This window comes from Haemaphysalis longicornis, unplaced genomic scaffold, assembly GCF_048455015.1.
Source record: "Haemaphysalis longicornis isolate Haplotype H1 unplaced genomic scaffold, Haemaphysalis longicornis Haplotype H1 scaffold_1, whole genome shotgun sequence".
NCBI classification, from domain to species: domain Eukaryota; kingdom Metazoa; phylum Arthropoda; class Arachnida; order Ixodida; family Ixodidae; genus Haemaphysalis; species Haemaphysalis longicornis.
Genome location: NW_027526203.1, coordinates 361,940,443 through 362,044,908, shown reverse-complemented (window position 1 = coordinate 362,044,908; position 104,466 = coordinate 361,940,443). Strand labels below are relative to the sequence as shown.

The 104,466-nt window shown below is 46.3% G+C and overlaps 3 protein-coding genes across 5 annotated transcripts; 2 read left to right on the top strand and 1 right to left on the bottom strand.

The window, feature by feature from the left end:
• Window positions 1–16,051: 16,051 nt before the first annotated feature.
• Window positions 16,052–35,536, top strand: Pgi (glucose-6-phosphate isomerase). The gene is made up of 15 exons (XM_077686179.1): window positions 16,052–16,364; window positions 16,867–17,098; window positions 20,237–20,371; window positions 21,351–21,494; window positions 21,570–21,641; window positions 21,738–21,836; window positions 21,921–21,981; window positions 25,312–25,391; window positions 27,178–27,261; window positions 29,437–29,599; window positions 31,114–31,190; window positions 31,295–31,423; window positions 34,508–34,583; window positions 34,650–34,716; window positions 34,790–35,536. Exons 1-15 carry the CDS (start codon window positions 16,225–16,227, stop codon window positions 34,908–34,910), a joined length of 1,680 nt encoding a protein of 559 aa, XP_077542305.1. The 5' UTR covers window positions 16,052–16,224; the 3' UTR covers window positions 34,911–35,536.
• A 6,722-nt stretch (window positions 35,537–42,258) lies between these two features.
• Window positions 42,259–43,359, bottom strand: Nhp2 (NHP2 ribonucleoprotein). Its single transcript, XM_077686180.1, has one exon. It carries the CDS (start codon window positions 43,256–43,258, stop codon window positions 42,677–42,679), a length of 582 nt encoding a protein of 193 aa, XP_077542306.1. The 5' UTR covers window positions 43,259–43,359; the 3' UTR covers window positions 42,259–42,676.
• Window positions 43,360–43,779: 420 nt separating this feature from the next.
• On the top strand, window positions 43,780–104,123 carry LOC144155001 (terminal nucleotidyltransferase 4B-like). Of its 3 annotated transcripts, XM_077686177.1 has the most exons (10): window positions 43,780–44,348; window positions 84,938–85,061; window positions 85,158–85,204; window positions 89,531–89,651; window positions 95,301–95,396; window positions 99,354–99,708; window positions 100,603–100,726; window positions 100,940–101,101; window positions 101,862–101,976; window positions 102,046–104,123. In XM_077686177.1, exons 1-10 carry the CDS (start codon window positions 43,990–43,992, stop codon window positions 102,298–102,300), a joined length of 1,758 nt encoding a protein of 585 aa, XP_077542303.1. In that variant the 5' UTR covers window positions 43,780–43,989; the 3' UTR covers window positions 102,301–104,123. The 3 variants fall into 3 exon arrangements, with proteins under 3 accessions (XP_077542303.1, XP_077542302.1, XP_077542304.1); XM_077686176.1 differs by having other exon boundaries at window positions 43,781–44,348; window positions 101,862–104,123; XM_077686178.1 differs by lacking the exon at window positions 43,780–44,348 and adding an exon at window positions 66,952–67,276 and having other exon boundaries at window positions 101,862–104,123.
• Window positions 104,124–104,466: the final 343 nt, after the last annotated feature.

Sequence of the window (104,466 nt, the reverse complement as noted above, 5' to 3'; positions counted from 1 at the left end):
GATAACTCGAATGTGGCGTTCTTATTCTTTTGTGAGGTTTTTGTGGAGGAGGCTACATTCTTCGCTGCAGGCGGTAGTGCTGCGTGATTTCTTTGTAGGACAGACACGCCACTGCTCGCCGAACTCCTGACTAGCCCGGTGTGTCAGATCGCGGGCATGCTGATGGGCAGCTTCGTTGCCGGGCTCGTCGGCCTGGGCGGGAGCCCAAATAACCCTTACGCGGTGTTGTGGAGGATGCTGCAGCAGAATTTGTGTGGCGGGAGGTGAGACGAAGCCGCTGGAGAAAGTTCTGCATGCTTGTTGGCAGTCCGTAATAATGATCTCTGCAGGGGTTTGAGCAATGGATAGGGCTATGGTGTTGGTATGGCCACTCCTTCTGCCTGTAGTGCATGGGTGGTAGGAATTGATGCACTTGTGAGGATGACTTGAGCTGTAGTCACAACAGCGGTCATAGCTCTCCTCCCGGGATATGAGGCTGCGTCTGTGTATACTGTGGTGGAGTTGTGAAGATGTGGTGGAGTTGTGTGGTGAAGATAGCTTTAGCTCTGGCGTCTCTGCGATCCTGGTGCGTTGGATGCATGTTCCGGGACAGTGGGGCCACATCAATGAATTGGCGGATCTCATGCGGCAGCTGAGTCGCGTCGGCCTGTGGGCGTTGAAGCGGTGAGCGCAGGCACAGCTGGTTCAGAATTGTTCTGCCGGTGGAGGTGGAGGTCAGACGTAATAATTGGTTCATATGACGAGCTTCGAGGAGTTAATCCAAGGTATTATAAACTCCCAAGTGTAGGAGTTTCTGTATCGAGGTGCTGACAGGTAGTCCCAACGCCAGCTGTATGCCTTGCGTATGATAGTTTCTACCCTGTCCTTTCAGCCTTCGAGAGCACAGCATAGGGGAGGGCGTAAGTAGAGATGACAAAGGCTTCGACTAGTCTTAGCACATCCGCCTCTCTCATACCTCTCGTTTTTGTGCTGACCCTGCGGATCATGTGGGACACTTGCTCCGTGGTGCGCTTAAGTCGGTCCAGTAGTTTGGTGTTCGGGGAGCGATCCGCTTGTAGAAGCATGCCTAAGATTCTCACCTGCTGAGTTGGAACAATAGGGTGCCCATCCACTTCTAGGGAGATGGTTGGTGACCCGGGAGGGTGTTTTTTACGTGGTGAGATGATAAGCAGCTCAGATTTTTGCGGCGCACACGCTAGACCACATTGTCGTGCGTATTCACTGGCAATGTCGGCCGCCTGTTGTAAGTTGGCCATTTCCCCCATTGACCCATGAGTAGCCCATACGGTGATGTCATCCGCATACAATCCATGCCGTATGCTTGGTATGCCATTCGGGTGCGGAGGAAGGCCTATGAGAGCTATATTAAACAGCAAGGGGGAAAGGACAGCACCCTGGGGCGTGCCCTTGTTACCGAGAGAAACTGTATTGGAGTTTAAATCTCCCACCTTCAGAATGGCTTTTCGGCCGTCGAGGAAGTCTCGAATGTATTAAGGTGCGTTCCCCGCAGTTAAGGCCAGTCAGTTGTTTAAGTATGGCCGTATGACTGACATTGTTAAACACGGCTAAGATGGCTTTCGGGTTGTCCCTCGAGCATTTCAGCATAACCTCTTGCTTCAGTTGAAGAAGGATGTCCTGCGTGGAGAGGTGATTACGAAATCCACACATGGTATGTGGGAACATGTTATTTTGTTCCAGGTACTGCTGTCGCAGGATGACGTGCTCTAGAAGCTTTCCCAAACACGAGGTTAGTGATATACGCCTCGAGCTTTGCGATCGCTGCGCCGCCTGCCGCCGCTTCTCCGCGGCGTTGGTGGGATTAGCGCTGCGCGGCTGATAGGGGCTCATGCATTGTTTTGGCTCTCTTTCGCTTCTTTTTGCCCTTCCGCGCTTTAAAAAACTTGTTATGGTGACGTCTGTGAGTAAATAGTACGTTTAGGGCGCTTCAAAATCCGCTGCGTCTTGGTAGGGTGCTCAATCGCCGGAACGCGGTTCTGCGCCCTTCTTGGCCGCTGTTACGGGCATCGGCGGCGGTCGCAGCATACCACCGCTGTCACCTTTGAATACGTGCGGCACAAGTGAATTTTATTGCAGCCTCGTTTAGACCTGATACTGGCACAGTGAGAGGTGTGTTTCGTTTTGCAGCGCGGACAACGAATGCGGCCTCGTTTGGAATATATATATTTCAGGGATGTGATTACCCAATACCTGATAAAACTCGTGCTTTTTATATGAAGATAAGCCACGCGAAAATGTTAAGTATATTCCAAGGCTGTGCGTCGTGAAAGATGTGCACTCGTGCATGCCTTATAGCAAGAACCAAGAAAAGTTAAACCACGGAAAAGTAAATGGTCTGCAAGTCCGGAAGAAACAGAACAGCTCGTACGGGAACGAAAAAAAAAAAAAAAAGCTCAGGGCAGCTTCTGAAATGCTAAAGACGTTCGCTTAAACTTAAGCCGTGTAGGGCTCACGAGACCAACTATAGCGTGCGAAATGCACTGCTATTTCGCGAGACATGGGGAGGGGGCGGGGGGGTGAGAGGGACGCTTAACCATCGTTGTGTACAAATTCGGAGTGAAATCAAGCAATGAACGTTTTAGTAATCACACACACAAGCTACGCGTCCACCTTACTCTAATCGTTAGACTTCGACGAACAGCTGATCACTCGGCGGACGCATTTTTTTGAGGTATGCAAGTTCACAACTGATAAAAGGTGCCGCTAGAAGAGTGGGATATCTGATACGGCCCTCTGATTAACGTTTGTGCTAGATTCTGCGGGCTCCCTGCGTCATATGACTATGCTTCGAAGAAACGTTTAGTCGCGGACGCGCATTACTCTAGAAGCCCTTCTCCGCGCTGCTCGCGGAGGATATATGTAGCATATTTGAATGTTTGCGGGCGCTCAGCTCACGACAAGACGTCCCAGCATTAATTTTTTTTTTTGTCGTGCGCTGATCCCGGGTATAATTTTAATTATCTATCGTACTTATTTCATAGAATGTTCGTGAAATTTATGTCGAGGGTAGTGATCAATATCTGAGGTATATGATATTGGCAAACATAATAACTGGCGTGCTGTCAGGTATGAGTGTTCTGTTAGGTTATATAAGCACACAAAACTGATTTACATCGTAGTGTATAGCCATAGCATGACCATTTGAGGAAACTATGCTTACGGAGACACCGTTAGTAAATTTCAAGGCAGTGGAATCACAATCATCTCCATATACATATCCCGGTTTCGCGACGCCGACCTGTGATGCACACCTAGCGCTTGTACAGACCGAATGTACCAGACTAAGATCGCGTCAGACACATTTACGCTCTCGAAATGTGCCACATTTGCGTACAGAATGACTGCTCCACATAAATATGTATTTCCAGCGCCTACAAACGGTAAATCTCAGTCGTGAACGTGCCGCAAAAGCAGCGGCGACAGTGGGGAGCGGCACCGAGACTCCCGCGGCTGCTTTCGAAACGGGCCGCTAGGGGGATTTCAGTGGCGCCCCTACTAGCAGATAGCAAGCAGTTAGCAGATAGCAAGCAGTGTCTGCAACAGCTCACAGATATCTGCGGGGAAGAAGCCACTGAACTGGGGTTAGAGTTTAGCACAGCAAAGTCAGGAGTTCCAGTTTTTAATGACAACGCCCTTAATGAATCGGTATTCGTTCAAAAAGCAGCAATAACGTGGGTAACGGAATACAGATATCTGGGCATATGGTTAAACGAAGGTCAGGCGTATCTAAAAACTCATGAGGAGCATTTAAGAATGAAAGGCAGAAGAAACACCTCTGTCATGATGCACAGAACACTGTGGGGATATAACAGATATGAAGTAGTAAGAAGAATCTGGAAGGGAGTAATGGTACCAGCACTCACCTTTTCAAACGCAGTAGTGTGTGTCAAATCAGAGATTCAATCAGGGCTAGAAGGCACTAGGAGCACACAGTAAAACAACAAATGAGGCAGTGCAGGGAGACATGGGATGGGCATCCTTCGAAGTGAGAGAAGCACAGAGCAAAATATGTTTTGAAGAACGACTTAGAAATATGGATGATCAGAGATGGGCGGCCAAAGTGTTACAGTATCTTTACATGAAAAGCGTGGACACACAATGGAGGAAAAGAACCAGAAGGCCCAGGACAAAGCATATGAAACCTGGAACTTGGGAAACGACCAAGGCAATAAAAAATAAAGTGAAAGAAACAGAGACAATGACCTGGAAAAAGAGGATGGATGCGAATAAGTCCTTAGATATCTACAGGATCGGGAAGCAGAGATCACAGGGGAAAAATTATTCGATAATACCAAAGGGAGTGCATTGCTTTTTGAAGCCCGAGCGGGCTGCTTGCGGACAAAAACGCTTATCCGCGAGCCGGTACAGGAAGAACTATGCGCAGGCTACGGAAATGAGCCAGAAACTATGCGACATATATTGTAACGGAGTGCAAAAGTATCCGTCCAGTCCTCAGTGATGGAGCCATCCAGCTTCCGGAAGCCCTTGGCTTTAAAGGAGCCATGAAGAGAAAATGCAAGTTGGTTTTATTCGAAAGATTTCGTGTTTTATAGTGCCCCCAGCGCTTGTCCGGATACAAACGGTGCTTTATTCACTGAAAAATTAAACAATTTAGGTTAAAATTTTGATTTTCCCGCTCAATCGTGCGTTTTCGTGGTCCCAAGTGACATCACTGAAACCGACCGCTCTGCAGCCTAGAGTACCTTCATTCACGCATCCGCCGTACAGGGTAGAGACACGTATACGCCTCGAGCTTCGCGATCACTGCGCCGCCTGCCGCCGCTTCTTCGCGGCGCTTACGGGATGTCCGCAGCGCAGCTGATAGCGGCTCATGCAGTGTTTTGGTTCTCTTTCGCTTCTTTTTGCCTTTCCGCGCCCTGAACATCCTGTTATTGTGATGTCTGTAAGCAAATAGTACGTTTAGGGCATTTTAAAAAACAGCTGCGTCCTGATTAAAGTTGTTAGAGTGCTCGAACGCCAACAAGAGCTAACCGCGGACGCGCTACTGCGCGCTTCTTCGCGTCGGCAACGGCAGCGGCATATCACCACTGTCACCTCCGAATATCTCAGGAGCAAGTGAATTGTATTGACGCCTCGTTTAGACCTGATATTGGCACAGTGAGAGGTAGGTTTCGTTTTGTAGCGCGGACAACGAATTCGGCCTTGTTCGGAATGTATACGTCGTCCAAAATATCATTCGGGGAGGTGATTCAATATATCTGGCAATAACTTGTGCCTTTTATAGAAATAGAGGCACGCGAACATGTTAAGTATATTCCAAGCCTATGGGTCGTTAAATATGTGCCTACTCCCGCCTGATAGAAAGACCAAAACGAGTTAATGAAACCACGGAAAAATAAGCGATCTGCCAAGTCCTGAAGCAATGTAATAGTGCGAGAATGAAAAAAAAACAGTGCAGCTTCGCAAATCCTAGAGACATTCGTCTTACCTAAGCAAGGTTGAATTCACTAGACCAACTAGATGCGAAATGCACTGATGTTTTCCAAGACAGGGAGGAGGAGGAGGGGGCGCTTAACTATCGTTGTGTACAAATGCGGAGCGAAATCAAGGAAAGGCCGTTTTAGTAAATCACACACAAGCTGGGCGTTCACCTTTATTTTGTTTTTCGACTTTAACGAACAGGGGATCACTCGGCGGACAGATTTTTTGAAGTACAGTAAGGAAGTTCCCAAGCGATAAAAGGTGTCGTTGGATTGTGTGTGGTATCTGATAAGGCCCCCTGATTTCACTTTTGTGCTAAATTCTGCAGGCTCCCTGTGTCATATGATGATGTTTAGAAAAAGCGTTTAGGCACGGCCGCGGATATAAGCCGGGAATATATGTAACCGATGACTGTTTGGGGAAGCTCACCTCGCGACAAGACGACCCAGCCGTAACTTCTTTGTGCTGACTCCCGCATGTAATTTTGATGTTGATTGATTGTTTGTAGGGTTTAACGCGCCGACGCAACGCAGGCGATGAGGCGCGCCGTAGTGGAGGGCTCCGGATTAATTTAGACCGCCAGGGGATCTTTAACGTGCGCCGAAATCTCGTACACACGGGCGTTTTTGCTTTTCGCCTCCATCAGAAAAGCGGCCGCCGCGGTCGGGAATCGAACCCGCGACCTCGTGCTCAGCAGCACAACGCCTTAGCCACTGAGCCACCGCGGCGGGTCTGTAATTTTGCATTATCAATATTACCAGAGTCCTTCAAGCATTGAAGGATTCTGATATTACTTATTGCGTAGAATGTCTGTGATATTTATGCCTCACTGGCTTGTTCAGGGTAGTGATCAATATCCGAGATATGAGAGAAATAGAGAGAGAGAGAGAGAGAGAGAGAGAGAGAGAGAGAGAGAGAGAGAGAGAGAGAGAGAGAGAGAGAGAGAGAGAGAAAGAGAGAGAAACGTTTATTCAAGGTTTCTAAAGTGGGAGTGGTTCCCTAGTCCGGGAATCCATCAAGTGAGCAGAGAGCCTTCGCTCTGGATGGCAGGAGCTGCTGGACGTCCAGATGGTCGCTGGTCACCAAGTTCTCCTACAGCTCAGGGGTGGGAAGAGGGGATCGGAGAAGTGGAAGCTTGGGAAGCGTAACTGGCGGGTTGTCAGGTATGAGTGCTCCGCTAGATTAAGGAATCACACGAAACCGATTTACATCGCAGTGTATAGCCGTAGAATGAGCATCTGAACGAACGCTGCTTACGGAGTTACTGTTAGTAAATTTCAGGGCAGCGGAATTACAATCAGATCCATGCATATATGCCGGTTTCGTGACGCGGGCTTGTGACACACGCCTGGCGCTTATGCGGACCGAATGTACCACAGTAAGATCGCGTCAGAAGCATTTACACTCTCGTAAATGCACCACGTTTGCGAACAGATTAAGTGCTCGACATAAATATGTATTTCCAACGCATACAAACGGAAAATATCAGTCGCGAACGTGCCTCAAAAGCAACGCCGACAGTGGTGAGCGGGCCGGCAACTCCCGCGACTGCTTTCGAAACGGGCCGCTAGGGGGATTTCAGTGGCGCCCCTACAGGCAGCGCTCGAGGCGTATACGCTGGCGTCGCCATTTTCGGTTGCTCGCTCGCCGCAGAAGCAAGTCATTGGGCCTCCTCGATTATCAGTCCCGGATCGTCCGCGGACTGCCCAAGGCGCGATCCGGCGCTCGATTTTCCCATGTATTCCTATGGGGCTTCCGGTCCGAACGCAGTCCTCGGACTGCCCGCGGACCGTCCAGGACTGGTAAATCGAGGACGCCCATTGTGTCAAAACCGCGCTAAAATTATCGCCGCAACGCGGTTTACTGAAGAAGTTTGAATCATATTGTCTGTTTCGCGTTGCTAGGTCTCGTGGGAAACGAAAAGAATAACGCGTTGAGCCCGTTGGCCCAATTGCGGCGGCACGGGACCGTTCAAAGGTTGTCTCCACCCTGTACAGCGGTGTTGGTTTGTTCCCGCGTTTCTTTACGTTCCGTAACCTAGATGGCGCCACCATACCGTGGCAAGCGTTTGGTTTGTTTTTGCCCGCATTTAAACCTGGCTTGTTTTTGTTCTGGGAGAAAATATTCGTTCCCTGAAACAGTGCTCGCTCGACAAATGGGGTCACGTAAGACACCGTTGCTTGCGTCAATCGGCCAGTGTCGTCTGAGACAACCCCAAGCCCCGTAGTGCTGTGCAGCGAAACCAAGCATGCTGTGCGCAGTACGAACAGCAGAACGCATCAGTACTTCTATGTTTACATGTGCTTTCGTAACTTCCACTGTTTGTCTCATCATTCTTATTGCTTTGTAAAGAATGTGCCCTAAATTTAAGCGCAAATCGCTCGTTCGTCTAGTTTGTAAGTTCTACCTAATTTGCGTCTGCTTCTGCCAGCCTCCGCCAATCGCAGAGCTTAGCTCATGTGACGACATAGGTTCTGTTGCGGGAAATGAGCTGGTGGGTCGCATGACCATTCCCGTTTTTCCTAATTATGTATACTTATTTGAGCGAAGTTTACGTTAAAAGTGGTGTCAGTATGATTCTAACGAGACAATCTTTTGAATGAACCAAACTTGTGTTTTCTCTTCATGGCTCCTTTAAAGGAAAAGGGGGGCATTGACAACTCCACTCGCTCTGTCCACCCCACACCCATGCAAATAAAATACACCAGTAAAGCTTAGGAGCTAGATGCACTGTGTTCTCACATTCAGATTTTTGCTTATCTGTGCTCATTTTTATTCCACCCTGCAGTGTCAGCACCGGTCGTTTTCAAAACGTAGTGGGGCATAGCTATGGTGGGGCACAGCAACTCCCGCGAAGATATGTACAATGAATTGCAGAATGAGGCAATGCAGATAGTATCAAAAATTGGAAGGGGAAGTTTGCTAATTTCTGCCTCGTCTGATGCAGGGATTTGTTCCATATGGGCCAATGTGTAAAGCAGCACGCCCGTGCTCCCAAGCTCACTTTAAACTGTAAAAGCGGTATAAAGCAGCGCTAGTGCACCCGCAAGCTGGCTTTAAATCGTACAAAGTATGTTTCGGATGGGCGTGCTGCTGAGAACAATAGCAGAGAACCATAGCAGAGAACAATCTGGGAAGACATGCGAACAAAGAAGTCAGACTAGCACAAAAATTTCGTAAAAGTATTTTCTTTTATTTTCTTTTTATTTTGACATTACCTTTTATTTATTTTGTTTGTATTTTCTTGGCTAGCTGATTGTACAGTGGCGTTGCGACTAAGGCCGCTGTGCAACGCCACCCCGTTACAAAAGGGAAGCCACTAAGCATCATCATCATCATCATCATACTAGGGTGCCTGGATGCGCCCGCCTCCGGGCGCGCGCGCACCCAGGCACCCTAGCCCCTACAGGCCGCGCTCGAGGCGTATAGGGCGCAGGTTCTCGGTGCTCTGTGCTCTTCCAGGCTTCGGAATAAGGCGCACCTCCGCCGTCTTCCATTATTCTGGAAGTTGGCCCGACCTCCATATTGTGTTCAGGTGGGCGGTGAGTTCAATAATGGAATCACCATCCAAGTTCGCTAGAAGCTTGTTGGTTATGCCGTCCACCCCTGGGGCTGTGTTGCGCCTGATGGTTTGCAGTGCTGCTTTTAGATGTCTTCATCCAGTTTGAGATTTGGTTGCCCCGAGTACGGTGGTAGTGGCGTTTTCGGATGGACGGGGAGGTACTTGTCCAGGAGGGACTTCATGAGGGCAGCGGCATCTCCTGGGTGCTACCGAATTATTTTTTCCATGGTTTGATTTGACTCGGTATTGCTTTTTGAAGGGTCCATAAGATATCTGAGCAGTCTCCAGGTCTTTGATGTACTGAGTTGGCCCCGGAGACTGTCGCAGAGGGATAGCCAGCTTTCTTTGCACAGGTGAGCCGCATAGCGGGCTGCTTTTCCTGTTAGAAGGGCCATCCTCCTTTTCAAACGACGGTTTAGGCGCTGTCGTTTCCAGCGTTTGATGAGGCTTCTTCTCGCTTCCCATAAGTGGAGGAGGTGAGGGTCTACACAGGGGGTTGTAGTGGCTGTACGCAGGGTCGTACCCAGAATTTTTTTTCGGGGGGGGGGGGGGGTTATGAATTTTGGGAAGGGGGTAGTTTTGCTGAAAGCAAAAGTAAGTATTGTTTACGTGCTGCTTGGAAAAGATTTCGGGAGGGGTTTGAACCCCCAAACCCCCCCTCTGGGTACGGCCCTGGTTGTACGAATTTTTCTTGTGGAACAATTCATATCATTGCGGAGTTGGATGGTCCATTCCTCTAGAGTGAGCAATGGGGTGGCTGCACTGTCAAGTCGGGCTTGTTCCCTTCGCTTACGAAATTTGGGCCAGTCCGTGAGGCTCGCCCTGCCCAGAGGGATAACGTATTCTTTTCCAAGTATTGTCGTGGCTAGGATCGAATGGTCACCTCCCAGGTTTTCCCCGGTGTGAGACCACATAACCGTGACGTTCCCCGTAGTGATGGAGAGATCAGGGAACGTGTCTTTGGAGACGCTGCTACCCATGCGGGTTGGAGTATGCGGGTCCGACAGCAGAATGAAGTTTTCCTCTTCAAGGATGGAATGCAAGGCGCGGTTCCTCTCTTGTTGGTGTAGCTGTATCCCCATAAGGGGCGGCGTTAAAATCTCCCACGATGATATGAGGGGAATAGACAATGCAATGCGTTTTGCTTGCTTGATGGCGAAAGAGAGGTTTGCATCTTGGCCCCTTGGACGGCAATATAGGTATGTTTAGTAAGTAAAGGCTCTGCGCCACTTTAACTTTCCTTGGGGCAATTTCCGTTAGTATTCTATTTTTTTCCGACTGCTGGAGCGGATGCTGCATATCTGTGATTTCGTTTGCTTATTGGCGTGGCGAGAGAACTTGAGGGTCCGTATTCATATGAGATAAAGCCGGGAAGTTTTGCCGGGGACTTTGTTTCCTGAAGGGTAATGACATCTGGTGACTCCTGAGCCGTGGCAATGTACTGAGCCAATGAGCTGGCCTTGTTCTTGTAGCCCCTACAGTTCCACTGTCATATGGTGAGTTTTGACGCTTGCGTAGGACTGCGCCTGTTCTTGGGAATTGTCATCAATTGAGAAGTGGCATCTTCTGCCAGGTGTGATGGCCTGCTGTAGGGCTTGAGGTCTCGGCGAGAGTGACGAGCAACAGTCGTCTGTCCCTGTACTTCTAATTTATCTAATCGTTGTGTAATTTGTTTTAACATGACCATTATTTTCTTTACGGTTTCGGCAATTTGGGTATTCTCTTGAGCCAGCGGGACTTCTATCGTCGTGGCAGTTTGGTAAGTTTGCTCTGAATTGGGTGTTGTTTGCGGGGGGTATTGGTGCGGGACGTTCGGGTTTTTTGCGTTTCTCTGGCGTAGTGTTTGCCCCTTGCCTAATTTCTGCCTTGAGCGCAGGAAGCTCACTATGGAGTTGTCTGTTTTCCTGACGTTGTTGTTTAATTTCGGCAAGAAGCTGCGCGTTTAGTCGTTTAAGTTCCGCCAGCTCGTCACGCTTAGGGGGATTGGCGGGAGGAGGGGGAGGGGTCTGAGCACGGGGAGAGAGCTTCTGAGCCCAGCTCACCTGTACTCCCGTCGTATCTCCATGGCGCTGGGTGTCCTTCTGCGGGACCTGGAAATTGATCGTGTCTTGCTCCCGTCTCTGGGGCCCCCTGGATCTGGAGCGGGATCTTGACTCCCGGCGACCCTGGTTGGATTCGCGCTGCTTTTTTTTCCGGTTGACTGGTGGAAGAAACCGTTGCGGGCATTCCCTGCTAGCCGTGACGTGGTTCCCGCTGCAGAGTGCACATTTGGGCTGCAGTCGTGTTGAGCGCCCTGTTTTGTCTGCTGGCCTCAACGCTTGCAGTGGGCGTCTGTAAGCGTGGTAGGCTGAGGGCAGACGTCGGCTCTGTGACCTGTAGCATGACACAAGGTTGCTGGTCCATTTAGTCGTCTGCGCCGTCAGGCAAGGGTGTTTGGCCAGGGACAACGGACGACGAAGCCTCAGGGGCCACGACGTGCGGCGACGTGGAATCCATAGGCGAGGCTCAGCCCAGGCGGTGTCCACCACCTCAAAGGTTGAAAAGGCCGTAAACTGGTGAAAATTGAACTTACGGCCAAACGTGTGATATTGGCGTGATCCGGGCGACTAGCTGCCCTCAATGACCAAGAAGCTACTCGGACTTTCTTGAAGAGTTCTTCACACCTCAATCATAAAAAGCTGACTTGATCCATGAACTGAAAATGGCAAAAAGAGCACATGCATTTTTAGGGAAAAGTATGATTTAATTGGCACCAAACGGCAATAACAATTTTGTTATCAGGATCGTGTAGTAAATATTTCAGCCTGCATATTGAGCCCCTGCTTCAAGCTGCGGGCAATCTAACACCTTGTCAAAAAGGTCACTGGGTTTTTATTCCATCAAACGTTTGCATAGCTTTCTAAATTTTTAGAGGGTTACATGTTTCGTCTCCTGTGCTAGGTTTTTAAGCTTTTTAAAAAGTTATATTCTAACCTGAATAGGGCAATAAGGGGTGCATAATATTTTGCCCTTAACTCAAAGATCACACCTACCACAGCTCTCGAGGCTGAGCTCGAGAAATCGATGTATTGTTTGCACGGAAGTACTTTGATGTTGTTTTGATGTTTTGTCATCCAAACGTGTACAAATGTATCTTTGTATTAACCACTCTGCTATAACCCCTTTCATTGGGGTTAGCAGTATTACTAAATAAATAAAATAAATAAATAAATTCCAACTTCCGTTGTCTACCAATAGATTCCTAGTTGTTTAGAAATTATAAAACATCCTGTCACTTGTCTCCCTTCTCTCTTCCTCCTTTTTTTTTGTGACGTTGAAGAGAACATCAAAAACTGCAAAAGGTGGGCCTTGCTGGCCACGCCCCAGCTATAAGTTCTCTAGAGTGCTGCCACCTAGGAGAAGGGGGAGAAAATACCGGAGCAAGTTTATAGCCGGCCGGCAGAATAGTCAATTCGCCAAGAACCTTCGCTGCTGGATAATATTTATACGTATATGCGCTGGCAGTAAACAGTGACAATATCTCTCACGTCCAGCTGCATAAATTTTGACGGCCCACGTGCACCGAGGCAAAATATTTGACAGGAATTGAAACTGAAACAGAGCTTACTGTCTGTGTGAGGGAGCCACCCTTGTTTTGGTAATGTTTGCTAGCTAAGGTGCGGCATTAAAAATCGAAAGTGCAGAAAAATGTATGGTGCAGCGATAGTTGTTTTCAACCCTGGCATTTCCGGAAATCCGTTTTGAACGTAGTTTCCGAAATGGATACCTGAGCCGAATATTTCTTTTTTGGAAACATCATAAAAAGCTCACAATAACACTGCTAGGTTTGCCACCTCCTTCCTGTGCTTGCTTTGAGCACCCTCCATGTTTAATGCGATGGCACGTGGGCAATGTGCCGGGAGAGGCCAGAGGACCGGGAGAAGATCCGGTTGAGGAGCGGCCCAGCTCTCCCAGATGAGTGTGGAACGTGGGGTGGTAAAATGCGCAGACGAAGAAAGTGGTGTGATCGCCTGACAAGTCCAGTTTTACGTCAGAACAGTACACGCCTGACAGTGAGGCGTGCCAGTTGGGATCATAATATGAGGGAGCATGAGGTCGCGAGGGAGTGAGAGAGCCTGCGCCTGGCGGATGTCGCGAAGATACGGAGCGAGAGGAGGTAAATTGTTGAGAACGTTTCACATTAAAATCATATGAAATAAAAAAGATATCTGGGCGTGAGAAAAGCTTCCCCTTAAGAACGGACAAGCACAAAATGGCTTCAAACGCCTAAGATACACTTAGAGCCTTTAGCAGACTACCGTACCATACTGCTCTCCTGAAGAAAGACACGTGCGACGCCAACTGGATAAGCGCGAGTCAGCGTTGCGCGAGTGGCTGCATCCCTAGAATAACACGCCATGCAGTTGCACCGAGAAAGGGCAATAGCCGAAAACAATGCTTTTCAGTAACAGAAATAATTAATTTCAATAACCCGCAGCTTCCATCGTTATACAATATCATTCGTTTTTTCCCTGACATTTACTTTGATTCAGTGTTTTTTTTTTCTCTTATAGGCCAGTTTTCGTGCGCATTTTGATTTCTAGCTTCTTGCAAGCTGGGACCAGCTGGGAATTTACAACTATAAATTACATCTGTAATTTATAGGGAGGTCAATTTCGTGCTGTGGTAGGTGCATTCTTTTTCAAGAGACCCATTTAAATGGGTCCATTCTTTGCATGGTCTTAGGAGCATGACTCCCAATCTGCTTTCTCTTCGTAAATAAAAAAAGTCAACGAACTTTGAGAAATTAGCGTACATAATTTATTAGCTGCGAAGATTTCATTATTTTTTTATGAAACCTAACATCATTACATTTGTTTTTTGTACCTGCGGCTACGCGTGCCGCGTGCTGCGTTCGGGGGATGTCCGGTGTTTTATCGCTGCGACAGGAAAAGAGTCCTCGCAGACGACACACGCTGCGTTGTTTATCTCAATTTTCTCCCGGTAGTATTTCCCGCATACAAGGTCGGGGCATAACCTTATTATCGTTACTTGTAACTCTGGAACACATACAAAGGACGTACAACTTCGAGGCAGCTAGGCTAGCAGCGCGCGCGGCACATATGCAAGATCGCCTAAACAAGCTCTGGTTGCGCCTGAACAGGCAAATGGTGGTGCTCATCAAACACAACAACGAAAGTTCACGACGTTGTGCGTCATATATGTACACATATATACAGTCACAACTCGATCTAATGAAACGCAGTCTTTCGAATTTCCCGATCTAAAGCGGGGGTCACATGTGCGGAGAGCGGCGCGTTCTCGCGCGCGTTTTTTCCCTCTCCCAAACCGGTCCTGTAGCCTTCGTGCGTGCTCCTGTTTGCCACCGGACCGGTTTCCAGAGTGCGAAGACACGTGCGGATACGCGTCCTTCTCCGCTCATGTGTCCCCCGATTAACGAAAAAGTTCGGATTCCCCCAAAGGGCGTCTATACGGCTCGATGCTATTATGAACTCGAACTAACGAAATAGATTCAGCGTCATTCCCTATTTAATGAAGTATTTCGAGTTCTGCTAGCCCTCAAAACGAGCAAGAATAAATCCCGCCAAGTTCCTGGGAACATCTTCGTCGGCTTAACAAGGTGGTAGCAGGTCATCTGCCCCCTTAAGTCTCAAACTCAAACAGTGTTCGTACTTGCATTCCTACCTCTTAAGCAAATTTTTCACTGTAATCCCCCCCCCCCCCCCTTCAGCTTGTTAAGCTCCCTGCTTTGTTGTGCGCACAGAACTGTATACTCTTAGCAGGCACTACCTTCATTGCAAACTTAATACTCCCGGTTGCTATCGACCTACTTCGAGCATAATAAGAGTCCAGCTTCCACTACTATCTGAGAGCCGACGCAGACGCAGACGCCGACACGACGGAGGTATTGAACGACGAAGAAACCATAGGTACAGTTAGTTGCCGGCGCACAAGAGGTGTCAGAGGATGCTGACGACCCAGAAACTGCTGAAGCTCCTGTGCCTGCTCCATGCCAGGTTATGGACGCTATTCACTTACTGAGACGATTTGCTGCCTCCTCACGAAGAAACCGAGGACGCCTTGAACGCGCTTGCCTCCTACGAAAAGTCTGTCCGCCCTCTGCTAACGAAGCGCATGCAGTCGAAAATCACAGCCTTTTTTTGCCAGTAAGTAAACTCGTTCCCCAGAACCCCTAGCGCTTGATTGTACTTATCTTCACCGCGGATTTTTGGCGCATTGCTAAATTACCGGCAGGCGAGCACCACGGCCGCCGCAATTACGATGTCATGATAGCTGCTGGGATGCGCCTCCGTTTAGAAATCAAGTTTAGGGAATCAACTGATTGTAAAATGACAGTTCCGATTTTACGAAGTTCTCGATTTAACGAATTCATGGTTCTCAGTGACTTCGTTAGATCGGGTGATAACTATATATATATATATATATATATATATATATATATATAATATGTATATAATATGTATGTGTGTGTGTGTGCGCCGGCCGCCAAGTCCAATGGTCCAATGTGAGTTCAAATCGCGCTATCGTTGCATCGATCACGCTTGTTTTCGCTTCACGTAGTGCAGGCTATATTTTTTAAAGACTGGAAAAAACGTGCGCTTATTTATGGTTAGGTAACTTAGGTTACAAATAAAGCCGGTCGATATCAATGTAAGAAAATCAGTACCACAGCTCACTACCATTCGACTACCAAGTGCGCACAGGTTTGAGGCCCAAAGCACGCAAAGCAGTTAGTAACTCTACGTCAGGCGTAGTACTGCCCAACGTTTTTAGATTAGGAGCTAATCTAAAAACGTTGGTACTGCCATACAGTCAAACTACCAACGTTACCGCAATTTAACCACAGTGTACCAATCGTATCAATATTCCAGCACACTTGTGTGTGTGCATAGGTTTCCATTTGACGCCACCACACGAACGAATCTCGCGGGCGGGGGCGAGCGCCGGAAGTGAGCTTTGCGTCATCCTGCCATTTCCGTGACGTCACGTCGTTTGACAGCTGTCGGCTTGGCTGGCTTGGCTCCGTGCCTGCTCCGCGCTCTCTGCACTCGCTAGCAGCAGTATACCCGCTGCACTGCTTCCAGCGCTTTCAGTGCGGATCGCGCTTGCTGAACCGTGCTGAGCCGCCTGAGCAGTTCTGGTAAAGTCAGCTCCGTGTGAAGCTTTGCTGGGAAGTAGCAATGGCGACATTCACCCAGGACCATTTCCTGACAGAAGACCCTGCCTACAAGGTACTGCAAGAATATTACAACAGCCATGGGAAGAACATCAGCATGCCAGCGCTCTTTAAAAGCGACCCGGAGCGGTTCAAGAAATACAGGTTAGACGTTGACTTGTTACTTGTTAAGTGGGCGGTAACTACGGGTTACTGTGTCAAGGCACGTCTTGTACGTGCACTGTGTGCTTGGAATAGTTCCGCCTTCTGCTTGAGAGGTAGTCATCTTGCCCTTGCCCGACCTTGAGGTTCCCAGGGTTGACGCGATTTCTTGTTTTTTTTTTGGCTAGATCCTTGATTCAAGGAAACAGGAACCCAACCGTGACTGCTCTTTCCTTTTTTTCCGCCTTTGCTTCGCTTTCGCTTAGTTTCGTATGAGTGGCAGGCGTTCCGATGTCCCGCTGTTCAACATAAACACTGCACCACATGCCTTGCTATTTGCTATGCTAATTGAATGTGTTGCGTCTAGCTTGTAGCCGGATCTGAAGTGCAAAATTTCTGGGCGCGACATTTCTTCTGCCCCGTAATCGAAATTATCAGTGTTGTAACCAACTTATTCTACTTGTCGTAATGTTAACCATATATCGCCCAATTTCGACATTTGCAGCATTCAGTTGAAGACCCCTGGCAATGGAGTGCTCTTGTTCGACTACTCCAAAAACCTAATCGACGCAGAAGTCTTGGCCAAGCTCTTTGATCTCGCCAAGTCCCGTAAGGTGACACTGGCCCGGGACGCAATGTTCCGAGGTGACAAGATCAACTTCACTGAAGGGAGGGCAGTGCTTCACGTAGCATTACGGAACCGCAGCAACACTCCAATCCTTCATGATGGAAAAGATGTAAGTAATACTGACCTTGCAGCTGGTATTGCAACAGGGACTTTGCATTTTATGTTTGACAAGCAGCCTATAGGTGCTACTACGGTTTTGGTTGAAATTTAACCCAAGAGAAAAAGGTAGCTTGTTCCAGCTGGTTTATGGTTGAATTCGCAGCTGGAGCTAGCTGGGACCACCTAGAACCAGCTGGGCCCAGCTGGAAATGTAACCATAAACCAGCTGGGACCAGCAACATTTTTTTCTTTCGAAAGTTCTCGGGTCACAAGTGTGTAAAGCACACTTAAATTTCTAGTACAACAAGAATATTTTTGCTATGATTACGATACATGAAGCTTTTACCAGCTTTATAGTTTAATACGTATTGTTCAATGTCAATAGTTAAGCTTCTGCTTTGACTTATTTGTAACCAGGAAACTTTTGGCATGGCCTAGGGACTCTCAACCAAGACTGTACTTATATGAAGCATATCATGGGGAGCCCCAGCAGGTTTTTTGGGGGGGAATCATTTTCTTAAAGCTTAATTCAGCTTGCCTGGTCTGGGGGTTTTTGCCTTTCAGCAGCTACAAGGAGAAAAAAAATGCAGCCCACGAAATTGTCCTACCAACAAGCATCACTAGAAAAATTTCATTAGAGACCAAAGTGTGTTAACAAGTTGGCAAGTAAAAGTAGACCATAGGGGTGAGGTAGAAATATACCACTCGTAGCAGCAGTTTAAAAAGACAAAGCTGAAGGACGTCTTGTTTTAACTTGCCGATCGCACTACTCAAAGTTGTATCTGCTTTTGTTCGGAGGCACAGTTGTTTTTTCCTTAAAAACACAAAGCCATTGTTGCTTTTTTGTTCCTTTTCCATTTTTGCGTGACTCAAAAGAACATGTCGCACATCGTGAAGAGGCGTGGCCTATGGAGTTATCCAAGGCATTTCCAGCAAGGGAGGTGCTGCCTCCTAGAAGCATTAAAAACTGCTCATGAGATATCCCAGCAAGAAAATGAATACAGAGACGCTGCGCTTATTGCTAATTCCTCTCCTGACCTTGATTGAAAAGTGGTAGTTAGTCATGTCACCACAAAGATTGTGGTGCTGTCTTAGAAATTTACCAAACTTATCAAACAATTTTATTAATAAATACAGGGTAAGATTATGTGGCAACTTTTGTTAAATGTATTTTTAAAGAACACAAACCTTTGCTTTTAAAATAACTTTATTGGCTGCCCTGCTACCACAGGTAATAAGGTCTGTTTTAATTTATATTCGGACCAGATGCTTTGCTTTGACTTCCAAGTGCATTCAAGATTTATGCAGGTTAATGTGGGAGTGGTTGCCGCTTTGTACTGCCGGTGCGTATGTGCGCACACACACTGCAGTCAGCAGCAGAGGCCCCCTTGTATAGGTAGTGAAGAGAATACCCAAAAGGACAGCTGCCAGCTGGCTAATTTTTGTATTCTTTCAACATTCTTCTAAATGGTAGCACCACATGGGCAGGCTTGCTTGGCACTTTGTGACTTTTTTTTTATTTACCACGGAAAAAAATGTAAGGGGAACTGAAGGGAGAGATTCTGGTATTAATTCTTTTCTGAGCAAGCAAGCATACCTTGTTGTCGCAACAAAATCCAAAAGAGCTATGCAACGTGAGATCTTTGAATTAAAAGAAAGTTATTCAGCTGTTATTGTTCTTCAGCTACATTGGAAACATCTTCTGTAGTAGTAGTAGTAACTGCTGTGCAGCTAGGCACTAGATTCACTTGTTAAAGAAATCACCCGCCGTAGTGGCTACAGTGTTGTACTTATGAATAAGCCCAAGGACACGGGTTCAATCCTGGCTTTTTACGATAATGTCCAAAATCGAAAAATGCCTGTGGAGTTTTTGGCGAAGATTAAACATTCACAGTTGGTCAGAATCAACTCGTAGCCCTCCGCTGTGGCGCACCTCATAGCTGAGGTGTAGCTTGGGTGCTTGAGGTTCTCAATGTTTGATTGTGTCATTTTATATATGTCCCTTTCGTAGATTGTCTCCTTAATGGACTATCATCACCTTAATAGAATGGCCAATCCTTTTAATATTACAGGGGCATCAACTAGGTTGTCTGCTATGTGCTGCAGTATTGCAAAGCGTTGCAGTTATACAGCCACTACACTCACACTGGGTCCATTTGATACGCTAACACTCTGGTGTTTTGCTTCACTAGTGCAGTTCATGGCACGTGAACTTTGTCATTTGATTTACTGGTGGTCAAAAGATGGGCACGACCAGTTAGTTCGCTGTTTCTCTTGTGCTTCTAGAAATGCAGGTGTGTGTGGTTGTTTCTGCAAAGTGGTGGCACTGAACTGTTGCGAGCTGGTTCAGCAGGCTCCATCAATTATACTGTCCGTGTGGCCATGCTTGGCTAGCCATTTTCATTTGTCTGTGCTGCCTGCTCAACTCAGAATGTGCATTGTGTACTGTTGCCCCAAAGAGGGCACCTTTGGGATCCCCTCTATGGAATCTGCCACCAAGTAGCCTGTTGTTTAGTGCTCCTGTGATATTAAAAAAACTGGACAGGTGTACGAGCAGAGAATGAAACGAATGTCGGGACACTGATGTACCAACTGTTCCCTATCTTTTTCTCATTGTACAAGATTTTGATTTGCTGCTGGCACAGATTGGACAATGGTACAATTTGTTTTTGTGGCAAGTGCTGCAGTCTTTAGGGGCCAGTATACTCTGGCATGAATCTCGTCCATTATTGCATCATTTCAGGTGCCACATATTAAAATCTTGCACATTCCTGTTCTTTGCTCTTTGCTAAAGTGGTTTTGTAAGCCCCTATCGTCATTGTTTAGGCAGAAGCCCCAAAGAAAGTAATTATGTATGCAGACACTGTTATATTACGTGCATTAGCTGCACATCCACACTTTGGCCCGCTTGAGCAGAAATAAGGTATTAGGCAGTGATACCCGTTTTTGTGCTTTCAGTATTTTCTGCATTAAAAAACTGTTGTTGCCATGAAGGGTACCATTGTATTCATGGCTCTGCCCATGCAGGTCAGCTTGTTTTTACTCTTGTGTCTTTTTAGTGGCATGGCAGTAATTTGCATCCAGGGCAACAAATTATTCTTGTCATTGTATTGGTAACAAGTGATATATGAATGGAAATTGGCTTCAGGTGATGCCCGGGGTCAACAGCGTTCTGAAGCACATGCGAGAATTCTCAGATGCTGTCCGGAACCACGAGTGGAAGGGCTACTCTGGCAAGTCGATCACCGATGTCGTCAACATTGGCATTGGAGGCTCTGACCTTGTGAGTGCATTGGAAAGTCTATGAACAAAGTCTCTGGCCGAAACTCCTCACATTGGTTTTAGATCAGTTGTGTTTCAAAGGAGATGTAATATGTGCATGCCCCTTCAATGGCAGTTTTTCAGAAAAACCCAGGCAACTGAGTCTTAGGGCATCAAAACTTGTGCATTTAGTCTACACCACTGTCATATACCGGAAGTGGAGGAGGGGCTTTAAGGGGGCAGTTGGGTCTTTGGGGCCGAAAAACGGTCAAAAAAAGCGTTTTCTGAAAAATGGCATTTTCGGCCTCCACAGACTTTTTTTCTATCAGTCTGTAAATTTCCCCATCAAAAGGCACCATATTTTGTTATTATATTATAATAACATTTTAAAGTGCACTGTATAGCTCAGTTAGCGCAGAATTCGATGGTGAAACGGCACTTTTCTTGCAATGCAAAGCTAGCATTTCATCCTCAGATATATCGGCACCCAGAGCAGGTACAACTGTAATTCTTTTTGCTTCTGATACCGAAATGTGTGGAGAATACAATGTTGGAAACAAATTTTTGAAATGGAGGCTTTGGGGAATTATTATTGTGTTCAATTGGCACCACCTGCGAGCCATTTCTGGCAGAGTGCGGGAGAAGCAAAGTTCATTGTGTTGTAAAACGACCAAAAATAGCTTAATCAAAAAATTTCTTCCTATGTTGTATTCTTTAGTCATTTGTCTGCCTAGCCTCGTGGTAATTGCCATTCTGTATGGAGTGGTTATTTAGTAACTGTGACCCAAAATAATGGCAATCAATCATTAACTCAAAATATAATCAACTTAAAATCTAATGGTAGATTTGAAACCAGCACAAAAAACTATAATGCAGTGCAGTCTTACTAAATTTGGTTGGTAAATAAAAAAATAGCTCTAAGACCAGTTAAGGGAAGCTAGACACTTCAGTGGGCCTCCCTGCATAAGTTGCCATCTTATTGCATACGGAATCTATTACAGGGGCCTCTCATGGTGACTGAGGCACTCCAGCCATACCAGAGTGGACCAAATGTTCACTTTGTCTCCAACATTGACGGCACACACCTTGCAATGACACTCAAGAAGCTTAGCGCTGAAACTACCTTGTTCATAATTGCATCCAAGGCAAGTACCTCTTGGTTTGCATTTCTAAAAAATGTGTATCTTCAGGATAGAGAGGTAAACTTTTCTGTGTTGCAGACATTCACTACTCAGGAGACCATTACCAACGCTTGTTCGGCCAAGGAATGGCTGATGAATCATACAAAGAACGTAAGAGCCTTTAGTGTTCACTTCATTCCTTTGGACTTGCTTTGAGGCAAATCCCGCAATGTGTGACATTTCAAATGTGTATTGCTGCTTCTCTAGCCAGCTGATGTGGCCAAGCATTTCGTGGCACTTTCAACGAATATTCCTAAAGTCAAGGAGTTTGGCATCGATGAGAAGAATATGTTTGAGTTCTGGGATGTGAGTACTGGCCTTCCTACTCTGACCCTTGTAGTTTTTGTGTAAAAGTGTGCATCAAAATTTAGCGTTTTGTCGTTCTTTCAGTGGGTTGGTGGTCGATACTCACTCTGGTCCGCCATTGGGCTCTCCATTGCACTGTATATCGGTAAGCATGTGAATACATTGGGAAGTGGAGTCATTTTTAGGTATGTCTTAATTTCAATGGTTACTCAACCTGTTGCACAGTGGCTTAAAAATGCCTTCGTGTCTTCTATAGCCTCTCATATGTTCACAAGCATTCTTTTAATTTCATACTTGAAGCAAGCCCGAATACAAGCGCATAATAATCAAGCAGAATTAATTTACTTTCGATTATGCATTTACTTGCTTGAAGTGTCAACACCTTCAAGCAGCTGGAGTGTCAACACCTGTCTTGACCACTTGGCCATTACTTGTTTACCATTACTTTTTCCTCGTCAGGTTTGCTTCTTAAAAAACTTGGGTTAAGAGTCCGAAGCTTTTTGTATGGGTTTAGGATGGATTTGACAGCGCTTTAATACTTCAGCTCAAATGTTCTCAACAAACTTGTTCGTGTTATTTTTAGTTTTTGCCACCTGAATATATTGGTGATTTGGATTTGCTAAGCAAGTAGCTGCATATGTGAGCCACAAGCAGTATTAATGCCGAGTGTTTCTATGTTTGTGATCTGGTCCTGAAGTTCGTATGATGGCTGACTGCAATTTTATTTCATAGAAAGAGCCTTTTGGAAGTCGTGATAATGTGAGGAAGTACCGTACTTACCCGATTCTAACGCGCACCTTTTTTCCGCAAAAATAGGCCGAAAAATCGCATGCGCGTTAGAATCGGATACAAAACCGAAACTGCCAAAACAGCTAAAATTTCGTTCCACCCATCGCCATCTCAAGATGGCGCCAAAGCTTTTAGCAACAATTTTTCGGATCTAGGCGCCTAGGCTTTTCTTTCGGCGTTCACACAAATCGTCAAATTATTCCACTTGCGGGCTTGATAACAGCTATGGCAGCAGCGGCAACGAAGGTGCGCCGCTTCCGCGGCATACGAGCGGCTCCCACGCGTTCACGAGCGGTTTGCTGAAGCGTATGCCTCTGGTGAAGCTCACCGGATGGGCATGCGAGGCGTGGGCCACAATCCCATCGAACATGGTTAAACGTTCGTTCAGAAGTGTGGCATCGCGAACGCGCTTGATGGCACCAACGACGAGATGTTGCGGTCAGCGTAAGGCGACAAGGAGCTCTCGGGGAGCGACGAGGAGTGAGATGAGTGAGATTACTTCGGGGAATAAACCGCCCGTTTCTCTCGCATTCGTTTTTCTTGCTCACAAAGTTCCTTGCGCGCTACAAACGGAGGTGCAAGTTTTTTCGGTTTTTTGCCTGGAAAATCGGGTGCGCGTTAGAATCGGGTAATTACGGTAATATACCTGGCAGTTTCATCTCATACAAAGCAAAAAAAAACCTGAAGCGTTTGTGTGCCCAAGTTTGTGCAAGCATCCAATGGCATGGCATTACGCTAGTATAGGTAAGGTCGTCAGTCATGACAAAAAAAAAAAAAAAATCCCAGTGTATTGGGGTTACTTCAGCAAGGATTGGTAAAGAATTCCAATGTGGGTGTGCGGTGTGGTAGTGAGCCCACGACCGCTGTCTGCAATTGGCGATAAACTGCTTTGTTGGCCACACTTGTAAGCACAACTTCTCGAGTTTTAATTAATTGCCACCACTTGGCTCCAGTCATCCAGGGCAAAAACTAATCCTTACTATGCATGATGTTTAGTTTGAGTAAGCATTGCCGCCTTGCTGCTGTTGTACCACAGGCCACAACAGTTGCGATCCCACATTTTCTAATGTTTCTTCGTGCACAGCAGTGATGAAAGCCAAGCTGTAACCAAATGACTGCTGGAAATATTGGGGTGTGTGTGGCTGTGTGCTGTCCCTTCCTTGCTGGTTGTTTGACCACACTACGTGAGCATCCAGCCACCCTTATTCACGTCTGCTCATTAAAAAATGATTAGCACCTGTGAGCCAACATGCCCCCAAGTTGCTCCTAGTACTTACGCTACATGTAATGAAATAATCAGGAAAAAACTCAATTTGCCTTGGAAACCTGGATTTTTCATTTCATTTACTTGACTACTTAATTAGTGCATCCAATTTTATTCGTGGGATCAAAACCATTGCTGCCAATATATTATTGATGTATTTCTGACGATTTCTTGGTCATAAAAAAAAGTCACTGAGTAGTGGCAGTACAAAGTGATTTATTTTCTGGTGTTGTGTTCACAGTACTGCCTGATTTGATCGCAGGCATTCACATCAGGAAAGGTTATTCAGGAGCAAAAATGTTTAGGTGCTAATAGTGGTTATGTCAAATAGTTCCCCTGAAATGTGATTTGATTTTATACCTTCTGAACACTTCTTAAATATATTGGGAGTACTATTCAGAGTACTACCACGAAAAATAAAACCTCATGATGGGAAATCAATAGAGTGCATGCATAATGTACAGCTTCATTCTTGCCAATTTCACTGCTCCTGCTTATTGCTGATGTAATGGCTAATTATTGGTTCAAAATAACAGTTCGAACTATCATGTGGTTTTATGCATAATCTTCTGTTTGCGTACCAATACAAAATGCTTGGGCTAACCCAGGTTGTCCTGGTGGTTCATTAATGGGCCGTGGTTCACTAATGGGTGCCCATGCAGCACTTTCTTGGGGTCTGTCACATCCCATTCATCAGAATGGCTATTCTCCCGAATGCATTTTTTCATCTTAGTATGTCTTTGCACACCCTGTTTTTTCAGTAGTCTTCTTTTGGGAATGCAATCTAGAGGAAGAGGCCTTTGTTATCCCTTTGGAGATCCTTTGCAAACAAGTTTGATTTTTCATTTATAGCGTGTGTAGCCTCTCCATTCACATTAGCTTTTCGCACGGTTATCAACCGTTGTGCAGAAACCAGTGAAGCATAAAACATGCATATAAATATATGTGAGCTTCCCCCATTTTTATGTGCGCTGCCTATGGGGATGGAGGCAAAGTAGAAAAATGCCTGTGCACAAGGTGCATGTCAAAGAGCACTCGGTGGTCCAGGTGAACCAATTGCGGCGTGCTTGAGCTTAGCTTCAGTGCAGCTCTTCCCAGTCATCCTGCTTATGGTTAGGACACAACCCGCCGTGGTGGCTCAGCGGCTAAGGCATTCTGCTGCTGAGCCCACGGACACGGGTTCGATTCTCGGCTACAGCGGCCGCTTTTCTGATGGAGACTTCGGCGCACGTTAAAGATCCCCAGTGGTTAAAATTAGTCCGGAGCCCTCCACTACGGCGCGCCTCATAACCTGTGTAGTTTTGGCATGTTAAACCCCATCATCAAATCAGGGTTAGGACACATCTTGGGAAAACTGGCATATATTGAACCAAGCATGGAATTGGTGCATGTTGTATTTTGGCGTTTCGTGCCGTTTTTCAGGCATGGACAATTTCGAGCAGCTCCTGGCTGGTGCACACTTCATGGACCAACATTTCCTGAATGCACCACTGGAAGGCAACGTGAGTACCTTGTGTTGTGTTTAGTGGAGTCATTCCTAAGTGTACTGCAACTGCTGTTTATATAGGCAATTCTTTTTCTCACTTTGTTTCAGGCTTTAGGATGCAACTTGCTTACTTTTAGTGTAGGAGTTTATAAGTGTGAACAATAATTTTAAGATAATTTTACCCACTGTGAATTCTCGGAGGAGGTGTTCTTTGATCCACAACTCTACGAGCCTTGGAGCCCTTTCGCAGTCTCGTCAGACCTGAATCTTCTCACTTTTGGTGCTAGTTTCAAAGGCCCTTTGGGTAGGGGCAATGTATGGGGCCGTTGACTACGAAGAAATGAAGACTTGCTTTGTGCAAGAGGCACTATGTTGTTATTCAGGTATAAATTGATGGCGCCTGTACAAATTCGTGTTGCCGGTCTGTCTGGCCATGACTTGCCTCAGTTCTTTGCTTGAGAAGAGGTCATTATTAGGATTGTTACTGCCATTTGAGTTTTGCCAAAACGGGACACACGAACACTCGAGTGTGCCAGGTTTGCACACGGCCATCCAATGTGGGACACAGGAACGAGGTCACAATACGGAGATCATGATTTTAAGCAATGGGAGCATACTGACTGTTGACGGTTTGGGGGCTGAACCTCGTCGTGAGCTAACATCTTTTAACTTGTTCGGCAAAAAGTTTCACTTGTGCAGCGTCATGAAGAGCAAGTTCATGTTTTTTGTGCTTCCTGTAAACCAAGTCCATGAGCACCGCAGCAGTTTATCAGGCATATGGTGGCCATTAAAGGATTATGTTATAACTGCACTTCCTTGCTGCCAAAAGTGGCCATGTAGGTCCGAACTTCAGATCAACCGTTTGCATTGGCAACTTCATTGTCCATTGTATGGCGTGACAACACAGGCTGAAGGCTTTGTGCATTTGTTGAGTCCCTTACAACATGAGGAGCAGCTGAAAGGCATAAGAAGCAAAGCATAACAGAACACCATAACAGATGCCATGGTGCCACACCAGGGTGGGTACATGGGGAGTCCAGTTGTGCTTCAAGCCAAAGATGACTTATGTTCTATTCCATTTTTGCGATAAAACATCGTATGCAGCACACTAAAGGGCTGGGTAAAAGACAGAAGTACACACAAGTGCTGGACATAAAGTGGCTTTTTTTACCAACTCAAAGCCTGTGAAGGTGTCATGGAGAAAAAAAAAAGGGGGAGCTCCTCACACAGTGCTCTGCGTACACTCCTTCCAGTTGCATGTGGTGTGCACTTATTCAGCTGCATAGTTTTCTTGCTCGGCGAGGTAGCAGATGGGGTGTTTATATTGTGTTAATTTTGTGCATATGGTTTTGGACAGTCCTCTGCATGCTTCCTCTTTATGTAGCTTCAAAGCACATGCTTTTTTGAAATTGGGATAGCATGGGCGTGCTAACAATTATTTGCTAAATGCCCCCCCCCCCCCCACTGATAACACCTGAACCAGTGCACGGTGCTCAGTGTTATTTTTGTAGCGTTAAATCTTTTCAACATGAAAGGGGTATCTGGTAAACCACACCTATGTTAGCCAACAAGCTGTGTGCCACATTTCTTCACACAGGCCACTGAGGTGATGTACTGTAGCAGTGCCTCCTTAATAATCGTATTAGACTTCATTCAGCTAAAGCCCGTATGCGTTGTGTTCAGTGGAGTTTCAACAAGGGACTTTGTTCTTTTGACAAAAGCGCTTGTGTAGAGGAAGTCTGTTGAAGCAGCAGTTTATTGTATGACTTTTGTAACAGCTTTTGATGTACTGCTGTTTGCAGATCCCAGTGATTCTTGCATTACTTGGAGTCTGGTACCACAACTTCTTCGGAGCTGCAAGCCATGCCCTTCTGCCCTATGACCAGGTATGTCACATTGAAACCTTGCATTTTTTTACTACGTTACAGTTGACAAAGCTGTCAATGTTGTAAGGGCTCCCATCTCAATACGGTTAAATAGGGTTACAGCAGCTTCGGTTACAGCAGCTTCTAAGGGTTTCTACTATAAAAACATTGTGGGTGTCACAGCAGCTGGTGTTGCAAGCTGCCAGCACATTGGTAAAGATGCTGTCAAATACCACACATTGGCTCTTAAACTCTTTTTGGAAAGCTGACAAAATAGCACTGTTTAAAAACAAGTACCTCGAAGTTCCAAGAGAACGCCCTCCCCAGAAACATCCCCCACCCCCCTTGTAGGGGTGAAATATTCAGTTTACTCAAAGACCTCAAAGATCGCCCACACACTAAAACCCTGCTAGCTTCGACGCATTACAAAGCCCAGGGAGCTTCCTCAGCGAAAACGTCCTGCGGTCGCAAACACCGCCGATGTCTTGATTTCGAGCAAAAGAGACACAACCTGTCCGGCTTTTTTACTTAATATCACCGTAGTTTGGATTTGCGGTGCGGCCACTTTTGTGTAGTATTTTGCACCTTACCCGAAAGTTTGCCCGTCCCGTATTTTTCCCTTGATATCTCTGTAGTTTGGGTGGACGTTCTTTCGGAACTTTACGGTAATGCACATCAGAAGAAAAAAAAATGAATAATCAACAGGCTCATTGTTGTTGTGAACTTGGCTGGTTGCTAATTGATCCGACAGTGCGAAATGGAAGATGTTCAGCTTTCCAGAGAGAAAAAGAATGAAAAAATGTTTTTGTCTTTGTGTCTTACCCTTAGCCTGATTCTGTTTTGCACTGTATAGGAAGCATGAAGTATGTTCACATGTGATTTAGTGTGCCAGCTAGCCAACTGTGGGTTAGAGAAATAAATTCACTGATTTACCTGCAGCATCTCTAGAACATCTATGATGATTGCAGTGCTGTAGGAAAGTTTTCACTGCAATGTGCTTTTAAACAGTAGTCATTCCATTTGTCGGCTATATTAGCAAAAAGGGAGTAACAGCAGCATAAGGTCAGTATATATAATGAGTGCAGTTCTTTACCTGACATCGTTGATCTGACTGGTTTCGCTGTACCTCCAACAGAGCTAGCACTGTGCCTCAAGGCAAACTTCATTGCAGAAAGGATTTAATCCAACTGGCTATTTAACTGCACTAGTACAGTGCTAGAGCCACTGTACATTTTGCAGTGAACGGGCAAAAAAAAGAATGACATGAGAAGACGCATCTTCCAAAGGTATTTTGAACTGCAGAAGCTGCAGCATGCATGACCAAGCTTTGACTATGTAAATGGGAGGAAAACACAACCAGGAGTGCATCAGCGGGCTTTTACTGTTTCTGCATGCGAACCAGTATGCTAAACACTTTTCTTTCGCATGTGAACAGAGAAGTCTGACTAGGGTATCTATGTCCGGGCCACTTAGCCTGATAACATTTTACTTACATACTTCCCAACTTCCCGGAAAATTCAAAACGAGTTGCAGAAAGGGCAATATTTCACCCAGTTGTGTCACTTCTACTTGTTGTTTTCTAATTTCACTCTAAATTAGCCAAGGTATCCACCATTGAAGTTGTGCAGCAATTTGGCACCATTAGTCAGAGCGTGCGGAATACCAAAGTAAGCAACATAAAGCTGTCACAGTATTGAAAGACAATCTTAAATATGTTGACATCTTGGTGCAAGAACTTGGTAGCTCCACTAACGAAACATTTTCAGTTTGGTGCTGCTTTTGAACTTTATTTTTGAAACACTCTGTACTCTTGTACTTGCTCCTGGCCAAGGTGGGAGGCATTTCAAAGGTGGAAGTACTTCTTTCTTGGTCTATGATCATTTAGTTGTTGTATGATGCTCCTTCTGCATTATCTCATTCCTTGTCACAAGTTTCCAAGCCACACAGGCATTATCTCTGATGAAGGTAAAATATAAAAACGCCTGTGCATATGCGTTAAACTCCCGTGGTATAAATTTGCAGTTTTATATTGTGGAGCACCTCGTAGCCGAGATGTTGCATTGCTGCATGAAGCCCTAATTTTCTTTTATTCTCGCTGTACTGGTTCTGTGCTGTGGTCACCGTTGCATTGATCTTTTATTGGCAGCAGATTTTTGTACGGACTCCAGAGCTGGACCACCATCTTTTTGTCGGCAGTACATGCACAGGTTCGCAGCCTACTTCCAGCAGGGGGACATGGAGTCTAATGGCAAGTACATCACCAGAAGCGGAAAGCGTGTGTCCTATACGACTGGCCCAATTGTCTGGGGCGAGCCTGGCACCAATGGACAGCACGCTTTCTACCAGCTCATTCATCAGGGTACGTGGCAGTGATGGATATGAGAAAGGCACATAATTTAAATGCCAATGAGTAAGGGTTTGAAAAATGCTTGGGAGTACAGGTCACATACCTAGTCACCTGCAGTGGTAGCTGGAAATGCCTACAGCTTGCTATGCTTACAGGGAGGACATTTCTGACAGCAATTCTCTGAAAGCATTAAAGAGAAGTAAAGCATTGTAAGAAGCTAAGAAGGCGTTTTGACATTCACCATGCTTTTAATGCTCCGCTGGGAGGCAACAGGAGTACACGTAGAAGGGTGCTGGGGACTCCTGTGCACTGCCTCCAACACCTGACATGGAAACTGACTGCTTTGCCTGGTGTGCTGTGGGGTCATGAATCACACGATCTTGAGGAGCTGCCGAAGGAATCTGGCTTTTTTTTGGGGGGGGGGTTCTGTGGCACGTTTTCGTTCGAGAGCAGTGTTCCATGCACGTACGTGGAATTTTGGGGCCACCTGTTTACAACGCTGGGTTTTTTTGCTTGTGGGACACATGAAACTAGTGCCTTAATTGCTGCTGCTGCTGCGAGTGGTGTATTTGTTCGTGGCATTCTAATCTACCAATGTAGGCCAACTTACTTTTACACTTTAGCATCCTTTTATGAATTAGTCTTTGTAATTTTAATTTGAGGTATTTGAATGTTCAAAACTTCAAATACTTTGCAAATATTGTTCGCTTTTCGACTCGCAGCACAGTTTTACCTTTTGAAGTATTCATGTTTTCGAATATTCAAAATTTGTGAATAACGGAGCAGTAAAAGTTAGCTCTGCTGCATGACATGCGAACTTTCGAGCTTCACTGCACGGCATGTCCCGTTGGGTTGGTTTTTCCGCACTACACGAAAGCTGTGCAAATGAGCTTTAACATGTAAGCTTTGTTTCAAAACAAGTGTTAGCCAATTCTGGTCTGCATTAGTGTAAGTGGAGTGCTACTTGCATAAAATTTATAAGCTGTAAAGAAGTTTCGTGTTAGTAAGAGGGTTAACACTAGAGCCTGAACTGAAAGTAATGAACTGTAAAAGAGAGGCAAGTCTTCCTTTGTCCTGTCTTTTGCATTGTTTTTCCTTTTAAGCAATATGCACCAACTGGTTTGCGTTACCTCTTTTATTGTTGCACTGCTTTGCTATCTTGTCTTGATCCTTTATTTCTAATTTTTTGTACTCATTTTTATCTACCACCAGTACATGAACATTTCGATGTGTTAGGTTCTTAATGCCTAAGTCATTTTTCTGTGTATGGTTTAGCTCTATTATGCACACTAAAAAAAGATATTTATATTCGAAAATATTCTAATTGATTTGCAGTCAGTTTTTACTGTTGGTATTTGATTTGCAGTTTTGGATTGATATTCACGCAACTGTAGTTATAATGCTTTGCTCTGGTTGCATAGGACACCTTGTAAAAACTAGTTCAAGGCAGTTTGTCACCACACATGGTTGCCGCCACACTGCCTGCGTGGACATGCTGTAAAAAGTTTTTGTCTCTTTTCGTTTAGGCACTCGCTTCATCCCTTGCGACTTCATTGCTCCTGCGAAGACACACAACCCAATCAGTCATGGAGTTCATCATGAGGCAAGTGAAATAGGATGCCTTATTAAAGTTGCTGACAGTGCAGGGAAGCAACTATGAATGCATCGGTTATAATGCCGATAACTCCCTTTTTTTTTTTACTGCAGATACTGTTGGCCAACTTCCTTGCTCAGCCAGAAGCTCTGATGAAAGGCAAATCCAAGGACGAAACCAAAGCTGAACTGCAGAAAGCTGGGATGAGTGCTGATCTCATTGAGAAGATTCTTCCCCACAAGGTTTGTCCCATTTCTTTTTTCCCCTCGCTTGTAAAAATGAAAGTTGTAGCCAGGATGGTTGATAATTATTATATATTTGCTACCGAGTTTGTGCTCGCGATCTGGCAGAGCTGGTGTGAGCATCTTAATTTTCACGCCCGGTTGCTTTTCTCTCCATGATGCGTTGCTGGTGTGGTGCTTGTGGCTTTTTCTGATCATGACCATTGAACTACAAGGTTATAATGCTGCCTTACATACAAGGAGCCCGGGAGCGAAGAAGTCCCCTTCGTGTGGTTGTCAGGGTGGAAATACAGAAGCTTGAGCATACATTGTTTTTGCGAGTACCCATGAGTAGAAGGTTGTTCCCGGAGAGTGTTAATGGACATGGAACTTCAGAAGCGATATAAGTGGTGGTAAGCACGGCAGTTAGCTGCAACAGTGCAGAATGCAACTGTTCATTATTGGTTTGCTCCAGGTTTGTGTGCATGATGTGCCTTTCATTTTTTTTTACTGGTGCTACATGGCGATGTTCCCTAAAGTGCTAATTGCTCTGGGACATTTGGTAGGAATGGAGCACAAAATTTTATTTCTTGCTGTGGAGCACTGGCATGCATTCGTGCAGTCGCTGCACATAGAAAAGAGTTGATGTTCCGAAGCTTGCAGGCATGGTATGAGGCAGCATTGCATCTCGCTTACTGCTCACACAGAAGGATTATGCCGTTTCTCCTTGGCGCAAATCGTACATGTGCAGCTGGAGTACGCATGTACGATAAATGTGCAGTACGCTTTAAACGCCTGCTATTTCCTCCAGTTAATTACGAAGTACGACAACGGCATATTAAAGGTAGTGGGCTTTACCATGCCGTTAATTGTGAGTGTGCAACCTGGTGTCACCTTCTGGGGTTTGTATCAGTGGGTAGGAGTGCAGTCCTCCTATTAACCCGTGACAGAGGTGGTAGGCCTTTGGCGTGTGGCTTTCGCCAGTAGCGGCGTAGAGAGTAAGTTCGTCTCAAATCGACAACACTACAATCTTTTCATTGTGGCTAGGCAAAGAAAATGCACCTGTCATTTAGTCTGGGCAGAAAACTAAATAGTGTTCACACCTGCTACATTATGAAAAATACAACTAACGACAGAAAACTACCCATATTTTCCCTATTTGCAATGCTGTCTATAGGAAGCGGGATTAACTTTGCACTAATTACAAACTAATAACTCATATTGAATAAAAAGATTTTTTCAAAGACCCTTAGAACTACGTTGAAAATGTCCTTGAGAATTACCCAGCTCCAGTAGTGACAGAGCGACGCTCGCTGTGCCTTCCAGTTGGAGGTCCAAACACAGTGAAGGCTGCAGATGCTGGCATGTTGATATGTATGAACTGCCGGGTAATGCTGGTGTTGGTGTCTTGCAAAGCAGCGAGCGGAATCCTTAGAAGCCGGCTTTGACGTTCACCCGTCTGCAGTACTGTTGGCTAGATGACTACTAAAGTGGCTGAGTCTTCCCCTTTTAACATTCCTCGTCCCTTCCCCCTTCAAGTTACACATGCTGCGTCTTTGGCATGCGCCACTTGGGCTCATGCCATCAGCCATCAGTGGTTGGCTGGGTGCATGATCACTGCCCTTGGGTCTGGAGCTTTGCTTCCTGGCCTTCACGTGGGCGGCAGGTGTCCAACACCGCGATGTGCCTTCTCTTCATGGCTTGTTTTTCTTTTGCTGGCCCTTTCCCGAGGGGCAGTTTGTTTGCGGGTTTGCTTTTAATGGCAATGCTCGTTTTGGGTGCCGATAGCAACACTTGCCACCATGCTGTAAAACCACACATGAGCTCACGTGAGGCATGCACAAGGGCTGCACATATGTGGCTGTGCTGTCAAACAGCCCTCTTTTGTGAGGGTTGTTTTTTGCACAACCTCACGCTCACAGGAAAAGCCTTTCATCTTGATCGAAACATCGTATGATCCCTTAGCTGCATGGTCATGGTCTGCTCACACCAAACAATGATTTCGGCACTCTCGCTGAAGCAGTCCTTGAGGCCACTCCAGGTGGTTATGGTGGCTGTATTCTGAGTCTGTCCGCCACTCCTTGTGTTTTCTCAACTTGGCTGAGTGGAGGGTACCACAACACTTTTACAATCAAAAATGGCTCTCAAGAATATCCTTGAATGGAGACTCTAGTGTAGAGGGGAATGAGAATACAGGGGTCATTGAAGCAGAGTGCATTAACACTAGTGACAATGTATCCTGCATCTGTGAAACACAACAGTCAGATGCTGCAAAAATTACAAAAAAAAAATTGTAACCCAGGAATAAGAATAAGTTGAGCTGTGAACCGGCATGCACCGGCCATCTAGGTTGTTGCCAGGCTGTGGCACAAACATGGAGTTGCGAACATGTAGAAGCGACGAAAAGGTGAAGTCTGTGAAATCTGGAGCGCGGCGCTTTGCAGCCGCCGCGCTCCAGATGCCAGTGTCCGGACGACTGAATACTCAGCCCATAGGTCTGCGAGCAGTTACATTTTTGCAAATCTAATGCTGAATATCGGGTGGACTGATTATCTTCGACAATTTCTACCAATAAAGTTAATAACTATTAGGTAATTGCTGCTCTAAGTAGCAATTGAAACTCATTTTACTGCGTCCGCCACAGCCCCTGATCACTTCGAGCAAGGGAAAACAATTTTACCTTTAAAAGCCTATTTTTTAAAATAGCTTAAATTTTTCCTTGAAACACCTTGTATAAATGCTCCTATGCATTTTAAGAGAATGCTTGTACATAAATTACCTGGTTGATGATAAAAGAAAGAAAAAAGAAAGATAAAAGAAAGATGATAAAAGAAATGAAGCCCCATAACTAATGAAATTTCAATGAAATTTGCCTTAGTGAAAACTTGTTCAAGGAAATCATTGCCAGTTTTTTGCTTAGTACACAACTTCCCTTAGTCTAGGCAAGGGAACATTTGTGCATTTGTAATGGCTGTCAGTTTTGCTAAATAGTCCAACTTCATACATAATGGCTTGTATGTGTCATGTGTCGAACAATTAAATATTTCCTGTAGCGGCTTTGGGACTGTTAGACAAGCTGAGGTTTGCATTTTTTCCTTTTGGTAGGTTTTTGAAGGTAACCGGCCAACCAATTCTTTTGTGGTGGACAAGATGACACCCTTCAACCTGGGAATGCTCATTGGTACGTACATTGGCACCCGAGTCAGCGTGGGCTCATTTGGCGAATAATGTCCACTTCACATTGCAGCCATGTACGAGCACAAGATCTTTACTCAAGGCATCATATGGGACATCAACTCCTTTGATCAGTGGGGGTACGTTTCTTCTTTTCCTCCTTGCGTCGAAATTTTCGGGCCCAAATGTTTCATGAGGTACTTTGTTTTTCAGTGTTGAGCTGGGCAAGCAGCTGGCCAAAGCCATCCAGCCAGAACTGAAAGGCAAAAACCCAGTGTCCACTCACGATTCGTCAACAAATGGCTTAATCAACTTCATCAAGTCATTCAACTAGTAGCCTGTATTCTGTGGAAAGGTAGATGTACCTAGAAGTTAAGAAGCCTTCTTGTCGACGTACAAGTTAATTTACCAGGACGGTGTCAATAAAGTAGTGTCGAGGCTTGTCAAGGTGGTCAGCTATCAGAAAATGCTAGTTAAAGTTGCAGTCTGTGGAGTGCACACTTGTTGGTAAAAGCAGGCTTTCTTGCTGTATGGCCAAGAATGTATTTTTTATTTATTGTGGTTATGGGGTGATGTTGGGTGCTGGGGCAAAATGAATCTGTGCTATTGAGGAAGGTTGTGTTCGGGAAAAGCTTGCTGAAACAAGCACCCGGTGGGAGGCCCTAGAATTTAATCTAAGGGTGTTCAATAATACTGCTATGAAAGCGTTTTTCAATAAAGCAATTGCTCAGCCCAGAGTTGCTTTTTTTTTCTACTTTTCAAACTACTTAATGCAATATAGACATGGTAGAACATTGGAATACATGCGATTCTGTGGAATATTGGTGCAAGAATCAGATGTAACTTATTTTAGTCGGTTTAAAGCGACACCTGTTACTATTTATGAGTGTTCTTAGTTGTAAGAGTGTGGAAATATGTGTTGTGCTGTATTGTAAGAAAATAAACATTTTTTCTGTTGCACTCTGTCTTATTCCTAACTTGATCATTGCAAACTTTTGTATGCCTAACAGGGAAGTACCAAAGGAGACTAGTAATGCAAAAGCAAGCAGATTCTATTTTTTGCTTGGAATACTGCCTTCGCGTTAAGCACCGGCACTCAAAACTAGGGTTATCTGCATTGCGACTCTGCCAGTTTTCATTTGTCAACCCTTCCAGAAAGTCTTTTGTTTCCCCCTCCCCCCTTCCCCCCCACTCCTTGCCCAGTTCCCCAGACATCTTTATTTTTTCTTGAACAAAATTCATTGATTGCATGTGGCTGCGTTTGAACTTCAAAAACTATTTCTGAAGCTATCTTTGATATTTTGTGCTGATTAAAAGCAACAGCACTGTAAAGACTGTAAAGGATATGCCATGTCAAGAGCAAATGTAGAGCTCCACCCCTAGAACAGCTGTGAACACATCTCCAGGTGCAAAAAAAAAAACGGTGCCAAGGTAAAAAAAGCGCAATTGGCATGTATTTGGCGGCTAAAGTTTCTAAAAAAAAATGTCTGAGCATTCACTTTCACAGCAGGCATTGTCTTTTCAAGTTGGTGCTTAATCCACCAAACCTGGGAGCAGGGCTAGCACGTTAAGCCCTGCCATCTAGTAACAGATGTGGCATAGCTTTAAATCGCATTGTACATGTAGAGGCAGGGCAAATGAGGCTTTAATGTGGAAATGTTGGCCCAAATTTTGCAGGTCCTTCCTGTGTAAGTCAAATCATGTTATTTTACTCCTACAAAGGATATAATTTCGTTATACTGTACGTGCGTGTGATATCGTGGTCACGTTACTTTTATTCATAACTCTACACTTCTAACTTCTGTGCGGTAATTGTACAGTCTTGGTGAAAAGTATACAGCTCACTATGCTGGTTGTTGAGGTACTAGTTCAGTTATGCTATGGAACTGAGTCGCTAAGAAAAACTGGTACAGAGATGCTTTGTTATTGACATGGTTTTGGCATTTTTGGCAGCCAATAATGAGCTCTGTTGGATTTTTTTCACATGTGGTGAGTGCCGTGGACCATTAACTTTCAACAAATAAGTGCTGTGCAAGCATGAATGAAAAAAAAGAAACCTGTTGATGTCCTTTTAGTGCCAGAGCCTTTTTGAGGGTATGTTCACAAAAGGCAATTCACAGAACACCTTCAGTAGTGAGTCTTCACTGTCATACTGGAACAGTGCATAAATGATGTGGCAATCTAAGTAAAGGATAGATGCAGGCCCTGTCTTGTGGTTGTTTCGTGCTTCTGGTATGGACACCTGTCCATCGTGACTGTATCCTTTATATTTTTGTGGGAAAAAAATAAAAAAACTGCTGTGTCTTATCTTTCCATTCTGCGAGCTACCATTGCCAGTTACTGTTGAATGCTCATCCAGACACCATGCACACCTCAGCATCGTGGCATGGCTGACAGTAGCCTTTTCATCACCAGTAGCAGTAGTCTGTGAACATCTAGAGCAGAACGAATGCCTCACCCATAGGCTTTCGGAAGTCCCTATCCTGTGTCACCTGAAGCCCATAAATTTTAGCATCTTTGCCCTCCACAGAGTTTTCTACCCTCCCCCACTATCGTCCTGTTCACCGCTCTGGTTGTCCACCTGCTGTCAAGTCTTCCGCATTGCACAGCCAGCCGAACTTCATGTAAAGTCGTTCCCTGTATCTGAGGTAGAAGCCTCTACACGAAGTTGTTCGATCCCTAATCTATGACGGTGGTTTTCTCTAAGTATAACACTTAGGAATCATCATATTATTTTCCTGTTACCTGTGGGCAATGCCGAAGTTACAAGCCCAGTGACAAATTAGCCCCTCAGCTTTTTGTGTGCAGGAGCAACGCAGCCAATGCTGGAAGGCACATTAGTCGTGCCCAAGCTGGATGTTAGCATGGCCGGGTTGTTGTCTCACTGTGGAAACGTTAACAGGGCCACTGTGTACCTACATGAAACCGTCCTACATTTCCATTTTGGGCTTCGATACCCCCAAAGAAACATGCCCTATGTGTGTTTAGACATCCTGTGGACCTGTGAAATGTGTGGTGAAATCTCGTACACACGGGTATTTATTTTTTTTTATCTTTCTTCATTAGACGTGCAGTCCCTGTGGTCAGGAATCAAACTTATCATGTCCAGAAAAATGTAATAATGTGGCTGGTTGTCACTGTCTTATCACTCTGCAGCTATACAAGTATTTGCACTAACCTTGCTTGTTGAATTGTGGAACTGATTGTGCTGTACTTCAGTTATGGAAAATATCAAAAACGCTTGCAGTGATAAACTTAAAGAGGCCATGCAGAATAAAAGAGAAGAACAGGCAAAAAGAGAATGGCCATGCGACCCACTAGCTTATTTCCCACCTAGAAGCTATGACAGGTAGCTGTGTGGCAGCTATGTGATTGACTGCGGCCGGCAAAGTCCAGCACAAATTAAACACAGGTTATCAGCTTGCAGAGCGAGCTATTTGCGCTTAAATTTAATGCGTATTCTTTTTTTTAGCAGTAAGACTGTTAGGATAAACAATGGAAGTTACGAATGCAAATGTAAACATACAGAAGCATCAGTACGTGCTACGCGCACTCTACTTATAGCTGCACAGCCGTCCGGCGCGTTCAGCTTACACTGGCCAACTGGCATAAAAGACATTGCCTTCTGTGACTGTTTGTTGAGCGTACCCAATGTTTCATGAAACGAGTACTATCAACCGTAACAAACATTATCCAGGCACAAATCCAGTCATAAGCAAAGCGAGTGTGGACAGCACATATGGAACAGCGGTGCCGAGCGGTATGGTTGCGCCATCCAGGAGGACTGATGGCAAACCAAGGGCTCTGCCGTTCGCTGCAGCCCTAGTCCGCATACTTACGTTTGCTTAAGTACTTGCCCTAGATACGTCATCACAGATGTCAAGAAACAATCGATTCATCAGGAATATCAATTCAAAATCATGGCTAAAATTGTTTAATTTCTCAGTGAATATAAAGCATATAAAACACCAAATCTTTCGAATGAAACTTGCATTTTGTCTGCGTCGAGAGAAAATAAAAATGTTTTACTTGAGCATCAAGTACATATCTCTCAAGAATGTGATGCAACCTAAACACTGAATCATTGTGTCTGTACCCCTATGTCCCTGATTGTTTGCATTGTTAGGATGCTAAGGCTAGTGCTCCAGCGAAATCGTGCAAAAGCTGGCAACAGCCATGGTGCTTCAGCAGCCACAATTTCCTGCTGCTTTCCACAAGGTTGCAGACACGATGCCTGGCTTTGGTGGCTGCATTTCTGGTGGGTGCAAAAAAATTAGAATCATGCACCCACAAAAAAACCCAGCTGGTTCAGGTTAATCTGCAGCTCTCTGCCATGATGCACATGTAACTCAAGTGCAGTTCTGGCTCATTACACGTGAAATTGGTATCACAGGATAAAAGCTGTATGTTTTGTGCGATTGTAATTGTTGTCATCTTGGCAAGTCAGCCTTGATTGACAAATATTTTCATGAATCTCATAGTTGTCATAAAGAATGTTCTTATTGGGCACCGTGCAACACTGTAGGTAATGCTCCTCAAGATCAGCTTGATTCTAAATTTGTGGGGAAAAATATAAAATAGTTTGAGGTATGCATAGCATAGTTTTCTATAGGATGAATTATCATTTAGTTCTTATTGTAACCAAAGAATACAAATTTGGAGTGCAACGTATGCCAAAGCAACAATTGGGACATGCTGATATGAAAAGGTACAAATTTCATGCGTGCAGGCATTGGACCACCGTTTAAACGACTGCCTAAGGGAACACCAGTTGTGTGAAAGCAAGCCATGTGAGCTGTTCCTGAATCGGACAAAGGTAGTGAGCAAAAGCCGAGAACAGGTGGCAAGGAAACTAATTGAAGCCTTCTACATTCGAAAGAATGGCAAACAATGTATCAGTGAACCATCCGTGTTTTTGTATGGAAAGAAATATGAATTTTTAAACTGGTCTTTCATGCGATAAAGGTGGTCATGTTTGTGTGCATGTGCCAGTGAGGGTTTATAGGCTTGTTCGATTTTTCAATAAACTAGTTGTGAGTTTGCGCCCGTCCTGTCTCGTCATTTTTGCTGTCCCGTCCAAGTATGCAGTTTTACGTCCAAGCATTCTTGTATTTTATTTTAATAATAAAATTGGGGATGCGCGAATTTGTTTCAAATTTTAATCAAATAATTACTGAGCTAGTAATTCAATGTGCAGTTTCAATTTGTGATGTTCAAAATTTAAATAAAGGTATTTGTCTCGACCCCTACCATAAGCCTGCGGAAGAAACCTGCTAGACTCAGGTCAAACTGACTCGCACTAACTGCACGTGTACAAACTATTAATGTTTAAGCTGCTTGTTGCACCTAGCAGGTGCACTAAGTGCCCAACTAACTTAGTGTTGAGTTGGCCAGCATGACACAGCAGCGCCTATTCTGTGGCCGTAATAATTTACGTGCAAGCAAAGTCTCCGCATTGTTTAGAGCCAGGCAGGAAGAAGGCAACTACTGCTCAGTAATTACTATACCTCAGCTGCACTCCTGCTTTGGCGGCCAGATCGGCACTTGGTACTTTCAGAGCATTTTGCTCCTAATTATTTATGCCAAGATTGTGCACTTGCAATCTGGAATGTTACCTTTGCATCAAGCAGCAGTCATTAAGAGCTCTGACCAGCTTTCCTGGCCATCCTGGAAATTGAAAAAAAAAAGTGGGGGAGCATAATTGTCTTCCATGCATTTTCTCGCAATGCGGCAAAATGCCTGGCGGCAAGATCAGCCCACAACCATCGTACTGTCTTAGGTGGCGTACCACCAGCACGGGCCTAAAAGCATCGAGGATTGTTGCGTTGTATCTTGCCAGTGTGGCAAATGTTCGAGGACGAGGATTCCTCTGGCCTTTCCATGCTCCTGGAGTTGACACGTTGCACAACTACGAGCACGGCTGGGGCGCAGTGGCGAGGCTGGATGAAAGCCTGTTTGTACACGCCGCGGTGGCTCAGTGGCCAAGGGGTTGTGCAGCTGAGCCCAAGGACACAGGTTCGATTCCCGGCCGCTTTTCTGATGGAGACGAAAAGTGAAAACGCCCGTGTGTTCGAGATTTTGGTGCACATTCGAGATTTAGGCAATGAGGCACACGGTGCGCCTCATCGCTGTGTAGCGCAGGTGCATAAAAAAAAAAAAAAGCCTACCTTTCTGAACCTCCCCCTCTTCACTAAGATAGGAACAAATAGGGTCACAATCCTCCTGAAAGTGCTGGGTCGTCCTGCTAATCTGAGAAGCGTGGCACGGCAGTTAAAGAACCTTTGGCAACATGGCAGCATGCCAAATGGTGAAGTGCAACATATTGTGGGGCCAGGTATCTAAACTGGCCTAATGCATAAAATAACAGCATGCTTCCAGAGGCCAGACAATGCAGTTTGAGTTGGATTGGCAGCCAATCTGAAAAAATTTCGCCAAACTTTATGATTGTAGAGTAATGAATATTATTTAATCATTTCTTTTAACTGGAATGCTGTACTTAATCTTCTTAGCCACTTCAACTGTTTTGTTGTCAATGAAACCATTAATTCTCAGCTTGTCTTGTTAAGTACAATTGCTGTCTGCTCAGTTTTGACTGGCATCACTAGTTGAACGTTGAATCCAGCAAGTGAATTCTTTGTAGTGAAGACAGCGCACTGGCAACCAGTTGTCAGTGTGCTGTCTTTATAGCAAAGTGAACATTTTTTGTTGTGTATGTTTCTGTAAAAAGTCCCAAGCACAATCTCCTCAAACGATGTCCACGAACTAGCCTGACACCAAGCTTTACTTGAATTCTTAACTGCGCAGCTGTTCTGTAACACTGCACATAACGTATTCCGGGCCATTCCAACTCTTCCATAGCGCTTCTTTGCTGCATTGACCATTTCACTGCCTTAAAGGCAAAGGTATCAGCACCTGAGCAATACATGGCATGCACATGAAGTCACCACCTCCCTTTCTGGTACACTGCTCATAGTTTTTCCAGCGCTACTCTAGATAAGAGCAGCAGATAAGTTCGCAGCCTTTCACCATGGGCGCAGTGCACCAACATGGCAGCTACAGTGATGTCAGCGCAAGCTATCTCTACCAAATGCAAACTGCCACGACTAGCAGTTTCAGAGCTCCTTAGCAGACAAATAATATTTGCTGAAAGAGTAGATATGGCTTCCTATTCTTGCACATAGTTCCCTTCTGTTTCATTTTGGCATACTTGCCTTTTACACATCTATAGATACGGAATAGCAAAAAGTTCAGCATAATTGTGTATGATAATGCTCTCTCCACGCATGCCAATGCAAGCTATAAAAAAAATCTCTAAATGTCACTAATTGGTAACAGGAACACACTGCATATTATATCAGACGTGTCCTGCCAGAAAAGTAAGTTGACGACTATCTACAGATATGGTAACTAGAGTGGGCTAGTTGGTGCATATGGCAACTAGGAAATAAACAACACTCAAACAAGGTTGAGGGATGAAACGAAATGTACACAGTGCAGTGCATGTATTTTTTTGTTGGGGCTTCCTTTTTTAACCATGTGTTGTTTCCCCAACACCCTTCCAATGTCTTGTAACTACAAATAACTAAGCACCACACAGATTTAACCACTTGAAAATCTTTCCCAATATGGCAAGCAGATCATGCATTTTGCAAGGATAGTAGCAAGAACCTGAATACACAAAGTATGGTGCACACAGAACTTCACCGGCGCCACGCCAGTTTATTTCATTCAAGGGCCACATGAAAACTGCACACAATGATGGCTATACACTTTTAACCATTTGTGATGAACAGTAGGGTCAATTTTGAAGTACAATGCAACGTCGTGCATCTAAAAATGGCTGATAATGCCTTTGTACATAACAGAGAAACCGTGAAAACAAAAACAATGTTTCACAGGTAGCGACACAGCAATTACATTGCGATGCAAACTGTGGAACGACAATGACCTCCAGAATATCGAGAACAAATTTGTTATGGCATGGCATTCAATGAGTCGAGTACAAGAGGCGGTGCCACAACTGCAGTTCCCTGAACCAGTGTGGAACATCGCAAGCAATGAACAAACAGTTTGTACACCAAGAGTTCCAGAATCTCGGTACTAGACCATGATATACTCGTTCCGAATAACCTCGGCACATTCATCCATGAGGTCCTTGTAGTCGTCATGCTCTTTGACCATAAGTATGATCAGAGGTCTTCGCATGCCCATTGCCGTAGCCATGTCACGCCGAGAAGGAGTGAAGATGTAAGGGATGCCCTTCTCCTCGCAGATTCCAGGAATGTGGCTGAAGATATCGATCGGGTGGACGTCGCCGGCCAGTATGATCAAACCCGTATGGTCCTTGCGAATCTTCGTTTGCACTTCTTTCAGCCCGGTTAAAATGTAGCCCCTGTGCTTCGAAGCCTTTTTTATCAGCTTGTACAGCTTCTTCGTGAACTTCTTCGTGGCCATTGGCTTTGCAATAGCGTTGACAAACGCCAGCTTTTCCTCGTAAGTCATAGCATCTTGCTCACCGTTTTCGTCAGCACGTGTCGAGTCGTCCATGCTGCGAGCGGCATAGTAGGCAGCTTTTTCGTCTTCAACGGATACTTTTTCTTTCTTGATTTTCTTTGAAGGCTTCATGCTAGCGTGGTCCTCGTCGTACGTGTCGTCAGTGCGCTCTCTTTTGACCTTAGGCATGATCGAAAACTGTGGATCAACCTCACACTTCTTGTACCACGACCACCTCGAGTACCACGTTATGTGCGGAAAACAAACAATGGCGGCGGCCACCACTGTCGCTCGACCACATGGCTTCTCAAAAATATAAAAACCATTAACAAGTTTTTACGTAAAATAAATTGTAGTTACGTATATATAATTAAGTAAAGCGTTATAAAAAACGAACTTTTTAACCAGTAAAAGTTTTCATAAAAATATCTCGAACGTTGTATGTAGCACTATATTTTTGGTCGGATGTGCTGCACACAAGTAGAATAATGGTAGGATACAATAGTAAACCATTGTTGGCATATTTAACAACAAGGTGACCAACTTTGACGAGCTTACAAGTACACTAAAATTAAAGCACAAGTCCTAGAGCCTTTATCATAAATTTTAATGCCTTCAAATTTACAGACTATTGCTTTAATACACACGCAGAGGTGGTTGTAGGTTTGCGTACGGTTGTGCGCATGCGCCGTTTTGAGGGGGCTTGCCTTGGTTGCTCTGCTTCAGAGCGCCGCGCGGCCTGCCTTTCCAAACGGCGTGTGTGTCGTTCGTGTGGCTTGCCTCGTGCACGTCGCTGGAGCCTTTCAGGACAGGTTCCCCCCCATTTTTTAACACACCCTCCCTCGCTCTTCTCGTCGCAATCAGTGTTCGAGAAGCACGGGGTGGGCATCTCTGTACGCATTGTGTGCTTGGTCCAGTGCATGGATCCTAGCATTGGCTGGTATCAGCCTGAACAGCACGGGCCGGCTCTGCTACTGTGGAACTCCATCTGGGAAACGCAGCAAGGCTTAGAAACGATGGATCTCAACAACTCAAATTTGCGTGCTCCTGACTATATTCCCATTAGCAGTGCACCATCTAGCGTGGGAGAGCAGAAGAAGGGCGTGAACGGACAGACCGAGCTGACAAGCGGTGCAGACAAGTTTTACAACCCTACGAAGCGGAAAAGAGAGAACCGTGCAAGCACTTACGCTCTCAATAGGAACCAACACTTGATCAGTCAATATGGCGGCACGCCGTGGAGAACTGAGGTGAAACACTTTCGTCCCGGAATTCTCGGGTAAGTGGCGAGTTTCGCAGTGAATGAACCTGGTCGTCCTTCGTGTCCTCAATGGGCATAGTGGAGATCTTGCCGCTTCTAATCGCCCACATCGTTGTTTTGGGCTGTGAATCACGTGATAATTGTGCGGTGTGGCTCGTCGAGAGCCGGGCGTATGCACAGTTTAGGATTGCTGCTGCAGCGGTTTCAGCGTGGGCAGTAAGAGTGATGCTGCTTTCCAGCTCGCGAGAAGCAGCGTCGCCCCCATGCTGTGGTGAAAACATGTTACGTCGCTCCGTGACTTCACCACATTGCTTCGCCATGCAGGCCACGCGGCTCTTTCGAAACAAAAGTTCCGCTCTCAGCGTTTCACTTCGATTAGAAACGGAACGGTATCGCGCCAGTTCTCACCCGGTTCCCCGTGTCCCCGCGTGTAAAATCTGCTTGTAGCGAGTGCTGACTTCTTCCAAACTCCGCGCACACGTGGTCCCCGTGCGTGGCCCGCTGCCGTGTCGTTAAGACTAAGTGTATGCATTCAAGCGCGTTGTGGTAGCACCGGAAGTTTTACGTGCACGTTACAGCGTGCGCTGTTAAGATTACTTGTGGTTTGTCCTGATGCCGGTTTAAGAGTGATTGCTAGGTAAAATCTAGGTGGAAGAAACCTTTGTGTATGAAATCTTTGTGTATGTGTAAGTTGAAAGTATAAATTTACGGTTTTTAGCTGTAGCTGGGGGTCACGATAAAGAGCAAAGCAGACTTTGAGCACCCTGGAATGGGTGCTCAACGTCTGTGGCGAACGTGTTCGTCAGCATGCCATGAAAAACTTGTCGCAAACACTTGGACTGCGGGAACCCGCCATTTTTACATTGAACCTTCCATTATTTGCAGGTAAAGCATGGCATAAGGCGACACTTGTGCGTGTGGGTTTGGTGTAGCTACGATGATAATGCGTATGGAAATTTATACAAGAATATGTTGCACCTCCATATTTGCATGGTCCAAAGGTAGATCTATTTGCTTAATCATTACCTGACAGCATTACTCAAACCAATCTTTTTTTAATCGATAATTAGAAGTATTGAAGGTTAGCCTGAGATGTAGAAAAATACAGTAATTGCTTAGTAAGCCTTTTAGAATTGTCATGTTTTTTATAGCCATAGCAGGAATGTGTGAGCCTGTGTGTGAACCTTGGTAATTATTTTTTCGTATAGCATGCAAAAAAGTAGATCGTGCTTGTTGAAGGTGGTTTTGTACTCAAGCACATCTTTTTGTGGCTGTGTGGTCTGAAACTAGTATTGTTGACCAGCTCAAGCATTTGGGACTAAAAATGGTGCTTGCAACTCAACTATTCTGTTACAAAGACATGTCTCGTGCGAGTTATAGGAACTTTGTTTGCTTGCATCTAGTTTGCTGAGATTGGGGAATTTGGTCGATCAAGAACATGCGATTTTTACGTACACCTGCCCAGGTTAAGAAACAGCATGTTTAAGGGAGTTGGTATCTAATGAAGACAAATTATGTGCATGTGAAAGCTGCCGATTTCATACACTGTTGCTTTAAGTGTAGGTTGTGTTTTGCCCTGGTTTTTTAACCAGTGTTGTTACTTTTAATTCTAGTTGCTAACTTGAACAATATTTGTCATCTATTATGTGCAAAAACTTGAATGGGTATCAGTCAGTGTAATTAATTTTGTTACTTCTGTTGGAAAAGCAGAAAATGAAATCTAAAATCATGTATGGTCAGTTCTTGCCATTCTACAATCATTTGTGATGTTTGTTTCTTCAAAGTTTATCAGATGAAATGAAATTGCTGGTCAACCACTCGTAGTAGTTCAAGCTGTGGTTCCACTGAGGCCAAAGCGTATCGGCTTGGACTTAAGTCTGTGTAAGGAGCGCGCCTTAATTGATTTGAATTCATCTGCAGCGCTTGCCTAGATCACGATCTGGAAGCGCATATTACTTTCACCCACAGAACTCCAAATTATGGGAATGTGTTTAAAACTTTGTAAAGCAAATTGACAGAGCAGGAGCTGAACCTGAAACGAAGAATACATTAAGGGGACACAAAAGGCTGAATAAACTGAGAAATCACGTTTTGTCAAGGCCAACGAAGCCTTGTTTGAAGAGAAATAAGTAAAGCTGGCTATTCTCATCCTGGTTTCCTTCAATTTTGGGGGGACGTTAAAGAGCATGTCACAATTTCCCATAGCAAACTGGGGCCCTATTGTCAATTTTGCTTGATTGTCACCACCTTCCTGAGTGCCTATTCTCATTGGCTTTCACTTTTATCACAGAAATTGGCAGCCAGTAAGACGAGGCTCTTTTGACTATCTTGGTATGGCAGTGCCCCGACAAAGTCGTTCATCAAGCCTTGCCCCTCGTGCCGTCCTGGCGAAGCTTTCCAAAGGGTACTGCTGCTTAGGAGTAGGTGTGGAAAATGCACGTGCAATTGGCCATTGAGCCATTTTGTCCCAAGCTACAGCAGCAGCATGGTGGCTGTAGTGAATGCCCACGTTAGTGGTAAGCAGGCGGTAAGCTCTCGTGTTCACCTGCACATCCCTTCCAAGCATGCTTGTATGCAAGGCGAAGCATTCTACAGTACGGAAACAAAGTTTGCCGCTGGTACTGCGTCGGTCTATTTTACTTTTGTGACTTAACAAATGCAGGATTAACAAAAGTTCCTGCATACATTTTACATTTGCATGTCTGTGCCTCCATGTTGGTTTCAGAAGCACTTAGGCAGGCTCCACCAAGATTCAAGATTTTTCACGTCCCAAATCGAAATGCGGAGAAGTGTATGGGGCGACAGTGCCTGCTTTCAGCATTTTCTGCATTAATGAGCACCTGCTGCTTATTATTGCAGGCCATCAATTAACATAGCCCATCTTACTTTTGACTTTAGTGTCCATTAACAATTGCTGGTTTGTGGTGGAATGGTTGAGGCAGCTTAGATTAATAATCTGGGCTTAGTGGAACTTGGGAGTGTTCCTCTTGTGTGCAATCTTATCCCTACGGTTGTCAAAATGGTTGACTCATCTATTTATTTACTGGTTAGTGATCAAGGTAACGGAGTGGATACCAAGGGATGGAACTAGAAATAGAGGGAGGCCATTAGCTCGATAGAGGGATGAAATTGGAAAATTTGAAGGGAAAGAATAGACTATGGCATTGCAAGAGTGGAATGGCAGGAAGAGCAAGGGAGGGATGTTTGTCCTGCAGTGGACACAAAACGGGGGCTGATGGTGATGAGTAATGGGCAGTGAATTTTTCCTCTGATGAATTGGCGACACTTGAAACAGTAGTCGTAAGTATTCCATATAGGGCACATCACCTGGCGAGGTTATGCACAAAGCAGGCATGAGAACAGTGGTGGAACAAATGACAAGTTTCTGACATAGTGCACAAAAACTGTTTACAGCTGTCCATTTACAGTAAATTGGACAGCCTTCAGATGCTGTCCAATTTGGAGGTTTCGAACTATGAACTGTTGTATCCTCTCAGCATCTTAACATCCAGTGAGGTGTTCTTGAGTGCATGGGCAGACGGCTTGCTGTAGTTCTCGGCGTTACCCGCCGCGGTGGCTCAGTGGCTAAGGCGTTGCGCTGCTGAGCACGAGGTCGCGGGTTCGATTCCCGGCCGCGGCGGCCGCTTTTCTGATGGAGGCGAAAAGCAAAAACGCCCGTGTGTACGAGATTTCGGCGCACGTTAAAGATCCCCAGGTGGTCAAAATTAATCCGGAGCCCTCCACTACGGCGCGCCTCATCGCCTGCGTTGCGTCGGCGCGTTAAACCCCACAATCAATCAAATCAGTTCTCGGCGTTGGCACAAACATGAAAACTCTTGCAGCTTGCTTAGAAAACCAATTCTTTTGGGGTGTATTTTAGACACCTGCCACTCCCACTCTTTGTACCAGCATCATTGCAGTTGTCAGTTAAGAGATTATGCAATGCTTCCTGTTCCCACATTGTCTTTGGCTTTTGCGTATTATATTCAAACATGACGCAAAAAAAATTGGCTTTTCTTTTTTTGCAGTTTTCAATTAAAAGCTTATGCGATCCTCCTCATTCCCACATTCTGTATTGGCAGTTACGTAATATACTCCAACATATGCCATGCTAAACAATAAAATATCCGAGCTTTTCTCACTTCACGGTACTCTTAGTGACCTAAACTTGTGTGGGCTTGCTATTTCTAGCCACACATCAATAATTTCAATACAGGCTGTAGCAGTTTTCAGTTAAACTGATTACCCAAATTATTAATTGGTTAAAAGTTCTTAATCGTCCCTGCTTCTGAGAATTATTTTGCACTAATTTCTGTTCAGCAGTATGCCCACTTGCCCACACTTTTACTGATAACCGTTTGCTCCTTTCCCATATCAGGGATTTGCCGTGGGCTCTTTTAGTTCACAAAAAATTTGTGAACGAAACTAGATTGAGAAATGCCATTATGCTTTGCATTTCTGTTGTATAAGGAAGTTCACAGTGAGGGATTCCTGCAAACTGTTGGCTTCCTAAGATGTAGCAATTCTCTGAGAAGGCCTGCAAAAAACAGTTGGCCTATTTGTCACACGGGAATGTGGACTAAGCCATTGCTTAACATTTGGTTCATCTGCTGTGAAGTTTCACCTCGGCCAAATTTATTTCAAACATGCATGGACAAATGAAACACAAACACCAAAATATGAATCTGAACCACAAATAGTGCGATTAGTTTCCATGAAAGTCAAAATGACGAGTGGCTTGATTACAAAAACTAAATTGGGAAATGAGGCTTTCCAAATATGCCAATAGCGTGCCATTATTGGGCTTCTGCGAAGTGTTTTTTCAATTTTCCATATTTCTGTGTTTGCATTTCATTTGTCCATGACTGTACATCCAATCCAAACCAGCTGAGACATGACTGGTAGACCCATGAAATGCCTCGTTAATCAGTTAAAAATGGCTCTGTAGCAGATGATGCAGCACCTGCCAGTTGATTTGCGCAAGCAGCCGTGGAGTGGAAGTGACATTTGCCAGCCGGACAGCTGGCGAACTGGTTGAGCTCCACTGGCATCCTTCTGCCAGGGTGGCTAGCCCACCGGATGCCCACTCGCCAGCTGCAGCGTCGCTTCCGCCTGGCCACAACAGCCTTGCTTTTCTGCATTGACATTTCATTATTTCAGATTTTCGCTGGTCGCTTCCGTGGGCATATTTCAGGTGCCACATTTTTTACATTTCAGTCTAGCCAGGTTTATATAAGTTGGGTTTTTGGGAGGTTGAAATTTTTACTGCAGTTGTTGGCCTTTAAGGGTTGCATAACTGTAGCCGAAAAAAATTGTGCAGTTGGAAATGGCTTTATTTGGATTATTAATAAAGTAGCTCTGTGTCCTTGCCTTGCATTTATGTTGCTTTTGCACTTGAGTTGGGTTTGTCAGTTTTTAAAAATTATTGATCACCTATCGAAATTTTTTTTCCTTGCTAAGAGTTCTCCACAAGGCATTTTTTACCACAAGCACATCTTAAAAGGCATTAAAAACAACATAAAAAACAACCTTCAAATGTTTTTAAAAACAGCCTTCCAATGGGTTGACATGTTTTTTTTTATTTATTTAACCGAAAGCATCAAATTTCAGCATTTGAAATAACATGAGTGATGTTATATCAGTCTTGGTAGCAGCAATAATTCAGTAGCCCAAGCAACGCCACAAATGTTGAAAAATAGTATGATGGCTTTTGTATTACTTTTTTTTTTTTTCATGCTATGACTTGGGACACCATACATTGTGAAACCTGAAAAGGGGTTGGCATGGCCTGTGTAAATGCTTTACGGAAGAAAACTGTTAGGTAAATTGATGCAAAAAGCAAAATACACTTACCTGGTATTTTTCTGTGACATACCTCGTAAAAGACACGAACAGCAGCTTGTAAATGTTGCGAGAGAAACCGGCTTGTCTCCATTACAGGTGATCACTACTGCTTCAGTTCAGTCTCTCTCTCTCTCTCTCTCTCTCTCTCTCTCTCTCTCTCTCTCTCTCTCTCTCTCTCTCTCTCTCTCTCTCTCTCTCTCTCTCTCTCTCTCTCTCTCTCTCTCTCTCTCTCTCTCTCTCTCTCTCTCTCTCTCTCTCTCTCTCTCTCTCTCTCTCTCTCTCTGTCTGTCTGTCTGTCTCTGCGTGCGTGCGTTTTCTTCTTCTTCTTCTTTTTTTTTTTTTTTTTGCTTGCTCGCTTCCTCTAAGTGCAAGAGCAGTCCGAAAGATGTGAGGTTTAACACACTAGCAGTCATCACTATTTACTGCCAGCTATACATGCCACTATTCAGCCAGTGTCAGGATCGTGGGATCATTACCACAGGCGACCATGAATTGGCTGTCGGATTTATTGCCCACCGCACTAGCCAACTGCGGTCTAGTTCACACATTCTCTTGGAAAGCATTGCTGTCTCGCTCTGTGGCTTTTCTTTTGTGTCACACAAAATGGAAGGGAAACAGGAGGATAACTCGGACTTTACTTATTTTTAAACAACTAAAGCACCGTTTTTTATTAAGCAGAGGTCATAAAGGCTCTGAAGGGAATGATTTTTTGCTTTAAAGCAAGAAAGTAATACAACCGTTACATGCTTGTAATAAGCAATTTATATCCTTACAGGGCGGTCCCTCCCAACCTAAACAGGGGCCTTAAATTTAGAAGCCCTAAATATCGGGGCAGTGGGGTCGTTGAGAATCTGAGTGTCTTTATTATTTGTTAACTATCCCCCATCTGGGGATCTGTGCGAGCCGATGCCCGAGGGCGACTCATTGAAAGGTTTGTCACGACATCCGGATGTTGCATCCTTAATAAGAAATGCCCCACATATTACAACTCCACACACCACACATACTCAGCAATAGACCTTGCAATTGGCTCTGCAATCTTACTGCCTATGCTTGAATGGAGTGTATTTAACAACCCGTATGGCAGTGATCATTTTCCTGCAAAACTAACGGCTGTAAACAATGACTCTCAAGGCACAGAACCACTTCGAACATTTAAATTGCAAGCAACTGACTGGAAAACCTACAAAGAACTTTCCAGGCTACCCCCTACAACAATATGCCATTTAGATGTTGAAGCAGCAAGTTCACTCATTACAGCCCACATTCTTGACTCTGCTCAGAAAAGCATTCCAGAGACTACTTTTAAAACTCTCCCAAAACCCAGACCATGGTGGAATGAGGACTGCGCGCGTGCACAGTCTGAACAGAACAAGGCGTGGGCACTTTTACGCCGCTATCCCACGGCCGACAACCTTCTCAAGTTTAAGCAGGCAAAAGCTAAAGGGAAGCGTACGCGACGTATGGCAAAAAACGAATGTTGGACCAGGTTTATATCATCTATAAATTCTTATACGGATTCTAGGAAAGTCTGGACTAGAATAAAGAAGCTAAAAGGATACAAGAGTCATCCTATTCCCCTAGTAAGTAGTGTGGGTAACTCAGTAAAAGATCAAGCAGATGCTCTTGGGAAACACTTTGAACATGTATTCAGTTCTTCACATTATACACAAACATTTTTACAGCATAAGAAGGCAGCAGAGCGTCAGCCCCTTCGTGTGAACCAATGCTCGAATGAGGGATATAATGCTCCATTTACCATGCTTGAATTGATGAGTACACTCTCGACATGTGGTAAGTCAGCCCCTGGAGCTGACCGAATCAGCTATGACATGATCAGACACCTACACAGTGAAACCCTGCATGCAATACTTTCTCTCTTTAACAAAATATGGCAAACAGGTCGTTTTCCAAGAACATGGAAAGAGGCTATCGTTGTACCGCTTCTAAAAGAAGGAAAAGAATCCTGTCTTGATGCGAGTTACAGACCCATCGCCTTGACGAGTTGTTTATGTAAGCTGCTCGAAAAAATGATAAATCGGCGACTATTGTACTTTCTCGAGTTTAATGGTCTGTTAGACAAAAATCAGACAGGCTTCAGGTCTGGAAGGTCAACTACAGATAGCCTGGTTGCATTTGAATCATATGTGAAAGACGCCTTCATCCATAAGCAACACTGCTTCCCTGTGTTCTTTGACATGGAGAAGGTGTACGATAGAACATGGCGATACGGTATATTGCTAGATTTGCAGTCATTTGGCCTTACTGGTAATATGCTCAACGTTATTAAGGACTATCTCTCTGATCGCACATTTCGTGTTCGTGTGGGTAATGTGCTGTCTAGAATCTGTGTTCAAGAAAATGGTGTACCCCAGGGGGGAGTGCTGAGCTGCGCACTTTTTCTTGTTAAAATGAGTTCACTAAAAAAATGTTCTCCCACGAACTGTCTCATACTCCACTTATGTTGACATTCAAGTTAGTTTTAAGTCCTGTAATTTATCGATATGTGAACGCCAAATCCAATCAAGTGTCAACAGACTGGTTACAAGGGCTGACAAGAACGGTTTATGTTTAATGCTGATAAAAATGTTGTTGTGGTATTTTCCAGGCGGCGTGGTGTCCATCCCCCTCCTTGTATTACATTACAAGGTCAGCCCATACCAGTAAAAAATGAACACAAGTTTCTGGGTATTTTACTTGACCACAAACTCACATTTATACCGCATATTAAATTACTAAAAACAAAATGCCTGAAAACGATGAACATTTTAAAGGTACTATCGCATCAGTCATGGGGAACGGACACAAAGTGTCTGCTTTCACTTCTAAATAGCCTAGTAAGGTCAAGAATTGACTATGGATGCATTGTATACCAGTCTGCAACCACAACAGCACTGAAAATGTTGGAGCCAGTATACAACTTGGGGCTTCGCTTGGCAACAGGTGCATATCGAACACGCCCCATTCCATCCCTTCACGTTGAATCTAATCAGTGGTGCTTGGAGTACCAGCACACTTACACAGCTCTGATGTATGCTGCAAAGATTACTTCTATGAAGGAACACCCTTTGAACACAATTATGAAAAATAACACTAATAATAAACTTTTTGAAAATCGACCATCCATAGCACCACCCTTCCCTTTGGCAGTGTCACGCCTCTCAAAGGACCTACAAGTTCCTCTTGCTGAAGTTTACTGCACCTCCATTCATGAGTTGGTTGCTCCGTGGGACATTTGCCCAATTCAGTGTGACATGTCTTTCAGAGAACTGCAAAAGAAAAATGTGCCAAACTTTGTTATTACTCAGCACTTTCTGTCACTCAGGGACAAATACAAGGCAGCTGAATTCTACACAGATGCCTCGAAGACTTCTGCAGCAGTGTCTTATGCTGCAATTGGCCCCATATTCACTTTGTCCAAAACAATGAACAGGAACACTAGTATATTTACTGCAGAGGCATATGGTATCCTGCTAGCTTTGAACAACATTCTCCAAAACAAAATTAAGAGCTCAGTTATATACACAGACTCACTGAGTGTTGTTACAAAGCTTTCATCTCTGAAGGCTAGTAAAAACCCAACTTTTAATGCTGTTCTAAGAGCTCTGTACTCGGCTTATAGTCTCAAGCTTGCTGTCACAGTGTGCTGGGTTCCGGGCCACTGTGGCATTGCTGGAAATGAAGCCGCTGACCAAAGTGCTGCAGCAGCTGCCCTTTGGTTCCATATCAAGACCTCAAACCTTATGTGAGGAGGAAGCTGCGAGAGCACTGGCAACAACAGTGGGATAAAGAAATAAGCAACAAATTACATGTCATTAAACCTAAAATTGAAAAACCTCCGTCTGAGAAACATGCTAGATCAATAGAAGTGGCCTTATGCAGACTTAGAATCGGCCACACACACATCACACATTCATACCTGTTGACTGACACTAACAAGCCACGGTGTCATCGATGTGGAGGGCAGCTATCTGTCCTTCATGTGCTTATTGAATGCAAGATGTGCAACATTGAAAGGAAACGTCACTTTAATGAAGTTTACACATATAATATTCCCTTGCACCCTTCATTATTTCTTGCAGACCATCCCATGTTCTCTTACAAAAAAGTTTTTAGCTACCTTGCAGACGTAGATTTTCTAAAACACATATCTTACTCCCCATAACCTCACCTGTGCTCATGACGTGTTGCAAAACAATGGCGGGACCTGAGGCTTTACACCTTAGGTGCCTGCATTCACTGTGTTTTAATGTCACCCTATATAGGCACCCTTTCTCTTAGTATACTCATTATGTTTTAACATGGCCCTATAAACCATTTTTCTTAGAAAATTTTTAATCTAGTGCCTTTATTACAAATCTTTCTCATCTCATTCACAATCGTCATGGCGCTCTTTGCCTTTGTCGGCCTTGCGCCATTAAACCTGAAATCATCATCATATTTGTTAACTATCAGATTCATGTTTTGATTTCAAGTAGCCAGAGTTGTATCTACAAAATTGTAGAGCACCAAGAAGTATACAGAATACTAAAGTTTTCAGAAAGTTGTTTTTAACGGGGAGTTCGCTGATGCTGAAAGAAAGCATCAGTGGGGTATGAAATTCCAGCCGCAATTGATTGTCTGTATGCGTTATGCAGCATCACAGTCCTTGCCGCAGCGAATTGTTCTTGCACACCTTGCATGCTGGGAACAAACACACTATTTGTGGAAGCATTTTTTTGCATTATCGAGCCTGAAAGTGCCTTTTCAAAAATTGACTTGGAGGTGGTTAGGTACAGACGTCCATTCATGCCTTCTGGGAAAGACATTAATCATCAGAATCGTCACTTCCCCCTAGCAATGCTGCTATTTTGGTGCCTGTCAAAATTTTTTTTCTCTTTTTGGAATTCATGTCCGGAATTTCAACACAATTTGTGCCAAAATTGAGCATTTCCACACGCAGGTAGTCGGGTGTGCGTAGGTGTGCTCCCCCAATTTGTGGTCAGCAAAAGAAATTCTTCCTATCTGATGGACCAATACCTCACCACTGTGGACCAATACCTCACCACTGTTTTGTATTTTTACATACAGCTAACAGCGCATGCTTTGCCTGATAAAAAAAAAGGTTTGCTTTGCACTGCGTTTTCTTGCGCGGATTCAGTGATAGATATGCTCCGCATGACATGGATCAACATTGCAGTCGGTCTGCCGACGAACTCCCCACTTCTGTGGTTAATTATTACTTTGTTGGAAAATTAAATACTCCTATTTTAATGGTTGGTCTCAGTTATATGAAGTACCCCGTGTGTTATGTAACCAAGTAAGCTGCCATGAGTGCCTGAATCTCGCCATTTTTCAAAAGCTCAGTCGTGCAGGCAATTCAGGCAGCATTTTGCCATACTGCAAATGGGGCAGCATTGGTAAGCTTGCCATATTGAGGATGTATTTCCTTGATAATACGAATTTAAAGGTCAGTCCATAATTTTGAGGGATGTTCAGAACATGCAAGAAACAAGGTGTTAGGCCACACTAAATTTTTTTTTCCTTAATTCACAAACCCAAACCAGGATTGTAATTTTTTTCTGCTGGATAAGCATGGTTTTTTTTTTAGCTTGACCAACTCTTTAAAGTACAAAAAGTGTTTTTTAATTTTTAAATATTAATGCTTGTCGAAAAATGCGTCAACATTGCTACTCGCGCCAGAATTGATAACTACATAAGGAAATGCTCAATAGAAGAAAGCTTTGGCATTTATCTAGCTTAATGTGTTGCCTGTGCACTGAACTAGGATAAATGTAATGTAATGAATATTAAGGAAGCAAGTAATGATCGAAAAACTGCATAAAATGAATTACTCCTTTTGACCTTTTTTTTTTTTGCGAAATGAGCTCCAAAGTATGAAATATTGCACAGATTTTTTTATCATAGTTCATTGCACAGATCTTTATGTCTAAAACGAGTATGCAAAGTTTCATTTCAAATTGCTTATTCGAAAAAAAGTTATGAATGTTCACGTCATGCGAGTTGTTGCAAAATCTTGTTTTCAGAAAAATGTAAATAAAGGTTTGAAACCGCATGAAAGATAGAAAAAACAACACATAGATGCCTAAAATTCACCAATATTATGGCTATGGCTTTCGTGGGAATAAAAAATGTAGCGAAGCTTGTTTATATACAAATGTCATCGATTTCTAGAACCGATGCGGTGTTGTTTCAAATTGGCAATACGAGGCCAAGGGCTAGAAAACCAGCTGGAACTACCAAGATAGTCATAGTAGGAATGTAATTTTTATTGTACCTTTTTTCTGAATGTTTAGCAATACCTAAACAGTACAAAACAAACTAAATATTGTAGTTATTTACTCCTTTCAAGAAATGCAATAGTAAGATGTGCAGACGGGCTAGTTGTTTTATGGTTTACAATCATGGCGAAAAACAGCGCACAGAAACGGAATGAAAGACAAGAAAGAGACAAACACGGGCACTCGTGTTTGTCTCTTTCTTATCTTCGGTTCAGTTTCTGTGCGCTGTTTTTCGCCGAGAAATGCAAACCAGTCTGATCAAGGTAAACACCGTTCATTCAGTATGGGATATCCTTTATCCTTGTTGTGGATAATAAATGCACAGACAACAACAGGAATACAAGTTAACATTCAAGACAATATACGAGGCCCTATCCGTAATCCACGTACTACTCCAATGCATAGCACTCGACACAACACGACGCAAACACTTCACCCAACTTTACAGACAACACATCCCGTTACATCCAGCGTTTTTCCTCTCTGATAATCCTACATTTTCTCTCAAGCGCGTTTTTAAATATTTAGCAGAAGTTAAATTCTTAGACTTAATTTCATACCACGCATGATCACAACCTGGCCTTATACACCAGCCATCCTCACTGTCTTTTATTGCTTTTACTTTTGTTCTTGCTTACTGATTTTAGTGTTTACATTCTCACCTCTCATGTTTAACCACTGTTTTGGCACTCTTTGCCCAAGTTGGCCTTGTGCCATTAACATCCAACCATCATCATCATCAAGACAATATACGATAAGAAAACTTGAAAACAGGCAACGTGTTATAGAAATAGGATGTATTTCAGGAAGGAATTCATTTTCTGTTTTGGGAAACGAGGGCAGAGGTTGGAAAACTCACTGTAACTCCCAAACTAATCTTATTGGAAACATAAAGTTTATTTTAACTTGCTTCTGAATGCTTAAAGATATTTTAAAAACTTATAAAATAAAATAAATGCTGACTTCAGCCCCTGCCAAAGTTGCAATGCGATGCCCAACCAACATAAAGAACATTATTTATTTACCCTCAGGGCCAGAAGGCATTGCAGAGGGGAGTGGTTACAATTTTTCAATACAAGCACAATAAAGCAGTTAGTTTGTCGTACAAAGGTAAATTCACCTAATTATACAATGTTAGATAGGGCATCGGGAAAAACAATGGTTGTCAGTAATGGATACAATTTCTGCAGAAATGTCGTTCCAGTCTTGTGATGTACAGCGTAAAATGATTGAGCAAACGTTTTGGTTTGGCATATATCGAAACCTACTTTATGAGCATGATCAATGCAATTGGGAAAGATATGACAAAGAAGGAATTCATCGTGTAGTGCATTATGATGGTACAGTTTATGAAATAACCGGAGGCAAGGAAGTGTACGATGAGTCTGTAATAAGGGCAGGTGGACATGAGACTTCTACAATAAGGGCAGGTGGACATGAGACTTCATTGTAGTGATGCTTGCTGTACGATTGTAGTGTGAAAGAAGTAACCTTGCAAGGTTATTCTGAATCATTTCAAAGCGATTAATTAGCTTGCCATGACTTGGGTCCCATTAGTGTCACTAGATAAGATACAGAGTACCATCACTGAGGCACGCAAGTGAGCCACGGTGGCCATTTTGGGGTTTATTAGTGTTGCCAGATGGCACTTCTGCGGCCTCACCGGTAATGTTGATGAGGTCATTTGTAAACAACACTGCCGAAGACGCAGCAACTCGGCATCTTTGGACACACTTCTGCTGCCGAGATGCTGCGAAGTGCGTTATCTTTTAAGCTTCACACGAAGGTCGCATTTTGTGGTCTATTTTGTTTGACACTGGGAACGACGACAGCGCTTGCCTGTTTATTCTGAAAATAAATAAAATCGATTTTCGCCTATGGGAAAATGGCGGCCAGTTTGGACGTGCAAGCTGATCTTAGAACGACGGCGCTATGGCGATTCACGGCAGGAAGGAGTCCAATGAGGTAGCAGAAGATCAGAAACCTCTTTTGTCGATAGTTTATGCTGGCCACAAATCGTTACATAAGAGCTCATACCAACCATAGTGAAGTATTCCTGCTGTTCATCGTTGTCAACACCAGTCATCTGCTGGGTGATTGCAGATAAGATCGGAACAAAGTGTGGCTGGTCGACCTCTTCAGTTTACTTGAAATTTTTTTATATCATTCCGTGATTATTCTAATGTCGAGATCCACCAATATTTTTCTCAGGAAAAATTTTGGAACGCGTCAAGGTAGACCCCGCTGCTTTAATGCCCGTGCGCTTCGGCCAAGGTTAGTGACGTCTGGCTAGGAAAATGTTTGAAGGATTTTATGCACAATTTACGCCTGGTGTACAGTTAGCTAAAAAAGTTTTGCTGCTGTCAAGGATACAGATTTTTCACAATAAAATGTCAAATTCTGCTCAGGGTGCAAAATTTTTCCCGTGAAAAGTATTGCGAATCTCAACATTGGAATCAGGGAATTATATAAAAAAATTTTCAAGCAAATTGAGGAGGTCGACCAGCTACACTTTGCTCGATCTTATCAGAAATCACCCAGCTTTCCGAAATAAGGCTCACGATTCTTTGTTCATGTTTCTTGCTTTGTTCGCGTTTTACTGTTATTCCGAGCGTGCGTGTTTGTGCTTGTGACGTTGCATTATGAGATCATTCACGGCCAATGAAAAGGCAGAATGTTCACCTGCTGTGAATGATCTCAAGACGCCATGTCACAAGCACTGGCACGCACGCACAGAATAATAACAGTAAAACAAAAACAGAGCAAGAAACGTGGACAAAGAATAGTGAGCCTTATTTCGGAAAGCTGGGTAACCTGGCACTGCAGATGACCTGTGTTGACAACAATGAACAGCGGGAATACTTCACTATGGTTGGTGTGAGCTCTTATGTAACGATTTGTGGCCAGCATAAACTATCGACAAAAGAGGTTTTCTGATCGCCTGCTACCTCAATGGACTCCTTCCTGCCGCGAATCACCATAGCGCCGTCGTTCTAAGATCAGCTTGCACGTCCAAACTGGCAGCCATTTTCCCATAGGCGAAAATCGATTTTATTTATTTTCAGAATAAACAGGCGAGCGCCATCGTTTTTCTTGTCAAACAAAATAGACCACAAAATGCGACCTTCGTGTAAAGTTCGAGTGCGAACGGAGCGGCGGCTCGCTCACGGGAAACATTAATAGTGTTCCATTTAGCGATGTAACACCCTGCATATTACTTGGTAAACAGTGTGAATAATACGCTAGGATATTTCTTTTCCTTGTTTTGTGAACGTGAACATGTTATTTTTATTGCATTTGGAGTCTAGTCAGGTTTAGTTCAGATTATCTCGTTTCCTCGTAATTTCTTCCCCGTGTGTCTTTTTTGTCTGCAGTCTCGTTAGGTGTAGAATGAAGGTTTCTATCTTAGGTGCAAGGCAAACCATTTCGCCTAGCTTCTCCTGGTCGTTTCTCATGACTGTAATGGTGTTATTTTTCACTTGTCTTAATTAAGTCGTTAGGTGTGCCTATTAAAGCATCGCTAATCTCAAGTTTTTTCTTGGTGATTGCTCCGTCAGCTGTGATGCTTTCATTCTGGGAACATATATTTTTCTGACTCTTCCAAAAAGGGACCTGCCCAGAAAGCCATTTGAATTTTTGCTTTTTTTTTTGCGTTTACCAGAAATGAAAAATAATAAATAAATGATGTTTGACTCTAGAAATCTGCTGCCAAAAAGACTTGCACTGCCCCAAAATTCGCCTTTTGGTGCTCCAAAGCTGCTTCAAAACAGCGTTATTCCTGCTCCCTGAGCTGCTCCAAAAGGCTTGAGCCCGCTTCCACCCTTGGAAATGCCTGCTCCGGCGGCCGGGTAGTTTTTTTCTCCCGCGACAGATGCCGCTAGCTTAACCTAGCTTAGCACTTGTGACGTTATCTGGCCGCTCTAGTAAACGGAGTTTCCCCTCGTGTCTTGATCTTACCCCGTGCCCCATTATAAATCTGGTCTCTGCCGTCTATGTGTGCTACATTTGGGTCCCCCACGTTATTGGGGCGCCCAGTCGAGTGCGCCCGTTTTGGTTTTCTACTTGCTCGTGCTGCTGAGCCCAAGGGCGCGGGTTCCCGAAAAGCGCAAACGCCCGTGCGTTCAAGATTTCGCCGCATGTTAAAGACCCCCAGGTGGTCAAAACCAATCCGGAGCCCTCCACTACGGCGCGTCTCATCGCGTGTGTAGCGTCGGCGCGTTAACCCTCATAATCAATCAGTCATTCAATACTTGCTCGTGCGTCCGCTTGATACCGTATGTGTTGACGAAAGTTGAGGCTGCGTAGGAATAAGCTTGCACAATCATATCGCACAGGCTTACCTATAAAACGGCCACCCACGGCGGGTGTCCGTTAGGTCAAGCAAATATATGCTTAACACCTCCTGAGCAGCTCCCGGCTCATTCATACATATAATTTTTTGTCATAACATCCCGATTGCAGCGTATCTTGCAGGGGTGGAACCAGTGGAACCGCTGCGCCATTTGCGCCAAACTTGTTTACCGGCGCCATCCTGCGCCGAACGGCCCCTTTGCGCCAAACTCGTTTATTAGCGCCGTCCTGCGCCGCATCGCCCGAATTGAGCAGCGAGATATGACCTCCATCATGCCCCGTGCCCAAAAACTTGGCTGAAACATCGTGTTTTCGGTTTCAGTGCGGGCGTGGTTTCGGTTTCATCAGATTTATGAGCGGCTATGGAAGTTTGCTTTTGCTTAGCTGTAAGGCCGCATGCGCTCGACTTCACTTTGAATTTATTTGTGTCGCATTTGCCCGGTTTTGTTTGCCGGTGCAGGCCGCTGCTCCACAATCTATGGAAAATGACCAAAAGGGAGTGAAATATTTTTGTGTCACATCGCAAACAGATTCGTATGAAAGGTTGCAGTTATTTAGAAGTGAGCTTACATTTAGTCGAAACTTTTTGATGAGCGTAGCTGCATTATTGAAAAAGGGTATTGGACGCTTTGCCCTGGCTTTCCAATTCGCTTCGCCTTTGTTGTGAAATAATTACTCATTTTAGTCTGTGAAATTTGAGGATAGCTTTGCTTATGTAGAGGATGGGAGGGACAACATCAATTATGCTTTCTGACGAGCGCTTGCTACGTAATCAACAACGTACTTTCGTCGACTCTCGCTACCCCGTGACGAGCGAAGACAGATGCGTTCTGCTTCGCGTGCATTGAAACCGCTGTTCGATAGAAAAAATGCAAGCAAACGCCTTCTTTTACGGAATGCCGCCGTGAGTTCGCTTAACACTGCCGTCTACCGGACACGAAGCAAGGACTGTTACCTGATCCCCCTCTACTCTGTGCGGGACTCTTTGAACTGTGATAACGCGGATAACTCGCTGGGGCCGCACGTAGAAAACTCCGTGTATTATAAATTTCCAGGCATAGTACAAGTGCGCTCCTTTTTTGGAGTATATTCTAGTACACGGTAGAACGCCTAATATAGTAGATGAATAGATTAAACTTAATTGGCAGGTGGCTGGAACAACAGCCTTTGCCAGCCCCCTGCCAAATGGCCTTTCTGGCTGCTCCAAGCCTGCTACAAAAGGCAATTTTGCCTGCTCCCAGAACTGCTCCTAACCAATGTGCCCTGTTCCACCCCCCGATCTTGCTGCGCAAGCTCTTCGATTTACACACTTTGTTGAATCAAAATTTTGGGTAGTGTGAACTAAAATTCCCATGCTTATGTATAGAGGTTAATGTATTTAAAAGAAAACGTCAATTTACGCGCATTGTCGTTCCGCCAGCGATTTCTGGAATTATATGGTAATAGTTCCTGGGTGTGATCTAACCTCCTCCATGTCACTGTTGTGCGAGTCGTTTGAGAACAGGCGCAAACTGCATTTTTAGGGGCAAATCCCTTTAGAGGCTCGGGCTGTCATCTGCTCGCGTAGTGTCAAATCATGCAGTCACGGTACTAAAACACCGGGGCACTTGTTTTCCAACGCCTCAGGATAGGACGCATTATGCTTCAAAGACACGAGACATTCAGCAAAGCTGTCTACCTCTACCGCCAACGGTTTCCTCTCCGTCTCCAAAAACGCCAAGGCGCCAAGAATACACTTATACACAGCATGCTTCGCTCCTCCTCAGGCTTCACGTTACGGTTTCATCTCCGTGGGAAAAAACGCAAAGGTGCCAAGAATACACTTAAGCACTGCATGATTCGCTCCTCCTCGGGTTTCACGTTAGTGGAGATGGTCCGGGATCTTTTACAGAAATCATAATCCAGCGACGACGTAAAGTGCGTCATAGCGACCACGATTTGCGCTACGGATTTTTTTTATTCCCGACTCCGGCTGTTTCACTGTCGGAAACTATAAAACACGTATGTGTACGACATCGCGACGCTCAGGAGGCCCTCCCACTGCGCCGTTCCGATAGCCCACGTGTAGCTTCGATGCGCGAAGCCCCCAATATGAACTTTAATAAGATCACGGGAATGGTGGTGAGGAGGAGGCATCCCGGGCATGGCATGTTTTGAAACGAGAGACATATTTTATACGCCAGACCCCTGTGGGTTCGCTACGTTTCTCAGTGCGACCTGGGATGAATGCCTGATGCTTCGTGTTTTCGGCCCGCGGGGCGCACCTGGCGTGGACTCTTTGAAAGAACAAAAAATCGAATGGCCAATAGTGGGGATGTACACGTGCTGTGAGGAGTAATTGGAACACGGGAGCAATGGCCGAGCCATTTCGGAGCACCGTGTGTGCACCTGCAGCGCCGGCGGTGACCACTCATGCGCCCAGGCTGGTACCGATAGCCGTGCTCGCGCTGCCCGTTGCATTAGGGACGGTACACTGGCGTCAGCAGTGGCGCTGGTAGCCTCCCGCGCGTTTCCAACACACGCGAGCCGAGAAAGCAGATGCGGTATCTGAAGCGGTATCTAAGCCCCAAGACACCCGCGGGTGCAGGTGCGCAGCCTGTCGATAGAGGGTGCGTGCACTGCAGTGGGAGGGTGAACGTGCCGGCATTTCAAACCATCGGCATGCGTTAGCGAAAAAGGGGCGGTTCTAGATAGACGATGCCGTTCTGTCGGAGTGCGAAGCCTGAGGCAAGGCCAGAGAGGAAAAGAATGCCGCGCTTGCAGGAAAACGCGGTTCTAGCAGCACTTGGATAGTAGGTGTGTGGCGCTGCAAGAGCTAGAGTTCGAAGCGCGAACCAATGCGTCGCTCCCACTCCCGCGCACCGTAGCGTATAGTATTCGCGTCGCGGGTGTATGAAGCTCGGCAATAAAAGTTTGCTCAGCAAGAAGAATGAGGTCAGCGGCGCAGCTGTCACCGTGGTGTAATCGTGGTGTAATGTGTAAGCAAGTGGGCCGACAAATTAGAGAAAATAATTGGACAGTAAGATAATGACGGTAGCAGCGAGAGAGAGAGTACGCTCGCGGGGAACGCGGCTTCAATTGTTGCAACGACCCTCTCAATCTTTTCTCCCGAGGAGCTCTTTATGTCAACGGTATTAAAGGGGCCACGAAGACAGTCACTCAGCTCCAGTCCAGCCACGAAAGACGTTTCACTTTTTATTATTTTTTTTTTTTTTTGTTGCCGAAGAATATAGGGAAAAGAGTAAATATGGGTAGGGTTGTTCGTTTTCGGGTAAAGCCCGATGTCGCCCGATTCTTACACTCCGAACATGTTTCAGGAGAATCGGGTGAAACCTTATTTCTCCCCGAATGGTCCGGCAGGCACAGCTTTCTAACTCATTGAGTATAAAGGCGCGTTCACACTTGCGACGAAAGCGAGCGGAAGCGACGGAAATTCCGTCGCTTTGTCGCGCGACGACCGTTTTTGGCGAATGGTCGGGACCAATTTTTGTCGTCGCGCGACAAAGCGACAGAATTCTGGTCGCTTTCGTCGCAGTGTGAACGGGCCTTAACTCCACTGCTCGCTACCCTAGGCTGGCAAATGCTGAATTGAGGTTGTTGTGCCTAGCTAACGGAAGCTGTGACGTCGAGAAAACTTTCTCCCAGCTGAGATGCGTTCAACGATTGTTGTCATCATTACTGATTCATTTCCGAACAAACGCCAAATATCGGCGAGTATTTGCTAGGAAACCCCGGTTCCTCCTTGATTACCACCTTGAAACTAACACCAATTTTAACGCGTTAGAGTTAACGTACTGGTCATACCTTCTGATAAAACAAACTGAGGGTATTACTTCGTACATCTAGAGGTTTAACCGGAAAATACCGCGGTGGCCGCTTTTCTGATGGAGGCGAAAAGCAAAAACGCCCGTGTGTACGAGATTTCGTCGCACGTTAAAGATCCCCAGGGGGTCAACATTAATCCGTAGCCTTCCACTACGGGGCGCCTCATCGCCTGCAATGCGTCGGCGCGTTAAACCCTTCAATCACACACACATTAACCCGAAAATACCCGCATTTCGGAATGGTTTTACAAAAACACCCGATAAAAAAAAGAAATCAAACCCGACAACGACCAACTCCAAATATGGGCCAGCATTCAAGTGCTACGACCAAGCATAACTGTGTGCAATCGCCCAGTGGTGTTCTTGGCGGCCGCCAATCGCACGAACAATATTCCGGGGCGCCGCACAGAAATCGCCGGAAAGTGGCCCGGTAGTCGAATCTGCTTCATCGGTTTTTAGTGTTGGAAGTTTTCGATAAAATTGGTGCGATTCTTATAGGTGGTATTCATTAAAAAGTTTAGCTGTCAATTTCTTCGTTTGGCAACATTAAAATGGCCACGGACATGGCGCGGCTTGTGCCACTGCGGCCGCACGCGGAAGAAAAATATAACACCGGCGTGCGTCGTCTGCTCCGTTTCAACCCGATTCTCAACGGTGGTGTCAACAGAGTTGTTATTAATCGCACTCACATTGGAGTCGAGGCATTATTTCGCGTTCGGCGGGCTATAGCTTGGAATGTCCAACCCATACCATGCGCTTAGCACGGACAAGTACCGCCATCCCGCGGAGCCCGACGTATTCAGTGACGGCGCACTCACGTGGTTGCCTGCGTGCGTGCCTCGCTACTGAATGATAGAGCAATGTTTTTTAGTGAACCACACTTGTGTTTTGTCTTTATGGCCCATTTAAGCGGTCGTTCAGTGATGATGTAACAGTGTGTTCACATTATGTCGTCGGTGTTATAATAGTACGCGCATTACCCTCAAGCGCCGTGCCGAACGTGTAGATTGCGTCCGATTCACCGTTTTTGTTTCGCGCTTCTTTGTTTGATATGCCGAATCTTCACCATCATCAGCCTACTAGGCCCACTGCAGGACTAAGGCCTATCTCCTATAGACCTCCAACCACTCCTGCCCGGCGCTTCTCGAGGCCATTCCTTGCCCCCAATTTCGTACTTCGTCTCTCCATCGAGTCAATGGTCTTTGCCTACTTCTAACCCCGTCTCGGTAGCCGCATGTGTTGTCTTTTCGTCGCATGAGATGTCCAGCCAAACGCCGCTTGCTTCCGTGAATTTGAGATCTACCCAAGAGGGAGGTCGTGGGAAAAGAAAGAGGTTGGAAATCCTTCTCAGTCCTCTTCCCCCTCTTAGGCGGCAGCCAGGAGTCCTTGGACTCCGCGGCGTCTTCAGCCATCCGGACGAGTTCGACTTGCACTTCGGGATCGGAGCTGAGCAGCGCGGTCTCCCACTGCTCCACGGTTCTAATGTCTAAAAAGGGGCGTCCTTTCTGCTGGACCTGTTTACTGTTGATGGGACACGACCAAACTATGTGCTGGAGGTCCGCTCTGCCTCTACAAATTTTGCATTCAGCTGTGTACAGTCCCGGTTAAACAGCGGCTGTAGGCCACAGGGTTAGGGAACGTGTTGGTCTGAAGCAAACGTCAAGCAACCGATGTTTTCGTTTGTTTCTAAGCGTTGCTGCCGGCATTCTTCGTCCCACGGCCCGTTGGGTTGACCCAAGTGTTCAGGTGTTTAGTAAGGCGCCAAATTTGTGCTCCGTAAGTCATCACCGGCAGTACGCATTGTTTAGGGACGGAGGCAGCCGGCTGTCCATTATTTGAGTGCTTGCCGAATGCACCCCAGCCAATGCCAATTATGCGTCGGATTTCTTTCTGGTGGTTTGGATTAGCTCTGAAAGGTTGTCCAAGGTATTCATCGACTACTTGAAACATTGTACTGCCGTCGGGGAGAATACATTTTAGAATATCGCGACCTTGAGACGGTGCATTAATTTTTTTTTTTCCGCGTACATGAAACAACTTCGCCTGCTTCGACATGACTGTAATAACCGATCTGTGCGATCAACTACGATAATTTAGCTAGTGTGGATTCCCAGCGGATGACCAGGCTAGAAACATTGCGAGTGCGCCTGGGCGTAGTGGGGTCATGCTCGTATTGCGTTGTGTTCCTGCGCAGGCGGCGACTTTTATTCTTTCTCTATTTTATCAGAACAGATACGTGTGCAGTTAATGCTTCGACATGTTGCGCTTCTTCGATAGAAGTGAGCTTTTCTAGCAGAGTGGTCACTCTTGAGACGTGCGCGGCGCGAAAGCGATGGCCGGAGGGGGCATCGCCAGCTGACCACGTCGGCATACAGCTATTGTGGGTGCGTGCGCATTAGGGGAGTGATGTAGCCATCGCGGCGCATCGCAGTAGCGCGTCACCGTTGGCGGCGACAGGCCCGATAACGAGCCCGGTGCCGATAGTGTTGATCGCGAGTTGCTTACAGTGCCGCCAGCGGTGCGAAACTGAAGCGGCTGGAGTGATGAGCATGCTGGAGCTGCCGTGTCGCCAGCCGTGGGCCAACGTCGTTACGCCGCCGTCCAGCTTTATTTTCTGGTGCGCGGGAATGCACTATCCTCTGCAGCGGTAAGCGCTTGAAGCTGGTCCGCATTTTGTCTCGCTCGTTATGCTGCCTGACGTTAAAGGGTAAACACGGGGGACGAGCACCGGACATAATCTTTTTGCCGAAGGTGCCAAAAATGGTGACGCCCACTTGCTGGCGTCGTACGTACTCTGGGGAAGCCTTTCAGCGCTATTCCCCCGTGCCGTACCTTTAGGAAAAGCTGACATGAGTGGCTCTGGTGTAACCTACTGTGTCGACGAGCGTGTTTCATTTCTGGGACCGCCGGTACCCGTCGCGGCATTGTTGTACAACGTGCCTCTCATCGTGTCGTGCCGTCTTTACCCACCAGAGCGGATTAGCATGCCTTGAAACAGAGCCCCTACGCAGTCAACAGTGCCGTATCGCAGCGCGCTTTTTTTTTTTTTTTTCACTGTCGTGGCTTCCCTGTTTCATTTTTGATGGGGCATTGACGTGAATAGCGGGGCGAAAGTAGTACGGATGAGGGGTTGTGACAGGTGCGTGCAGTGACAAAGCAATTCTGCGAGTCGGCATCGGCTAAGTCTAACACGGCTTAGCCCAAACAAGCGCGGGCTCGTTCTAGTGTCACGTCTGTAATGCGCGAAGTTGAAGGCAGTACTTCTGGTCCGTTACGCAGGGGGTTTATTGCTATGGGCGTTGTCTTTCCATGAAATGGACTGCTGTACGGTTGTTGGATCACCGACATGGTTACGCAGGGGGTTTATTGCTATGGGCGTTGTCTTTCCATGAAATGGACTGCTGTACGGTTGTTGGATCACCGACATGTGTAGCTGCGCTAACTGCTGTTTAACGTTGACGGCCCATTTGTCGGACCGACCGCGACCGCGCAAATGTGTGGTAGCCTGAAAAAGCCCTGTTACCTAAAAAATGCGACAAGCATCAGGCCATTCTGTCTTCGACCGTATCTATTAAACATGCTTTCAGCAGCAGAGCGTTGCATAAATACCTCTTGTGTGGTGACAATAAATTTCACCGCGCCAACGCCTGCGAAAAGCCTGTCCGTAATGTAGTTTTTCTGAAGGCTGTGGCTAGCGTTCCGTCCAGACGGAACGATATACAAGTGCTAAAGTTCCGTCCAGACGGAACGGAGCACTGTGGGTTATCCTTCCGACCAAACGGAATACAACTGAGAGCTTAGCGTTCCGTCCAGACGGCGCCGGCGTGAAATTTGTACAGTTCCGTCCAGACGAAAGTAAAACCGGCTGATTAAACGCCATCTTGAATATTCATGTTTGGTGTAGGGGTTGCGCCTCGAATAATGGCACAATCGTACCGGGTTCGAATCTCCCCGGACATGCTTTATATATTTTTTTTGCGTGGTTGTGCCAGCGTTTTGTAACAGCTAAATTCGCGCCCACATTACAATTGACTCGGTGAGAGCGGTCGGTCCAAATCTTGTACTCAACAGAGCCAACCCCGACGCAGTCATCGCTAGTTACGCCCGATCTCCTGTAATAATTACCAGTGATTAACAGTGAATCAGGCTAGTCAGTCAGCGGAAGTGGTTTGTGAGGTTGGGAAAAGATAAAAAAGTTACGTTTCCTCTGGACAGAACTTTAGTGACAGTTGCCATTCCGTCTGAACGGAACGCGAAGAGAAGTGTCGAGTTCCGTCCAGACGGAAAGGCAACTCTCACTAAAGTTCTGTCCAGAGGAAACACAACTCGCGTTGAGAGCAGTCTTTTATTTTCACCCAACCGGCCAAACCGCTTCCGCTCACTGAGTATAGAATCACTGTGTATTATTAGTCACTATTAATAATCCCAGATGATCGGACTGACTCTAGCTCAATCCGAACAGATCTCCAAGCCGCCACCCGCTTCACAATATTTCAGTGACAGCAGCCTTTTTCGATCTTTACCCAACCAGCCAAACCGCTTCTGCTCACTGACTAGCCTGATTCAAGATTGCGTCTAATTAGCCGGTTTTACTTTCGTCTGGACGGAACTGTACAAATTTCACGCCGGCTCCGTCTGGACGGAACTTTAGCACTTGTATATCGTTCCGTCTGGACGGAACGCTAGCCACAGCCTTTTCTGAAACTGTTGCGCATGTGGCAGAAAACAAAAAAAAGGAGGGGGGGGGGGTCATGCGAGCGGTGCGTAGTCGTAGGCGCGCCACCTCCGGGCCCTGCTGCGCCTACTGTCGAGCTAGCTAGCTGGGTGCGCATGCGTATTCTTCCCTGCGATTAAGTCTGCCACAATGGACCTTTTTCCAGTAGCGCTATGGTGGCTAGAGGGGGCGCTCTGCGCATGCGCTACTCTCGCTCCCACCGACCGATCCACCATTATTGGGGGGCAAAATGTAAACAAAACGACGCCATATTGGATTAGCCAGTTGCGAACGCCGAGCCAGCCAAGGGCTGCACCGTTTTTTGAGTACTAAAAGCGGCCGACAGAAATGCGCTACGGCTGCCATCGAAAAATTTCTCTGCCCACCAAAACCATCCGTGGCGCCTGGGACGGGTTCCTGGACTGCGCAGGGCAGGCGGAAAGAAAGGGGGCGTGTTCTATAATCCCCCAAGCGTGGTTCGGGCGGCCGCCGCAAGAGGGCTACGCTGCTGGAAAAAGGTCCATTCCATTTGAACGCAACGTAATGCGAAGTTTAGATAGTTTAAGCAGTCCGTCCGTTCCGTTCGTTACGTTGTTACTGGGTTTACCGGGACCGGTCTGCGCCTGCGCGCGCGGAAGGGCGAGGAGGCGCGGACATGGCGAAGGCAGGCCAGCGGAACTAATCCCCCTACCGTGACGAATGCCCAACTGCCCAGACGGGTCCCGGTAAACACGCTAGCTACGTACGCGACGGAACGGACGGACTGCTAAAACTCTACGCTACATGAGTGAAGTTTTTTTCGGAGTGCCCATCTGCTGCTGGGCGATCCCTCGATGCCTCTTCAGGACGGCGTTTGGGTGTGCTGTTTCGCGTTCGTTCTTGTATGTCACGCGCCTTGGCAGCGCAACCCGGTCGCTTTAGGAGCTCGGTACACCCGTCGAAATACAGCGCTCAAAGATGCTTCTAGGAGCCCAGACGGAGGCGCTCCGAAGCAGCGCCAACGCTGTTTTGACGCGCGAGGCGCCGTCGGCTGTCGCTGTTACAGTTCAGGTGGCGGCATGACGAGCAGTGTCACGAGAAAACTCGTTCAGCATTTGGTGGCGCGGTGTCGGTGCGTACAACTGGGGCGGTATTCTCGCAACTGTCCCTTTTGAAAACGTCCCCTTTGCGTCCCTTTCAACGTGACGTACTTCCGGTTAAGCAGTGGGCGTTGGCAGTAGGTTTGCCGCGCTTGCGCTACGTCACTTCCGGTTGTTTGCTTTTAGCCAATCAGGGCTCGCCAAAAGGGACATTTTGAAAGGGACGCAAAAGGGACAAAACTCGAGAATACCGCCCCTGGATAGATATGTGGAGAGGACTAATAACGTTCAATAAACTTCAGGAACACTGAATTGGGCAAAATGCTGGATTCTGATTGGTCGAGAGGTCGTGGAAAGGGCGAGTGATAAGTGGAGGTTAACCTCCGCTGCTGTGCACTTATCGCGCTCAACGACCTCATACTCGACGCTATGTTCACCATAGTGGAGTCCGTTGCCAAGCGGTCCGCCAAGCGCAAGACTCGTAGGCCGAAGGCCACTCGCGATCAGTACCTTGAAGATAGGCGGTAGTTCAGCGACTGCAGAAGAAAAATTGGCCCCGAAAAGTACCAGGTTTACGATGTGGAGGACTTCGTACTTCAGGTTTCTGATGTACGAAGTCCTCTCCATCATAAATGTTAGTTTTCGGGACCAATCTTTCGCCTCCAGTCACTGAACTACCGCCTGTATTTTGTCTTCTAAGCCAATATTTTACCATTGTCAGAGGCGAACAGCAACAACGGCGCGCAGGAGAGGTGTTCACCTCATATCATAAACGAAATCTGATTTTACGGATGCGATAATGACCGCCGTCGTTTATGCGCTTTCCATTCGTATTCATTTCGTGCTGTCGTTCGTGTCTTGCGTTTTCCGTTAATCCTTTTGACAGTTTAGCGTCCTTTCCCTTTATCCATGAGTGGTTTTCAAGCATGTGGTGCTGCGGTGGGGGGCTTATTATTAACGCAGCGAGTTATGAACGCTATTATTTAAAATAATGGTAAAATTAATAAAATCAGTCTCTATGAGTTACCCCCAGATATTAAAGGGGTCCTGAAATGCCTTCCGCCGATGCATGGATGTACATGTAACCAAATAAAGCAATGTATTAGCAATCTCCTCCTGTAAGAATTTTGTTAAAGCGATGAGTATTAGCTGAGAAATCGTAAATCAAAAACCGCGAATTATCGTCGCGCCGTATTTCCTCCTCCTTTCAACTGTTTCTTCGCTGTTGGCCTCCCCTCCCATGATGCTCCGCTCCTCAGCGGTGACGTACTTCCGCTATTGCGCTCCCACAGACTGCCGTCTGCTACGGGCCAGCTCTTTCGGCTTTTTCATCTCTGTAGACACCGTGGACACAGGCTGGAAAAGCGAACGAATGACCTGGCCGCATGTGTGCGGCCTGGCCTTGCCCTTTCGCGGTGTACGTAGCTGCAGGGCTGCAGTTGGTATCGGCGGCGAACTCGCAGCCGCGTGGGGAGAATCGTGCGCTCGTTCCCTTTGGTGCACCGCGCACTGTTTATCCAAAAAGCGCGGTCTCAGATGTGGCCCCGCTGGTGCCGGGTGTTATTTTGCGGTGGTTGTAATTCCTACTACCGGCGGCATGTGAAAAAAGACATTTTCAACCGACACAGAACCCGTGCACAAAACGCGCCGGATCGGATCGCTTTATCAGCGGCGATGAACGTGAAGGCGAAGAGCAAACCAACGCTGCACTCGATCAGCGAGAACCCGTGTTCTGACAAGCTGCACCCATGTGTTGCATTCAACACTGACGGGAAAGCGTTTGTTTGCACTTGTTTGGATAGTCGTAAAATGTCCAAACACTCCGGCACTCCGCTAGCAGATCAGCCGGTGAGACATTTCGGAAAACATTTGACAGATGGCGCCGCATGCATTAGTGTGTCGCTACGCAAAACTGATGAGACGCTCTACTAAAACTCCCATCGCGGTGTCACGTAGCGGGACGCAAAAATTTAGCGTTTAGCGTATGCAAAGGCCACAAACGCTGTACTAAAACTCTATTAGCAGCAAAATAGCGTGCGTATGTGAAACCGCTTGCCTTTACAAAGCTGCACGCCGAGCGCGTACGTTTCAAACCTAGTGACATCGTTTAAATACACTGGCAAGCACAGTGTAACGTAGTCAGATATCAACCGTATGCTCAGGCGACAAGCAAGAGCTTGTTTTATGTGGGGCGGAGATTGCGCATAAAGGCCCGTTCGCACTTGCGACGAAAGCGAGTGAGAGCGGCAGGAATTCCGTCGCTTTGTCGCGCGACGATCGTTTTTGTCGAATGGTCGGGACAAATTTTGGTTGCGCGACAGAATTCCCGTCGCTTTCGCTCGCTTTCGCCGCAAGCGGGAATGGAAAGTTCTGTCGCTGCCGTCTGCTACGCAGCTCGGAGGTAACCGCGCGATCTGCTCGGGCCGGATGAACGCGCACACTCCCGCACGGCAGCGCCCCAAGCGGCAGACGGCCGCGTACATCGCTCCCGGCGCCCGCCTGGAGCCCGCCCTCGGCACACTAGCCAGTATATTTCAGGCACTATAATGGAGGAAAGATTTTTTGCTTCCGATGAACCTAGTTCTTTGCCCCTGTGTTTTTAAATACGTGAAGTGGTTAGCACGTCGTCCTCACGCAGCTCTGTATCGTCGTAGCATCGCTGATTGTCCGAACGAAGCTTGCAGCTAAGCCAATGCAGCGACCGAAGCTGTGTGTGTGTGTGTGCATCGCCTCCTGTGTGTTGTGGACGCGTTCGTTTCGCGATGAAATGCGACATTGTACTTCTGCGGGTGGATAGTGCTTCCCATGGTCTGGATTATCTTTCTCGAACGACGTACCACTCAACCTCGCATTTGGTATGTGCAGTGTGCCTGGCTAAAAGCCTTCTCGCTTGCGCGCCAGAGTTGTGACTTGCTGCTCGTCCCCGCAAACCGGGTGTGAGGTGAGTGCCGTATTTACGACGGGCAGGAGGAGGCAACTGATCGTCTGTCAATCGCGGTTCAGACTTGCAACGCATGTTGTGACGTTGCGTTCGTTCGAAACGCATCTCTGGATTGTTTTGAAGTTGAATAAAATGTACGCGTCAAACCCGGGCATTCGGCTCAGGGCGTTCTCTGCGATTGCACCAAAGAAGTGCCACGGGACTTTCTTTATGGTACGTGCTCACGTAAGATAAAATCCACGTCGTGTTATGGCCGTGTTGCATTCAATACAAACGGTTAAGCGTTTGTTTACACTTGTTTCGTTTGTCGTAAAATGTCAAAGCACTCCGGCACTCCGCTGGCAGATCAGCCGGCGAGCCGACGCTGAGCAGACGACTCATCTCTTTGCCGGAAGTGCGTGAAAAAGCCGCCCAATAGCAGGATGTCTAGCTCATGACGAACATCTGGGAATCGATGATGTAGACATGTGAAGATGGCGGCGTCCAAAAACACGAAGGAAAGGGTGAGAAAAAAGCGACAAACTTTGCAACAAAAGTGTGAGCTTTCCGCTGCGCGTAAAAGAGTAATACTTGGCACAGGTGACGTTGGCGACCCAATCTAGCGATTGCGCTAGTTCATTTAGTGTGCTCAAAATGCCTTTCAGGGCCCCTTTAACATTGTTCGTAACTACAACCTTGGCCTGCGGAATAGCAGGCACGTCCGTTCCGGCAAAAATACGCTTTACTTCTTTTTTCCGTAGTTTTAAAAACCTGTTTTTATTTTCCACTTACATAATTGCACACTATTATTCGCGTTTGTGTGGCACTTTGTTTAAATTTGCGGTCACTAAAACGTTTCAATCCAAGCCAATGATGAAACTATGGCGAGCGCGATGTATAATGGCGGCCCATGACGACACAGACGACCTTGATGTGAGCCGCATAGACGCTAGCGCCAGATTCCTCTCTAGTGTATACTGTAAGAAACTCCATGGCCGCAAGGGCTAATTCGGGGAAGGGGTGGTGACCGAGGGAGGAAGGTCCCTAGCGACTTTGGCAGCCCGAGCTACGATGGCTTCTTGCACCGCCGAGTCCGAGCTGCCCAATGCTCACCGTCTCGATAAGGTGGGAATGGGTTGTGGGGGCATTGCAAGAGGAGGTGGTCCATGGTTTGGACCACCCCACAAGCGGGGCAGTGGGGTGAAGAGTTGAGACCGGGGTACATGCGGTACAGGCGGGAGAGGCAGGCGAGGGTGTACGTTTGCACTAAGCGCCATAGGCGTTCTTCGGCGTGAGAGAGCGCCGGGTGTGCAGGGGGCAGTAGACGGCGGTAATGAGACGTAATCTCATGAAAGGAGCGAGCTTGCGGCTTCGTAGCATGCTGGCGACATCTCTTGCTAGCGGCTGGGTTGAAGATAGCTTGGCGATCGCGCGCGCAGATCTCGGACAGGCTCGAGCCGGCCTTCGCTTAGCATAGGCCACTAAATTTGCAGACGTCCCCACCCGCAAGGGGCGCTTCCGTAAGCGGTGACACGGCACATAATGGCGTAATTTGACGCATGCATAATCAGCGCAGGCAGTTACGTAATCGCACAAAAGGTTCGAGATAAATCGCTGCAGTGCGTTCTTGTTGCGTGCTTTTTGTTTGCTACGCGTGAGATGCGTAACTGCCTGTTCGTGATATTGCACCGCGCCAAACGACGCGTCTACCTAGCCTGTCACCGCTCACGGCTGGCACTGTGGAAGGCATGCGCCCGCCCCTCTTGGGTGGTGGCGTCTGCAAATTAGAGTAGCCCATGCTCAGCGACCACCGGCCCGACGCTGTCCGAGGTCCGCGCACGCGCAATGGCAAGCTGTCCCCATCCCACCAGCAGATGTCGCCAGCACGCTCCGGAGCCGTGTATATTCTAGGTGGCGCCACGGTATGTCCTCGAGGCCAATATGGCCTCGAGGACATACCGTGGCGCCACCTACGAGTGACGTCACTTGTAGGACGCCGAATCGTGTTGTCGTCTGCTACAGATTTCCCGTGCGTATGCGGAAGCGTGTTTTTTTCTTGTGGCCACCGTCTCGCGCGCTCCTTGTGGATTTGATGCAAATTACTAAAAAAGTTGTCTGTAAACCAAATAATTTGGGCATGCAATCAGTTCCCGGCGACACCGCCGCGTTTAGGTAGTTGCTACCATCGCGACCCACAGCTCTTACATACGCAGCCAGCTAACGCCAAGGACGATGCAACTGATGCCGAGAAAAGTACGCTGTATATTCATTATGAAATACTTGTGACGGGACATGTGTGTGCAAGCAAACACCTCGTAACAGCGACGAAAAAGCGTCGCTCACTTATGATCTCACCACGCGAACTGCTCGTATTGCCCGGTAAATGAATGACGCGAGAACGGTGATCAGATTGCTTCGCCGCACATGCTTAAAATTATTGTTATGGTCTGCAGTTTGGCTTAGTCAGTGCCTATTTCCCCTACGATGTTTTTATAGTCCTGCCCGGATTTGATTAACGATCACTGCCGCAGCCTGAACTCTGCACGGCTCATGTTTACTTTTCGCGACTTGTCCGCAATGTATGAACGGTATGAACGCGAGTTTTTAACGCCTTCGAGTGGGTTCGGACAAGGCTATATTTAGTTTTCATTAGGTGCTCGGAGGGGTAATTTATAATTGCAGCGTGTTTTGTATGTTTACAGTAAGCCGGCATTTCTCAAGCATCAATTTTGAAACTCACGACTGCTCACAGAAGGCGAGGCTGCGTACGAGGAGAAACACGTCGTTAATGATTTCGGGTAATGCGGATATGTAGAATAGGAGAACCGAGCGTTGGGGGCCCCCAAGAAGTTAGAGGAACCCAAATGCAACACGCGCGTGCGCGACGGGAGGGCCTTCGCCAACAGCTCGCAGCCGGCTTCGGATGCACGTAATCGGATATTTCATCGCCGTTAGAGTTACGAGTGACAGTCCCTAACAAAACGTTTCACCACGCTGGGAACTCTGCAAGCGCGGTGGTTTCCGTTGAAGCGATCGACGATCAAGATACCTGCACGGCCTCGGCCGATTCTTGCGCGCAAGCATAGCCATCCTTCGGCCGCTCGCCGCACCGTGCGTGAACGGGCCGGCGCTGCCGGGACCGACCTCCGCGGCCGGTCGGCGTAAATCGAGGCAGATATTTCAGCATCGATTTGAAAACCACAGCTGATGACACTACCTATCAGAATTTTTCATCACACTAACATCGACTTTCACCAATCTGGAACTTCTTTTCCACGACTTGTGTGATTTTAAAAAGCGGCGACAAGTTGTTGCTGCCGCGACCTGCGTCGGTTCGAGCCGCACCGTCGGCTGTGCGGGCAGGCCCGGCGGCTGCGTGTGCTTCTGCGAGCAGTGAACACTTCACGATTTCCTCCTTTATACATTTCTTGCAAACAAGGGAAATCTAGAAACTTCACTCGGCGATCGTCGTAGTCCACATTGTTGATCGAGGAAACAAGCCGCTGCTTATGCTTCGGTCGCATGCGTAATACACCACCTTGCTCATGGTGTTTGCGGATAATCTACCACAGTTGACACGGTTATACAGTCACCATTAGGTCGAACTGCGCTTGACGCACTGATAATTAACTCAAACGAAGGAAATTAACACGAAAATACTTTTAGAACGCGCTTCCTAAGCGAAGTGTCATCACAGAACAGGGAGGATTTTAGAGAAGCAAAGGTCTAGCTTTGCCTGTAGTGCCAGAAAAAGCGTAGTGGCGGCGTCGTGAACTACCGAGTTCGCCCGCTTGATGGCGCTGTAAACACGGCTTTGTAAACATGGCGGATGCTTTTTGCACAGGCCGCTTGAGCTCCTTAATAACATGGCTGCCCTCGCACGGCGGCCGCCGGCTCGCTGCTCCACGGCCGGACTCGACTCTCCTCCTCCCGCGCGCGAAAGGAGCGTCTAGTCCGGCAGTGGCTGCTCCTGCTGGTTCCTGGCTGGCACGCTGGCCGCGTGTTTACTTGCGCCGCGCTAGTGAAGTGATGTTACGCCAGGTGACCAGATGGCCTCGACTGGCACAGACCACAGTGAGCAGCAAGTGAGAACAAATCGTTTATTGACATCCGCAAGTTTACAGAGGCCACTACATCATTTCATTTCGATCGCTGCAATTGTACGTCGCTTTCGTGACAACATTTTTTTTGCCATAACAACTCGTTCACTTGCGCTAAGATTTCAAACGAAGGGCACAAATGAGGTATTGACGGCGACAACGGTTTCGTTTGCACCGTCTTTCTAGCGGAGTGCATAACACTCACCTTCTGTTGGAAGAATCAAATATTCTGGCCTCGACAGCTGTCTTCCGATGCGGAATTTCCCGCATTTGTCACTCCACAAGCACTCAATTCCCGTGTTTTGCCAGTCCTCTCAACAACTGATGGACGCAAAAGCACATAACAGCAATAACAGTCACGAAAACAGTGCTCCGCGCACATAGAAGCGGTGGGCCGTTGCAGCGGTTTCAATTTGAATTGGCGGCTTTGTGGTTGCGAATTCAGAAACGAGGTGGTGCACCAGTCGGCTTTTCGTAAAAAGTTGCGTACATTTTTGCTCAACGGATGTTTGATGCGGAACTTGTTAATATTTTTAAACAACACATTGTAAGCGAACTGTATTGGCTGTTTGAGTCACGAAATGAATGTTTTGTATTCAATACCAAAAGTAACCTTTCGGTTGCGCCGTCTGGTGGACTTGATGGTCGAAAATTTCGCTGTAGGTTGGTCACGTGGGGTGTCGATTTTTACGCCGCCTATAGGGAAACAGGGAACGTCCGAGCTTGGGAGGCCTAGGAACGGTTATCCTACAAGTGACGTCAAAACGATCGCAGCGCCGGCCTCTCCAGTGGTGGGCCTCGCGGCCAATAAGCCCTGAGCTCACTTGCCCTGGAACACGCCTGGCGCGCACGGTGCATGGAGAAGAGTCCTCAGCTTTTAGTGCAATTAAGAGTCCGATCATTGTATTGCAGTCGCCGCAGCGAACTATAACTACCTCATCACGGCGCTGTCCGAGGTCCGCGCACGCGCAATGGCAAGCTGTCCCCATCCCACCAGCAGATGTCGCCAACACGCCTGGCGCGCACGGTGCATGGAGTAGTCCTCAGCTTTTAGTGCAATTAAGATTCCGATCATTGTATTGCAGTCGCCGCAGCGAACTATAACTACCTCTTCACGGCCATGTTATTTCGCAAAGCCAAATGGTGGGGCGATGGCCAAGATAACCGTTGAGCAGCTATGTGGTGCAGGCAGGTGATGACAAATCACGTCCTTCAGATCGCGGCGCTTGTATGTTGAAGCCGGTTTGGTCATTGCTGTGAAACTATCGCTTGGAACCTTGTTTATATTCTCAGCCATAAAATGCACACTGCACCCCTCTAGACTTCCGCCGACTCTTTTGCTGCGCAAATCCCGTGACTTCGAGTTTTCTCGCTTTGCGTTTTCTGCTGAACTGCGCTCTAGTCGAGCCCTCTACCTTAACGTATTCGTTTCTTCACGGTTCCTTCTACTGATCAAAGTTCGGTTTCCGTTCTGGCTGTCTAGTGTTCTGTCCAGACGGTACTTGTCCAGACGATGTCACTCCAGTAGCGTCCAAACGGAACGAAAACAGGCAAATGCTGTGCATGAGATGCAATTGCCATCGTGGTCTTTGGTGCAGAGATTGCGCCTCCGCTTGCTGATATGGTGGTCCCGGCTTCAAATCCCTCCAAGTTAATTTTTAATTGCCCGTGGTTGGTATTTTGTGATAGCTGCTTCTCATGACCGCTTTATAATTCACGCCGGGGTAGCTAGCAATCGGTCTTTTATTTTCACCCAATCGGCCGATTCGTACGATGAAGCTGCTGAAGCCACGGCCGCCGTATCCATCGCTAGCGCTACATCCGATCGTCCGTAATACTTTAGTGACTCTGGCTACAGAGTGAGCGGAAGTCGTTTGGACGGTTGGGGGAAAAATCATGACGGACTGCTCCTGCCGTGAAGCAGGCGTGAGGTAGCGGCTTGTGGTTCCGTCTGGATAGTCAGCGCGGTTTGGCCGGCTGGGTAAAAATCGACTGCTCTCACCTCGAGTTGTGAAGTCAGCGTAAGGTTGGGTCAGCATACGTTGGTCAAATCGTCAGATGCTTAAATGACCGGTTGAGGGAGTACAACAACGTTCGAGAAGGGAATGGTCTTGTAGCCTTGCATTGCAAATCTGATTGACACGCGCGAGGTGGTAGGAAGGAGCGGAAGCCAAACTAAGCGAGAGATTATAGAAGCACATGAAAGACAGGTTGGGTAGCAAATGCGTGAGCGGCGGTGAGTCACGTTGTCGCAAAAATGTTTTCTTTCTAACGCGGGGTGTGCATCGGGTACTACATAACTTGGTATCTTAGTAGATTATGCCAAGTGTGTGAACGCGTGTTGTTTTTCTGTTGGGTTTTTCTAGGGTTCGGGGATGGTGCACATAAAAGGTGCAAGTTTATTCATAATAAATTCAGTCGAAAGGCAGCGCTCGTCCGGTCGTTTTCTCGTGTCGTTTCTTTTTCAGCTTCTTTTGTTTTATTTTCCTTCGTGGATGGGCGTCGTTGAGAATGCCTTTCGTGTGGTTGCAGCTGTTTCGATAGGGCGGTTGTTGGGCCATTTCTGTTCATGTTCGAGTGGCTGTGCTCGGCTGAGCGCGTTTACCCGCGAGTGAGTTTCGTCGGTGCCGTTTCCCGGTACGATGTCGCGCCATGTTAGCCTTGTAGCAGCAAGCTCTTACGAATGCTTACGGATCTACTCTAGCATTTCTCCTTGCGTCTCCATCCAGCGAAGATGTACTTTTTGTTTGTGGTGGAGGGGAAAACGTGCTTGTGCGCGGCCGTTTCGAAGACATTCGAACCAATTGCATATATAATTGCGCATTAACGTTCAACTGTCAATTGAAAGCTGCCGTGTAGCACAGGCATTCGACAAATGAACATGTTAATCTGGGTTAGTAGATGCAAAACATTGCGCTGTTCGCGTTGGGGTAGTCTGCAGAGGAAGTTTCTCGGTAGGTATACTAGGCTGGGCCCGTCTTCGCCAGAGGACTTTGGTTCCATTATTTGGGCCTGCGCGCGTTGCATTCTCCGGTTTCTCTGACGTCACCGCCTCCGCTTTCCCCCGTCATATTTGCTCCCACGCGGTCCTCGTAGCGCTTTATGGTGGTGGGCTACGGGTGGCCCGACCTTTGATGCCGTGTTGCGCGCTTCAGCCGTGTGCTTGACGGTCAGACTCGAACCGAGTTTCTTCTTTCTTCTTTTTTTGATTGGTTACACTGGAAAGGATGACATTTACCCTAAGCTTTAGCACTCCTGTTTCGTTCCCCGGTCGTTTTCTGCGCGTGCCAGCTTCACTAACCTCTTGGTTCCACTTTACAGCAATATAATTCATGAGCAGGTAATATTTATAGGTAATAGAGCAGGTACTTTTCTTTCTCGATTTTGTTTTCTACCCGCCGCGGTGTCTCAGTGGCTAAGGCGTTGCGCTGCTGAGCACGAGGACGTGGTCTCGATTCTCGGCCGCGGCGGCCGCTTTTCTGGTGGAGGCGGAAAGCAAAAACGCCAGTGTACGAGATTTTGGCGCACCTTAAAGATCCCCAGGTGGTCAAAATTAATCCGGATCTCTCGGGGGCCCACTGTTACTCGTCAATTTTACTTGTTGAAGTGGTCGCTTGGCCTCGTTCAGATATCTATTTAGGACATCTTGGCGGTCCGGGAATTCTGTGTGTCGAAGACCACGTGATTACCGTGCAAACATCTGATTAGGCATCGTATTTAGTCTAATTTGCGTGTCGGTATGATTTTTTTTTCTGAGCGCAATAAAACTAGTCTTCGCAGTGGCTTGTAATTATAGTACCTACATCAGGTTGGCACTTACTCCTCGGGGTTTCTTTACTTTGTCAGGATTTTATGAGAGGTGGCGTTACGTAAGATTTTTCAATTGAATGTCACTGGATGACTTGTTGCGTGCACTCAATGTCAGTGTTGCGTGCACGTAGCGTTCCACTTAAACATGCAGTAAGGTTAACATCAGATTGTTTTCTGCCAAGTTTTACTAGCATTACTTTCACAGCTGTGGTGTTGTGCGGGAAAGCAACCGAGAGTACGCGCGCCGTGTGGCGAAGACTAAATTATGCGATTGTCTTTTGGCGAAGCCGGATTAGGTCCAGTAATTTCTCGGGCTGAGCGTGGGTTAAAAATTTTAATCCGATCAGTCGGCGGGCTTTAATCAGTTAATTGATAGATTAATCGATTGCGTTGGTTTAACAAAAAATGATGAAAATACTCCTCGCAATGTTCAGACATTCCAGATGAGGTAAGCAGATCATCATGGCGTTGGTGCGGGCGGGACGCCCATCACCATGTTCGCACCGATCAATCGGGGTTTCACGTACGCCATAGTTGGTTTACATAATGGACGGTAAAACGGTGAGTGCCCGCTCGCCGCTTTTTGTACCATGTATGCCATTTTCCCGTCTGTCTTCTGACCATACTTGAATCGTTTTTTCTTGTGACGTATGGTGGGTTATTTGTACGTGAATGTGATTCTCATTACACTTTACCGCAATTTTAAACATGGCACCTTTGTTTCATTTCGCAAACGTGACTTCAACCGATTAACCGATTAAAAAATCAATCGCGTCTGAAGCATTAATCGAGTAATTGGAAGGTTAATCGATCAATCGCCCACCCCTGTAATTTCTGAATACTTGAGCAACTCGAGTACTGTGAGTGGCCTCTTGTTCGTGAGCTTACTAGATGAAAAAAAAAACTGCTGTTGTTTAGCTTTGGTCCTAGTTGATAGCGAAAGCTTCAGCAGCCTGGCTAGGCCCATTGTCGAGGTGTGGTTTTGCAATGATACACAGACATGATTGCAATGAATACTCTTTATTCATGATCTTTTTTCGCATCACGGCGTTGTTTAAGCCTCGAAGCTGTGCGAGCGACCTCGGCTTATGTTTGTCTTCATCGCACATGGCTCTGCGCCGCACGTGGCCTCCTGGCCTTCCTTCGTGGCGTGCGATTATCGTTGCTGCGGCGGCCTCCTCGCCTTCCTCCGCCCTCCTTGCCTTCTTCCGCCAGGTGGCGACACGGGTTCCGCGCACGCCTCGGTTCATTCGTCGCCTGTCTCTCCGTGCCGCCAATCTCTCCCCGCCATTGGGCCGTCGCTCCTCCAGGTGGCGACACGGGTCCCGCTTACGTCTCGGTTCCCTCTTCGCCTATCTCTCCCCGCCAACGGACCGCGGCTCAGGGCCAGGCGCTTGCAAAAGGGGGTGTGGTTTGACCTCTAGCTCTGAAGGTCAAAACTGGTCACCCCGCAAGGACTGCCCAAGGTAGCGTAGTGTAGCTTCCACTGCAAAAAGGGCCTGAGAGTTAGTTACCTTGAGGCATACACCAGGCAAAGCTGCAAACTTGCACCTGGAGATAGCAAAAGGTAAAAGAACTTTTACGAAGGTGTAAGGGGCGATAGCTCTGCCCCATAAGCAGAGGCCTGATGCAGTGGCATGGATCTGAGAAATTGCTGATGTTGTGGTATACACTAACAGCGAGCAATGTGGCTCCCACTGAGGGTGGAGTACTCTTATTGCACGGCATTCACTCCCAAGGGGGCGAGTGGTCTCACCACTATCGATAAAAGGCAACCCGCACAAAGGAAAAATACCGACATGAATAAAACAAGCATCTAATCAGATACTGCAGATTGCGGGATACTTCCAAGCACTGCAGCTTTGAGATCTGCGCAAAGTTTTGAATGGATGACGCGAAATGTGTGGGTACACCAGTAGGAAAAAGTCCGGCAAAGTGCCAGTAGATCAGTGACATGGAAGGGGGATCGCACCGATTTCGCCTCTCAGCTCAAGATTGAAAGGAGCCATGAAGAGAAAACACAAGTTTGGTTCATTCGAAAGATTGCCTCGTTAGAACCATAACGACACCACTTATAACGCAAACTTCGCTCAAATAAGCTACATAATTAGGAAAAAAGGAAATGACCATGCGACCCACCAGCTCATTTTCCGCAACAGAACCTGTGATGTCACTTGGGAATGCTCTGCGATTGGCGGAGGCCGGCAAAAGCAAACGCATGTTAGGCAGGGCTTACAGTTTGCATAGCGAGCTAAATGCCCGTGAAACATACTGCACATTCTTTTTATGACAAAGAACGGTGGAGTAAACGGCTGAAGGTCCGAACGAACTCGCAAGCGTGTGCGCCAATGCGTACGAAACTAGCGCGCCGGCCGAGCTCGACATCTCGCCGTCGCGCAGACGAATTTTTGGGTTCGAGGCTCTTCGGGGCCAACGAACCGTTCCAGCACGCACAGCCGCGACCTTGCTTCGTATCGTAATCCCTTCACAGGAGGTTGGCCGTCATATCGCCAACCAGCAAAGGTAAAAATAGAAACGAGGGGAGTAAGGAACAGCAAGAAGCGACGAGATAGTGCCAGTCGTCGCGTAAGTTTCGAATGGTGTTGGCTTGCTGCTGTCGTTACGAGCTCGTTTCCAGTTTACAACCACTGAAAACTTCAGTTTGTTCAGTTACGGCAGGGACCCTTACGTTAGCTCACTCCTGGGACATGCTGGCGCTCGTCGCCGACTTCGTCAAATCGCTCTGACCTTGGGGAAAAAAGTGCTGTAAACACCGCGCATTGACGCTCGTATCTTTCTGGTCGAAGCAGAGAGCTCGCGCGAACGGCTTTCCATACACGACACCGGCCAACTGGCATAAGTGATACTGCTACTGAAATTGAACTATTATTAACCGTAATCAAAATACGGCACATACGTACCAGTCTATATTCGTCCGTCGCGACGGGGCTAACGAGGCAGCGGTGCCGACGGCTGGGCGTTCGTCTGTTGTGGCTATCGCGGAATGGTCGCTTTCCCGTCCACCGCGTATCCCACAACTCTTGCCGCTCGTGCACTTAGAAGCATTGAGCGTTAAAGTGGTGTGAGGGTGTTAAATGCAAGCCCGAGCTCCTCGGCGAGAGTTTTGTTCTCCGGATCAGGCGATTCCATGACTAGGGCTGCGGGTGCACTAGGTTTTACTAGTATTTTTAAAATGGCCGCCGTCTCGATCGACTCCCGCGTGTGGGTGCTATATGGAGTCGACATACTAAGTATCTGTTTCATGGACTGGCTCTATGACGCCATTGTACACGTCACGGAATGTTCAATTTTAGCGGGAGATTTAAAATTTTGGCTTAAATTGCCTTATTTCTCAGTGAATAAAGCATCATTTGCTTCCGGGAAAGCGCTTGGGGTACTATGAAACACCTAATCTTTCGAATAAAACAAACTTTTGTTTTCTCTTCATGGCTCCTTGAAGGACCAGGACTAAAACCATTGTTGAGCAGTGTGCAAGTGGGATCAGAATAAATGGGGGCTTTACGTAGCCTTGGTAACTGATGTAGGTTAATTTTGTCAAGTTCTTCCCTCTGTCTCCAGTGCTCAATAGTACACATGCAGTGTTTGAAATGTACCAGCTCCTGTGCTTTGGTCCCTTGGTATTGTGTGAAGTTCAACATCTCACAGCAGTGGTTCTTTCTTGCAGGCTTCACGATGAGATTGAAGACTTCTACAGGTACATGCAGCCAACTCCAGCCGAGCATCAGATGCGATTGGGGGTCATCCAGAGGATTAAAGAAGTCATCCTTGGCCTTTGGCCACAAGCTGAGGTGCCTTTACAATGCATTTTCTCATTTGACTGCATGGGCACATTTGAGTGAACATTGTGGAGCTTATACTAGTCTTGTTTTGCTGGCTGCTTGCAGGTGGAGATTTTTGGGAGCTTTCGGACAGGTCTTTACCTTCCTACCAGGTGAATGAGCATGAAATTTATTTATCTGTGGCTGTAGTGTTTGCATGCAATTTAACTCATTTTAATTTTACTTCAACTGTGCAAAGCCCCGGCAGAAAGAAATGCTGTGGTAGCTGCAATGGTTTGTTCTGGACAGAAAGAAATGTCGTGGAAGCTGTGACAGTTTGTTTTTTTAAAGAGGTCAAAATCCCCGGCAGAAAGAAATGCTGTGGTAGCTGCAATGGTTTGTTCTGGACAGAAATGTCGTGGAAGCTGTGACAGTTTGTTTTTAAAGAGGCTGAAGTTTTCAACTTTGTAAAATCTGTTCAATGCACTTGTGATCCAAGCCACTTTTGGTTTTTTTTTCTTCTACAAAATAGCTTCAAATGTTTTTCTCAGCACACAGTGCACTGCATGAATTTTTTGTCAATTTAAAATGATTCAGCATGCCTGTCCCATCTCTCATGGAAACACCCTAGATCTGGTGGTGGAGCAGTAGGATCAGCGATATTCATTTCTTTATATAACACAATCGTCCGTAAAAAGCCTGATAGTATCTTAAGCTGCATTTGGTAAATCGTTGATATAAATTAAGAATACTTGTGGTCGGTGAAAGAAATGAATAATTTTGACGCGTGGTACAACGTCAAAGCAAAACTTTTGTTTTGCAGGTATCTTAGCAGGGAAAATGTGGATTTTAGTGATCCCTTTCAAGAATGTTTCATTTTTAAGAAGATAGCACTTAGCACCATTAATATTTTAATGTGGGAAAGGAAAAGAAAAAAAAACAGCTACATTGAATTCCCGTTATCTCTGCATTTGGGTACTTATGTAGTTTTATTGTCGAATGAAAACTCCAAATAGTATAGCTTTTTAAGAGCATTTTTGTAAGTTACAATAGTCATCCTCACTTGAACCGTTCAGCCAGCATTCGCATTTCCCGCTCTGCGGCGGCAATGGTGAATGCTGGCTGCATTTCTTCGACATTGTCAAAAGTATGGCAGCACCGCCGCGCACAGTAGCAAGGCAGCCAGAGAAAACAACAAAAAGCCCCAAAACTATAGCAGCACCACCGAACACAGCAACAAGGAAAAATGAGCGGTTCTAGTGAGGCTCAAGAACACCTACTGTGCGGTTCAAGAACACCTACTTGACATGCCAAATGCTTGGCGCATCAACTAGGCGTTTTGGTTTTACGTTTTCTATCTAGTTAAAACGTTCCGTTTATTAAAGCAAAACTGAAGCTGTTACCTTAAAGGGACACTGAAGTGAATTTGTCAAGCTCCCGTTTTTGCTTGCACTGCGTAGACTGGCTCAAATTAGCACACTTTTCATCGTTCATCCGGTTGACAAATCGGTAATTATTTTACAAAGCGCGAAAGAAGAAAAACTGCCATGCGCGGTTTGCGGCGGCCGCACCAACTAAAGCTGTGACGTTGGGAGGAGCGGGCACCATGATTGGACGATGCCCAAGGTGAGCAACCAAACAAGTTTCGGTTTCGGTTCTGTAAAACACAACCGGTGGCGTTATTGGATGGGCATTCTCAATAACTCTAATCATCGTACTGCGCTTCTGCCATGTTGTCAGCTGTAAAAATGCATAAAGATAAGCCTCCCAGGACGGCTTGGAATCGTAGCATTCATTAGCTGAGGCCTACGCAGTGCATGGACGCCCTCCGCGTACCCGCAGACGCCCAAATGTCATGCGCTTTTCCCCCATATTTGGAGCTTGCCTCACTCATGCCTGTATCGTAAAAAGCGTGTTCGCACCAGGCCAAGGGTCTGTTCATTCGGGCCTGTGCCCACTGCCCGCAAGCAGTCGGTGCTTATGGCAACAGCACGCCAACGAGAACTCGCTAGCGCGCCAGTGCCAGCCTGCGCGCGTTCTGGGAACTAGTTCGTGGAGCCATAAACGTTGCGGCCCCAAAAAAGGCGAACTCAATATAGAAAACATCGGCGGAAAACGAAAAAGTTAATTTACAAAAAAAAAAAAAAGCACGTTCCCGTGGGGATTCGAACTCGTGACTTGCAAAACACTTGCGGCAACATACCTAGCGCCCCAAACCACTCGACCACGGGGCGGGCTTCGCTGGCCTTGGTATGTTGTACAACCAGTTAACACTTTTATTTAGTTTTGGCATTTGAAGCAGCTTAGGTGACTATTTGTTGTATTGCGCTCGTGCAGTAAGCGTCTCCCGAGTTTCCACAATAGCTCACGTCTAGCAATTGCATTTCGTAGACGGAAAAGCGTTCGCAGATGCGTAGTCGTGCTGCTGACCGCTGTGCTTGTTCGCCCAGCGCAAAAAAGTGCTTCCCGCACCCTAGTTTTACGCTGTACGGTAAAAATATCAGTTGATTTTATTTCCTTAGTACCTATATTGACTTCGCTGACTCTTCTCCCGCCTTCAGAGGCCTTATATTTTCCTACTGGCATACCAGTCAGCGAAGCGTCGCATGTGCGCTTGTGCAGCGCTTGTGTGAAGCGACCTTGACTTGGAGCTAGATACAGTGTACAAACTAACCAAGTAAAGAAAGGCACCTTCTTCCATTCACAAACGTGTCCTGGCTTCGTTTCAACTGAGCGAACGAATTGCAACGACCCGTCGGAGGCCAGCGGGCGAAACGCTGGGCTGACTGTCTCTGTCTGAAGGCCGGGGAGCCGTGCAGTAGCGCAGCCAATTGCGAGCTCGGCTCCTCGCGATGTCACACGAAAACGCCGCAGAAAATGGGCGAGCGTAAAGAGAGGAGGACAGCATTTTCGAATTCATTTTTCTACTAAATAAAATCGCGTAGACGCGCCCAGAGTGGTCGAAACATGGCCTGGGGACTCCGGACTACAATTTGCGCAAGTAATCCCGCAATGTTTACATATCACTTCAGTGTCCCTTTAATATAAAGGGCTGCAGATCACAATGTATATAGGTCTTCTATTGTAGCAGTGGTTAGGAAACGGTGGTCACGTTTACGATATTGTGTTTACGATTAGGACACGACCTAATTTATTAACTACTTATGAGATTGAGTTTATGGTTTTTAAGTGAAATTTTGGTTATAAAAAAACATACACTGGCAGTTTCAATTTTTTCTGACGGCTACATCCTAATGAGTAACGCAAAGGGTTAAGTTGTGGGTTCGGGCGCGTTGCTAATCTATACTAATTATTTTCTGTGCAGAAAAGAGAAGGAAAACAGAAGACCACAGAAAGATACACGACACATTTTGTGGTGGTCTTTGGTTTTTCCTCTTTTTTTTTTTTCGTTTCTTTTTTGCAATGAAGGTTTAGTAACTCGAAAGTTGTTTTAATTTGCGAGGAATTGTGTAGTCTGTACAGCATTTGCTGTTCGCTGGTAGAAGCATGTGGGGTAATTTCCTCAGATCCATACCTTTTTTCTTTTTCCAATAATTTTTAATTGTCCAAAGTAAATAACATATTTCTGGTCTTCATTAGGAATTACTCCTCAGCTTTGTGTCCATTGGAATTTTACTTTGCAAAAATTTAGTTTCACAGCAGCCACATTCTATATCTTCAAAAACAGGGTGGGAAAACTGGGACAGAGGATATGGACACAAGCGCTGACAAACTGGTGGAACTTTTATTAGAGCTGGCAATAGACAAAGGACACGCAATACAATCTTAGGTCTGTGCAAGAAGGCAAAAGAGCTGAAGATAGGTGAAAAGAACTTGGAACAGGTCTGTAACCAGGGGTTACAGACCTGAACAGATCAAATCTGCTATCTAGAACACCAAAAATCTTATCACACTGACGTAAGATTACGTTGTTTGTCCTTTGTTTATTTGACACCAATAAAATTTCACCAGTTCGTCAGCACTGGCTTCTTTTTTGTCAGTTTTCCGTGCTTTTTTTTTTTTTTTAATATATGAAGTGCTCTGTAAGCCCAACGTCAAGCTTTTAGTGCTTTCTATTATGTTTGTCAACTGCATATTTTTGTCTAGAAATTAGGCTGTAACGCAATCTCTACAAATGTTGTTCGGGGGAAATACTAAGGAAGACCTCGTTTTAGCCACAACTGGAGGACCTTAGGCGGGACTTCGCACTAGGTTTAATTCTTTGCCTCCCATGCATTCATCATATATGATCGATGTCCCTACAGCCCAATGAGGAAAGTGACCTGATGCTTGTTTTTCTTTAAATGTAGATTGACACAAAGCACTACAGCACTTGTTTTAGCTCTTGGGACATAAATTAAAGGCTGAATTAGTAATGAATTGGTCCTCTTCCATTTTTGCCCTCTGTTTGGCAAATGGCATCTAGAGAATGGGGTACCTCTGGCTTGCTGTATTCTTAATTTGTTGTGCATATTGTCTGCTTTGATTTACTCCTGTAGTGACATTGATGTGGTTGTCATTGGAAAATGGGAAACGCTGCCAATGTGGACTCTGGAGAAAGCCTTGCTGAGTCACAGGATTGCTGAACCACAATCCATCAAGGTCCTGGACAAGGCCTCTGTAAGTTTAATTGTTCGTAATCACCAAAATAACAAAGCAAAACCTGTTATGTGCTGCAATGTGATGCATGCTTTCATAGTCAGTTTTATTTGTGCAAAACCCGCCGCGGTGGCTCAGTGGCTAAGGCGTTGCCCTGCGGAGCACGAGGTCGCGGGTTCGATTCCCGGCCGCGGCGGCTGCTTTTCTGATGGAGGCGAAAAGCACAAACGCCCGTGTGTACGAGATTTCGGCGCACGATAAAGATCCCCAGGTGGTCAAAATTAATCCGGAGCCCTCCACTACGGCGCGCCTCATCGCCTGCGTTGCGTCGGCGCGTTAAACCCCACAATCAATCAATTTATTTGTGCAAAGCGTGCCCACACAGTGGTGTGCACGGGTAGACAGAAAGGTGGCTACCCTTGCGCGCCCGGTAGCCAGCCACTGGGCGGGGCTGAAAAGAATATTGCTGAAAAGAATATCCGATCAATTGGTCTTCTTGGTGATGACATATGCAGGAGTGAAAGTGGTGTGCCATTTGCGTCGCGCTGCTACAATCCGCTTTTTCCTGTGTCGTGAGATGTGAGTGCCAGTCGCAATGTGCTGGGAGCAGGGACTCATGCGTTGCGCTGTCATTCACGCCGGGAAGTGCTCCGGTGGAATCCATTGACTAATGCTCTGAGCTATTCGTCACAATTTCCTTTTCTTCAAGTGGCGGCATGGTTTCACGGACTTGGGAAGTGAACTTTGGGTGTGGGCGGTGGGCAATGCCGTCGTGCCCTGTCGAACAGGATAACAGGTGCAGCCCTGGCACAAGCGAGAGGGGAGATTCGGTTAAGCTATAGCTGCTATCTGCAAGTAATCGTCTTGGTAGCTGGGTCGGGCTGTAAAGCTTTTTCTGTAGAGGGGGTGGCACCCTCCCCCTTCCCCTTCGTCCTTCTTCGGGTAAGCCCGCTGTTTGCACTAAAAAAAAAGTTAAGCACTGTTACGTGGGTTATTTGGATAAACACGATGGAGTTGCACGGTGTCAAGTCGGTAGGTGCATGCATTTATTGATGGTAGGGTTTAATGCGCAGATGCAACACAGCGATGAGGCCGCGGCATAGTAGAGCACTGCACGGGCCTCGATTTCTAGGCCCGGCCCGACCCTGCCCGGTACTCGGCCCGACCCAGGTGCGACAAATGTTTAAAATGGGAGCCCGCGCCTGGACTGAGCCTGACGAATTTTTAAAATCCAAGCCAGAGCCCGACCCGAAAAATTTCTAATATGAGCCCGAGCCCGGCAGAATTCAATGAAATAAGCACCAGGCACTGTTGTTAAATATCATCCCTAGTCCGACAGGCTATAAACACGAACTCGAAGAAGTCCGCTGTTAACTTAAAAAGTGTAAGCACAGAACGAATACGACTGCTTTGGATTTAATTTTCCTTTAAACTTGGACCGAACTTTGCTCAACTTAAATATCCTTACTTATAAGCTGTATTTTCGGTAGCCGTGGAACTTCATCCTTATTTGCCGCTCTTCGAAATCAAGGCACACTGCGGACACTTTAAGTGATTCCGAGCAGGTGGAAAATTCTTGAGCAGATATTGCGCCTTTTGTTGTTCCATTCCTTGCTGAAATTTGATCAGTCTATGCGTCCGGTTTCAGCACTTCATTTTTGTCTCTCTGTTTAGTTATGTTGGAAGCATTATTTTACATGTACTTCTGTTCTTTCTTGCCTTTAATCGTGGTTCTGAAATAAATCTTACCCGAAAAATTATGGTGTCGGCTTCGAAAATGGGCCCTTCAAACTCTGCACCCAGTGAAAAGTCCAGGTCACGTTTGCTCTGTTTGTTTTACTTTGAAAAGCAGAGGGAAAAGACAATCATGTTGTACTCTGTGGGTGGAGTGCCCTTGTTTTCTGGCCCGCTCTCTCCCATTATGCTGATGGGGCCCAGACATTTTTTTATTGATCTGAAGGCTTTCTAAGTGCAACTTCTTTTGTTCTTTTATTGGTGCTGTAGTGAATTTGCACTTCACTTTTTTGTTTTCACTTAACCTGAGAGGTAAAAAAACTTTTTGTTGTCAACAATTCAGAATTTGCGGCAAACAACTGCCGGGCCTCGGTCTGCCAGGGCCGGCTCGGGCCGGCACGGCCCGAACAAATTTTGGTTGAAGCCTGGCCCGGGCCCAAGAAACTGCATGCTACCCGGCCCGGCCCGGCTTTCGGGCCGGCCCGGGCCTGTGCAGTGCACTACGCCATAGTGGAGGTCTCCGGATTAATGTTGACCACCTGGGGATATCTTTAACGCGTGCTGATATCTGGAACACACGGGTGTTCCTGCTCTTTGCCTCCATCAGAAAAGCGGCCGCCGCGGCCAGGAATCGAACCTGCGTCTTTGGGCTCAGCAGCCTAACTCCTTAGCCACTGAACCACCACGATGGATTAATCATGCATTACCTGGTCAATAAAATTGGTAATACACGAGGGTATTTTTTTCTCTTGTTTTGTGATAAGCATGTATTAATTTCTGTGGAGTTTAGTCTGGTTTAGTTATGCAATGCATCAAATTCTTTTTCCTGATCCTTTATATTTTTTATTTTTTGTTTTTTTTTTCTAGTCTCATTTGGTGTAGAATGGTGTAGCTTCATTTGGTGTAGCTTCTAACAGCTTACTTTCTCTACTGTGTAAGAACAATATGAATTTTTGTTGTGTGTTTACAAAAAATAAAAAAAAAAGGTAATAAATGATGTTTGCTCTAGAAATCTGCTCCCAAACGGCCCTGAACGGCTCCAAAACTTGCTTTTTGGGGCTCCAAACTTGCTCCAAAACTCTCTTTTTATCTCGAGTTACTCTAAAACAGCATTATTCCTGCTGCCTGAGCTGCTCCAAAGGACTCAAGCTTGCTTCCACCCCTGCATATGGAGTGGAAACTTGGTGCCTTACTAAACAACTTCAAAGCAAACTTAGGTCTGCTCATCAGGCCATGGAAAGAATGATAGGAGTTATGTTAAGGGAGAGGAGTGCGTAGAGATTTCGGCGCATGTGAAAGATCCCCAGGTGGTCAAAATTGATCCGGAACCCTTCACTACGGCGTGCCTCATTGCCTGTGTAGCGTTCGCGTGTTAAACCCCTCAATCAATCAATCAGTGTTAATGGAGAGGAAAGCCGCTTCCTGGATCAGAGAACACTCGAGTAGAGGATATCATATAAAATAAAGAGAAAGGAATGGACTTGTGCTGGCCCCGTAGTTAGGTGAAATGACAACCGGTGGACAGTTAGGGTAACTGTGGATACTGAGAGGCGGGTCTAGAAGGCCAATAACTCGATGGAGAGACGAAATAAGGAAATTCGGAGGCAAAGAATGTACTCGGGCAGCGCAGGATAGGAGTGGTTGGAGGTAAATGGGAGAGGCCTTTGTCCTGCAGTGGACCTAGTGGGCTGTTGGGGTGATATTCTGGGTTGTGTTAACCTAGGTGCTTTGGTCTTTGCAACAAAATTGAATGCATTGCATGTGGCAGCCTGGCATGTGATTTTTGTTAGTGCACATTCCTGTTTATTGCCCTTTAAAGAATCTCCGTTGTGCACTACAAGCAGTTGCCAGGCTGATGAGTTGCGCAGCAGTTCATTTTAGTAGCATGTCACCGTTTCCTTAATTGGGTGCACTGTGAGAAGATATGGGGAGTCGTAACAACCCCACTAAATCTGATGTGCGGCTCTCGCCCACCAGAGCGGCAAGAATGAGTCAGAGCCTTGAACGAATCAAGAGAAATACTTATATTGGAACAGGCAAAACACTGCACAAGCACGAGTTCATGTAACATTAACGAGAGACAACTTATATCGAATACAAATGCGGGAAACGATTTAAATACAAAATGTACAATAAGGAGCTTTAACAATGAATATTTGAGGTAGAAAAGTTAACTGAAAGAAAGACAGTTCGATGCATATGAGACAGTCCCACAATATTCACCGACTGGGCCGGACGATGCACCGCTGTCGGAGGCGATTCGGCTACCTGTAAAGCGTGGCTTCGTCGTAGGCCAGGCCGTCTGAGACAATCACGGTGGTGATTCGAGGCCCGGGAGTACGTTGGAGTCCTCCAGGGCGCGGGTCGCCGATGGTGTGGTGCACAAACTGGCAGAAGCTGTTGTCACATCACGACGTCCAAACGTAACTGATTTGCTTAGGTGCGGCTTCTCTTTTTATAACTGCCGGCGCGGAGAGAGAGGGCACAGCACACAACGCGCCCGCCGCTGTCGAGCGCACAACTTCCCTCTTTCTCCCTTCTGGAATCATCGGTGCACCTTAGCATTGGCAAAGCTACACTCGCCCCCTCGAAAGAACTCGGAAGCTTCGGCGAAAGCTGAGTGGCGGAGCTTTTATTTTGGTATTATCTTGCCGGCGAGTGGTTGGCGTTACCGCCGTTTCATTTGAAAGAGTTCAAGGGTTTTCCCGGGGCGAATAGAACCGAAACTGAATGAATCGGGCAACTGTAACAAGAATTAAGCGCTGTACAGTAATATGAAAAAGCTATACGGTACTTTTAGACGTCGTACGCTCGAGTTTGTGACATAGCAGCACAAGTTATATTCCCTTTTTCCTGGAGGTTTGGCATTCTTGCAAAGCAGCATAGCTTTCAGAAAGTTACTGGTTAGTCCGTGTTATCCCTTTTACTTTCACGTGCAGTTCTGACTTGTCCAAAGGTGCTGCCCTATCTGTGTGTTCTGGAAATAGTCTGGGTATTGGCAACTGTGCAGCTGATGTGAAAATCAGTGTTAATGATCAGAAATGCATGCTTGTTCCCATTAGGAAGAAATTGCTCTAAATGATTGTGCCTAAGTATAAAATATCAGGGGGGTAAAAAAGGGCAAATATTTTTTGTGTGACCTGGTCAAACACGTCGTTGCCATGTTTGCAGACTGTCCATGTCAGTGGTTCCAATCATAACTATGTTCTCTGTTGTAATACACTTTCGGTTCAGGGCCTGGTGGAAGTGATGGGGTCCCCATGTAGTATGCTGACAAGCCACATTTGCCACGCAGTTTTTTTGTGGGCTTTAATTGACTTCTTGTGTGCGTATCTTGTGCCTATCTCGCATTGGTGCATTGCATGAATGGTGTGAAAGCCAACATATGGGCGTGCCATGTGCACAGATGCTATAGTTCATTTCACAAGCTGCTTGGAGCACAGTTGATGGTAGATTGTTATCAACATCCACGCGCATCAGCTTGTCACTAAATGACATTGTACTGTGGCTGGTTAACCGAAAAGTCTCCAACGCCTATTTTTGCTTTTCTTCAACTGGTTAGTGTGGAATGTCAGGGAGATGCTCTGATGCAAATGGATTGTTGACAACAATGTGGCATCCACACATGCAGCAGTGTGTGTGTGTGTGTGTTGGGTTTTGGCAGTGTCCCTTAAGTGGTGTCTCAACGCTTCCCTGCTGGAAAAAGGCATGGCTAGTGCAAGTTAAAAACTTGTGATCAGGTTCCAAATTCAACACAAAAAATTGGGCGCTACAAAAGCAGTATTTCGGAGTGATATTCATTGCTTTGATATTAGATCGTTTGATTTTCTAATTTGACAGTAGGGAACCGTGAACACCCATTTCCTGCAGCGTGTGCTGTCAGCCTTTGCTCAGCTGAACTGTTGGCTGCATCCTTTGCTTGGCACGTCCCTGCAGGTTCCCATTGTGAAGCTGACTGATGCGAAGACAACAGTCAAGGTTGACATCAGCTTCAACATGAACAGCGGTGTCAAAAGTGCCTGCCTCATCCAGGTAATGCTGCAAGACATTTTCACACAACCCAAATCTAGTTTCTTGTTCTAATTTTATCGTGTCTCTAGGGATTGTTCACAATACTAAGGCAGGTGTTCCTATAGGGGCAGTGGGTAAAAAGGAGGCATAAAAGGTTGGTAAACCAAAAATATGTACACTTAGCCCAAATCGCAGCCAATGGTGGCGCTTCTTTTTGAACCGGCCACTTAGGTGCAGGTCCAGATGTGTATTTACACGATTGTAGGTCGACCCTTTTTTTCAAGTTTGACAATCCAATGTTGGTGTTGGACTTAGTGTTGGACTTAGAATCGAAATCGAACTTTGTGCTGCTTGTAACGGCAAGAGAAACAAGAATTCGGGTGCTACGAGCTGGGGAAAGCGTAACACCCTCGTTTCTGTGGTTACGGTGGAGGCGTAGCGTTAACCATTGCATACATTCTGGCGTCAGTAAAGGTGATGTCGACTTTGAAAGTTGGCGTTCCCCATCTGTGCCCTTTGTCCACCTTATCTAGAGCGGCTAACCTTCCACCAGCACGTTCGGAAGTGTACTGAGTGTGATAGGGTTGTTTCTGGTTATTCTGCGTGCTTATACAAAAGCTTCTTCTTTAACAATTACTGTGCGCACCTCAAGTGTACGGTTCTTGTGGGAGCATCGATCATTGTTGGAAGAGCCGGCTGGGTGGTATTGGTAGTTGACAAAAGAGCTTCGCCTTGTGATACGATTTTCTAGGTAGCCGCATTGCCGCATGTTTCTGTCACTTCTGTGTTGTGCTGAATCGTCCCGTCTGTCATGAGTGCCCTGGCCTAAAGAACTCTCTCGGCACTCATTCACAGCAGCGTTCAATGAGCTGCTTTCAGCGCTCGCTTCTCTCTCTCCCCTCCCCCCCCCCCCCCCCCTTTTTTTTTTTTTTTGAGATGCGATTTTCAGGGGGTCGGCCTACATTTGAGTCGACTTACAATCATGTAAATACAGTACATCGAAGATAGTCATTTGGCGCTTTATTAATGTCATTCCTCCTTCTCTTGAGATGAGGGACCACAATTACTCCAGTCTAGCGTAGCTGTGCTGTGGCACCTGCAACTCAAAACATGTAGGGACATGGCCCGCCTTTTTGTTTAGTGGGCAATTTAATAATGCTGTTGCATTAAAAAAAAATGGGGTCGAGACAAACGTGTACTCCCGTGCTTGTTGGTCAGATACTTGTCTGCAGACCTAGTGCCATTAGTTAGTTTGCAAGTGGCTGCGCCCAAGCTTGCGTGCCCAGGCGACCGACCATAGTGGTGTGCCGACCATAGTGGTGACTAGTTTTGAAGCGTAAAAGGAAGTTTACCTACCTTTTTGCATCTTTACAAGCCCTGTTTACTGGGTGCTCTGAGCAGAGCTCTTTGCCATAGATGGCTGTACTTAGATGTCTGTGTTAACTGCATTGCTATAACTGCATTGCTCGTGTACTTTCTCCAGTGTTAGTCGTGGTTTTGAGGTAAGGGTGAGCTCATATATTTAAGAGTACCAGTTAAAAATGATCCGCAGCAAGGAATTTCCAGCTGACAAAACCAGTGGTAATTGTTGCACAGCAATCATGGCAGAGGACTGCAGCAGGGAGTATTTACATTGCAGTTGCCTGGTGGTCAATAGACCACCAAACGACCTTGCCTTGCTTTGCTTGCACCCAGGTGATGGGGTTCTCCTCATTAATGTGCGCGCACGGGTACTTTCTGCTTTCTTCAAGGCTTCACACGATGAGGTTGCTGAGACTTGATGCCTTTCATAAATGTGAATTTTAAGCAAGATTGCCGAAAATGAACCAATTAGGTTTGTACCTTGCACCTTAAAAGCAGAGTTTTATTTTTGTTCAGCATTTCGAGTCTCTCCTTGCACATACAACCTTCGAGTTGTAAAAAATATCTTAAGTGGTTCGCAGCAAATTTAAACTTCCGACAACAACACGGAAGAAAATATTTAAGATGCAGAAATTGAAAGTTGGATTTTTGATCCCGGACCAAAGGCAGTAGGGGTCTTGTGTACCAAGTCCTTGTTCTGCTGTGTCATAGGTGGCTGCAGATTTCGTGCTCCTTCTGTATGCTTTTGAATGGGATCTCGTCTGTTGCATGCATTATTTATTGGACGGTGGTAATATGTGGCATGTGGTGGCTGTACCCATGGCTAGAATTGCTTGGTTAGTACAGCTCAGAAACCAAGGTTTTTGGTGTCGAGAGACCAATGGGGTTTCAGCAGAACACTTCCACAATCACATTTTATCTTTAACATGGCCTTCCGTTTTAACTGAAGAATTGAACTTCATTAGCTCAAGGAACTGAACTCTAGCTGAGACGCTTTTTTTTTAACTTGTTTATTTTGCCAAGAATGCTCTTTTACAAGCAACGGAACCATCACACACATGCACAAACATGCATTCTTGTGGATTTTTGGGCCCAGTGGCCAGGAGCTGATTTGCGGGATAACCTCTTGTTATCCAGAAATGGCTTGTGCTGGAAAAGAAATTTTTGTACTTTTATTTCTCCTGGCTGTGAAAATTAGATGCGCGTTAGAATCGAGTAGCTCTAGCTGAGAAAGGGGATATTGAACCATCCAAGTTTTATCTATAGTATATAACTATGGAATTTTCTCATGTACCCATTTTATTACACTTACTGCTGAAATTATTCTTTAGGTTGTTTAAAAGGTTATTACTTCGTAAAAAAATTAATTGATGGGTCAAGCAACACCGCCTGTATAACATTGCCTATTGCGTCAGCTGAATACGCAAAACAGCCTCTTTCCTGTTGCTCTTTCCTGCCCTTCCCCACTTGCTAGCATTTCTGTGTGCTTCTGGCCTGAATACTGTCCGCTGGCGGCGCTGCCAGATGGAAATTATAAAACTATTTACGGGGTTTGTACAGCCTTTGCAAGGTGGTGTCCTACGCCTCATGCTTTGGGCCCCTAGTGTGGCGCGCACCGGTGGACATCTCGGGCATCCCTACTGCTCCCATTGGAAAGTGGCGACACATCAATGTTATACAAGCAGCAGTGATCAAACTCCTTTGTTATGAAAGATTGAATAAGACTTGGAGGAATTTTTCCAAGCAACATCTTTGCCCGCTGGGTGGTATGTGAGGGGTTCTAAGGTTGTGCCAGAGGTAGCAGTTTTAGTTGCAGTCGCAATGGCGTTTTAAAGTGCAGAGCACTTTAGGGGCTCGCCTTGTCACCGTAGCTTACTCGCTAGACCCAAGTAGAGCCACACCGCGTTCCGTCGTAGCGGCTGTGGTTACGGCGTCCCACAGAGGCGTGGAAAGCCAAGTGGTTTATATATAGTCATAGGCGTTCGAAACTTGTGAACCGCTGGCGCTTGTCATACATCTCCCCGTTGTTTAGCGCAAAGAAAACGGCAGGTACATTTGAGGCAAAACATATGTAATTATTAACCAGCAGCACCCACGTTCATTTAGTTAAACGCTCGTTCGGTTGGTTTTTATGATAGTAAGCGAAAAAAGTAGCAGTGCAACGCTGGTGCGTGCGAGAAGAAAACCAACCTCCTGCTGGTGCAGTTTCAGGCAGCGGGTGCACGAGCACTGTGAAGGCGGGAAATTTGAGTTGCATTAGACAAACCTCCGTTGAATTCATCAGTAGAGGAATGAGACAGGGCGGCGAAGAGCGTGAAGGTGGTAAGAGTGAGTGGATAATGGCGGCACAGCCCATTATGGCGAATCACTGCTCTGCACTTGTGACAGCTTTGATTGAGTGGAACAGCTTTAATTTTAAACTTTGGCACAGTACCTGATATTTGCATCTGGAAGAAATCTGTAGTCTGGATTGACCTAAACTCCACTCCCCCCCCCCTCTCCCCCTTGCCTTTTTCTTTAGATTTTGTGAGCAATTTGCAGTTGGCGTGTTTTTTTCTCTCCATTGACCGTTCAGGGCACAGAAGCGGTTGATCATGCTTGTTGCCATCTCTGCAGTCATTCAAGGAGAAGTACCCTGCGCTCCCTAAGTTGGTGCTCGTGCTGAAGCAGTTCCTCCTCCAGCGGGACCTGAACGAAGTGTTCACTGGTGGCATCAGCTCCTACTCTCTGATCCTGATGACTGTGAGCTTTCTGCAGCTACACCCCCGAGGGGGAGGCGATGTACCGTCGCCAAACCTTGGCACGCTGTTGCTGGAGTTCTTTGACCTGTATGGCAAGCACTTCAACTACTTCGTCACGGGGATTCGCGTCAAGGACGGCGGTGCGTACATACGGAAAGAAGAGATGCTGCGGGATGCTGGAGACTCCTACCGTCCATCCATTCTTTGCATTGAGGACCCTCTCACTCCAGGTGACTGATTATTCTATGTGCTGTTATCAGGCTTTAAGCAGGTAGGGTAAACTAGTGGTAGAATGGTACAAGTAATAGTTGGATGTTTCGGGTAGGGCTTTCGGACCTCTGGAATGCTCTCACGGACCCCCTGGGGTCCGCAGAGACTTCCATTTCAGAGCCACTGATTTGTAGCATAACCACTTAGTGCAGGACGGGATATTATGCAGGTTTTTGTGACCACCAGTTCATTTCACCTGCTTGTATTAGCATCCCACTTAGAACGTGGTCGCCTAAAGAACATCAGTTGTGCGTCTTTGGGGTAACGCACTGATCTACCGGAGAAGCTGGGGTGTCATTTCAGGGCTGCAATAAAGGATGGGGATGAGTGATTCGATACAGCAAGTGCTTCCCTCTCCCTTCTAACTTGTCCACGGAAAAGAAAATGGGGTTCCTTGTTCGTTCATTGTTTGGAGTTGTGTCGTAACCGCAACTTTCCATTGGTGCACACGGTAGCAAGCCGCTGTGCCGAGATTTCGTCTCTACCATAACATTGTGCTGATAAGTAACTGCCTTTCGTATCACTAGCGATCTAGATAACATGTAAAAAAAGCTTGCATTCAGGTTATGTTGCACCGACATCTGCTGCTGTGGCACCGGTTCGAAATTCCATGAAGTGGTAAACTCCAACAAAAGTTAAACCGCATTGTGCTGCAGCTGAGGCTTGAGATGAACACTATAGGAATGCTTGAAAGGTGGGATATGCCTGTGGCTTGGTTTGAGCATGCCTTGTAATGTGGATTTTTGCAGCTTCAGGGACATCCGTTAGAAGCAGTCTAGTGTTTTTCCTTGTTACTAGTGCCTCCTAGATGCAGTTCTGAGCTTGGTCCCATTCCCACTTGTGACGTCTTTCAGGCAATGACATTGGACGAAGCTCGTATGGAGCCTTGACGGTGAAGAAAGCATTTGAATACGCCTACATGGTCCTCAACCAGGCAGTGCACTCCTTCAATCCAGCAATGAGTGACCCGAAACACAGGTGAACATGCCAGCACTTGCAGTGTGATCGAGTGGCAATATGTTGACTGGACGACAGCCTTGTTCCAAGTGAAGCCGTTTTCGTTCTAGTTTCCATCGCTCTTGCTTGTAAGGATTTGCACTTGGTTCCATTTTAGTGCTGAATTGTTTAGCAAATGCATGCACATTCGGTTTGGTTGTGATGTGCGAATGGCTGTGATCTTTGTTCTCGCAGCATATTGGGCAGGATCATACGAGTTACCGATGAGGTGATCCAGTACCGGCAGTGGATCCAAGAGAAGTTCCCAGTGGACAGCAATGAAGACCTTTCTCCTCTTCAACCACCAGACTCTGAGAGCACGAAGCAGGAGGCCAGCAATAGGTCTCATGGAAAGAGGCGAGTACTTGTTGGATGGAGGGGAAGACAGTCTGCTCTGTCAAGCCTCTTTTGTCTCTGATTCACATCGGTGAATAATTGCTGTCGGAATCACGATTAACTTGAGGGTTTGCTGGATGTTTCGTTCCCTTGATGGCAAAAGGGGTTTAAGCCTGTTTAGTGCAGCTTGGCACAAGATACTGTAGGCTGTTTAGTTAGGCATATCTGTAGTGAAATCGAATTACAACCTTGCTTTGCATCTCCTTGCAACTATCCTTGTGTATAGTTGCTGGCAGCAGTTCTGCCTTCAGTAATGCCACACTGCAGTGTGGGTCACACTAAGTGCGTCGATGGGTATGGCCCCCACCGCAAACAATTCATGGCCACTGGTTGAGGCACATTGTGTATGCTGCTTATTAAAGCATACACGCACACACGAACTGGACGAGTGAACAGACTTTTCGCTTTGTCTGCCTTGTCTCGTCCTAATGCTGTTCTTGCATTCATGTACCAACCAGGCCACTTCCACACTGCCATGCTGCAGTATATTGATTCAGGGTGAATTTCTAAGTGTCTGCACTTATTTCTCTGTCACTTTCACACTGTATGTCCTATGGTAGGGAGACCTTGTTTACTCTGTGGGATGCCACTGGGGATGTACGATAATAGGTCATAGTTGGCCCTCGAACAGCAGCCTCGAGCAGGAGTTACGCCATTTCTGCACCCACACGGCCAGCTGCTAGACGACAGCAGCTGACCCCCCCTCCTGTTTTGCGTGCAGAACGGGCGGCCTGAGCGAGACTGAGGGCAGTGCGCCGAGTGGCCCGTCGCTGGCGGGTGGAGGCAGCGGGAGCCCCCCGCATGGTGGTGCATCTCCTGTCCTGGGCAGTGACAGCGTGAGTGTGGTGCGGAGTGGTGGTCAGAGTGCGTGCGCCAACGGGGTGTCGTCGGCTGTGTGGACCCAGGATTCGTCGTGCGAGGCGGTGGGCGCGGAGCCTCCTCCGGCGGCCGATGGCTGCCAGCCCAGCCGTACCTTCTTCCCCAAGCAGCGCAAGTTCTCCTCGGGGGCCCCTGAGGCGGAGCAGCACTCCAGTTGCCGGGGTTTCTCCAGCGGTCGGCGGCAGAAGCGCAACCTCGGCCGCCCCACCAGGGAGAGTGTGCTCGTGACGCAGGACATCGTGCACCGCCGGGACGTGTACACGTTGGGCTCCTTCAGGTAGTCGCCGTCTAGGTGGTTGCTCCGCCGTACTGCCCACTTCTCCTCCTGCCCGCCACCCCCCCCTCCTCTTCTTTTTTACATTGAGTGCAGTTATTTATTTATTTTTTTTTCTGAGGGAGTGGATGAGGTTTCTTTTGTATGTGTGTGCTTAAAAAATGTGAAAAAAAAAAAACAAAAAAAACAAAATTGTGAAAGTTGGAGATGTAAAATTGCACAAAAAAAATTGCATTTATACAAATGCAGGCCAATGGCAGTCTGCAGTTTTGAGTTCAGCCATGTGAGCATCTGTGCAACAATTAGTTTCTGTTCTTCTTGTGTGTTTGCTTGCATGTGTTTAATCGTTCATTGTAGGGGGTGTTGAGAGGTTTCTCCACAACCTGTAATTTATTCTTATTTGTGGGTGTAAGTACAGTGTATGTTTGTATATAGTTATACCAATATATATATATATATATATATATATGTGTACTTTCACATATATTGCCTTGTATATTTTAGTTTCGTGAAAATTAGACTTGTGACTGTACATAACGTGTTCATGTTTGCGGAGTGGTCTACATATTTTTAACCGGTCCACTAGTTTGTCTTTTTGCTAATTCTGTACAATGTAAAAACAAAAACAAAACAAGGCAGGTCACCCATTGCTTCGAGTACACTTTTGTTCTTTATTGCACAAGAACTTTTTTTTTTCTCCAAGTGTTCGAGGACATCTGACTTTTGGAGTGAACTTAACCCCATTCAGTAAGAATGGTATTTCTGATGACGAGAACCCTTTGTTCCTGTGTGAGAATGAAATTTTGTAGTTTTTTTTTTTCCAGCTTCACAGAGTAATGTGACATCGAGGTACTGCATCTGGAGTGATCGCATAGGCCTTGTTTCTTTTTTCTTGTTTGAATTCTGTAAATGCAGTGGTGTACTCACTGGCTGTGTTTGTTCTGAAGTGCTCAAAACTTGGTGCTTTGTGAAGGCCTTGCACAGTGTTCAAGTGTCTCCAAGAAGTGGACACCCATCTGCTTTCTCCCTCTTTTTAATGACCATGTTCCATCTCAATTTATTGGGTGGACTCAGTGAATGTGGAACATCAGTGCACCAGGAGTGTGCCATCCGCGGGCAAGCCACACTTTGCTCGCTTAGCTAGAGGTGGCTTTCTCGGGCAAGTGGATGGTGGCAGTTGTGTAAAGGAACTAGTCCGTGTTTTTGTGGTGTGCCAATGGGATACTGCCGGTGTGTGAGCAAACTTCAACGCGGCAGGGATGTGTGATGCTGCATCTGCTGTAGCCTGTCTCAGTGGCAGGATGGTGGTGCCTGTTAAAACCTGGACGTGACTGTTTCTGTGCCAGGTGGTGGAATAATGGCACGGCAGCCATCTCGAATGGTGGCTCTTCTGGTGGTGTTGCTAGACTTGCCAAGATGAGGGCACGCTTGCGATGCCCAGAAGCCCATCTGTTGCAGCCAGTGTTTGATGTCAAATTGATGTCAAATTGGCGGTGCCTGTTTGAAGGCCTGGACATAATGGTGTTGCGTGCTGAGCAATAGTGGCAATGCACAGCAGCCATCTTAGAAGTGGATTTTCGGTTGAGAGGGACTCTGATGTGTATATTAAAAAGCGCATGTTGTGCTTTCCATTAATGTCAACCATCATCCTAGTCACTCGAATGTGAGTTATCTCAATTGTGTTACAGTACATGTTGCCACTGTGTGTAAAGTCGATTGTGTTACTTAAAACTCTCGGCAAAGGCATTCATAACTATGCACTGTAACTACATGTTGCCGAGAGGTTTCATCAACAAATGTTTCAAAAGAATAAATGACACATCATCATGACTTAGTCCCAAGAGTTTCTTCCTTTGCGATCTGCACTTTCACCCCAACTACTCTGCTGCTTCTGTGGCGTAACAGTACTGACATAATGTGCACAAGTTCTGATCTGCTCTGCTCAGCATATTGCCATCAGTCTTTTTATGAGAATGGCAACAAGTGAGAGGTACTGCATCACTTTAAGCAGAGGGCTGCATTGCAATGTCTAAAACATAGCAGCTGTTTGAGAGCCCCGAAATGGCTCCAGTTTTAAGGGGTATTTATTTAGTAGTCTTTCTTAGTTTGGCATGCTACAAGGACCCATGACTGTATTGCCAGTCTTCGTGGTGCAGGTGCGATAGTTTCATGC

Coding starts and splice junctions, on each gene's coding strand:
- Pgi (XM_077686179.1), top strand. CDS start 16,225: ATGGCGACATTCACCCAGGACCATTTCCTGACAGAAGACCCTGCCTAC. Junction 21,837..21,920: donor ATATGTTTGAGTTCTGGGAT/GTGAGTACTGGC, acceptor TCGTTCTTTCAG/TGGGTTGGTGGTCGATACTC. Junction 34,717..34,789: donor AACTCCTTTGATCAGTGGGG/GTACGTTTCTTC, acceptor TTTGTTTTTCAG/TGTTGAGCTGGGCAAGCAGC.
- Nhp2 (XM_077686180.1), bottom strand. CDS start 43,258: ATGCCTAAGGTCAAAAGAGAGCGCACTGACGACACGTACGACGAGGAC.
- LOC144155001 (XM_077686176.1), top strand. CDS start 43,990: ATGGATCCTAGCATTGGCTGGTATCAGCCTGAACAGCACGGGCCGGCT. Junction 44,349..84,937: donor TTTCGTCCCGGAATTCTCGG/GTAAGTGGCGAG, acceptor TCTTTCTTGCAG/GCTTCACGATGAGATTGAAG. Junction 100,727..100,939: donor ATGAGTGACCCGAAACACAG/GTGAACATGCCA, acceptor TTGTTCTCGCAG/CATATTGGGCAGGATCATAC.